This window comes from Tachyglossus aculeatus, chromosome 7 (assembly GCF_015852505.1).
Source record: "Tachyglossus aculeatus isolate mTacAcu1 chromosome 7, mTacAcu1.pri, whole genome shotgun sequence".
In the NCBI taxonomy this organism is placed as follows: domain Eukaryota; kingdom Metazoa; phylum Chordata; class Mammalia; order Monotremata; family Tachyglossidae; genus Tachyglossus; species Tachyglossus aculeatus.
Genome location: NC_052072.1, coordinates 20,752,204 through 20,895,071, shown reverse-complemented (window position 1 = coordinate 20,895,071; position 142,868 = coordinate 20,752,204). Strand labels below are relative to the sequence as shown.

Sequence of the window (142,868 nt, the reverse complement as noted above, 5' to 3'; positions counted from 1 at the left end):
TGGGCAGAGATTGTCTCTCTTTATTGCTGTCTTGTACTTTCCCAAGCGCTTAGTAATAATAATAATGGCATTTATTAAGCACTTACTATGTGCAAAGCACTGTTCTAAGAGCTGGGGAGGTTACAAGGTGATCAGGTTGTCCCACGGGGGGCTCACAATCTTAAACCCCATTTTACAGATGAGGTAACTGAGGCACAGAGAAGTTAAGTGACTTGCCCAAAGTCACACAGCTGAAAATTGGCGGAGCCGGGATTCGAACCCATGAACCATGAACCATGAACCATGAACCCATGAGCCACTCTGTGTTCTGCACACAGTAAGGGCTCAATAAAGAGAAGCAGCGTGGCTTAGTGGAAAGAGCACGGGCTTGGGAGTCAGGTCGTGGGTTCTAATCCTGGCTCCTCCCCTTGTCAGCTGTGTGACGGGGCAAGTCACTTCACTTCTCTGTGCCTCAGGGGCCTCATCTGTAAAATGAGGATTAAGACAGTGAGCCCCACCTGGGACAACTTAATAATAATAATCGTGGTATTTGTTAAGCGCTTACTATGTGCCAGGCACTGTTCTAAGCGCTGGGTTGGATAAAAGGAAATCGAGTTGGTCACAGACCCTGTCCTGCATGGGACTCACAGTCTTATTCCCCAGTTTACAGATAAGGCCACACCACAGACAAGTGGCGGAGCCGGGATTACAACCTGATAACCTTATATCTCCCCTGGCGCTTAGAACAGTGCTTGGCACATAGTAAGCGCTTAACTTGGGAAAGTAACTTAACTCGAGGGAAGTAGCATGGCATAGTGAATAGAGCTCGGGACTGGGGTTCTAATCCCGGCTCTGCCACTTGTCTGCCGGGTGACCTTGGGTAAATCACTTCACTTCTCTGGGCCTCAATTCCCTCATCTGTAAAATGGGGATTAAGGCCGTGAGCCTCATGTGGGACAGGGACTGTGTCCAACCCGATCTGCTTGTATCCACCCCAGCACTTCGTACAATGCCTGGCACATAGTAAATGCTTAACAAATACCATCATAATCATTATTATTATTATTATTATTATTATTATTATTAACAAATAGCGCTTAGGACGGTGTTTGGCACATAGTAAGCGCTTAACAAATACCATTATTATTATTATTAACAAATACCAGCGCTTAGAACAGTGCTTGGCACATAGCGCTTAACAAATACCATTATTATTATTAACAAATACCAGCGCTTAGAACAGTGCTTGGCACATAGTAAGCGCTTAACAAATACCATCACTGTTATTATTATTAACAAATATCAGCGCTTAGAACAGTGCCTGGCACATAGTAAGCACTTAAATACCATCATTGTTATTATTATTATTATTATTACCAACCATCAGCGCTTAGAACAGTGCCCGGCACATAGTAAGCGCTTAACAAATACCACATTATTAAATGCCATTCTTATTATTAGTTATTATTATTATTATCAATAAATAGGATTGAATGAATCTCTCAGCCTGGTTGGATTTCCCTCCGTGACGAGGGCCCCGGGGAAAAGCCGCTGCCCCTGGTTTAGATGAAGTGTGGTAGCGCCCCTTTTCTCCTCCCTGCTCCCTCCTCCCTGCTCCCTCCTCCTCCCGCCCCTCCCTCCCTCCCTCCTCCTCCTCCTCCTCCTCCTCCTCCGTCCCTCCCCCTCCGGGCCGCAGTCCCTCCCAGCCCCGGCTCTCAGTCGCAGCCCCTCGGAGTTCGGGATCGCCTGTGTCCCTCCGGACGGGCCAGCCCCCCCCCCCCCCCGCGCGGACCCCGGCCCGGGGCGCCGCGGCCGGAGCCGGGGGCGGGGACGCCGGGGTCCCGGAGGAGCAGGAGGAGCAGGGGGAGGAGGAGGAGGAGGAAGAGGAGGAGGAGGAGCGCGCCTCGGCCAACGAAGTGTGATGCCCCGGCGGGGTTAGAGCGGCGGGCCGAGCCGGGCGGCCGGAGGGCGGGAGCCCGCCTCATGTCCCGGGAGAGCTGAGCCAGCCTGGGAGCCGGACAGGTGGGTGCCGGGACTGGCCCGGACCGGGCCGGACCGGTTTGGGGGAGGGGTGGGGGGATGATGGGGAGGGGGACTCCGCCGCCCTCGCCCACTTTGCGTTGCCCAAACTGTCCGGGCCGGTGAAACAGCTGGGCCCGCTCCCCCTCACTTTGTGCCTTCCAGGACAGGACGGTGGCGCCGCCCCGCCCCCTCCCCTCCCCGCCCCCCTCCCTCCTTGGGACCCCCTCCCCACCCTTCCCACCCCCGGAGACGGCCTAGGGTTTGGGGAAACAGGTGGGGTTGGAGGAGGGGGGGGGAATCCGAGACGGTCATGGGGGTGGGAGGTGGGGGGAAGAAGTGATTTTTCCCTCCCCCCGGCCGGAGGGTCGAAGGTGGGAATTGCTCCCCGCCCCCTCCTTGGTCGGGCTGGGGAAGGGGCGCCGAGGTAGCCGACCCCCCCCCCCCTCACCCGCCACCCCCCGCCACCCCCGGAGCCAGGACTCAGACAAAGGCAACTTCTCGGCCGGGCGTCCGCGAAGTAGAGGGCGGAGAAAGAGGGGCAGAGACCCCGGACCCCCTCCCCCTCTCCTTCGCCCCACCGGAGAGCCGAGCCCGGGGGGAAGGGTCCGGCCCGCCCGCCGGGGTCGAGGTCGGGGGCAGGGGTCCTACACGCCAGGGGACGGCCCCCACTTAACCCCGGAGCCCCCTTCTCCCAGGCGAAGGACCGGTGCGGGACAGTTTCCCAGACTCTCGTGTCCCCCCGGGCTCTCCCCAGCAGCGAAACCCCCCACCCCCTACCCCCACCCAGGTCCGAGCCCCGGAGGGATTTTGGGGAGAGGGCGGGGGCGTCTCGGTGGGAGGTCGGAGGGAAAGCGGGAGAAGTTCCCCCCGACTCCAGCCGGGCTCCGGCCTGGCTCCCGCGAGGAGCCAAAGCAAACTTGAGTCCCGGGGGGCGGGGGGGAGGGGAAGAGGAGTCCCCGAGAGAGGAGCGAGGGTGGGGGGTGGGCTGGGTCGGGGGGACCCTCGGGCCCGCCCCCCAAAACCGGTCCTTTCCTCTCAGGCCGCGGGTTTCGTTGGAAGCGGGGCCGAGAAGCCTGGACGAGAAGCCTGGGGAGCAGCATGCGTAGTGGTTAGAGCCCGGGCCTGAGAGTCATAAGGTCGTGGGTTCTAATCCTGGCTCCGCCGCTTGTCTGCCGTTTGGCCTTGGGCAAGTCACTGCACTTCTCTGGGCCTCAGTTACCTCGTCTGGAAAAGAGGAATTAAGACTGAGCCCCATGCGGGACAGGGACTGCATCCAACCCAATTTGCTTGTATTCACCCCAGCGCTTAATACACAAGGTGGCTGGCACATAGTAAGCGCTTAACATACACCACTGTTACTATTATTATTATTATTATTATTATTATTATTATTATTATTACTAGGCCCGCTCCCCTGGAGACGGGATAGGGACGCACCCGGTTTCCAGGGGACGGAGTGAAGATGTTCGGGGAAGCGCCCAACGCGGAAAACTGCCCTGCTCCGGCCCAGGAGCCGCGGGTGGCGACCCTGGGAATGCACCCACGAGTTTCCTGATCCCACGGCGGGGATCCGGACCCTGGGCACAGACGGGACGGACCCCGTCCCCGCCTCCCGAACCCCTTCCACCCAAAGACAAAAACGCCCAACAACAAAACGAAGCGGAGAATCGAAGGGGTGAGCCTGGAGAGCTCAAATCCAAGCCCGCATCCCTTTGGTCAAAACGGGTTTCTGCCCGAACGAATTAGCTCCCCGTTCCCAGCGGCCTTTCCTCTCCTTTGGAGTGGTGGGATGGGGGAGGGGTGTCGGGGGGGAGGGGAGGGAAGGGGGCTGCCTATCCTCGGCGGAAGGGTCTCTCCTTTCCCAGGCCCTCTTCCCATCCCTCTTCTCTCCTCCTGCTCCCGTCCAAGCCTCTCGCCCCGGAGAGGACCCAGGTCCGTCCAGCTTCCAGTTGGCCCGAATTCTCAAATCGTTAGCCCAATTTTCCGATTCCCTGGAGTGCTGGGGGCGCCTCCCGTTCCCCCACCCTTCTCCCCACCCCGGGCGTGACCGAGATTCCGGCCTACTCCCTCTCACCAGTGCAGGACGGTGTCTCCCCAGGCCCGACCCGAATCCATCTTTCTCTATCTCCTCGTCCTTTCCTCCGGCCGCTGGCAAAAGAGGCCATCTGACTGGGTTGGGAGACCAAGGGACCTGGGTCCCCGTTGGGGCGGCTGCTCTCGCTCGCCCCGGACTCTCGACGGTCCCGGGCTCAGCGGTCGCCGCCCCCCAAAACCGCCCCAACCCCGGCCCCAGCCCGGATCCGCCCTCACCGGCGGGATTTACACTTTGCTCCCCTGCTATTTTTTTCAAGTTGTGAAACTTTGTTTTGACAATAAGGCAGAGTGTCGGGGGCGACTGTAACCGCCGAGTGAGAAGGACGGAGAGACTGGATTAAGGGCCGCCACGGCCAGTTTATCTCTGTTTCTTCAGCTGCCTCCCTTGATCAGTCTGGCTGGGGTCGGTCTGTCTTGGTCTTTTGACTTTCCTTTGCGCCTCTCTCTCTCTCCTCACTCCTCTCTCCCTTTTTTCTCCCTCTTCTCCCCGCTTCTCCTTCTGTCTCTCTTTTCCCATCCGTCTCTGGTGTTGTCTCTGTCATTTTTCTGTCTTGCCTCTCTCTGACTCTCTCTCCCTCCGACCCTGCCTCCACCCCGCTCTTTCCCCTTACAGAACCACATATGCACATCCATGTGTGCACCCACAAACACTCACGGTCACGCAAGTAAACACATAGTTACACACATACAAGTACGTGCAAATACATATGCACACCCACGCACGCACATGCATGCATGTTCACCTGTGCACACACATGCAAACCCATAGGCAAGGACATACAAATACATATGCGGACAGTCACATATCTATAGTAAGTGCTTAACAAATACCATTATTATTATTAGTTTATGCACACAACCTCGCACACTGCCCCTGTGAGTTCTCCTACTTTCCATTTCTGGACAGCTGGGCCAAGTTGCGTCCCGCAGACCTCCGCCGGGCAGTGTCTCTCTCTCCTCCACCTCCTTCTCCCCGCTCCCCTCCAGGATCCCCTTTTGAGTCTGGACAGCTCCCGCCCACCCCCGGTCGCCCCCCGCCCTGGTTCGGGTTCTCCTGGCTCTGAGAGAGGCCGGAACCGGGGACGGCAAACGGAGGCTGAAGTCCGCGTTCACCCGCTCTGGTGCCCACGGACCCTAGGCTGGACCTCCTCGGGCTCCGGACCGGTAAACGGACCCTAAGAAGGGAAAGGATTTGGCCTAGAACCTTCCCCGGTTACAGCCCTTCCCAGTGCGGCCCTTTTTGCGGGGCCTGGGAGAGAGAACCCCAGCTCCATCCCGGCCCCCTTCCGGAGGGAGCCTCCTCTTTGGGGAGCCTTCAGGGTCGGTTCCGGTGGGGGGGGGGGCGTCCTATCCCACCCCGGCCTGTGGAGGATGCGGGGTCCGAGGGGACAGAGAGAGAAAGAGAGAAAAAAAACTATCCTAAGCCCCGCGGCGCTGGAAGCGGGGAGTCCGAGCCTAAAGCCTCGAACCCATCACCCCGGGGAAGGTTGGCCTGGTGGAGGCCGGGGCCCCCAAGGGGCTGGGGCGAGGCGAAAGACTGAGGTGGGGAGGGGGTGTCAGCAGCAGCAGTTGGGGGGTTACAGTTCACCCCCCCCCAATTCACAGGCACGCACGTACCGCAGAGTCCTGACGAGCCCCAGCCGGGGGGTCCCTGGAAACCCCCAACCAGCCTGCTTCCCTGGCCTTGGTGGTTTCATATTCCTAGGGCAGGTGTCATCACCCCGCCCCGCTCCTCGACGGCCCTGCCGTCCTAGCGATTCCGCACGGGACGCCCGCACGGGTGGTCCGAGTGCCCCGAGACCCCCGATGGGCAGCAGCGGGAAGCCCGAGGGCCAGCGACGATCGAGGCCTCTTCGGCCTTTCCCGGGTCCGCGTGTCCTGCCGTCCTGCGGGGGACACGGGCGCGGAGGTCGGGCATTCATTCGTTCATTCAATCGTATTTATTGAGCTCTTATCCTGTGCAGAGCACTGTACTAAGCGCTTGGGAAGTACAAAGCAGCAACATATAGAGACGGTCCCTACCCAACAACGGGCAGAGTGTGAGCCCCACGTGGGACAGCCTGATTCCCCTGTATCTACCCCAGCGCTTAGAACAATGCTTGGCACAGAGTAAGCGCTTAACAAACACCATCATCATCATTATCATTATTATTCTTCCCAGCTTCGGCCAGGGAGGGATCGGGCGGAGCCGAGCGTTAGCCGCGGCGAGTCCAGCCGCTCGGAGGAGTCGGGAAGTTTTTGACGACCGCTTTTCAGCTCCGTTCCCCTTCTTCCCCAGCGGTCCCCGCAACTTCGCTTGGGTTGCGTGTGCGTCTTTGGCCCCCTTCTCTGTGCCCTCTGATCAGGGCCGGCTTTCCGCTCTCCGGGCCTTCGCGTCCGGTCCCGATTCTCCGGGCCGGACGAATTCATTCAATCGTATTTCTTGAGCGCTTCCTATGTGCAGAGCACTGTACTAAGAGCTTGCAAACTCCTTCCCTCCCCCTGGGGCTCCTCTTCCCATCCCGGGCTGAGCCTCCGCCTTCCATCCCCGCTCACCCTTTAACCCCGGCTCCCCGTTCCATCCCGTTCCATCCATCCCGTTTGGGGCTTTACCTCGGCGCGCTCCCTCTAGGGCTCCGGGGCCTTAAGAACCGGGTTTGCACTGGGATCGCTTTGGCCTTCGGGATCAGAAGAGGGCGGTCGCCCCCCTGCCAGGATGGCAGGGAAAGATCCGGTCAGGGTCAGCAGGGTCGCAGGCCCTTAGCCGGACCCTGGAACCTTTCTCTCCGTGGCCTCACTCCACCTCCCACCTCGCCTGCCCATCCTGAGCCTCACTGCAGGTCCTTTTCCCCTCCTTGTCCCCCTGATCGCGTGATTGTGCCCAATTCCAGGGGTCCCCGAGGTTGTCCCGACTCCCGATTCGCGGCGGCGGGGGGACGGGGAAACGGCTGTAGTGGGGCCCCCTGTCTGGGGATCTGGAGCCGCCTCATCACCAGCCTGCGCCCTCGCCCCTCCGGCTGCCTTTCTCGCCCTCCTCTCCCGCTGTCAGCTCTTTGCTGGGGCGGGCAGGGCCGTCTCGGCCCTTCATTGCCCTGCAGGGAGCAGGGAAGAGGCCGAGAAGCAGCTGAAGATGAAGTCCTGGGTGGCCAACGCTTCCTCTTTCTGGCCTCCGAGCTCCCTTCCCCAGACAAGGCCTCGGGCAGTGGCGAGGTCAGAGAGCCTCAAGTCCGACTCTGGGTAAGAGCCTCAGCGTCTCTCTCTGTCCAGAGATTAAGGTGCCGTTCAAATAACTGAGGCACAGTAAAGGGCCCAAGGTCCTTTTCTCAAGGAAGCCTCTCTTCCAGTTCAGGATTCGCTGCTTTCTTATTCACTGGATCCTTCCCTGAGCATTTCGTGTGGCACTCCTGCTCTTCATAGAGTTTGGGTTCCTGGCCAGGGGTGTCTGCTCTGATCCAGATTGGGCCTGCATACTTCCCTGTGTCCAGAGCAGCCCCCTACCCTGACCCAAAGAAGATCTGTCTGAATATTGGCCAGGGGTAGGTGCTGATGGTGGCAGTAATAATAACAACAGCAATAATAATAATAATAATAATAATAATAATAATAATAAGGGTTGGTGCTTCATCAGGTTGTCCCGGGGGGCTCACAGTCTTCATCCCCATTTTACAGATGAGGTAATTGAGGCATAGAGAAGTTAAGTGACTTGCCCAAGATCACACAGCAGACAAGTGGATGAGGCAGGATTAGTGATGACGATGGTGGCAGAGTTGATTGTAAAAGTGATGGCGGTGGTAGTGGCTAGGTTTACATTTCATTTTAGAGAGTGTTATTTGTTAAGCACTTACTACGTGCCAGACTCCGTACTAAGCGCTGGGGTAGATTCAAGCTAATCAGGGTGGACACAGTCCCTGTCCCACCTAGAGCTCACAGTCTCAATCCCCATTTTACAGATGAGCTAACTGAGGCATAGGTAAGTGAAGTGACTTGCCCGAAGACATACAGCAAAGTGGTGGAGTCAGAATTAGAACCCATGGCTTTCTGATTCCCAGGCCCGTGCTCTGTCCACTACGCCGTGCTGCTTCTTGTTTGATTGGAAACATTTCAAGGACAGGGATGATGTATGGGGCAGCACCTAGTAGCTTCCTCTCTCAAAGTGGTTGTGTAAGATGATGAAGATGGTGGTGGTGGTGAGGTTTTACTGGTGATGATGATGATGACGGTGAAGGTGTGGAAAAAAACTGGAGATGATATTCTTGCCTGGAGTTCTCAGGGAAGACTTTGAACCCAGGTAGATGGGTTGAGGCAGGAGTAGCCCTGGGAGTCGGTGCCTCTGACCTCAGGCCTGTTTCGAGGTTCAGGCTGACCCTGCCCCACTCCAGTCTTCCGGTTCCCTTCCCCTCGGGACCACAGGTATCGAGAGGGAAAGATGAGGAGTAGCTGGTCCCCAAGGCTGGCAGGAAAAATAAAGGTGGCTAGTTGGGCTTAACCACTCACACCCCCTTTAATTAATAATAATAATAATAATGTTGGTATTTGTTAAGTGTTTACTTCATGCCAAGCACTGTTCTAAGTGCTGGGGTAGATACAAGGTCATCAGGTTGTCCCACTTGGGGCTCACAGTCTTCATCCCCATTTGACAGATGAGGGAACTGAGGCACAGAGAAGTGAAATGACTTGCCCAAAGTCACCCAGCTGACAAGTGGCAGAGCTGGGATTTGAACCCATGACCTCTGACTCCAAAGCCTGGGCTGTTTCCACTGAGCCACATAGTTGGGCTTAACCACTCATTTTAATTAATAATAATAATAATGTTGGTATTTGTTAAGTGCTTACTATGTGCCAAGCACTGTTCTAAGCTCTGGGGCAGACATAAGTTAATTGGGGTGGACAGAGTCCCTGTCCCATAAGGGGCTTACATTCTTATTCCCCCATTTTACAGATGAGGGAACTGAGGCCCAGAAAAGTGAAGTGACTTACCCAAGGTAACATAACAGACATGTGGCAGAACTCGGATTACAACCTGGATCCTTCTGACTCCTAGGTCCGGGGTCTATCCACAAAGCCACGCTGCTTCTCGCTGTAAACTCGCTGTGGGCAGGGGACATATCTGCCAACCTCTTCATTCATTCATTCATTCAAGGCGGTTAGTAGGACTCACCCACTCACACCCCCTCTGATTCCCTTAGACTGTAAACTCGTTGTTGGGCAAGAGAGACATGTCTGCCAACCTCTGGATTCGTTCATTCATTCATCAATTCAGTCGTGTTTATTGAGCACCTACTGTGTGCAGAGCACTGTACTAAGTGCCTGGGAGGGTACATTTTAACAACAAACACACATTCTCTGCCCATAACCAACCGTAATGCACTTCCCCAAGTGTTTAGAACGGTGCTCTGCACACGGTAAGTGCTCAGTAAATACACCGATTGATTATTCCCTCAAACGGACTCATAAACACCCGGAGAGACACACATCCTTACAAACTCACTTCCTCAAACCCTCCACCCCTCAGAGACACGCACATTTCTACACTCACACTTTCACACCTATTCTCTGACCTTTGCCCAAGCTCATACACAGGGACACACATGCTTACACCCTCACCCCTACACACGCCGGCATCACGTTTCCTCTTTTTTAAAAAAAGAAGCCACTCCAGCTTTTTACCCCCATTTCCCAGCTAATCAATCCAGTTCTCTACTTTGCTGGTGTGGGCGGGGCCTCTCTGGGCCACTCGCTCTCCCGGGCTCAGGCCGGGAGGCTGTGATTGCCAGGTAAATTAGGACACAGTCAGCTTCGGGACCTAAACGGCCCAAATGAGCAGTCGGAGCCGTGGCAGCTCACTGGCACATTCCTTCCACACTGGCACACCGTCCCAAGGATTGTCTCCCTCACTCCCCCATCCCACCCCTCCCTTAGCCTCCCTTCTTCTCCTGTGCACCGCAGATCCACAAGAGAAGAGGGGAGAAGCCTGAGGTGTGTCCTGCCAACCGAACAAAGTAGGTGCACCCCCCAAGCCAGACAAGGCCCCAGAAAACCAACTCCCCTGATGCCCCCTCCCCGATTAAGCAGTTAGAGCCTGATTAGAATGGGTTCTGCCCACCCCGTCCCCTGCCTCTCACTTCCCCACACCCCCCACCCTGATTCCCATCACCGAGATTTCCCTTCATCAGAATCTCACATCCTCCAGAAATTAATTGGATGCCTCTTGTTATCAATTAATTGAATCTCGTTGGGAGAAAGCTCAGTGCAGCAGGGGGGCAGTCCTTGTGTGCCACTGGCCACCACCCCCACCCCCACAAGGGACATCAGAGCCCCTCCCCCAATCTTTTTTTTAATTCATTCATCTCCTAAATAAAATCCGAGAATCCTAACTCCCCTTCCCCTAGTCTTCTACTCAGGGGACGTCATACTACTCTGTGGAGAAGGTCGGGGGGACCAGGCTCCTCCCCAGAACTCTCTCGCCTTGATTCCTCCCATCCCTCTTCCACCCCCCCCCCCCCCCCCCCGCCACCTCTGTCTCTTGCTCCTGTCTCTATCTGCATTTCCCTCTGCCAGAACCTCTCACTCTTTGTCTGCTTCCCACCTCCTTCTCTATTGGTTGTACAGCGTGGCTCAGTGGAAAAAGCACGGGCTTGGGAGTCAGAGGTCATGAGTTCGAATCCTGACAGCCACTTGTCAGCTTTATGACCTTGGGCAAGCCACTTAACTTCTCTGTGCCTCAGTTCCCTCATCTGGAAAATGGGGATTAAGACTGTGAGCCCCACGTGGGACAACCTGATCACCTTGCACCCCCCACAGCATGTAGAATAGTGTTTCCCACATAGTAAGTGCTTAACAAATGCCATCATTATTATTATTGTTATTATCTCCTAGAAATAAACCAAGAGCTTAGAAGTTGTCCATGGATGGGGACATCCTGCAGCCCCTTGCTCAAAGCTGGAAATTCTCAAAACCACCACCCATCCCTGCCCCTTCAGCTCCAGAGTTGGGGGCTGGATCGCCCTGTGGGCTCAGTGACCAACTTTGGCTCCAACCTCAACCCCTGTCTGGCCTTTGGATCTAGGGTGTCATGTTGGCTGGGTCCAAAGGTGGGGCTAGGGTCTTGGAGGGGATTGGGCCTGAACCCCAGTGGTCTGAATTATTCACTGAGATTACTCTGTAAATAGTTTCATGTTTGTCTTTGCCATTAGCCCATATAAGCTCCTTGTGGGCAGGGAAGGTATCTCTCTTCTTTCCCAAACTTTCCCAACATTTAGTTTAGTGCATTGCATATAGTTGGTATTCAATACCTTGCTCAGTTTGCTACCCTGGCCCTGATTAGTTAGCTCGCTAAAATCCACTGATTTGGGATTGGGATTTGAAATTTTTCTTTTTCTAGAAAATTAGGAGCTAGAGACAGATCTTCTCTGCTCATCTGCTCTTTTCCCATCACTTGCCCGAGCAGAACATATAATAATTATGGTATTTGTTAAGCGCTTACTATGTACAGCATATGTTGTTGAGGCACAAATTGGGGTGGGGTGGAGGGCCTAGACTATGTGAAGAGTGGGGAGGAACATTCATTCATTCAATCGTATTTATTGAGAGCTTACTGTGTGCAAAGCACTGTACTAAGTGCTTGGGAAGTACAAGTCGGCAACATATAGAGACAGTCCCTACCCAACAACAGGCTCACAGTCTAGAAGGAGGAGACAGACAACAAAACAAAATATGTAGACAGGTGTAAAAACCATCAGAATAAATAGAATTATAGCTGTATGCACATCATTAATAAAATAGAGTAGTAAATATGTGCAAGTAAAATAAATAGAGTACTAAATATGTACATAAATATACAAGTGCTGTGGGGAGGGGAAGGAGGTGGGGTGGGGGGGCGATGGGGAGGAGGAGAGGAAAACCGGGGCTCACTCTGGGAAGGTCTCCTGGAGGAGGTGAGCTCTCAGTAGGGCTTTGAAGAGAGGAAGTTTGGCAAATAATAATAATAATGATGGCATCTGTTAAGCACTTACTCTGTGCAAAGCACTGTTCTAAGCGCTGGGAGGATACAAGTTGATCAGGTTGTCCCACGTGGGGCTCAAAGTCTTAATCCCCATTTTCCAGATGAGGTAACTGAAGCACAGAGAAGTTAAGTGACTTGCCCCAAGTCACACAGCTGACAAGGAGTGAAGCCGAGATTAAAACCCATGACCTCTGACTCCCAAGCCCATGCTCTTTCCACTGAGCCACGCTGCTTCCCCTGCCTGTTCTGGGGTGTCAGGAAGAATTGGGGGTATAGAATTTTCCTAAGTTTTTGGTAGATCAGCTCAATTCCATCCCAGGAACCATTTGAGAGTCCCTTCCCAAACCTTGTGCTGCCAGGACAGCCCCCACCCTGCCTTACAGCAGTAATAGTAATTGTGGAGTTTAAGTACTTACTAGCTTACTATATAATAATAATTAATAATAATAATAATTGTGGTATTTGTTTTGTGCTTGCTGTGTGCCAGGCACTGTACAAAGTGCTGGGATGGATACATGCAAATCTGGTTGGACACAGCTCCTGTCCCGCATGGGGCTCACAGTCTTAATCCCCATTTTAGAGATGAGGTAACTGAGGCCCAGAAAAGTGAAGTGATTTGCCCAAGGTCACACAGCAGACAAGTGGCAGAGCCGGGAATAGAACCCATGATCTTCTGACTCCCAGGCCCGTACACTACCCATTATGCCATGTTGCTTCTCTATATGCCAAGCACTGTGCTGAACTCTGAGGAAGGTGCAATCAGATCAGACACAGTCCCTACTCAAAGGGGAGGGAGGACTGGCATCTCATCTGCATTTTACAAATGAGGAAACAGACCCAGAGAAGTAAAGGGACCTGCACAAGGTCATAAAGCAGGCAAGTTGCAGAGCTGAGATTAGAACCCAGGACCCTTGACTCACAGGTTCCTGCTCTTTTCCCTAGGCCATGCTGCTTAGGGCCAGTGGTTGGGCTCTTCACCTCATACCTCCTATGCTGGGGCAGCTCTGAAACTGAGACTGCTGGGCCATTAGACTGTATAAGGCAGGGGGGAATCCAGACTTCATCATCAGGACTAGTTGAGTCCTGCCCCTAGATTCAGCCCCTAGACCCTGTCCCTCTTTTTCCTACCCTTTTCCCTCCCTCTCTCCCCTACCAGAAGCCCCTCCACCTTAGAGGGGTTCATGTCAGGGTAGGGGGTCTTGGGCAATAGTCAATTAGACCTGACTTGCCGGAAGTGCCCAGATTCTCCAAAAGTGCCCAGCTAGGGACATCACCTCACCCCCTTCTATCTCACCTCCTTTGTCTCCTTCTCCAGCCCAGCCCACACCCTCCACTCCTCTGCCGCCGCTAACTTCCTCACTGGGCCTCGTTCTCGCCCGTCCCGCCGTCAACCCCCGGCCCACGTCCTTCACCTGGCCTGGAATGCCCTCCCTCCCCACATCCACCAGGTTAGCTCTCTTCCTCCCTTCAAAGCCCTTCTGAGAGCTCACCTCCTCCAGGAGGCCTTCCCAGACTGTGGCCCCCTTTTCCTCTCCTCCTCCCCATCACCCCCCCGCCCCACCGCTTTCCCCTCCCCACAGCACTTGTATATATTTGTACAGATTTATTACTCTATTTATTTTACTTGTACATATTTACTATTCTATTTATTTTGATAATGATGTGCATAGAGCTTTAATTCTGTCTGTTTTGACACCTGTCTACATGTTTTGTTTTTGAGCCCACTGTTGGGTAGGGACTGTCTCTATATGTTGCCAACTTGTACTTCCCAAGCGCTTAGTACAGTGCTCTGCACACAGTAAGCGCTCTCAATAAATACGATTGATGATCTGTCTTCCCCTTCTAGACTGTGAGCCCGTAGTTGGGTAGGGACCATCTCTATGTGTTGCCGACTTGTACTTCCCAAGCTCTTAGTACAGTGCTCTGCACACAGTAAGCGCTCAATAAATACGATTGAATGAATGAATGGGGAGTAGGAGGAAGTGGTTAGGGCAGAAGAGGAGGTGGGAATGGACCTTTTCCTTTCCAGTTCTCTACTCCTCCTCGCCCTAACTGAAACATGGCTGTCGTCGGACGACACGGTCTCTTCTGCTGCTCTCTGCAGTGCAGGCCTCTTCTTCTCCCACTCCCCCAGACTCACTGGAAAAGGAGGAGGTGTCGGTTTCCTTCTCGCCCCCCAATGTCGCTTTCGCACTATCCCTCCTCCCCCTTCCCTTTCCTTCCCCTCCTTTGAAGCCCACATTATTCGCCTCTACCACCCCCTCCAGATTCTTGTAGCCGTCATCTACCGCCCTCCGGGCCCCACTTCCAACTTCTTTAACGACTTTGACCCCTTCCTCACATTCCTTCTCTCCTTCTCCATGCCCACTCTGATCCTTGGAGACTTCAATATCCACATGGATATCCCTAACGACTCCTCTGCCGCCCGCCTTCTATCTCTCCTTGACGCTGCCAACCTCTTCCTCCACCCCACCTCACCCACTCACCAACTTGGTCATACCCTCGACCTCATCATCTCCTACCGCTGCACTGTGTCCACCCTCACCAACTCTGTGATCCCTCTCTCTGATCATAATCTTCTCACCTGCCTCCTCACTCACACTCCTTTCCCCTGTAACTCCGTATTACTCCCTCACAGAGATCTCCGCTCTGTGGACCCCACCCATCTTTCGGAACGCCTCACACCCCACCTCGCCGCCCTCTCCTCTCTACCCAGTCTTGATGATCAGATTACTGCTCTCAACTCTACCCTTTCTACTCAGCTAGACTCGCTCGCTCCCCTTTCCCTTCGCCGCTCTCGCACCACTAACCCACAGCCCTGGATCACTGCCACTGTCCGCCTCCTTCGCTCTTATGCTCGAGCTGCCGAACGCTGCTGGCGAAAGTCTAAACACCATGCCAACCTCGTTCACTTCAAGTTTATCCTTTCCTGCCTTAACTCAGCCCTCTCTTCTGCCAGACAAAACTATTTCTCCTCCCTTATTGACACCCATGCCCATCACCCCCGCCAGCTCTTCCGTACATTCAACTCCCTTCTCAGGCCCCCGGTTCCTCCCCCTCCTCCTTCCCTCACCCCCAACGATCTGGCCTCCTACTTCATTAACAAAATTAAATCCATCAGGTCCGACCTCCCCAAAGTCTCTTCCCCCCTTTCTCCAACCCCCCCGGCTCTCAACATTCTCTGCTACTCTCCCATCCTTCCCAGTGGTATCCTCAGAGGAACTCTCCTCCCTCCTCTCAAGTGCTACTCCGGCCACCTGTGCTTCTGACCCCATTCCCTCTCATCTTATGAAATCTCTCGCTCCATCCCTTCTCCCCTCCTTAACTTCCATCTTCAACCGCTCACTCTCCACTGGTTCCTTCCCCTCTGCCTTCAAACATGCCCATGTCTCTCCCATCCTAAAAAAACCCTCTCTTGACCCCACCTCACCTTCTAGTTATCGTCCCATATCCCTCCTACCATTCCTTTCCAAACTCCTTGAACGAGTTGTCTACACGCGCTGCCTAGAATTCCTCAACAACAACTCTCTCCTCGACCCCCTCCAGTCTGGCTTCCGTCCCCTTCATTCCACGGAAACTGCGCTCTCAAAGGTCACCAATGACCTCCTGCTTGCCAAATCCAACGGCTCATACTCTGTCCTAATCCTCCTCGACCTCTCAGCTGCCTTTGACACTGTGGACCACCCCCTTCTCCTCAACACGTTATCTGACCTTGGCTTCACAGACTCCGTCCTCTCCTGGTTCTCCTCTTATCTCTCCGGTCGTTCTTTCTCAGTCTCTTTTGCAGGCTCCTCCTCCCCCTCCCATCCTCTTACTGTGGGAGTTCCCCAAGGTTCAGTGCTTGGTCCCCTTCTGTTCTCAATCTACACTCACTCCCTTGGTGACCTCATTCGCTCCCACGGCTTCAACTATCACCTCTACGCTGATGACACCCAGATCTACATCTCTGCCCCTGCTCTCTCCCCCTCCCTCCAGGCTCGCATCTCCTCCTACCTTCAGGACATCTCCATCTGGATGTCCGCCCGCCACCTAAAGCTCAACATGTCGAAGACTGAGCTCCTTGTCTTCCCTCCCAAACCTTGTCCTCTCCCTGACTTTCCCATCTCTGTTGACGGCACTACCATCCTTCCCGTCTCACAAGCCCGCAACCTTGGTGTCATCCTCGACTCCGCTCTCTCATTCACCCCTCACATCCAAGCCGTCACCAAAACCTGCCGGTCTCAGCTCCGCAACATTGCCAAGATCCGCCCTTTCCTCTCCATCCAAACCGCTACCCTGCTAATTCAAGCTCTCATCCTATCCCGTCTGGACTACTGCACTAGCCTTCTCTCTGATCTCCCATCCTCGTGTCTCTCTCCACTTCAATCCATACTTCATGCTGCTGCCCGGATTATCTTTGTCCAGAAACGCTCTGGACATATCACTCCCCTCCTCAAAAACCTCCAATGGCTACCGATCAATCTGCGCATCAGGCAGAAACTCCTCACCCTGGGCTTCAAGGCTCTCCATCACCTCGCCCCCTCCTACCTCACCTCCCTTCTCTCCTTCTACTGCCCAGCCCGCACCCTCCGCTCCTCCACCACTAATCTCCTCACTGTACCTTGCTCTCGCCTGTCCCGCCATCGACCCCCGGCCCACGTCATCCCCCGGGCCTGGAATGCCCTCCCTCTGCCCATCCGCCAAGCTAGCTCTCTTCCTCCCTTCAAGGCCCTGCTGAGAGCTCACCTCCTCCAGGAGGCCTTCCCAGATTGAGCCCCTTCTTTCCTCTCCCCCTTGTCCCCCTCTCCATCCCCCCGCCTTACCGCCTTCCCCTCCCCACAGCACCTGTATATATGTATATATGGTTGTACATATTCATTACTCTGTTTATTTATTTATTTATTTATTTTACTTGTACATTTCTATCCTACTTATTTTATTTTGTTGGTATGTTTGGTTCTGTTCTCTGTCTCCCCCTTTTAGACTGTGAGCCCACTATCGGGTAGGGACTGTCTCTATGTGATGCCAATTTGTACTTCCCAAGCGCTTAGTACAGTGCTCTGCACATAGTAAGCGCTCAATAAATACGATTGATTGATTGATTGATTGATTGACCCTTGTCCCCCCCCACCCACCCCCATAATACGGAGGGAGCTTCGGCTCCCAGCATAGGTGACACCACCGGAAAGGATACTGGGAGATGGAGGTGAGTTGGCAGGGCAGGGTGGATGGTTGTCAAGCCCCTTCCTGCCCCAGGAGCAGAGAGGAGGCCAGGCACTCAGATCCAGGATCTCCTGAGCCAGCTGGCTCCTTGGCCAGGGCCCAACCTCAGACCCTGGGGCAGGTTTGACCCCATCTAAGATCCAACTGCCAGGGCGGGGGTCTTGGGCTCCTAGAACCCCCCCATGCCCCATGCCTTGGGAGCCCCCATGTGAGACGTCACTATTTAATTAGACGTCTCTGATTAACCAAACTTGGCATTCGGCTTCTCCTGCCCTCATCTTTCCTGGCTGCGAATCAATGGCTTTGATATGCTAATTAGGGAGTAATTTAATTTCAAAAGGCCGCAATTAACAAGGGTGTTGTGGACATGCTGTAGTTAAGCGGTGTAATCTAATTTGCATTAGTAACAAGCAGGGACTAATTAGAAGCTTAATTAGACACTTAGATGGCTCTTGTGTTTACTTTCTTAATGAGATGGAGTGGAGCCTTTTTTTTTTTTTTTGGTTAATTCTTCTTTTCTAGGGCTTCTTAGCTGGAAGGACCAGGCTCAGTCCCTGTGCCAGGTCCGGTGATGTCTTGGGGGTCTTCCTGATTAGAGGGTCGGCTGTCCCTAGGCTAGCAGAAATTGGCTCTGGGTTCCAGCAGGCAGTGGAGGCATGCCTGGGTGGGGGGGAGTAGCCATCTGGGGCTAAGGGGGAGTCACTCAGGGAAGGCAAGGAGAGCCCCAGTCATTAAAAACTCATGCACCACAAAATTTGATGCTACTATCTGAGTGAGAACCCCATGAGAGTCTGGATCACCCCTGAAAGAGAGAAGCCAGAGTGCCACCCTTCCGACCAGCAACACTGATCAGAGGAGGATGGGGTGGGGGTGGGAGGGGTGCGGAGAGGGTTCCCGGAGTTGGGGTCCAGCTGCAGGCCCCACACGTGGCCCTGGTTTGTGGGTTCAGAGGCTCTCTGGCATCCCGGAGGATGACCATAATAATAATGATAGTGTTTGTTAAGTGCTTACTATGTGCCAAGCACTGTTATAAACGCTGGGGTTCTAGACTGTCTAGACTTTCTTCTAGACTGTCTTCTAGACACAGTCTTCTAGACTGTGAGCCCACTGTTGGGTAGGGACCGTCTCTATGTGTTGCCAACTTGTAGTTCCCAAGCACTTAGTACAGTGCTCTGCACACAGTAAGCACTCAATTAATACGATTGATTGATTGATTGATTGATTGATTGATTGGGGTAGCTACAAGGTAAGCAGGTTGTCCTACGTGGGGCTCACAGTCTTAATCCCCATTTGACAGATGAGGTAACTGAGGCATCGAGAAGTAAAGTGACTTGCCCAAGGTCACACAGCAGATAAGTGGCGGAGGCGGGAATAGAACCCACGTCCTCTGACTCCCAAGCCCGTATTCTTGCCTTTAGGCCATGCTGCCGTGGCCCTGCCAGCACCATTGTCCTCCCTTGCATCCCTGGCTAAAGGACTCCTCTCTTTCTGCCCAAAGGGACCACAAGCAGCTACTAAGTAACATCCTCTAGAGTCTAGTCCCCTCTTCTAGGAGAGACTTGGCCTCTCTTGATGCAGAGTGGGAAGTATAGTGGCTTAGTGGATAGAGCATGAGCCTGGGAGTCAGAAGGACCTGGGGTCTAATCCCGACTCCACCGCATATATGCTATGTGACCTTGGGCAAGTCACTTAACTTCTCTGGGCCTCAGTTACCTCATCTGTAAAATGTGGATTAATAATGTGAGCCCCATGTTGGGACAGGGACTGTGTTGAACCTGATTAACTTGTATCTACCCCAAGGCTTAGAACAGTGCTTGGCACATAGTAAGTGCTTAACATGTACCACAATTATTAATACACCCTGAGCTACCCCACTGCCTTTCCAATGTGGAAGAGGAGACAGAGACCTCAAAGGAGGAAAGGCCAAAGCCCAGAGGGGATTTGGGAATTGGAAGCCAAGTTGCACAGAAAAGGACAGGAAAGATGAGGCAAGATCTGGAGAAGAAAAAATTAGGAAACCCTCCAAACCCTAGCTGGTTTGGTCATTCACTTGCCTAGATGTCAAGGTACCTTTGAGTGTGGGATTCTAGGATCTAAACTACACAGCTCCTGAGTCCTCTGACCCCTGGCTTACCCCCTTCCTCCTTCCTGGAACTCCCCCACCCCATTCCCAGCTGCCAGACCTCAGGTCTCCCCATTTTCACAACTCTGCTTAAATTCCACATCCTCCAGTAAGGCTTCTCTGATTAATCCTCCTTACTCTCATTTCAGCATTTTTGCACTCTCTACTTCTCACTTCAGTTTCATATATAGTTTACATTACTAATCGAGCCCTTCTTCCTCCTATTTACAAATTATTTTATGTCCGTCTTCCCGCTAGACTGTTAGATCCTTGTGGGCAGGGATCATAGTACAGTACTCTGCATACTATGTGATCAATAAATATAATTGATTGATTGATTGATTGAAGAGAAATAGACATAGGTCTACGGGGTCAAGGGGGGCTAGGGAAAAGCTGAGTTGGGTGGTGAAGGATCTTGGTTCTCAATATGACTTTGGGTCTTTATTCCCAGGCTTGCCCAGGAGAGCCTCTTGGGGTTAGGTGCCTGGAGGATTAGGGCAGGAGGCAGAACTGGATTTAGGTGGAGGGAGACCAGCCCAGCCTAGTTTGGTGGGCACCCAGTGATCTCAGCAGGTGGTGGGAGTGGGAGGGGAAGGTGCTGACTTTGTACAAAGTCCAGCTCTCAGAAAAAGGGAGAGGGGAAGGACGCTGGCCAGCTTTGTCAGGCAACAAAGAACAGAAGCAGAGGAGGAGCCAGGGAATCAATCAATCAATAGTATTTATTGAGCACTCACTATGTGCAGAGCTCAGTACTAAGTGTTTGGGAGAGTACAATACAACAAGGGAAGGGAAGGGAAGACCAAGCGGGGCAGCTGCCCTTTGGATGGGTGGGATGGGAGAGGAGTGTATGTGGGTGTGATAATAATAATAATGATAATGGTATTTACCAAGTGCTTACTATGTGCCAGGCACTGTACTAAGCACTGTGGTGGATACAAGCAAATCAGGTTGGACACAGTCCCCGTCCCACGTGGGACTCACAGTCTCAATCCTCATTTTACAGATCAAGTAAATGAGGAACAGAGAAGTAAAGTGACTTGCCCAAGGTCACACAGTAGACAAGCGGTGGAGCCGGTATTAGAACTCATGGCCTTCTGACTCCCAGGCCCGTGCTCTATCCACTACGCCTTGAGGTGTGTTGCTGGGGGGGGATGTGTGAGGATGTGTGTGTGTGTGGGGGGGTATGCACACGTGCATGTGCTCATGTGCATGCTCTCACATGGATGGGGTCTGAAGCAAGCAAACCACTGAGCTAGCACTCCTGCTGCCTAGAAAGGCACTACCAGGGGTTTTCTAGGCAGCTGTTGTTAGCTCTGTGATTTGGTGGTTCCAGAAGGGCTGCCCCCTTGAGAGGGGATCAGTCCCCGTTCTACCTGCCTAAGGGTACCAGGGGGGATCAAAGTCAGTGAAGGCTCCCCCTTGGCTGTGTGCTATGGGGGCACCTCAGACTCACACATACCCTCCTCCTGTGGGAAAGCACTCCAGTGGTGGAGGGGGCATGGAAGAAATGAGGGCCCGCTCACCTTCTCTCCTTCCCCGGTCTTACTCTGTTACCTCCTCCCTCCATACTACCTGGGGTTTGCATTTGTTTTGGTTATTCTTTTGGTATTGTTTATTTTTAAGTGGTATTTGTTAAGTGCATACTATGTGCCAGGCATTGTACTAAGCTCTGGGGTAGATACGAGCTAATCAGTTTGGACACAGCCCATGTCCCACATGGGGCTCATTAATCCCCATTTTACAGATGAGGTAACTGAGAAGTTAAGGGACTTGCCCAGGGTCACACAGCAGGCAAGTGGTGGAGCTGGAATGGACTCTTAGCTCCCAAACACAAAGCGTGCGGTGAAGAGCAACTGGTCAGCTTGGTGCTGAAGAGTCGGCCCTTTCCCAAGGGCCTCTCTGCAGGTCAAGACCATTCGGTTTTCAACTGGCCTGCCCCCTGTCCGGTATGTCACCAGATATCTTCATGTCTAGTTTTATTTTCAACTCCCAACACCACTCTGCTCTGCTCTGCTCCTACTTCACTTCAGTAGTATCTACTGGGCACCTACTGAGTGCAGAGCACTGTTCTAGGGTTTGGGAGAGTACAAGAGAATTAGTAGAAATAATTCCTGCAGAATTCCATGACTCACAAGTGGCACCTGTGTTCGCAGGGACAAGCACTGTGGACTTGGGAAGAGACCACATGGCAACAGAGGGTCCCCCAGAAACACACACAGCAACTATATAGATTCTGTAGACTTCTACAAAGAACCTTGTCATGTATGTCCTTATGACGCCTTTACATAAATTATATCACAAGTCTGGTAAAGGGCCATTGGTAGTCCTTTAGTGTAATCAGTAGCTAATGTAGCCTGACTAGGGGTGTGCAGACAGAGGAATCTTGGGAATGGGCTTCTGGGAAGCATCTGGGAAGCAGCATGGCCTAGTGGATAGACCACAGGGCTGGGATTCAGAAGGACCTAGTTTCTAATTCCATCTCCACCTCTTGTCTGCTATGTGACCTTAGGTAAGTCACTTATCTTCTCTGTGCCTCAGTTACATCATTTGTAAAATGGAGATTAAGGTCGTGAGCCCCATGTGAGACAGGGACTATGTCCAGCCCAATTAGCTTGTATCTGCCCCAGTGCTTAGTACAGTGCCTGGCACATAGTAAGCACTTTGTTGGGTAGAGACCATCTCTATATGTTGCCGATTTGTACTTCCCAAGTGCTTAGTACAGTGTTCTGCACTCAGTAAGCGCTCAATAAATACAATTGAATGAATGAATGAATGAAATACCACTTCCAGCTGGGACCCCAGCCCAATCTCCCTGCATCACCCCAATTCCAGTCCAATGGGGAGCAGATCGCTCAGCACAGAGGAGGGTTTCAACAATTACCAAGCCCCTCTATCTACAGGGCCTGAATTCTCCAAATAATGTCTCTCTCCCCTGTAAGACTGTAAACTCTCTGAGGGCAGGGCTTGCATCTATCCTTTCCATCGTACTCTCCCAAGCACAGCATGGCGTTCTACCCACAGTAAGCACTTGACAAATACCAGTGATTGATTGATTGGTTGATCACTTCCCACTCTGTGTAAACTCGACATCTGTGGATCTGGGATGGAAGGTGCTCGGGGGCCAGATCAGTGTTGGGCGGCAGGGGCTCAGGATGGATGAGGATCTGGGTTGCTGGGCTCAACATGGTTTAGGGCTTGGGCTCTGTCTTCCACTATGAGACTAAATGAAAAGGTTGGGGCCCTGAGCTGAGGGAGTCTAGAATGTAAGCTCACTGTGGGCAGGGAAATGACTGTTTGTTGTTGTATTGTACTTTCCCAAGTGCTTAGTACAATGCTCTGCACACAGTAAGCACTCAGTAAACACAATCGAATGGATGTGGGACTAGGATCAAGCTGGGAACTGGGGAGGCAGGGGTTGGGGATGGAAACCAATGATTCTGACCAAGGTGAAGTTCCTGTCATCCCTGACCAGGTGGGCATACAGGGGGACCAAAGGGCTGGTGACCACTTGCCCCCTTCCCCCTCCACCTCCCAGTGCCAACCCCTGTAGCAGAGCTAGCTGGAGGAGTCCCCAGATCCAAGGCCATTCAGGCAGAGGGTTGGATTCAGTCAGCCCTCCCTGCCAGCCTCACCCTCCCTGCCGGCCTCTGGCCTTCTTGGCTTCTGTCCAGCTTCTGCAGGAAGTTTCTGGGGCCCTGAGGCAGAGAGGAGGTGGTGGTTAGGGATTGGATGGTGTCCCCAGTCCACTCTTCAGAAACAGGCCAGCCTTCCCCACACCTCCCACTGGCCCTTGCTTCTAGTATAGACCTCTTTCCTTCTGTCTCTCCCCTTTCCAGTCCATACTTAAGAAGAAGTATAACTGTGATATTTATTAAGCACTTACAATGTGCCAAGCAGTGTACTAAGTGCTGGGGCAGATTCAAGCTAATTGGGTTGGACAAAGTCCCTGTCCCACATAGGGCTCACAGTCTTGGTTCCCATTTTACAAATGAGGTAACTGAGGCATGGAGAAGTCAGGTGACTTGCCCAAGGTCACACAGCAGACAAGCGGAAGAGCTGGGATTAGAACCCAGGTCCTTCTGACTCCCAGGCCAGTACTCTATTCACTAGACCACACTGCTTCTCTACTTCACTCTGCTGCCCTGATCATTTTTCTACAACTACGTTCAGTCCATTTTTCCCCACACCTCAAGAATCTCCAGTGGCTGCCCATCCACCTCTGCATTAAAGAGAAACTCCACACCATCGGCTTTGAAGTACTCAATCCCCTTGCCCCTCCTATCTCACCTCACTACTCTCCTACTACAACCCAGCCCACACACTTTGCCATGACTACTACTGGCCCCTCCAGGGCAGAAGTTTTTCCCCCAGTTCTCTGTAGAGACATCACCAGGCCCCTATTCATTCGAACATATTTATTGAACTCTTACTGTGTGCAAAGCACCATACTAAGCGCTTGGGCCCCTATCCCACCATTGCCCTGCCCCTCTGCCCTGCCTCATTGCCAGATCTGAGTCACCGAGCCCAGGAAAGAGTGAATCCAAAGTAGAACCAGATAGGCGATTCTGAATAGCTGTCATGGGACTAGAGCTCTGCAGGAAATGTAACCCATGGCTCCACAAAACATAGACGAGTCTGTAGATACATGGGTATGTGGTGAGAAGCAGCATGGCCTCGTGGATGGAGCACAGGCCTGAGAGTCAGAAGCATCTGGGTTCTAATGCAGACTTTGCCACTTGTCTGCTCTGTGATTTTGGGTAAGTCACTGCGCTTCTCTGTGCCTCAGTTCTCTCATCTGTAAAAAGGGGATTAAGACCGGGAGCAGTATGTGAGACAGGGGCTGTCCAACGTGATTAGCTTTATCTACCTCAGTGCTTAGTACAGTGCCTGGCACATAGTAAGTGCTTCACAAATACTGTAGGGGGGGAAAAAATCCTTCATTCGCAAGCATAGGTCCACTTGCCTGTGGGGAAGTTTGAAATTTGGCCGAATGTGTTTTTGTGCCCGCCTGTGTCTGTGGTTTGGTGTGCCCGGGTAGGTACTTGGGGGGAAGTGCAGCTTGGTATCTCTGGCTGCTCAGGGGCACCCATCAGCCTGTTAATTGTACTAATTAGCCATCACAGAGGTGTTAATTGGAAAATCCTGGTTTTGTAGCTATTTGGGGAAGGAAATGTCAATAAAAATTAATTGATGAATTGGCAGGGCACTGGACAGGTCCACAGGCAGTCGATGGAGGGGGAGGCTAAGCTACAGGGTGAGAAAAATGGTGCTGCTCAATTAAGCAACTATTAATTAAAAAGCCATGGTCATTAATAGTGCCATATGGTCTCGCTAAAGACACAAAAGATGTCTCTATGCCCTCTCCCCCCACGCCCCTACCTTAACCCTTTCCTTCCCCCATGCCCCTTTCCCATACCCCTGACCTCTCCCAAGCACTCAGTACAGTGCTCTGCACAAAGTGCTTACTGATTGATTCCCCAAAGTGTCCTCTCCCCCCAACTCTGTCCCCCTCTCCTTCTTGCCTGGACCCTCTCCTTCTGGCCCTCCATGGAAGTTCCTCTCTCTAAAATTGCTGCTGCTCCCAGCAGTGAAGAGAACGAGTGCAAGGGGAAGGAGAAAGGGGATGTTAGCATAGCAGAGGCAGACTTCCCATTTCCCTGGATTCGGGTGTTCCCACTACTCACCCGGACACAGAACCACTGGCCCCAGCAGAGACAGAGTTTGGAAGACATTACCTTCCCATCCAGCCAGATCCCAGCCCCACCACTCCTAGCCCTATTTACCCCCAACCCTGGCTTCCCACCCAATCAGTCCCCAGCCCCATCAACCCCCAACCCTATAACCCCCAACCCTGGCTTCCCAACCAATCAGCCTCCAGCCCTGCCACCCACAGCCCCATTACACAACCCCAGCTTTCTACCCAGCCAACCCTCAGCTCCAATCCCCCCAACTCTGGCTTCCCACCCAATCAGTCCCTAGCCCCACCACCCCCAGTTCCATTTACCCACAAACGACTTCGTACTCAGCCAACCCTCAGCCCCATAACCCCTGACCCTGGCTTCCCACCCAATCAGTCCCTAGCTCCACCACCCCCAGTTCCATTTAACCCACAAACTTGACTTCGCACTCAGCCAACCCCCAGCCCCATAACCCCTGACCCTGGCTTCCCACCCACTCAGTCCCCCAGCTCCATCACCCCTAGCCAGGCCCACCATTCATAGCCCCCATTACCCCCAACCCTGGCTTCCTGCCCAATCAGTGACCAGTCCCATTACCCCAAACCTTGGTTTCCTGCCAGATCATTCCCAGCCCCACCAAGACCAGCCTCATTACCCCCAATCCTGGCTTCCTACCCAAACAGCCCCCAACCTGCCCCCAGATTGAGCCATGCTGGGTCCCATGCAGGCCTCTGGTTGGATGGAGATTGTTTCCATCCAGACCCCAGCTTCCCAAACAGTTCCGATTAAATCTGGAGGGAGCCTGGACTTGGGTCGCTGAAGACTTGGACTACCACAGGCTCCCCAGGACCCCTGACACAATTACTGGCTACTGGAAGAGGGTGGGCAGACAAGAGATTTTGGCACCGAGCTGGAAGGAGGCCAGGGGGAGGGGGAGGGTGGAAGCAAGAGCCAGAGGAGGGCAGGGGGCGGGAGTGGCTTGGGCAGGAGAATGAGAGGCCTCTAATCTGAGGAAATTCTTCCCATTGGATGATCCAGGCCCCCCTGCCCAGAGAGACTCTGAGAGGAGGAGCGAGGGAGCACAATAGAGTGGAGAGTTGCAAGAGAGGGGAGGAGGGGCATGGGAAAGGGGAAAGCTGTGGGATCGATCACCCTGGCCTCCTGGAAGTTTATTGTTTAAGCTTTCTGTGCCTGGGACACAGCTGGGCTTTGGGCATCCCCAACCCACCATTGCCCCTGTGTCCATCCCTGCCTGGTAGGAATGTTTTGGCCACAGAGGCAGGGCTGGGGGCCCAGGCGAGGCTGAATATAGGTAGGACCCCCACTGCACTTTTGTTTGAAGATACTAAAAAAAAAAACTCTCTCCTCCCTCTGCTCACTGCCTCTGCTCTCTACAGACAGACTCTGCCTTACTTCCATCCCACGCCTACCTGCTCTGTATGGGACTGGTGGGTCAGTGAGTCAGTCGTATTAATTGAGCGCTTACTGCATGCCTGAGCACTGTACTGTGCACTGAGTGCACTGTACTGTGCACTGTATCACATACCGAGCACTGTGAGCCCCCCATGGGACACCTGATCACCTTGTAACCTCCCCAGTGCTTAGAATAGTGCCTTTGCACATAGTAAGCACTTAATAAATGCCATTATCATTATTATTATTATTATTACTAAGAGCTTGGGAGAGTACAATCCAACAATAAACAGACACATTTCCTGCTCACAACGAGCTTGTCTAGAGGAAAAGTGGTATTTGTTAAACATTTGCTGTGTGCCAGGCAATGCATTAAGTGCTGAGGGTAGATACAAGCTAATCAGGTTGGGCACAGCCCATGCCCCACATGGGGCTCACAGTCTTTAATCCCACAATTTTATGCATAAGGTAAATGAGGCCCAGAAAAGTGAAGTGACATCCAATGTTGTATATATGGACATATCTATAATTCTCTTTATACTGATGCCTATTTACTTGTTTTGATGTCTGTCTCCCCTTCCCCCACCCCCCACCAACTGTAAACCCAGTGTGGGCAACTATTGTCTCTTTATTGCTGAATTGTACTTTCCAAGTGCTTAGTACAGTGCACTGCACACAGCAATCGCTCAATAAATACGATTGAAAAAAATACAGTGTTACACAGCTGATAAGTGGCAGAGCCGGGATGAGAAGCCCAGGTCCTTCTGATACCTAGACCTGTGCTCCTATCCACTAGTATGGAAGTGTGGGAGAAAATATGTGCAAATGTAATGGTGAGGAAAGTGTGCAGGTGTTTTGGGTAGAAAGTTGTGCAGTGCAGGTAAGAGTGAGTGAGGTAGGTGTCCAACCTGATTAAATTGCAATCCTATCCAGCATTTAGAACAGTGCTTGGCACAGAGGAAGCTTGCTGAAACAGGTACCATTATTATTAATAATAATATAATTAATATATAATTATATTATTATTATTAATTATTAAGAATAATAATAAACTATGGCATTTGTTCAGCACGCACTACTACGTGCCAAGCACTGTTCTAAGCACATGAGGGGGATACAAGGTGATCAGGTTGTCCATGTGGGGCTCACAGTCTTCATCTCCATTTTACAGAAGAGGTCACTGAGCCCAGAGAAGTGAAGTGACTTGCCCAAAGTCACACAGCAGACCAGTGGCAGAGCCAGGATTAGAACCCATGACCTCTGACTCCCCAACCCCAGGCTCTTTCCCACTGAGCCATGCCTGCTTCTCTAATGAGTGGATATGCATTGGGGGCTCTGGAGGAGCGCAAGGGACCGTTCCTTCTCTCCCTTCTACAGACCAGCCCGCACCCCTCTGCTTCCTCTGCTGCTAACCCTCCTCATTGTGCCTCACTTCTCGCCCTGTCCAGCCATCGACCCCTGGCCCACATCCCTTCCCCTGGCACTGGAATGCCCCTCCCTCCCACACATCCACCCAAACTAACTCTTTTCCACCCTTCAAAAGCCCTACTGACAGCTCACCTCCCTCCAGGGGCCTTCCCCAGACTGAGCGCCCCCTTTTTCCCCTTTCCTCCTCCACCATCCCCTCCCCCATTCCTACCCACCTTCCCCTCTCCACACGCGCTTGTAATATTTTGTACAGATGTATTACTCTATTTTATTTGTACATATTTACTATTCTATTTATTTTGTTAATGATGTGCATGTAGCTATAATTCCATTTATTTTGATGAGTTTGACACCTGTCTATATGTTTTGTTTTGTTTTAGTTTGTCTGTCTCCCCCTTCTAGACTGGTGAGCCTGTTGCTGGGTAGGGACCGTCCCCTAACTGTTGCCAACTTGTACTTCCCAAGCACTTAGTACAGTGTTCTGCACACAGTAAGCACTCAATAAATACGAATTGAATGAATGATATGGGGCTGGGGGGGGCGAGGTGATGTGAGTCTGGGCATGAGGAGAGAATAGGTGAAAAGCTCTAGTGAAGGGAATTCACATCATTCCATACACCCTGCCGAAATGACTTTTCAGATGTAGATAATCTTGATGATGCAAATGAGAGCCTGTTTATGGGGAGGGATTGCCAAGCATCCCATTGGCCCTTTTACCTGGTTGTTGGACTGCTTCACCACAGCAATCCCCAGGCTCTCTGCCCTGTTGTTCTGCATCACCCACCAACCACTGCAAAAAAGGGGTGAGACATGGGGGAAAGAGCCCTGGACTTCTCCCCCTCATCCACCGCATGTTTCTATTCTAGTGAGAAGTAGTGTGACCTAGTGGAAAATAGCACAGGTCTGGGAGACAGAGGACCAGGTTCTAATTCTGGCTCCACCATTTACTCCGTGTAACCTCGAGCAAGTTTCTTAACTTTTCTGGGTCTCAGCTCCCTCATCTGCAAAATGGGGATTCAGTACCGGTTCTCTCCCTCCTAACTTGACTGTGAGCTCCTTGTGGGACAGGGGTTTGTGTCCAACCTGATTAGCTTGTATGCACCTCAGTTCTTAGAAAAGTGCTTGGACACATAGTAAGTGTTTAATAAATGTCGTTATTATTATCCTCCCCTCAAACCCTCTGCCTGGGTGTTGGGTCACATCTGTGCAGAGAAGTGGGAGCAAGCTGCTTGGTCCAGCTAGCATGGCATAATGAGAAGCAGCATGACGTAAGTGGACAGAGCACAGGCCCTGGGAATCAGAAGGTCATGGGTTCTAATCCCAGTGCTGCTACTTGTCTGCTATATGACCTTCTCTGGGCCTCAGTTACCTCATTCTATAAAATGAGGGACTTAAGGACTGTGATCCCCCCATTGGACAGGGACTGTGTCCAAGTACATTCATTCATTTCATTCAATCATATTTATTGTGCTTACTGTGTGCAGAGCACTGTACTAAGCACTTGGGAAGTACAAATCGGCAACATATAGAGATGGTCCATACCCAACAAACAGACTCCACAGTCTAGAAGACAACAAAACAAAAACAAGTAGACAGGTGTCAAAACCCTCAGAATAAATAGAATTATAGCTATATGCACATCATTAATAAAATTAAATAGAGTAGTAAATATGTACAAGTAAAATAAATAGAGTAATAAATATGTACATATATATACAAGTGCCTGCAGGAAGGGGAAGCGGGGTAGGGCCAGGGGGGAGGCGATGGGAGGGGAGGAGGAGAGGAAAAAGGTGGCACAAGTTGATTTGGATACAAGTTGATTTGCTTGTATCACCCCCAGCGTTTAGTGCAGTGCCTGGCACATATTGTTGTCATTATTTTGTTCCCCACCTCCCAAAAATGCCAAGTGCTTGTCGGTTGCTGGGAGAGATGGGCCATGGATGAGAGGTGGAGGTGGATGGGGCTGGTGTGGGTGGGTGGGTAGAGACAGGGCAGAGAGCCTTTCCCTCCTTGATCTTCAGGCATGTATGCAGGAGGTGGGAGAGTCAGGGCCTGAGCGGTTGGGGATCAGGAGGGAGGGGAGTACCAGAAGAGATTGTCTCCCCCTCATTCCCCTCAGGAGACAGGGATGAGGCCCGCACCCGGTCCACTGAGAACATCCCAACAGTCCTACAGTGGCCAGAGGAGAGGATGTAGGCCAGCAGCGGGGGCCTGCTGAGATGCAGTCATGGGGGGAGAAGGCACAGCCCCATCCATTCATGCCCCAGCCCCTGGCCCTGTGGCTGACATTGCCATTAAGACCGCAGACTGGGGTGCTCAATCTCCTCTGAGCCCCCACCCCTAGGCCCCATCCCTTGTGACGGTCAGTAGTTCTCATCCCGTTCCCATTCCCTGGCCCCCAACCTCTTCCCCTCCCTGTTTCCCTGCACCAATCCAGACTTGAGACTGCCCGAGGAGTGAGGGAGAGGGAGCTCTGATTGGGAACCGGAAGAGGAGTGGGAAGAAGTGAGAATCTCCATTCCTTTCCAGACTCCCCTCTTTACCCCTGGTTCATTTGGGGAAAAGGTCAGGAGGGAGATGGATCACTCCCATCCCCACCCCTCATTCTCTCTGGTGGGACCCTCAAAGTGTTTCCAGGCCCCTACCCCTGGCCCCTTGCCTGGGTGTTCTCTGGGGACAGCAGTGAGGGAGAGAGAGGGATTGCCCTCTTTTTATTGCTGTATTGTACTTTCCAAGCACATAGTACAGTGCTCTGCACACAGTAAGCACTCAATAAATACGATTGAATGAATAAATGAATGAGAAGGGAGCAAGAAACTCTTTAGGGGAGGGACAAATGTTACCACTAAGCTGCGGATGGTCTGCTTGCCTGTCTACTGAGCTGGGGTGTCCAACAGACCCTGGGGAAGGGGATCGCCTGGTTAAATTTAAATATATACATATAATAATAATAACAATGATGGTATTTGTTAAGTGCTTACTATGTGCCAAGCACCATTGTAAGCACTGGGGTAGATACAAGGTTATCAGGTTGTCCCATGTGGGGCTCACAGTCTTAATGCCCATTTTTACATATGAGGTAACTGAGACACAGAGAAGTTAAATAACTTGCCCAAAGTCACACAGCTGACAAGTAGTGAAGATGGGATTAGAACCCATGACCTCTGACTCCCAAGTCTGTGTACCTCTCCACTAAGCCACACTGCTTTCTTATGTGTGTGCACGCGTGTGTGTATGTGTGTATACATATATATGTATATATATATATTTTTTTTTAATGGTAGTTGTTAAGCTCTTATTTGGTACCAGGCACTGCAGTTAAGCACTGGGAGAGACACAAGGTAATCAGGTTGGACACACTCCCTGTCCCACAGAGGGCTCATAGTCTTAATCCCCATTGTACCAATGAGCTAATTGAAGCACAGAGAAGTTAAATGAATTGCCCCAGGTCACACATGCAGACAAATGGCAAAACCAAGATTAGAACCCATGTCCTCTGACCTCCCAGCCCCAGGCTCTTTCCACTAGGGCTGGCTGCTTCTTGATTTTCTCTGTTTCTCCCTCCCTGGGTGGAAGGACAGGGAGGGAAGTAGGGCAGGATTGTCTCCCTCTAGCCCCCGTACCCTTCCCCTTCAGAAGGGCAGCAGGGGAGCAAGGGGAAGAGGCCCCAGGAGGCACTCTAGGCCCAGACCCACCTCCCCTACTTTTCTGACTCCCCTGGGGAGAGGAGAAGGTGAGTGAGGACGGGGCCCACTTGGTGCCACCTCAGTTGGGTTTGGATGAGAGGGGCGGGAAGAGGCCCTGTGCTGGGGTGGCTTGGTGAGGTTGGAGGAAGCGGTGACCCCGGAAGGGGGAGAGCCAGACCAAAGCCTCTGGGGACCCATTGTCTCAGACTGCCCCCCATCCCCTCCCCCAGGTCCCGCCGAGAGCGACATGATGGTGGAATCTGCCTCAGAGACAATCAGGTCAACTCCCGTCCAGTCCAGAAATGGGGTCAGCAGCCTCTCCAGCCAGGCCGATGGCGGCGGGGGCAGCGGAGCGGCGGCTGGAGGAGGAGGAGGAGGAGGAGGAGGAGGAGGAGGAAGCGGGCAGGGATAGGAGCTGCAGGCGGAGAGAGAGCAATGGCGAGATGAGTCCCAGTGGAGCTCCTACACTTCCAGCAACAACAGGTAGGAGGCTGGAGCCTTGGCTCTGCTCCAAGACCTGTCCCTGGCCCCTGGTGGGGGGAAGAAGTGGAGGGGCAAACTTGGGCCTCAACTCTCCTCCTCCCCCAAGTGGACAGGAGTTGGAAGGATTGCGGGGGAGAGGTGTTGATAGGCATCTGTCTCCCCCTCCTCCACCCTGACCCCCTCTCACCCCATCTGCCCAGAAAATCTGACCTGGCCACAGAACGGTCTAAATTGGAGTGGCCTACCTCTTCCGTCCCTCCTCATCCCCCCCCCCGCCTTTAGCTCTCTCGTGGGGTTGGAGTCATCAGGAGGGAAGGAAGCCAGACAGGTTCAGATCTATCAATCTATTGTGTTTATTGAATACTTACTGTGTGCAGAGCACTGTGCTGAGCACTTGGAAGAGTACAATATAACAAAATAGTGGGCACTTTCCCTGCCCACAGAGGAGTTTACAGTCTAGAGGGATGAGTCAGGCAGACCCAGCTGGGTGTGACCCTCTCATTCCCTGATTAATAATAATAATGATGGCATTTGTTAAGCGCCTTACTATGTGCAAAGCACTGTTCTAAAGCACTGGGGTAGATATAAGGTAATTGGGTTGTCCTTGTGGGGCTCACAAGTCTTAATCCCCATTTTACAGATGAAAGAACTGAGGCACAGAGAAGTTAATTGGCTTGCCCAAGGTCACACAGTAGACAAGTGACGGAGCAGGGTTAGAACCCACATCCCTCTGACTCCCAAGCCCGTGCTTTTTCTGCCAACTCAACCCCCTCCAGCCCGGGGCCTACGGGGCAGAACCTTCCTGACTAGGCTCTCCTATGATTAATGGGGCCTGGGGGTGTTCTGGAGGGGCATGAAAATGACCCAGAGGTGGAGGAGCTGGGGGTTCCAGGGGTGGGAGAGAGTGCCAGGCTGGCTGGGCTTCTGGAACCTGTGAAGCTGGGAGCCAAGCCTTTCTGGGAGAGAAGAGCCTATGTCCCCTCCACAACTCTTGGGCAGACAACAAACAGGAGGAGGTTGGGGGGTTGGGAGCTGTGTTCGCTCTGGCTTGTGTCAGGGTTTGACTGGCCTCTGTGAGCCCGGTAGGTGGGTGGAGTGTACCTTCTGTTGTGGGGGTACCTCCCTGGGGTGTATCCTCTCTACCTGTGTGTGTATGTTCTTTCTAGCTCTGTCACCTCTCTGAATGTATGTGGGGTCCTCTCATTAGTTACATATGTTGTTGTGTGAATCCTCTCCTAGAGTGTTTGTGTTTGTCCTCGCCCTATGCCCCAGAGTGCAAATGTGTGTGTGTGTGGTGGAAGCTGTGCATGTGCCCTGGCTCTGGTGTGGTGTCTCCTCAATCTTTATGCATAAACTACTGGAGCCCATTTCCTCTCTCGGGCACAGAACTATGTTGAGCAGGTGAACTGAGGCCCCTATATGAGAGGTTTCCTGGAGTTTGAGCTGATTTTGGTGGTAACTGGCCTCCCCCCTGCAGGGCAGTGTGGTTCAGTGTGTCCTGGCCCCACCCTTCCTGGTCCTGAGGGAGAAGGGAGAGTTGGGCTCAGTGGATGAGTTGGTCCAACCTGTCCCCCACCAACTGCCTGACTTCCTTGTCCCCTCTCCCCTTTGCTCCTCTCCAACTGCCTCCACCTCCCTTCATGCCCCAGGATTTTTGGAGGTCTGAGCTTCCCCCCACCGCTCTCCTCCCCTTTGCTGGGAAGAGGACAGTCTCCTCCTGGGACTGAACTGTGTTTGACAAGTTTCAAGAACTGGCCAGTGGTAGTCCCTCCCTGCTCAGGATTCTTGGCTGCCTTCATGGGAGGCAATGGCTTTCCTTATTTGTTCTGTTTCTAAAACTGCAACATTCGTGACCCCCGTTCCCCAGGGCCAAGTGCAAATGAAGGAATGGGCAGGGGACTGTGCCAGCAACTAAGCCACCCAGAGGACCTCGGTCCACTCCTCCTCCTCCCCCTCCTCCTTCTCCACCCGACCCTCTCCAGAAAGGGAGCCAGCCCCCTTCCAGCCATCCCCCACCTGTGGAGAGTCAGGGCTTGCAGGCTCACTTGGTACAGAAGAGGAAACCAGTGCCCAAAGTAGTTCTCATAGATTGTGCCTAAGACAGTGGGTTTAGGGGTTGGCGATGAGAGTGGAGAAAGTAAGATTCTCCTCCCGTCCTCCACCAAACCCATCCTCCTGGGCCGGGATCTCCAGGCCAGAGTGTAGCCAAGAAGTGGAAGCCCAGGAACCCTGGGGCTGGCTCTTACCCCAGGAAATTGGCAGGGAGTGGAGGAGTAAGTAGGGTCCCTGCGTTAGTCCCCTTCAGCCCAAAGCCAGTACTCCCCTCCAGGGTGACCTGACAGTCTGCTTTTAAAGGACCTGCACTTCCCTTCTGTCACAACCTTCAACCTCTGGGACCTTAGAACACAATAAGACCCACCCCATTTTCCAATTGTGGGGTTGGGTCCAGAAGAGGGAGCACATGTCCACTACTCCACTGGGATTGGGCCCTGCCCTGACCCCAAGCCAAGGTGAGAATCTTTCATATCCCATTGGCCTGAAGCGGCTGTCAGTATTAAGGATTCTGGAAGTGAGTGTCCCTGCAGAGGACTTTCTTTTAGGGCTTTCAAAAAGAAGAGAAGGTGTCCCCCCCTACCCCACCCGCTAGGGGAAATGTCCCAGATCCAACTCATTTCCAAGAGGTCCCTACTGCCCAAGGTTGCCAGCCCCAAGCCACTCCCACCTGCTTGTTGCCCTCCCCTGAAGGGTCCACAGCAAACCAAGGAATGTGAAATTTGAAGGGAAAAAGTAGCCAACTGGAAAGTTGGTTTTAATTTGGTATACAACTCAATGCCTTCGTGTGTGTGTGTGTGTGACCTGCATGTGCATGCGCACGTGCATGTCCTGCACTTGCCTGGGCCCTGGAATCCTGGAGAAATCCTTTTGCCTGAGGACCAAGCACTTCCTTTTTCTGTTTTCCAAACATGGCCACCCGACTCAGATGGGCCCTCAGAGGGCTAAGCAAGGCCCAAAAAGTTATTTCCCCTGCCCATCTGCACTCTCTACTACGGGAATCCTCCCCTCCCCAAATAGTCCCTTACTCCAAAGCTGTGGGAAAAAGAGAAATGGTGTCTCCAGGAACATATCTAGATTCTCCCAAAGGTAGCCCCCCTCTCTCCACAAGCCTCGCTTTATCCCTCCCCGAGTTGAGCAGGGGCCCCTCCCAGGCCCACTGTAGTCCTAGAGTCCCTTGGAGGTTGTTCTGTTCCAAGCTCTTCCCTCAAGGGAAGGTGGCTGAAGCACAGGGATGGGAGAGCCTCTCGTTATCAGATCCACAGGGGAACAGGGCGGAACCAAGACCTGTGTCCAAGATGGAGGGATTAGGTATGGGATGAGCCAAGCAGAGGAAGTGGGATGCCCCCAAGGGCAGCATCCCAGCTCAGAGGGCCAGGCGGAAGGCTAGAAGTTCAGGAACCCAGGGGGGCCTGGCCTCTCACACCAGGCATTTGGGGTGCAGGGAGGAGTGGGTAGTGATCCTGAATTGAACCCCTCCGGCTTGAACACCAGGTTCCCTGCTCTCTGGGAGCTCTTTCTACTCTGGTCCGGCTCTGGATTTGACGGTTTGTCTCTGGGTCTCTCCTATGACTCCCTCTGCGTGCGTGCGTGTGTGTGTGTGTGTGTGTGTGTGTGTGTGTGTGTGTGTGTCCTGGAAGCAGACTGAGGGTGCATTCTCTGAGTAAACCAAGCCCTTAAACGATGAGCCCTAGCTGGGAGAGTAATGAGGTGACAGAAAGAGAGAGAGATAAACAGGGGAGTCAGAAGTCAGGCAGGGTGACCCAGGAGTTTAGACTGAAACAAACAGCACTCGGGAGGGAGCTCACGTCACTTTGAAACAAGACGGAGTGTCTGTTTCCATGCAACGGGCAAGCCGGGGGAGCTTGTTTAAACAGAGATGTAGGGAGCTGGTCGGCTGGTGACCTGGGACAGGCCCGGGCGGGGGTGCGGGGAAGAAGTTACCTTTAGTCTTTCATACTATGGAGAGAACCTGGACTCCTCCCCAACCTGGGCCGAAGGGGAACCCCTTCTAGGTCCCTACCACCCCCGAGTAGGCTCTGAAATTTCCCAGGCCAAGACAGGGCACGTGGCAACACCACCCACATTGAAGGGCAGTTGGCTCCATGGGCCGGCCATGGGGGGGTGTGGGTCAGTGTGGAGGGGGAGATCCTGGTGGCCAGATCCTTGAAATGGTTGGACTCCCCACCAATGGCATTGCCTGGAACTGGGCCTCCTGCCCCACGCGGCTCCAGCTTTGAGGGTCAGCTCTGCCCAGCCCGGCCCCCCAGCATGGGAGCCAGATAGCCATCAGACTCCTGGTGGGATAGGAACCCAAGTTGGGAGTAAGTCTGGGCAGAGGGGCCTTGAGCTGGGTGTGCTGGGAGGGGGCTGGGAGGTTGCAGGCCTCTTCCTCCTCCCTCCCCCCATGAGCAGGCGGGGCTGGCAGCCTGACTGAAAGGCCCAAGGCCTCAATAGCTCCCCTGCCCATTGTCCCGGGGTTGGTGGGGTGAAAGGGCAGACGGGGTCATGGGAGGGTTGCCTAGCGTCTGGGAACTCCCACCGTGGTCGTCGTGGCAACGGCTCCAGCCGGCCCTCCTGCTCGCTCACATCCTGTGACGAGATTCAAAGGGCCGAGACTGTGCACATTAATGAGCTTTAACTCCCAACAGAACAGCTTGAGGGTTGGGGGGGAAGAGGGGGCAAGGGTGAGAGAAGTGGAGGGGGTGGAGGGGGCTCTTCCTTCCCTTCCTCTCTGCCTGTTCCCAGCTCCCTTGGACTGCCTGCCTGGGGGAGGGGAAGGAGGAGTGGCTCAGAGCAGTCAGAGAGGACACAAGAGTGACCAGTCTCTCTGGGACACCAGGAGGGTCAGCAGGAACTGGTCTCCCCCATTTCTCTCCACAGCCTCCCCAACCATTCCATACACCCAACCCCGGGCCCCTCTCTATTTCTGCCATGTTTCATTCATTCAATCATATTTATTGAGCGCTTACTGTGTGCAGAGCACTGTACTTAGCGCTTGACCCTTCTGTGGTGTTTCCCACACACTTAGCACAGTGCATTGCACCCAGTAGGTGCTCAGTAAATATGAGGGCTACTACCACAATCCCGCTGCACCCTTCCTGCCACCTCCACCAGGGTTCCAGGGACCTTGAGGAAGAGTCTTGGGGGTAAGTGGGTTATCACTCCCAAAAATGTTCTGGAGGAGCGTTATATTGTTATATTGTACTCTCCCGAGTGCTTAGTACAGTGCTTTGCACACAGTAAGCACTCAATAAATATGATTGACTGACTGACTGAGGAGAGGTTTTTGGAGGAGGGTATTGCCTAGGTCCTTCAAGATTAGAGGAGAGGGGAGAGAGGGAAAGAACTGCCTCTCTAGGGGTCCTCAGATAGAGAGGGAGTGCTCTGGTCCAGAGTTGATCTTCCCCACTCATAGCGGGGTTAGGAGCTGGACTGGGTTATTCAGACCCAACCTGGTCCCCAGTCAATCAATGGTATTTACTTAATGCTTACTGCATTCAGAACACTATACTAAGCCCTTGGGAGAATACAAAATAACAGAGTTGGCGGACATGTTACCTGTCCACAAGGAACTTTCAGTGTAGAAGGGGAGAGCACTGCAGGGAGGACCCCTGAGACCCCTGGAGCTAACTTGGGGTTGGCGGGGTGGGGCAGGGCAACCTACAGCCTTGGGCAGGGGCACCTAACACTCCCTCCCTTGCCACTATATTCTGAGCACTGTCCCAGCCACCACAACTTCGCAAGGGGTGTCAGGCTCTAGAACCCAGGGGAAGGTGTCGGGGGTGGAGTAGGGTAAGGTTTGGGATCTCGGCCTGGCTAGTAACTCAGTGAGGCTGCAAGGTGACCCTGAAGGATTGAGGGGCCACCAGGCTCAGCTGAGAAAGGGGCACGGAGGCTGAGGCCTTCCCCTGCATGGGTCATACTCTCAAGCTGGTGGCTAGACCCTCTGCCCCACTAATAATTATAATAATAATTATGGTATTTGTTAAGTGCTTACTATGTGCCAAGCACTGTTCTAAGCGCTGGGGTTGATACAAGGTAATCAGGTTGTCCCACGTGGGGCTCATGCTTAATCCCCATTTTACAGATGAGGTAACTGAGGCACAGAGGAGTTAAGTGGCTTGCCCAAGGTCACACAGCTAACAAATGGTGGAGTCGGGATTAGAACCCATATCCTCCCAAGCCCGGGCTCTTTCCACTAAGCCACGCTATAAGCTCGCTGTGGGCAGGAAATGTATTTACCACCTCTGTTATTTTGTAAACACTTTACAAATTCCATTGTTGTTATTATTGTTATTATTATCATTGTTATTATTATTTTAGAAATTTGCCTTTAAATCTGCTGCATCTTTTCCAAGCCAGGGATTCTCATTCTGCACCGACCCACTTTCTATGAACGTTTCCTGTTGGAACCTGGATGGTTGGGCAGAGGTGGGTGGGCTGCAGGGGGTGAAGGCTATCAGGTTCGTATGACACCTCAAGCCCCAGAAGTGGTATCCAACTGAGAGTGGATTTGGGACCCAAGCCTGACCAACTTTGGCCTCTTCCTTGCTTCTCCCAAGTTTCCCAAACTGTATTTGATTACAAGTAGAAAAGCAGTTGCATCAGTTTTTATTGCAGTTGGGAATTTCATTCATTCAGTCAGTCATATTTATTGAGTGCTTACTGTGTGCAGAGCACTGTACTAAGCGCTTGGGAAGTACAAGTTGGCAACATATAGAGACAGTCCCTACCCAACAGCGGGAATGCCTCCCTTTGCAAAGCCAATAAAGTTGGTAGAAACATTCTCTGCCCACAACAAGCTTACAATCTAGAGGGGGAGATACACATTAATATCAATAATTTATTGATATGTACATAGGTGCTCTGGGGCTAAGGGTGGGGCAGATGCTTGGAACATAGTAAGTGTTTAATAAATACCACTGCCATTATTATTAGTAGTAGTAGATTAGGATCTAGAAGTGTCTGCTGCTGCAGGGGGTATCCAGCAGTATTCCAGTTTACAGCTCTACGTCCAATCAGGCACCCCAGAAAATGTGGGCCAGAGAGTGTGGATGACTTGATGTAAGCCATCACTACTAGTGGAAAAGTAATAATAATTGCGGTATTTAATAAGAACTTACTAGGAACAAAATAATCCCATCAGACGCAGTCCTTGCCCGACCTGGGACTCACAGTCTAAGTAGGAGGGAAAACAGAATCCCCATTTTACAGAGGAGGAAACTGAGGCACAGAGGAGGTAAGTGACTAGAACATGGTCATCCAGCAGGCAACTGGCAAAGTCAGTATTGGAACCCAGATAATCTATCTCCCAGGCCTCTGCTTTTTCCACTTGGTCAAACTGCTTCTCTCTAAATCAGGTATATGTAAAGGAAGAAGACAGTGGAAATTCAGTTGTATTTATTGAGTGCTTACTGTGTGCAAGTACTGTACTGTAAGCACTTGGGAGAGTACCCAACTTTCTTTCCCTAGCCAAAGGGTCCGTGCAAATATTCGATCGCTGAGGGGACAGTAGGGATGTTTGGGAAAACCCTGGCTGGTTAAGCAGCCCTATTTAGGCACCCACAGATCACTCCAAGTTGGAAAGAGACTAGAAAAGGCACCCTAAAAACTCCTGCCTCACCAGACTCAGACCCTAGTCACCAGAAGATCCTTTTTTTAAAAAAAGTATTTAAGTGCTTACTGTGTGTCAAGGATTGTTTCAAGTGCCTGGATGGATACAAGGTTATCAGGTCAGACACAATCCCTGACCCACATAGGGCTCACAGTCTAAATTGGAGGGAGAGATCCTGACTAGTGATCCTAAATTTTGCTATGCAGGAACAAATAGAGAAGTAATGATTACAGAGAAACTTGCTGAGTGTTGTGGAAGAGAGCAGTCTGCAGTCAGACCACCTCACCCGCGCAGGTAGTTGAGATCTCCCTTCCAAAGTCGGAAGCGTCACCTTGGAAAACACAGGGAGAACCAGAGTAGAGACCGATACAGGCATGATCCCGAGGAGATCTTCATCTTAGTAACAATAATAATAATAATAATAATTGTGGTATTTGTTAAGATCTTAGTAGCGCCAGACATGGTACTAAGCACTGGGGTAGATACAAGCAAATCAGGGTGGTCACAGTCCCTGCCCCATGTGGGGCTCAAAGTCTCACTCTCCATTTTACAGATAACTGAGGCTCAGAGTAATAAAGTGACTTACTCAAGGTCACACAGCAGACAAGTGGCAGAGCCAGAATTGGACACAAGACCTTATGACTTCCAGGCCCATGCACCATCTACTAGGCCGTGCTGCTTCTTTAAAGTGGAGTCAGACAGAGAAGGATGAGATTTTCAGCAGTCCAGCAAAATAATTATAATAATTATGATACTTTAAACACTTTTATTTTCAAAGCTCTTTCACACCAATGATCTCATTTTTATGCTCATAATGTCCCTGTGAGGTAAGGAGAGGGAGGTTTCATTATCCATGTTTTATAGGAAACTGAGGTTCAGAAAGATGAGAAGCAAAGTGGAAAGAGCCTGGGCCTGGGAATCAGAGAGCTTGGGTTCTAACTGTTGCTCTACCACATGATTGCTGGGTGACCATGGGAAAATCAGTTAACCTTCTCTTCTCCTCTAGACATTAATCTCGTTGTGGGATAGGGGATGTGCCTCTTTATTGTTATACTGTACTCTCCCAGGCACTTAGCACAGTGCTCTGCACAAAGTAACTGCTCAATAAATATGATTGGACTGACTGATTCTCTGCGGCCTCAGTTTTACTCATCCGTATAATGGGTATTCCAGGTACTTGTTCTTAGTACATTGCTAAGCACTCTATACAGTGCTCTGCACCCAGTAAGTCCTCAATAAATAAATGGATTGATTCTCCTTCCTATTTAGACTGTAGAACCCCATGTGGGATTAATTTTGATCTATCCAGTGCTTAGTGAAGTGCTTGGCAACTAGTAAGTGCTTAACAAATAGTACAATAATTGTTTGTTGCTGGAGTTGAGACCAGCATGCCAGAGGGCAGAAGCTAGGACAAAAACTCAGCTCCTCTGGCTCCTAGACCTGTGCTTTTCCTCCTATCTAGCTGCTCTGAGAGGCACAAAAGAAACCCAGGACCTGCAAGAAATCAACTTCAGCCTGCAGAAGCCCCCAGACCACCCTACAAAAAGGCAGGGGGAAGGGACACTGCTGCGTGAGGGAACCACACTCCGGGGGCTGGTCTGAGTTAAAGGCAGGATGCCAGAATGGAAATAACATAGGACTGGAGTCAGAAGACCCAAGTTTTAGTCCTGGTTCCACCATTCGTCATTTGTCAAAGCCTTATAAGGCACATCCCCTCCAAGAGGCCTTCCCTGACTAAGCCATCCTTTCCTCTTCTCCCACTTCCTTCTGCATTGCCCTGATTTACTCCTTTTACTCAACCCTACCTCACCTCCACAGCATTTATGTTACAGATCCATCATTTATTATTTATTTATATTAATATCTGTCTCCCCCTCTAGGCTATGAGCTCGTTGTGGGCAGGGAATGTGTCTTACCAACTCTGTTGTACTTCTCCCAAGCGCTTAGTATTGTGTTCTGCACACAGTAAGCACTCAATAAGATACAATTGATTACTCTGTGATCTTGATCGTCACTTCTGTGGCCTCAGTTTCTTCATCTCTACAATGGGGGAAGCCCCCCTGTGGGATGGGGGTTGTGTCCAATCTGGTTTCATGTCTACCACAGCACTTGGCACAAAGTAAGCATTTAAGAGGCATGATTATTATTATCCAGATTCTCTATCAGTTTTCAATTCACTGCCTCAGCTGGGGCCTTGTACTAATAATAATTGTTAAGCGCTTAGTATGTGCAAGCACTGTTGTAAGTGCTGGGGTAGGTAACAAGGTGATCATGTTGTCCCACGTGGGGCTCACAGTCTTCATCCCATTTGACAGGATGAGGTAACTGAGGCCCAGAGACATTAAGTGACTTGCCCAAGGTACTCACAGCTGACAAGCGGCAGAGCTGAGATTTTGAACCCATGACCTCTGACTCCAAAGCTCCGGCTCTTTCCATTAAGCCACACTGGCTTCTCTTGTAGGCACTCCTCCCTCTGCATTTACACTGGGCACAGGCTTCTGGCAACCAGCAACCCGGGCTTTCCAAACTCAAGATGTGGAACATGGGGTAGGGGAACTGGAATAATAATAGATAATAATGGGAACTTGTTAAGTGTTTACTATGTGCCAGGGCACTAATACTTAGCTCTGGGGATGGATACAAGCAAATCTGGTTGGACACAGTCCCTGTCCCTTATGGGGCTCACAGTTCTCAGTCCCCATTTTCCAGATGAGATACCAGAGGACACAGAGAAGTGAAGTGACTTGCCCAAGGTCACAGCAGGACAAGTAGGGGTGGAGCCCAGGATTAGAACCCATAGCCTTCTGACTCCCAGGTCCCATGCTGTATCCACTGTGCTATTCTGCTTCTCAGAAATAATAATAGATAATGATGGGATTTGTTAAGCACTTACTATGCACTAAGCACTTTCTAATGATGACAGTATGTATTAAGCATTATTATGGGCCAAGCACTGTGCTAAGTCTCAGGGCAAATACCAGATAAAACAGACTGGACATAGTCCCTAGTCGCACAGAGAGCTCACACTGTAGGAGGGAAGGAGAACAGTACTTTAGTCCCATTTTGCAGCTGAGAAAACTGAAGCACAGGAAAGGCTAAGTGGCAGAAGCCCAGGACTAGGAACCAGAAGAGCAAAGAAAAAGCATTGGCCTGGGAGTCAGAGGACCTGGGTTCTAGTCCTGGCTCTGCCATTTGTCTGCTGTGTGACCTTGGGCAAGTCACTTAAGCATGGCGTAGAGGGTAGAGCATCGGGCCTAGGAGTCAGAAGGTCATGAGGCTCTAATCTCAACTCCGCTAACTTGTCTGGAGTGTGACCTTGGGCAAGTCACGTCACTTCTTTGTGCCTCAGTTACCTCATCTGTAAAATGGGAATTGAGCCTGTGAGCTCCATAGGGAACAGGGACTGTGTCCAACCCAATTTGCTTGTATCCACCCCAGCACCTAGTACAGTGCCTGACACATAGTAAGCGCTTAACAAATGCCGTAATTATTATTGATCATTATTACTACTCTCTGTCTCAGTTACCTCATCTGTAAAATGGGGATTAAAAGACTGTAAGCCCCAGGTGGGGACATGGAATGTGTCCAGCCGGATTATCTTGTTATCTGCCTCTGCACTTAGTACACACTAACTGCTTAACAGATAAATACCATTGGGGGAGAAAAATGGTATGGGCACAAGATGGGAGCAACAGCAGAGGATTATCAGGTGCTGGGGAGTGGCCGCCCTGTGGGGAGAGTAGGAGAAACAGGGAGAGGGACCTGGGGTGAGATTGTGAGGGCCCTGGGGGTTCTATTCCTGTAAATCTAGCAATTCTGAGCTTCAGAGAACAAAGTCAGCAGAGAAAGTGGTGAGCTAACGATCCCGGCCTCCCCCCTCAGAGATTGGATTGGGAGAGCCTCCCGCTTTTCCCCTCCTTTCACTGTCCCTGACTTTCCCAGGCCCCCCCAAGTTTCTCGGGCTGTTTCTTGCTTCTCTCTTCACCCTCACTGAGAGGACTATTGGGCCCTAGGCCTGCATCCAAGCTCCTCTGCCTCTTGTGATCCCCACCCCCACAACCCACTCCCCTCTCATACCTGGGGAGCCATCTCCCCGTCCCCCACCTCTACTTCTCAGGTAGGACAAAGAGGTCGTTTGTCTGGCCAATGAACCTGGATCAGGAGACTGACTGAGAAGGGGGGAAGGGAAGAGAGAGGCAGGGTTGTGGTGTGTGTGTGTGTGTGTGTGTGTGGTGTGTGTGTGTGGGTGTGTGTGCCGCGTGTTGTTGTGTGTGCGCGTGCGTGCGTGGCAGGGCGGTGTGGGGTGGGGGTGTGTGGGGGGAATGGGGCCCAGAAACTAGGAGAGAGTTTCTTTTTCCCTGCAGATCTTACTCTGGTTCACTCCCTCTCTTCAGTCCTTCCCCAGTACCTGGGGCTTTTGACTTTTCCCCAGTTCAGAAGTAAATCTGGAATCTGAGCAAGCCTCCTCTTCTCCTGTCCCCGGGAAAACTTCCTGAGGAAATGGTGGCTCAGAGGGAGTGGGCAAAGCTGGGGCCTCTAGTGAGGAGGAGCCCCCTTGGCCCAGCAGGCTATATCTGGTGGACTGGGAAGGATGAAAGGGAAAGGAGGTTGCACCCCTATCCCTCGCCCCTTCCCCCCAGGCTACATCCTCTAGTCTCTACCACTGCCAGCCATAGGTATTTTGAAGGGTGGAGGGATAAGGTGAGAGGGCCCCCAGCAGGGATGGGGGGCCAGGGGAGAGTCAGAACCTCCTGGGCACATGAAGCCCCTGGTTTGGGTTGTGTGGGTTTTGGCTGGTGAGAGGGGGTCATCTTGAAATCTCCTGCCATCTCTCTATACTGCAGCTTTGCCATGGCCCGGACATGGTGGCCAGTCAGTGTGCTCCGAAGTCTTACATTTCTTCCTGCCTTCAGGGAACATATCTACCTTGGATGTCCCACCAACATCTCAAACATAAATTTCCAAAACAGAACTCATTTTCCCACCCAAACCTTGCCCTCCCCTAATTTTTCCCATTACTGTAGAAAACACCGCTATGCTCCTGTCTCACAAGCCATAACCTTGACATTATCCTTGAGCCATCTCTCTCATTCAACCCACATATTCAAGCTTTCACCAAAGCATGTCAATTCTACCTTGACAACATTACTAAAATCTACCCTTTCCCTCTCCATTCAAACTGCTTACACTGATCCAATCGTATAAATACTTGACTACGTTATCAGCCTCCTCACTAACCTCCCTGGCCTCCTGTCTCTTCCCTTTCACACTTCTTACTACTCTCTGCTGCCCAAATCATTTTTCTAAATGAAAGTTCAGCTCACATCTCTCTACTCAAAATACCCTCCCATGGTTGCCTATAACACTTTGCATCAAACAGAATAGTCCTTACCACTTGCTTTAAAGCACTCATCAGCTTGCCCCTTCTTACCTTACCCTCACCAATTTCCTATTATAACCAGACTGCCCGGCTTCATTCCTCTAATACCAATCCTACACTATACCTCAGTCTGGCCTTCCTCACAGCCACCCCCCTTGCTCACATCCTCCCTCTGTTGTAGGAACTCCCTCCCTCTTCATACAAGACAGGCCCACCATCCTCCCCATCTTCAAAGCCTATTAAAATGATTATCATGCATCATCAATCGTATTTATTGAGCGCTTACTATGTGGCAGAGCACTGGTACTAAGGCGCTTGGGAAGTACAAATTGGCAACATATAGAGACAGTCCCTACCCAACAGTGGGCTCACAATCTCTCTTCCAAGAGGGTCGTTCCCCCTACTATGACTTCATTTCCCCTACTCCTCTCCCTTCTGTGTCACTCTTGCACTTGGAATTTTTACCCCTTATAAGTCACTTGGTATTCACCCCACCCTCAGGCCACAGAGCACTTATGTACATAGCCATAATTTATTTTAATGTCTGTCTCCTCCAGAATGTAAAACTCCTGGTGAATAAGGAACTGTGTCTACCAACTCTATGCATTGTTACTCTCCCAAGTGCTTAGTACAATGCTCTGCACACTGAGTGCCTCATTAAATACCCATTGATTGATTGGATGGCCATCACTGGAAGTTCTTGTGGAGTGGGGAGAAGTGGATTTAGCTTTTTTCTGGCCAGCAAAGTGAAGCAAGTATTGGAGTTCAAAGGAAGCTGACACCCCAAGTCACTCCCTGTCCCGGTCTCTGAGCCGGTCATGGGTAGTCTCCCCAGAAGCAGCATGCCCTAGCAGAAAGAGCATGGGCCTGGGAGTCAAAGTACCTGAGTTCTATTCCCAGCTTCGCCACCTGTCTGCTCTGTGACCTTGGGCAAGTCATTTCACTTCCCTGGGCCTCAGTTATCTCATCTGTAAAATGGGGATTAAGACTGTGAGCCCCCCGAGGGATACAGACTATGTCCAACCTGATTAGCTTGTATCTACCCCTCTGTGTATGTATTTGTATATGTATCTACCCTTCTAGAGCACCTCTCTAGGCTGTGAGCTCATTGTGGGCAGATGTGTCTGTTATATTATACTCTCTCAAGCACTTAATACAGTGCTATGACACAGTAAGTGCTCAATAGATATGATTGAATGGATTAATTAATTAACCTACCCCAGCACTTAATACAGTGCACATAGGAAGCACTTAACACAGCTCTGCTGTGTGTCCTTGGGCAAGGCACTTAAGCTTCTCTGGGCCTCAGTGGCCTCATCTGTAAAATGGGGATGAAGACGGTGAGCCCCACGGGGGACAGGGACTGGGTCCAACCTGATTAAGTCATATCTACCCCAGCGCTTAGAACAGCGCTTGCCACTTCTAGACCGTGAGCCCACTGTTAGGTAGGGACCGTCTCTCTATGTTGCCAACTTGGACTTCCCGAGCGCTTAGTGCAGTGCTCTGCACGCAGTAAGCACTCAATAAATACGATTGAATGAATGAATGAACATAGTAAAGACTGAGCCCACTGTTGGGTAGGGACCGTCTCTATATGTTGCCAACTTGTACTTCCCAAGTGCTTAGTACAGTGCTCTGCACACAGTAAGCGCTCAATAAATAAGATTGATTGATTAACAAAGATCATTTTTAAAAAGCCCCAGCCTTACTGTCCTTCACCCTGCACCTCTTCCACTTTTCCTTAGTTCCCCACTCTCCCACCACTCACATGTCTGTCAGTCAACTGTATTTATTTAGTGTTTACTTTGTGCAGAATATTCTGCAAAAAATTCTATTTATTTTCTTAATGATGTGCATTTAGCTTTAATTCTATTTGTTCTGACAACTTGACACCTGTCTACATGTTTTGTTTTGTTGTCTGTCTCCCCTTTCTAGACTGTGAGCCCAAGCTTGGGTAGGGACCATCTCTATATGTTGCCAACTTGTACTTCCCAAGCGCTTAGTAGAATGCTCTGCACACAGTAAGCACTCAATAAATATGATTGAATGAATGAATGAATGTAATAAGCACCCTGGAGAGTACAGTTTAAGACACGTTCCCTGCCCACAATGAGTTTACAGTCTAGAGGAGGGGGGACAGACATGAATAGATGGGTCACAGGCACAGTTGTGCTAAACCTCCCACTGTTGTGTTCCAGGCACTCCAGGTGGCTCGTCAATTCCTGCTCCAGCAGGCAACCGGACTGAATTCACCAGGGGCCAATGAGGCCAAGCAATCCACAGTACAGGTAAGGGGCTGCAGGGGTGGGAGAGAAGCCCTGGGCTGGTGATTCTCCTCTCAACAGAGAGATGGAGGTGGCTCAGTAAGCAGCACTGCCTGAGCGGCTCTTTCTATCCATGGGTTTCTAAGCAGGAAAGCTTCGGTCTGGGGCCTGGCCTTGGATCTCACCAACCAATCCATCAGCGTGGCTCAGTGGAAAGAGAACAGGCTTTGGAGTCAGAGGTCATGGGTTCAAACCCCTGCTCTGCCAATTGTCAGCTATGTGACTTTGGGCAAGTAACTTAACTTCTCTGTGCCTCAGTACCTCATCTGTAAAATGGGGATTAAGACTGTGAGCCCACCGTGGGACAACATGATCACCTTGTAACCTCCCCAGCACTTAGAACAGTGCTTTGCACATAGTAGGTCCTTAATAAATGCCATCATTATTATTATTATTATTATTGCCCTCAGTCTTCCCTTTGCTTAGGATTGGGCCCTACCTGCCTATCTCCCAACCCCCTTCTCTCCCTCTCCATCTCTGCATAACTGGCTGGAGCCTGGGAGCTTTGAAGGGAGGGTGGTGGAGGAAAGGTGTTGGGGGCGGTGGTGGAGCAGGAGGGGGTCAGAGTGAAGGAGTCCAGCCTTTTTATTTCACAAAGAACTTGGGCAACTTGCAGTTGAATTAGGGTCAATCAGGCACCTCCTTTCTCCCCATATCTATCCCTCTTTCTCCTTCCCTTCAGTGTGGCTCAGTGGAAAGAGCACGGGTTTCGGAGTCAGAGGTCATGGGTTCAAATCCCTGCTCTGCCAATTGTCAGCTGTGTGACTTTGGGCAAGTCACTTAACTTCTCTGGGCCTCAGTTCCCTCATCTGTAAAATGGGGATGAAGACTGTGAGCCCCATGTGGGACAACCTGATTACCTTGTAACCTCCCCAGTGCTTAGAATAGTGCTTTGCACATAGTAAGTGCTTAATAAATGCCATCATTATTATTTAATCAGTCCATCAATGGCATTTATTGAGTACTACGGCATGCAGAATACTGTACTAAGGACTTGGGAGAGTACAATACCGTTGTGCTAGTATGCATGATCCCTGTCCTCAAGGAACTCACAGATTGAGGGGGAAATTTCCTCCCCTCCCCTTGCCCTTCTCCCTCCCCATTTCTGTCTCTTCTCCCTTTCTTCCTTTCTCCCCTCCGTCCCCTCTTCCTTCAGCTCCCTCTGTCTCTCCCCCCCTCCTCCTCTTTCCCTTCTCTCCCCTCCTCTTTCCATTTTTCCTTCCCTTTCCTCCCCTTACCCCCTTTCCTCTCCACCCACCACCTTCTCTTCTTTTCCCTCTCTCCTCCCCACCCCTTGCCCCCCCACTTCTCTTGGGCAGCTGGGGGAGGTTCAGAGTGAATGAGGGATTAAGCGCTGCAGCCGTGAGGCGGGTAGCTTTGAAAGGAAGTTTATCTAGGGAAGGGAGGAAGGGAGGAGGGTGAGAGTGATTTTGAGCAGGCCGGCAGGCATCTGGGAGAGGGGAGTGGAAGGCGGAGTGGGGGAGGGGACAGGGTAAAACTGGATGTATTGATTGTTTATCTGAGTTTTTTCCAAAATCCCAAACAAAATTTGGACTTTTAAAATGCTTCCAAAGGAACTGAGCTGAGGTGGGGAAAAGTTCAACAGTCAAGGCCAGGGGATCCTGGGGGAATTGGGGAAAGGTAACTAGGCAGGGATTCTGGCCCCTGTGATGGTCAGAGGAAGAGTGGGAGCGAGAGGAAGATGTTCTGGGAGATGGGGTGATTCTTCCAAAGCTGGACATGCAACTTGTTGGGCAACTGAAGAAAATTGGGGGGCAAAGGGATGAGGCAGACAGACTCTCGTGGTATTCCCCCTGCCTGGTTCTCCACCAGCCCATTGACCAGCCAGCATGGTCTGAAGGCCACCCAAAGGGCAGGCCCCTTTGCACAGGGTCAGACTGCTGAGAAAGTTGGGGAATCAGAGCAACCAGGCTCCTGGACAGCCAGGTTTTCCCTAGTACTCTCACCCTCAGTATCTTTTCCTTTTCCTGCAAGGTTGCCTGTCCTGGCAAGACAAGGGGGCTGAATGTCCCTGCTTCTGGATTAGGTAGGAGGAGGGCTGCTGGAGGAGGAGGATGCAGAGAAGCACCCTTAGCCTGGCCCTGCAGCCTAAATTTGAGATGGGAAGGGGTCTGGAACCGAGAGAGGCGGGGGAGCAAAGACCAGTGAAGGGAAGGAGCTGGATCTGGGTGAAAGGTGGGGGGGCAGGAGGGGGCGTGGGTAACGGGAGGGGAGAGGGCTGAAGCCAACTGTGGGAAATTGCTTTTCTTTTGAGCGTGGCAAACTGGGGGCGTGAGGGGAAGGGGAGGGGGAGGGGGGCACTCGAGCGGAAAAGTGTATTTTGTTGATTTGAAACTTGAGTGAAATGGGTAATGAAGACAGATCGATGCTGGACCGTTTCCGGCCGCTCTCTCCGGCAGGACGCCCGCCCCACTGCTCCCGCACTAAGATTTGCCACTTCAACCTGCTCCTTCCCCTCCCACTCCTCCCACTCCTCCCTCTCTTTTCTCCCCACAACCCCACTGGCCTTTGTTGAAGGCAAATGCCACCCTCATTAGTTACCCTGAGAACCAAGCGCTGCCCTCATTGGCTACCCTGGCTCCCAGAGGGGTGGCCTGCAAGTCCCATTGCATCTCACACTCAGCCTCTGGGCTTTAAAGTTGGTTGAGTCTCCACATTTAGCAAAAAGTTTCCCCTCATCCCTCCTCAAGTCCTGGCCTCACCTCAGGGAGTGGATGGAGTTGCCAAGTCTGGCCTAGAAGAAGCCCTGAATTGTCCAGCCTCTCACTGGGAAGAAGTTGGGTGTCCTGGTCCCTGGGCTTGCCCCCCTCCCACCCTCAGCCCCTCCAGCTTCCTTCTGCTGCCCATCCCCCTGCCCACCACACCTTAAGCCCAGTTGCTCTTGTCCTACACTCAGTGAGGTAGAAGGCAGACAGTCCTATCTCTCCTCAGCCTTCTCCCTCCCTCTCCAGTCTTAAACTCTGGTTCCCTCAGAGGCTTTCAGGGTTTGAGGGTCCTCTCAGTCCCTTCTGCCCCCTAGCAAGCCTATGGGACCAACCTTAAATCCACATTGGAACTTGGGCTCCTGCCCAGACTGGAGGAGAGTCCATGACCTCTTGACCCTCCCCCCGCCCCCCCCCCCCCCCCCCCCCGCCCTCCCTTTCGTCTCTTCTCTGGAAGGTCTTGCTCTTTCTTCTGGGCCTACACAGTCTAGGGATCCCCCTCCTCTTATAGTCTGGCCACCCCCAGGGCCTGTCTCGCTAACAACCCAGGACAGGGCAGGGTGGGGCTCTTCTGGGCTCCTCATTCTTGGGGCTGAACCGGGCTAGGCTGGGCTGGGTCGGGTTGGCTACTAAGTACTTTTGCGGCATGGCAGGCAGCCAGATGGTGAATCACCAACTTTGTGGAACTGATTATCTGGTGGACTTCCGTTCTGACACATCTCTGGCTTGGAAAGGAGCCATTGTCGGGGCGGGCCCAAATGGGAGAGGCGGGAAAGGCTGGGGGAGGTGGAGCGGGCTGTCTGCGGGATGTTGGAGTCCCGCGCCAGCCAGAAACCAGGGCTCAGGAAGCTGCCCACAAGAGAGCAGGTTGGGGTTCTGCCACCATCCAACCCTGCTCACCTTCCAGACAGCAACCCAGTGCCAGCCTTGCGAGGATGACCCCTTCCAAACCCATCCTTCCTGACATCCAGTCTATCATCCCAGCTTGACTGTTCCCCCTCCCAGGAGGAGGCTGCTGGTGGACGCCACGGAGGGTGAGGGGCCGTGTTCACAGTTCCCTAAAGCTGGGAGGGCCATCAGAGGCATGACATTCATAGCCCCTGTTGTTCACCCAATCTGGAGCCTCCCACCCCTCTCTGGCAGAAAATTCTTCCCTCTGTCTCATTGAAATCCCTCCTGCTGCAGCAGAAGCTCATTTTCTCTACTCCTGATTTCTCTGCTGTCTCTCTGATGACTTTTTGGCAACTCGAAGACCCATGGTGAATTTCCCTTCTGACTTATGGCCCCCTGGGTGCTGGCCAACTTCTTTTTCATGGCCTGCCTCTGACTCCTTCCTTTCTTTGCCAGAACTCAGCACCTTTCCACCCACCTTCTCCTTTGAGCCTTAGAACAGTCCTGGAAGGCAGGGAGGGGTAGGAATGACTCTCCACATTGTGCAGATGGGGAAAGGGAAACTTACAGAGGTTAAAGGATTTGCCCAAGTCACAGAGTGGTTCAGCGGCAGGATCAGAATCAGAACAGAGTTCCTGATATTAGCCCAGGATTCTGTTCAAGAATCTGCTTAGATTGTTGGAGCATTTGCCTGGGGACAGGAGCTAAGATGACCAGTGTCTGATTGATCATGATCTGCCCCTGAGGAAGAGAGAGAGAAAGAGAGAGACTCCCAGAATCCTCTGGTATTTGAGGCCCAACTCTAGCAGCCCTGAGCCTTCAACCAGTTTCCCTGGGAAGTGCTCTTTGTGATTTTTTTAAAATGGTATTTGTTAAGCACTTACTATGCACAAGAAACTGTACTAAGTGCTAAAACAAATCAGGATGGGCAAAGTTTCTGTCCCACATGGGGCTTACAGTCTTAATTCACATTTTACAGAAGAGGTAACTGAGGCACAGTGAAGTGACTTGACCAAGGTCACATAGCAGACAGGTGGCAGAGCGGGACTAGAACCCAGGTCCTTCTGACTCTGAGGTCTTTGTTCTATCCATTAGGTGATGCTGCTTCTCTATGCTCTGCACCTCAGCTTTTCCCACCCCTATAAGATGGGGGGAGGGAGGGGGGTGGTTCCACTCCCTATAGGACACCTGGAGGAAGACTGTGCCAGAGACCCATGGTTGGGTGGGGGTGGGGGAGGGAGGAGCAATGAGGGGGTAAAAAATAATCCACCATTCAATGGCATTTATTGTGCACTTACTATACACAGAGCACTGTACTTGGGAACATCCATTACAGTAGAGTAGGTAGGCACTATCCTTTTCCTGAAGAAGAAGGGCTTGGACCACTTCTACAGCATGTTGCCTATGTGTTCATTCATTCATTCAATCGTATTTATTGAGGGCTTACTGTGTGCAGAGCACTGTATTAAGTGCTTGGAAAGTACAATACAACAATAGAGACAATCCCTGCCCACAACAGGCCTCATTCTGTCTTCTGTCCTCTGCTCTTCCCAACCCGCCACAGCAGGGCCCCAGGAGGTACGGAGAAAGGTGAGGGTGGGGAAACTGAGGCCCAGGGAGAAGGGAGGCCTGGTGGTGACTGCATGACTAGGCTGAAAGGAGTCAACAGAAGGGACTGATGTCCCCATAGCCCCCCTAGGCTTGCCACTATGGAAAGGGTTGGGGGTAGGGGTAGAGGCCAGAGGGGAAAGGCCCTTTAGACCCTTCATCAATTTCTCATGACATCCTCAGCAGGTCGTAGGCTTAACCCCTCACTCTCCCTGGTCTTTTCCCCTCTCACCTGAGGGAAATAGATGAAGAAGTGGGCAGAGCAAGGCCTCTCCCAAATCACCACCAGGCCCCAAATTCAGGAATGGTTCTCTTTCTTGGGCCTACAGATCTGAGGGGGACAGAGGGTACAATGTTTTTAGACAAGCAACTTAATTTCTCTATGCCGCAATATCCTCATCGTAAAACAGGAATTAAATACTGCTCTCCCTCCCCCTTAAACAGAGAGCCCCATGTGGGGCAGGGACTGTGTCCAATCTGATCATCTTGTATCTACCCCAATGCTTAGTTCAGTGCTTGGTACACAATAAACACTTAACAAATGGCATATTTATTGTTACTACTTGTGTTGTTGTTTGTGGTATTTGTTAAGTACTTAATATATGCCAGGCATTGTACTAAGCGCTGGGGTAGATACAAGTTAATCAGGTTGGACACAGTGTCTGTCCTTCATGGGGCTCACAGCTTAATCCCCATTTTACAGATGAGGTAACTGAGGCACAGAAAAGTGAAGTGACTTGCTCAAGGTCATGCAGCAAACTAATGAAAGAACTAGGTTTAGAACCCAGGTCCTTTCACCCTCAAGCCTGAGCTTTTGGGACTGAAGGAGTATATTCTTGTGTGAGTACTTGTACGTAACAGTGTGTTAGCTTGTGGGCATATGCCTCTTTATGCTTGTGTACCTGTGAGCGTGGATGTGTTGAAGGGAAAAGTAAAGGATGACTGTACCTTCAATCAATCAATCGTATTTACTGAGCACTTACTGTGTGCAGAGCACTGTACTAAGCACTTGGGAAGTACAAGTTGGCAACATATAGAGACGGTCCCTACCCAACAGTGGGCTCACAGTCATCACAGGAAACAAGGGAATTCTGCAGAGATGCATCTCTTTCCCTATCAATCAATAGAGAAGCAGTTACCTCACATGTAAAATGGGGATTAAGACTGTGAGCCCCATGTGGGACAGGGACTGTATCCAACCTGAAGAGCTTATATCTACTCCACTAGTAAGTGCTTAACAAATGTCATACAAAAATCACTCCAAAAGTGGTATTCATTGAGCACCTACTGAGTGCAAAGCACTGGACTGAATGTTGGGGAAAGGACAACAGAAGCAAGACACTGGGTGTCTGCCCTCAAGAACCTCAGACTTATGGAGGAGTTAGATAGGAAAAAATGATGTACAATAATGTGAGCAGGGAGGAAGAACAAGCTTTTGACAGGAAGTGACTCTACATCAGGATGAAATAGTTGAATAAATAATTGAGTAGTCAAATGAAAGTGCAAATGAAAATAGGCACAGGTACACAAATGCTGAAAGTAGGAATTTTTTAAAAAAAAGAAGTGCTAAGGGTGGATGTTGAGCTAGTGTGACTGAGAGATGGGGTGAATTATATGGGAAAATCTTCCTGGAGGAAGCGGATGATGATGATGGAGAAAGCTGAGGTCTGGGCAAGAATGGGACCTCTATGAGTATGAATGGTTGCTGATGTGTTTGTATGAATGGGTGTGCACAGGTGCATGTGTGTGGCTGGGTACTCATGTACCTGAGTGTGCTGGGCTTGTATGGGTGGCAGTCATCTGTGTGTCACTTTGTGTGTATGAGTTAGCTGCTAGAACAGGGCAGTCAGCTCTACTCTGGTCTTTTCAGCATTCCCAATCAGCAGAAACATCACCTCATAGAATGGTGATGGGATTATGTGTACCGGCTCTTGTGTGCAAGTAGGGCCTAGTCTTGTGTGTGCATATATATCAGGGCACACTGAGCACGATGCCCTATATAGGTGTGATGTTTGCAGGATACCCAAACAGCGGCAATGTGATGAACAGGACTGTAGATTATAAGCTCATTGTGGGCAGGGAATGTGTCTGTTTATTGATGTATTGTACTCTCCCAAGAGCTTCATACAGTGCTCTGCGCACAGAAAGTGCTCAATAAATACGGGTATATGAATGAATTAATGAAAGCAGAGTGATTAGAACAAGCAATAAGCAGTGTGGGCTAGGGCTCAGGACTGGGAGTCAGAAGATCTGGGTTCTAAGCCCAGCTTTGCCACTTGCCTGCTGTAAGACTTTGAAAAAATCACTGAACTGCATTGTGTCTCGCTTTCCTCATCTGAAAATGAGGCTTCAATATCTGTTCTCCTTCCGCCTTAGACTGTGAGCCCCATGTGGGACAGGAACTGGGTCTGACCTGATTATCTTGTATTTTGTCTGGCAGAGCTTGAAACACAGTAAGTGCTGAACGAATACTATTATTATATTATCGTTATCATTATTATTATTTTTGTTGTGTAGTTATTAAAAAAACGCAGGGAAGCAAAGGTTCAATCAATGCAGGAGAGCAAGATACTGCTGGGAGACCCCTACAGGAACTACACCAGCCTGGAGGGCAGCAACTAGAAGAGAGGATGCTCTCTTTAAAAGCAAATTTTTGTGAAAATCGGTATACAGAGACAGGCCCCGTTTAGGATAAACACATTATCAAATGGATCTCACATGCATAAAAGATACACAAAGGGGTGCATTTATTCATTCATTCAATCAATCGTATTTATTGAGCACTTACTGTGTGCAGAGTACTGTACTAAGCACTTGGGAGAGTACAGTATAGCAATAAACAGACACATTGCCTGCCCACAATGAGCTTACAGTCTAGAGGAAGCTTACAGTCTAGAGGGCGTAAACTCCTTGAGGACAGGGATCGCATCTCCCAACTGAATCATCCTTTCCAAGTGCTTAGCATAGTGCTCTGCAAACAGTAAGCACTCCATTGATGGAGCGTCGATCGAGCCTTAGACTTTTTGCCGCACTCTCCTGCACAGAGGGGTCTCTCCCAATCAGCGGTGCCACCTTCCAGCCCCTTCCAGGATTGTTTGGGACTGTGTGTGCCGTGTGGGAGTTGTTTGGAGTGAGGTTGGGCTGGGTAGGGGCGGGGCAGGGGCTGGGACTGACTGTGGACTGCCCCACAGGTGCCGGTGTCCGTGGCCATGGTGTCTCCTCAGATGATCACTCCCCAGCAGATGCAACAGATCCTCTCCCCGCCCCAGCTTCAGGCCCTGTTGCAGCAACAGCAGGCAATTATGCTCCAGCAGGTGAGTGGACTTCCACCCACCCTCTCATCCCCCCATCCAGTCCCCAGCCCTAGCCCCTCCTCCCTCTCCTAAACCACCTCTCTCCATGCCCTCCCCCCAGCCCCCAAGACCTCAGCCTTCAGCTGGCCTGCGAATAGCGGCACCCCCTCTCTGGCTCTTTCTTGGTCACCCAAAGGGGAAGTAGCGTGGCCTAGTAGATAGCGCATGGGCCTGGGAATCAGAAGACCTGGTTCTAATCCCAGCTCCACCACTTGTCCAGTGTGTCATCTTGGGCAAGTCACTTCTCTTCTCTGTGCCTCAGTTACCTTATCTGTAAAATGGGGACTAAGATTGTGAGCCCCGTGTGGGACATGGACTGTGCCCAACCTGATCAGTTTGTATCTAACCCAGCACTTAGAACAGTGCCTGGCACATAGCAAGCGCTTAACAAATACCATTTTTTAAAAGAGCCTCTGGGGTGCTATGAAAATAATGAGGTTCAGGATACACAAGCCACCACAGGTCCCTGGATGGGAGGAGACAGAGTGGGGAGGAGGATGCAGCATTCCAGTCCTCCTCGGTATAAACCTTTACCTTGTTATATTGTACTCTCCCAAATGCCTAGAATAGTGCTCTGCACACAGTAAGAGCTCAGTAAATACAATTAACTGACTGATCTTGTGTCTCTTCCTCTGAGAGTAAAACATAGATGTCCTCAGGCCCACTTTCCAGTGACCCATCCTTGGAGGGAGGAGTGGAGGCCCGGGGGCCTTATAAGGTGGCCACTGGTGGCCTTTGGTCATCCCGGGGCTCCTGGCACGTGTGACGTAGGTTGGACATACAGCCAATGTAATGACAAGGACACTATCACTTTGCCAAAATTTATCAGAGCCCACCCGAACCTACAGGCTTTTTTTCTGGGGGACCCAAGCTCCCCAACTCCCAAGCTGCTATATTTTCCTCCCAGGTCCCCAGAAACCTGTTAATACTTTCAAGCCAAGGCAGAGAGAGGCTGGACCATGGAAATACAAATGCCAGGCAGAAAGTCATCCACTGCCATATCTGTGCCAGACTCATGAAGGGACGGCTGAAAACCGGACTGTCTAGCATAAAATTGGACAAATGGTCACCCTAGGACCATCTCAAGGCCATTTCCATCCCTTACATAGCTGGCAGAAAGTCATGAGAATATCAAAAACATGGCTTAGACTGTTCTTCGGAGCTGGGGGCTGGGTCCACCCAGCTCTGGGAGTGGCCGCAAAGGTGGTCAGAGGACCAGCATGCTGGCTGGCCAGCTGTAGTTACCTCTACGGTTCTGGGGAAGGGCAGCTGGCTTTCCCACCTACTAAACTGTGATGGGTTTCATCAGGGTAAGTACTTAAACCCTCTCAAGCCTGCTGACATCCCTCACTTTCGTGATGACAGCTTGCCGTAGGTCTATCATCCATGAATTTATCCAAATTGTTCCCCAGTCTCTTGATGTTTTTTCTACAAGGGACAAAGACATTCTTCTGAGCTTTTTCTTTCAGGCTGTAGGCCCCCCTGGTCCCTCTCCTACCCCTTAGCTTGACTTTAATCTCAGAGATGAGCCCTGGCTCGAGCATTCCCTTCCTTCCCCCTCCTTCCTGAGATGAGAAGGTGGGAGAGCAGAACTAAGGAAGAAATTGGGGACCCAGATCCTGAATCTCTCCCTCTCAGCCTTCTCTTCTCCTTACCCCTTTCCTCTTCTGTCTCTCCCCCTTCACTCTCCTACTCTACTTTTCCCTTCTCCTCCTCCTCTCTTTCCTTCTCATTCCATCCCTCCTCTGTCTCTTTCTTCCGATGTTTGGTTGCCCGGGCTCAAGGTGGGGACATGTTGGGGTAGAGCGCAGGCTTGTGGTGGGTGGTCCTTAACCCCGTAACTCTGTCTCTCTCAATTTCCCCTTGCAGCTACAGGAATATTACAAGAAGCAGCAAGAGCAGCTGCACCTGCAGCTCCTCACCCAGCAGCAAGCAGGGAAGGCAGCAACCCAAAGAGGTGGGGGAACTCCTGGGGAGAGAAAACTGGGGGGAGAGGAATAGAGCCTCAAAGGTGGGGGACCAGGGAGGAAAGGAAAAAGCTGGAGAAGGGAGAGGTGAGAGGGAAAACAAGGGAGTCGGGGAGAGGAGAAGGGTAAGGGATTTAGCCCCTCTACCTCCCAGCCACAAAATTCCCCAGCAGGGCCATTCAGGCCCCATCATTTTCCTGTGGCAGCTGGAAGTGCCAGTTCCGTGCCCACGTTCCCATGGTTGTTTTCAACACTAGGGTTGAAGCCACAGGTGTTCATTCCCAGCTGCCAGGGGTAGATGTCCAGGGGCCCTGCGCTGCTTAGCCCTCTGACAAGACTCAAGAGCCAGTGAGTGGGGCTGAAAAGACCCCAAATCTGATCCGTTGACCCTTGAGGGCTTGCCCAGAGCCCCCCAGGGCAGCCTCACTGGGGTTCCCCTCCCATTCAAAACCTCCCTCCATTTTCCTCCTGTGCCCTCTCAGCCAGTGTGGGCTCAGAGACTGTGTGGGCAGGGGCCCAGTGGGTGGTAAGGAGCTGTAGCAGTGCTCCTAGACCAGTCTCAGCTGCTTTGGCTCGCCAGAACTGGTCCTTCCAGGTGGGCACTAGGGCAGTTTTCTTAGCTCACCAGGCTGGTGAACCACTGGACTCACTGGAAACTCCCATCCCTAGGGTCAGGGAGGCCAGGTCAGCTGTAACTGGACCATGCCCCCAGGACAGGATAGACAGACAAACAGACAGGGAAACTCCTCACCCAGTCAAAGGGTGGGGGGGGCAAGCTGGTATTTGTAGGGGATTCTACTTTGACATCCCACCTCTTGGGTTCAATTACATTAAATAGGAAAGAGGGGGCTTGTGTTTGTGGGTGCGTTGCATGCACAAAAGTGTGTAATTGGGAGTGTTCACTGTGAAAGTTTGAACTACATCTGCTAGAAGTGGAAATATGTCTGAACATGGTTGGTACTCTAGGCTGTAAGCTCATTGTGGTGCAAAGATTGTGTCTATTATTAATATTATTAATAATAATAATAATTGTACTTGTTAAGCACTTATGCGCCAAGCACTGGTTCTAAGCACTGGAGAAGCTATAAGCCAGTCAGTTGGACACAGTCCCTGTCCCACATGGGTTCACACTCTTAATCTCATTTTACAGATGAGGGAACTGAGGCCCAAGATAAGTTAAATGATTTGCTCAAGGTCCACACCAGTAGACATATATATTATATTGTACTCTCCCAAGCATTTTAGTACAGTGCTCTGCACACAGTAAGCAACTCAGTAAATACAACTGAGTGACTGATTGAGTTGAGAGGTTATGTGTGTTGGTGTGTAAACAGTTTGTGCTGTCTGCATGACTGTATGTAAGGAGGGGATGTGTGAAGTTTGGGGGTCTGGGCTGTAGGTAAGAGGTGTGTGTGTGTGTGTCTGTCTGTGCCTGTCTGTCCTTGTGGGTGTGGTTTGTGTGGCTGTGCTTCATGGTGTGTAGGTGTGCTTCCTCTGATTGACTCTGTGTGTGTCTACTCTGACAGTGTGGTTATAGTGTGTCTGCCAGGGTGTTTCTGAGCCTGGTTGTGGGGAAAGGGGCAAAACCTGCCTCTGGGTGCCGGGTGGGAGCCTGGGAGGAAGTCTGTGGGGTGTTCCTGAGGCAGATTGCAGGGTACCAGTGGGTAGGCGATGATCCTGGCTTTGGATGTGAGTGGGTTTGTGTCTGTAGAAGCAGCGTGGCCTAGTGTCTAGAGCAGGGGGCCTGGGAGTCAGAAGGACCTGAGTTCTAATCCTGGCTCTGCCCACTTGTCTGCTGTGTGACCTTGGGCAAGTCACTTCACTTCTTTGTGCCTCAGTTCCCTCACCTGAAAAATGGGGATTAAGACTGTGAGCCCCATGAGGAACGGGGGACTGTATCATAACTGTGGTATTTGTTAGGCTGGTGGTATCCAACCCAATTTGCTTGTATCCACCCCAGCCACTTAGTACAGTGTGTGGAACACAGTAAGAGCCTAACAAATACCACAGTTATGATTATTCATTATTATTATTTTAAGTCTGCCCCTCACACCTGCTTACTACACCTCCTCTATCTCCTCTCTCCAGTTAGGTCTCTTCTGGGGCTTTTCCCTCTGCCCTGGGGGCCTAGAAAGCAGACCTTCCCCACCCCCAGAATTTTGTACTTGGTGAACATGTCAGGTGGGAGACAGAGAAGGGAGCCAAGAAAAGGCAGGAGAGCCGACCTCCCCACACTTCCCCTACTCTGACACCCCCACACAAAAGAAAGGAGGGCTGCCATCTAGGCTAGGCCGCAGAGTAGGTGATAAAAGCCTCTCAGGGATTGGACTGGCTTGATCCCCACCTATCCTGAATTGAAATCCCTCTGTATTCAGGTCGGTCCAGGACTCACCCCAGGGCCCTGGTGTCCTTCTCCCTCCCTTCCACACTTGCCCTCACAATTCCTTTTCAAACCAGATTTGGGCTGGGGGAGACAGGCCTGCTGCACTTAGTGATTTCCCCACTTTGCAATAGGAATCTGGGATTTATGTGCTGTGTGACCTTGGGCAAGTCCACTTAACTTCTCTATACCTCAGTTTCCTCCTCTGTAAAATGGGGACTCAGGGATAGAGCACGGGCCTGGGAGTCAGAAATGTCAATCAATCAATCAATCAATAGTATTTATTGAGTACTTACTGTGTGCAGAGCACTGTATTAAGCGCTTGGGAAGTGCAAGTTGGCAACATATAGAGACAGTCCCTACCCAACAGTGGGCTCACAGTCTAGAAGGGGGAGACAGAGAACTAAACATATTAACAAAATAAAATAAATAGAATAGATATGTACAAGTAAAATAAATAGAGTAATAAATATGTACAAACATATATACATATATACAGGTGCTGTGGGAAAGGGAAGGAGGTAAGGCGGGGGATGGAGAGGGGGACGAGGGGGAAAGGAAGGAGGGGGCTCAGTTTGGGAAGGCCTCCTGGAGGAGCAGAGCTCTCAGTAGGGCTTTGAAGGAAGGAAGAGAGCTAATTTGGTGGATGTTGGGAGGGAGGGCATTCCAGGCCAGGGGGATGACGTGGGCCGGGGGTCGATGGTGGGACAGGTGAGAACGAGGTATGGTGAGGAGATTAACGGCAGAGCAGCGGAGGGTGGGGGCTGGGCTGTAGAAGGAGAGAAGGGAGGTGAGGTAGGAGGGGGCGAGGTGATGGAGAGCCTTGAAGCCGAGGGTGAGGAGTTTCTGCCTGATGTGCAGATTGATTGGTAGCCTTAGTCAATTGGGTTCTAATTCTGGTTCCCCCACTTGTCTGCTGTGTGGCCTTGGGCATGCCACATCACTTCTCTGTGCCTCAGTTACCTCATCTGTAAAATGGGGGTGGATACTGTGAGCCCTGTGAGGCACAGGGACCATGTCCAACCTGATTTGCTGTATCCACCCCAGTGCTTAGTACAGTGCTTGGCACATAGCTCTTAACAAATACCATAATAATAATAATAATAATAATAACTACTAGTATTATTATTATTATACTATTTTTATTCCTTGAAGTGCCATAGTGCTCTGCACATAGTAAGTACCATCTATTAACTGATTGCCAAAAGCCCTCAAGCAGTCCCAGTCAAAGCAACCCCACCACCCTTTGGGGCTAGGGGTGGGGGCACCAGGCTGGGAGAATGGAGCCCACTCAGGGCCCAGAGGGGAGGGGAGAAGCAGCGTCAGCACTTTCTGCCCCCCCACCCCCACCCCATGGGTCATGGATGGGGTTGGGGAGTGCTCGTCGAAATGGGGAGAGGTGGAATTATCGCTTGTCCCCAGAGAGCCAGCTCAGGGAGTGCTGCAGCCAGGCCACGATGGCACCCAGAGCTTGACAGACCCATCGATCATCATGATGGGCAGAGGCAGGGGGTGGGGGTATCCCCAGAAAGGGGCCCGCTCAGCCCTTGACGAATGGAGCCGGACGGCAGCCCCCAGGGCAGGGAGGGTGGCGAGGGTTGGGGAAGGCAGCTGGGGTGGTGACAGAGTCAGGGGCCTCAGCTCAGGAGGGGCTCCAAAGGCTGGGGGGCCGGCCAGCCAGCCTAGGGGCCTGAGGGAGATCTGGATGAGCCAGGTGCTGGGCCCCTGGGGCCCTTCTGCCTCCCATTCCTAGGCTCTAGGGACCAAACAGCTGGCCTTCCAGCAGCAGCTCCTCCAGATGCAACAGCTGCAGCAGCAGCACCTGCTCAGTCTGCAGAGGCAAGGGGTTGGTGGGTCTGCAGCACCGGACAGGCCAGCGGCCCCCTCCAGGACCCTCCCACAAGGTAAGGGGAAGAGGAGGTCCAGGGTGGGGATCAAGGCAGGAGTCAGGGCTGAGGGTCAAGGCTGCAGTGGGAATCTAAGATGGGGTGTGGGATGGGAAGAGGATCAGGATTCGGGTGTGGGGCCTGGGCCAAGAGGGAAGAAGCCATTTTCTCCAGTGTCTGGAGGACTCAATCCCGGGCCTGGGGCTCTTGGGGAGTGAGGGGCCAAGGGACCAATGTGGATAGGGGGTCTCCAGCCTTGGAGGCTAGGCTGCCCCGGGCAGCTCCCAAATGGGGCAGGGAATCCCAGAGAGGGGAGAATCAGGTGGTCGCAGCCTGTTGGAAAAGGTGTGGTTGGGGGGAAGCTGTGACGTGGGAAGTTGCCTGGTTAGGGGTGATCCAAAGCATAGGAGGAGGTGAGGTTGTGGGTGGTCCCGAGGTGTGGTTGGGGGTCTTGGTGGAGAGGCCCAGGGAATACCAGGGTCTGGGGTCTTTCTGCTCTGTACTTGCTGCAGCTGTGTGCCCCTCGGACTTGCCACAGCTGTGGAAGGGGGACGGGGCGGCCCCAACCACCGAGGATGGCATCAAACAGGAGGGGCTGGACCTCACGGGTCCCGCTGCCGCCACAGCCCCCAACGCTACCCTCGTTCGCCCCTGCCAAGGTCTCGCCCCCCCCTCTCCCATCACGCCCTGCCCAATGGTCAGGGCCCCACGCCCACACCCCGCAGAGACAGGTACCAGGGGCCGCCCGGGGGCGCGGGGGCGGGGGCAGCCCTGGACAGGGGAAGCCGGGGAAGAGGGACCGGTGAACCCACCCCTCTGCCCGTGCCTTCCCCCTCCCTTCCCGGGACCCTGCCCCAGCACAGATTTAGCCCCTCGGAGGCAGAGAGTCTCTGGCGGGGCCCTGGGGGAGCAGGGCCCTGGGCTCTCCTGGGCAGGAAGTCCAGGAGGGGGAGGGAAGGAAGAGAAGGGGAAGGTGGGGAAGAGGAGGAGGAGGAGGAGGGCCCGGGCTGGGGCAGGGAAGGGGCTGGCCCAACGGTGGCAGTCCCCTGTGGAAGGGCTCGTTAGTGCAGTGCGCGGGGCTGAGCCAACTGGCTCTGTATGTATACTGATGCCCTCTCCCCTTCTCCCGCAGCTCCTCCCATGAGGAGAACCCCGGCTCCCACCCGCTCTACGGGCATGGGGAGTGCAAGTGGCCTGGCTGTGAGATCCTCTGTGAAGACCTCTCCCAGTTTGTCAAGTAAGGACTAGCCCCTGCCGCCCAATACATACTCATTACCGTCCCTAAATACCACTCCAAACCCCTCCTCCTCCACCTCCCTTCTGCTCTCCCTTTCTCTCTCATCCCCTGTCCTACTTAGAGAAGTAGTGTGGCTTAGTGGAAAGAAAGAGCACAGGCTTCGGAGTCAGAGGTCATGGGCTCCAAACCCAGCTCTGCCACTTATCAGCTGTGTGACTTTGGGCAAGTCACGTCACTTCTCTGGGCCTCAGTTACCTCATCTATCAAATGGGGATTATGACTAGGAGCCCCACGTGAGACAACCTGATTACCTTATATCTACCCCAGTGCTTAGAACAGTGCTTGGCACATAGTAAGCGCTTAACAAATACCATCATCATTATTATTATTATTATTGTTATTACTCTCCCACTTTCCCCCTGAGCCTGCTCTAAGGAGATGGGAGGACCTTGGGAATGGAGCAGGGGAAGCATTGGAGAATCTGGGGGTTCTGTCCTGGCTCCTCTCAACCCCAGCTAAGGAGCAGGAGGAGAGAAAAATGAGCAACAGGCCCAGGGGAAGTGGCCAGTGGCCAGCGGGTGGTCAGTGCCCAGGTAGGTGGTCAGTGCCAGCGGGGTAGCCAGTGCCAGGCAGCTGGGCAGGTGGGCTATAGTAGGATCTGACACTGACTGATTAACTCCACGTCTGCCATCCTCATGCAGCCAGTGCAGGGTCAGACAAATTGTTTTCACGCTTGGGCAGAGGGTTGCTTAATTAGTTCATTTGCAATTAGATCTCTTTGTTATGAGGATTTTAGCAAAGACATCAAAGACAGCTGATGGTTACCGAGTCTCCTTCAGTATCTCTGCACCAGTCCCTGTATCTCCCTCTCTTTCCATCTCCGTGCCTCTCTCTCCCCATTTGGATCTCTGTCACACATTCGGGTTTCTGCCTCTGGGTTTGGAGAGGGAGGGTGGGAGGCTGTGACATGGCGGGAAGAGGTGGGGTTAGCGGGCAGACTGATCCACCTCAGAGGCTACCCTCTTGCCCTTGCCCCCCACCAGACACCTCAACACCGAGCACGCCCTCGATGACCGCAGCACAGCACAGTGCCGGGTCCAGATGCAGGTGGTCCATCAACTGGAGATCCAGGTGGGATGCGGCCCAGTGGTGGGGAGGGCAGATGGGTCAGGACCCTCCAGAACCCTCAGGGGCCAGACTGGGCTGGGGTCTACCCTACCCAGGAATGTCCTCACCCCCCGAGAATTTAGAGGGGCTGGCTCTAAAGAGTGCCTGATGGGGGCAGGGTTGGAGGCCTGGCCCAAAGGTGATTTGGCGACCCCCTCAGAGAGGGATCTTGCTCAATGTGACCTTAAGTGACTCCCCCCGCCCCACAAAAAAGTGACCCCCCAAGTCCCTTGGCCAGGACGGGAGGGCTGACTAAAGAGTCCATGAGGAGGTCTGGGAGGGGGACAGTGGGGGAGAGGGGCAGAAAGGGAGGGCAGAGCCCAGGGGTTGGGGCTGCCCAGCAGGTGACCGTGACCGGGAGGGTGGGGAGGGCTGGGGAGAGCTGGTGGCCCTGCTCGGGCCCAGGTGTGCAGGACACACCCTCTCCCCACAGCTAGCCAAGGAAAGCGAGCGTCTGCAGGCAATGATGGCCCATCTGCACATGAGACCTTCCGAGCCAAAGCCCTTCAGTCAGCCAGTGAGCATCCTAGGGCCCCTCTTTGAGACCCCTCCTCAGGCCCCTCCAGCATCCGTTCCACCACCCCCAATCTCAAAGGCAGGAGCCAGGCTGGGGCCCAGCAGGCCCAGGGCCTAGAGTACCCCTTCTTTGGCCCTCTGTTGCTCCTTGTCTGACTGTGCACACTCAGCCAGCAGCCCCTGCTGGGAAGACAGGAGGTAGGGGGGAGGGTGTGCCCCTGGGGCGGAGGGTGGGGGGCGGACTTCCTCCACTCCCTGCAGCTCCAACACCCTGACCCCATCTCCCCAGCCCCTCTTCCTGACTGGGCACCTCCTACAGCCTCATCCCCACAATGGCCCCCCATCGTTCCATTCTCATCCTTCTTTCTGCCTCCCCTGCAGCTGAATCTGGTGTCTGGGGCCCCCCTGTCCAAGGTGGCCATCTCGACTGCAGACTCATTCCCCGACGGCCTGGCTCATCCCCCCACTTCGGCTGCTGCCCCAGTCACCCCCCTGCGGCCCCCAGGCCTCAGTTCTGCTGCCCTGCATGGGGGTGGCCCTGCCCGCAGGAGAAGCACTGACAAGTTTTGCACCCCCATTTCCTCTGGTGAGGGAGGCTGGAGCGTGGGCGGGTCTGGGGGAGGGTTTGGGAAGGGACAGGGCTGTGGAGCAGGTGGTGGGGCTTGAGAAGCAGCGTGGCTCAGTGGAAAGAGCATGGGTTCTAATCCCGGCTCTGCCACTTGTCAGGTGTGTGACTTTGGCAAGTCACTTCAATTCTCTGTGCCTGTTACCTCATCTCTAAAAAAGGGGATTAAGACTGGGAGCCCCACGTGGGACAAGCTGATCACTTTGTATCCCCCCCCAGCGCTTAGAACAGTGCGTCGCACATAGTAAGTGTTTAATACCATCATCATCAGCATCATCATTAATCCTTTCTCCGCCACTTGTCTGCTGGGTGACCTTGGGCAAGTCACTTAACTTCTCTGTGCCTCAGTTTCCTCATCTGTAAAGTGGGGATTAAGACTGAGCCCCACGTGGGACAGGGACTACCTGATTAACGTGTAGTTATCCCAGCACTTATTACAGTGTTTATCACATAGTAAGCGCTTAACAAATACTATAAAAAAGATGGTGGGTCTCAGGAGCAGGGGTGGACTTGGAGGTGGCAGGTTCGAGAAGGGGGTGGAAGAAGAAACGCGGGATGGGGGAGATGGGGTGTCCCTGAAAGAGGAGCAGAGATGGGGAAATGGCGGGGTGCCAGAGGCCCCCAGCTTCCCCAGAGGAGGGCTAGGAGGTGGGGCAGGGGAAGCTGGATATTTTGGGAAGGGAGGCTCCATGGGGGAGGAGGGGGGAAGAGACCTTGTGCCCCTTCACCGACCCTGCCTCCCCCTCTCTCTTCCCACCTCCCCGCTGTGTCCCTCCCCCCTGTGTCCCTCCCCCCAGAGCTCGCCCAGAATCACGAGTTCTACAAAAACGCAGATGTTCGACCGCCCTTCACCTATGCCTCCCTCATTCGCCAGGTCAGTGCCCAGGGGCAGGGCCAGTTTCCTCCCTGCCCCCGTCCCCAGAAAGCCCCCACAAGCAGCCCCCGGCTACATGGAGACCCCAGCCTAAAGCCTTGACACTCTGCTCCCTCTTCCAGCCCCTTCCTCGAGGTCACAGCCTCCAAGAGCCCCCAGATTGGGGGTTGACACAAGCAGTGCATACCCAGCAATTCACAGGTTCACATATGCCACATCCGGAGATTCACACCCTGCACCCAAAGATTCGCGTGCTCACAGACATCACATACAGTGATAAACATTCTTGCCACACCGCAGCCAGAGATTCACATGCTCGCACACGTAGCACACAGCAATTGACCTGCACACGCATGCCACACGCAACAATTCCCATGCTTACGCCCAGATGGACTATGGCCGTATACCTTTAAGGGAGAGACCAACCCAGAGACAGGAAGTGCAACTAGAGCCTGCAGAAAACTGTGCCCTGCCTAGACCCTCACTTATTCATAGTTAAATCCTATAAATAAGTTATTGGTTACTTAATAAAACAAGCAGAAGGTGGTTTGATTGTCCCAGAAGATAAAACAAGATACACATTCACATCCATTCAGACACATAAGCACAAACAGGCTTATACAGACTCATGGGCATGCAAACATTCACATTTGTATTCACACAAAACAATTACTCACACAGAGATACACATAGCTGGACTAACACACAACGGCGTGACGTAATGGAAAAAGCCAAGGACCTGGGTTCTAATGCCCGTTCTGCCACTTGCAGAACGGGTGACCTTGGGCTGGGTGCTGGGTGACCTTGGGCAAGTCCTTTCACTGCTCTGGGCCTCAGTTTCCTCATCTGTAAAATGGAGATTTAACACCTGTTCTCCTTCCCCTTGGACTGCGAGCCCTGAGTGAGCCAGGGACTGTGATCTAGCTGTCTCGTAAATACCTTGGCGCTTAGTACAGTACTCGACACCTCGTAAGCACTTAACACAGACCCCCATTGTTGTTACATCCACTCAGACATTCCCATAGAGAGGTTGTGCACATAATTGCACACACACATACACACACACATACACACACACACACACACACACACACACACACACACACCCGGGTTTTCTATGCATGAGCTCACACCTACGGAGGGTGGGAAGAAGGGTAGAAGACGAGGAGGAAGACAAGAAGGAGAGGAGGGGGGAAGGAAGGGGAGGAGGAGGAGGAGAGAGGAACAATGCAGGAGGAAGCCCAGCCCTACCCGCCTTCCACAACTTTGTGACAGACTGAGTGACCCACTCCCTCCCCCCGCTCCCATCAGGCCATCCTGGAGACCCCAGACCGGCAGCTGACCCTGAACGAGATCTACAACTGGTTCACCAGGATGTTTGCCTATTTCCGCAGGAACACGGCCACCTGGAAGGTGAGGACTCCCACCCCTCGCAGACAGCCCCCAGACTCCCCGAAAAACCCCGCTCTCTCCAATTCCACCGGGCCTCCCCCAGCCCCCCTGTCCCCAGGAGGTGAGAGCCCTGGGCAGCGGGGAGGGGGTGCCCTCCGCCCCCCTGCTTCAAAAGTTGGTCGGAATGGGGCCAGCCCGCGGCCTCCGCCCCTCCTTTGCTGGGATCTGCTGAGACCCTCTCTCATCCCGTTTTCAGTCTCTCCCTATTCTGCTCCTCCTGGAAGATCAGCTAATGTGAGAAAGACCTCTCCCCACCCAGTACACCCTGAGACCCAGGCACTTGACCCGCACACACTCTGTCCCCTTTTCCCCCCAACACACATACGAAATACACATATGCTCACACATGGGTACAGGCCCAAATACTCACCTGCTGCTCATACTAACACCTCACATCACAACAGAAAACATGCAGCGCACCCACCCATCAATCCGCTAGCACCCACACCTACGTGTTCACATTCACTCTCCATCATCATCATCATCAATTGCATTTATTGAGCGCTTACTATGTGCAGAGCACTGTACTAAGCGCTTGGGAAGTACAAATTGGCAACATATAGAGACAGTCCCTACCCAACAGTGGGCTCACAGTCTGGGGCACCCACCCCCAGCCCCAGAACTGCACACTGGAGACCCCTCCCTCCCCCAGCTCCAGGCGCTGAGACCCGGCTTCCTCTTCCCACCCTGCCACAGACTGGGAAGGGAGGAAGGAGCTGACACCTTTCTCACTCGCAAGCTTGCACTAGACACACACACATATACACATATCCCCCCACTGACTCACACTCCTGCGAGCCAGCACACTCAAACACAAAGGCTCTCTCTCCTGTCCTGTCCTGCACAGAGCGTTCAGCCCCAGCCCAGCACCGGTCCCCCAGGTGTTGGGTGGCTGGCGGGGGGGCGGGGAGGGACAGACGGCTTCAGCCTCGGTTGGTCGATTTCGGGGAGGCCAAAGGGCTGGAGGAATGAGGGTCTGAGCGGCCGTCAGGGTGGTCCGTCAGCGCGATGGTGGCTGGTACTATTCATTTTGTTAATGATGTGCATTTAGCTTTAATTCTATTTATTCTGATGACTTGACACCTGCCCACATGTTTTGTTTTGTTGTTTTTGATGATGATGGCATTTATTAAGCGCTTACTATGTGCAAAGCACTGTTCTAAGCACTGGGGAGTTTACAAGGTGATCAGGTTGTCCCACGTGGGGTTCACAGGCTTAATCCCCATTTGACAGATGAGGTAACTGAGGCCCAGAGAAGTGAAGTGACTTGCCCAAAGTCACACAACTGACAAGTGGCGGAGCCGGGATTTGAACCCATGACCTCTGACTCCAAAGCCCGTACTCTTTCCACTGAGCCACGCTGCTTCTCTTTTCTCCCCCTTCTAGACTGTGAGCCCGTTGTTGGGAAGGGACCGTCTCTATATGTCGCCAACTTGTACTTCCCAAGCGCTTAGTACAGTGTTCTGCACACAGTAAGCGCTCAATAAATACAACTGACTGACTGACTGACTGACTGAATGAATGAATGAATGGCGATGGGCTTGTTGGGCCCAGAAGCGGCTACTGATGCTGCTGCTGCTGTTTCTAGCCTTGGCCCCTGCCTCCCCCTGCTGGTTTACGGAGGTACTGCAGAGCCTCCCGTGGCCGGGCCTCCGGGGCCTTCAGGGCCTCAAATAATAATAATAATAATAAGGACAACAACATCTGTTAAGTGCTTACTATATGCCATCCACTGTTCTAAGCGCTGGAGTAGATATAAGGTAATCAGGTTGTACCACCTGGGGCTCACAGTCTTAATCCCCATTTTACAGATGAGGAAACTGAGGTATAGAGACGTGAAGTGACTTGCCCAAGGTCACACAGCAGACAAGTGGCAGAGCCAGGATTAGAACCCACTTCCTCTGGCTCCCAAACCTCTTTCTTACCAAGCCACTTTTCTTCTCACTAAGCCACGCTGCTTCTCAAACTGTGCGTCTAGTTGGTGCTGTGATTACCAAAGCACCTTACATCATTTAGTTATTTACTTCTCACAATGCCCCTATGAGGTAGGGTTCTGGTATTATTACCCCCAATTTACAGCTGGGGAAACTGAGGCATGGAGCGGTTAAGTGACTTCCCAAGGCCACACAGAGAACGTGTGTCAGAGCCCCTCAAATGGAGGTGAAATCAAAATAAGGGGGGACAGATGGAGGCCATCTGGGTCTGGAACCCACCAGCCTTCCACACATCACGGGCTGGACCACGGCAATGACGGAGAGGGGGAGGAGCAGAGGGAGGGATTGGGGCAGCAGCTGGATCTGACCAAGGTCTTCTGCCTCCCCATTCGCCATCCTGGGTCCAGGGCAGGTTCTCATGGCCGGGCCCCCTGTGGCCTTTGAGAACCAGTGGCCAGAATCCTCCTCTCCCTCACAGCCTCACTACTTACTCCCCAGTTCCACAGACACAGACTCTCCCCTCCCTTTCTCCCTTCTTGTGGCTGCTTTTGCCTCTCCCCTTCCCCCCAGTGTCTCTGAGATCTAGTTCAAGACCAGGATGCGGTCTGCAGTCCGAGCTTGAGCAGGGCAGGGTGGCTGTCATATTGCCCATCCCTGGACCAGCCCATTCTTCTTCCCTCCCTCCCTTGGGCAGAGGTGCCAGATGATCCTGAGAACACTCTGAAAACCACTTCTGCTTCAGGCGGGAAGTGGACCACATCCATTCTGTTCCCCTGGCTCTCTGTCCCATACAGGGTCCCTCTTCAACTTCAAGGACCAGAGTGAGTCTGATGCCATTCCCACTTCAGCTTCCCACTGCCTGTAGCTGCCACAGCTTCCTGCCACCCTCTCACTCAACCAATCAACCCGTATTTATTGAGCTCTTACTGTGTACAGAGCATGGTACTACGCGGTTTGAAGAGCACAGTAGAGATGGTAGACATGTTCCCTGCCCACAAGGAGCAAACAGTTTCGTGGAGGAGACAGACATTAATATAAAGAAATAAATTAGGGATTTGTACATAAGCGCTGAGGGACTGAGAGTGGGACGGATATCAAGTGTTTAAGGGGCACATATCCAAGTGCCTTGGCAACTCAGAAGGGACAAGGGGATGTGAGTGCTTAGTCAGAGATGACCTCTTGGAGGAGATGGTGTTTTTAAAAGGCTTTGAAGGTGAGGAGAGTGACTGTCGAATATGGAGGGGGAGGGTGTTCCAGGCCAGAGGGAGGACCAGGATGAGTGATCTGCGACAAGATAGACAAGACTGAGGTACATTGAATAATTTGGCATTGGAAGAGGGGAGTGTGTGGACCGAGTGGTAGTTAGGAAATCAGTGAGGAAAGGTAGGCGGGGGCAAAGTGATTGAGTGCTTTATAGCCAGCGGCAAGGAGTTTCTGTTTGATGTGGAGGTGGATGGGCAACCACTGGAGGTTTTGGAAGTGCAGGGAGATAACTGAACGGCAGCTCGTCCTTCCCCACTTTCCTGTTCCCCCACCCCTCTGTCCCACCCATTTCCGATCCCCACTTCTGCCTAAGCCTGGGGTGAGGGTGATCCTGAACATCGCCCGCTTTTGATAACCCAAGGGCATGGGAAGTAGGGAACCTCTCTGCCCAAAGGTTTCTGGGACTGGGAGCTCCAGAAAGCCAGGCTGAGGCGCAACTCCCAGTTGGATGTCGGGTTGGTAAGTTTCTAGGTCCTCATTTATTTAAAAGCTTACTATGTGCCAGGCAGTGTACTAAGCTCTGGGGTAGATAGAAGATAGATCATCAGGTTAGACACAGTCCGGGTCTCACATGGGGATCCCAGCCTTAAAATCCATTATAAAGATGAGGGAACTGAGACAACGCCCTCTCCCTTCTGCTTCGCTCTTGCCCCTGGACCCGTGCCCATTAAGCACTTGATATTCACTCACCCTCAGCCCCACACCACTTGTGTACATATACTTATACCCTGCTATTTCCCCTACCTGTAATATATTTTAATATCCATCTCCCCCTCTAACCTGTGAGCTCCTCGTGAGCAGGGATCCTGTCTACCGACTCTATCGTATTGTTCTCTCAAGCGCTAGTATAGTGCTCTGCACGCAGTAAACGCTCAGTAATAATAATAATGCGCTTACTATGTGCAAAGCACTGTCCTAAGTGCTGGAGTAAATACCCTTTATTGATTAGGTCTGGGTACGAGCAGGAACTCATCCGATTCAGGAGGGAATGAGGGCCTGGGATGGGGGGTCGAGGGGCCGGGAGAGGTGACTCTGGACCCCCGAGTAGGGAGAAGTCGTCACGGGAGGCCCCTCTGTCTGCCCCTTGCCCGCCCCCCTCCCCGCCCTTGTTTGGGGGCTGGTGCCTTTGTTTATGCGGCCCCGCCCGACCTCTTAAATTGCCGTTAATGTTTTAGCGTAACGAATTAGTCTCTCATCACGACTCGGGACTCGAAATGAGGCAAAAAGCCCCCGCGAGGCCATCCTCGGAAATTGGGGTCATTCTCATTTGCAAAGCGGAGGATCCGAGACCCGTAATGCGGGGAAATTTATTCCAAGGCAGGAGCCCCAGCGCGATTAGGCCTTTGTAATTATCGCTCCGAGAGATTCCGCCCCAACCGCCTGCCTCCCTCATGGATTAACAAGCGAGTCGGAAAAATACACAGGATTTAATTAGAGGCAAATTAAAATTGGTAATGAAATAGGGGCAGTTGCAAGTGGCAGAGTTGGAAGGGAGAATAGGAGCGGGGGTCTCGGGGGGCACCGAGCCCGCTCACGGCACGCTCTTTCTTCTCTGTTTGGAAACGTGGGGACCGGCGGGGAGGGGGCTGGGGTCGGGACGGAGCCGGGGGCGATGTCGGGCGAGGGGATGGGGTGGGAGTTTAGACGGGGACAGACGATGGGGCAGGAGAGGAGAACTGGCGGCGGGCTGTGGAGGGCAGGAACAGGGATGGAGACCCAGAAGCTCCCTGCTGGCGCTGAGGCTGCGGGGAGAGGATGCCCTCTCCGAGGCACGATGGACAGGTGTTAGCTGGGAAGATCCTGGCACGGAGTAAGCGCTTAGCAAATACCATTATTACTACCCGAAGCCGCGAGACCCGGACCTAACGGCCTCCCGGGTTCTAGGCAAGGGAAGAAGGGGAGGAGGAGGAGGAGGAGGCCCCAAGGACCCCGGCAGGGGGAAGTTGGGTCTAATCGAGTCCAGGCCCGTCCTTGGCCGTCAGTGGGGCAGGTGAGAGGGCGGCTATTGTGCCCATCCTCCTCTGCCCCTCCATCACGCCCCCGCCTCCTCCCCACCCCCCGGCCCGCAGAACGCCGTCCGCCACAACCTGAGCCTGCACAAGTGCTTCGTGCGGGTGGAGAACGTCAAAGGCGCTGTGTGGACGGTGGACGAGAACGAGTACCAGAAGCGGAGGCCACCAAAGATGACCGGGTGGGTGTGCCCCGCCCCCTTCCCGCCCCTCCCACCAGGCTCACACGTGGCACCCAGGTGGGTAGCTCCCTCTCCGGCAGGGCACCGGTGGGCAGGACGCTGACTCCGGCTCCGGGCCTAGCCACGGCCGGGGCAGCAGCTGGGACTCTGGCCTCGGCTCTCGCTCTAACTCCTGCTCCAAAAGTGGGCCCAGCCGTGGCTCCAGCTGGGAGGGCGGCTGCAGGCCAGGGAGGTTTGGGGCAGGGGGCTGGGGCCTGGCCCAATCGTCCTGCCACCGTTGTCCCCTAGGGTCCCGGGAGGAGCAGAGGGACTCCGCGGAAAGGCCGGGGGAGGCGCTCGGTAGGAAGAGGTGCAACGTGGGAGCGGGCGGGGGTGAGGGTGGATGACTCTGGACCCGGTGAATTTTCCCATCGGTGCCCCGCCAGGTGTGGGGGGACCCAACCTGCTACCCCCTGGTTCACAGAGCTCCTCCCTGCTCCCCTCCTCTGCCCAAACTCCTCCGTTCTGGACTAAGGGAGTGAGCAGAGTTGCCCCTACCCTCTACCTGTTCCAGGCCCCCTCCCCAGCCCCCTGCAGATAGTGGCGCTCGATCCAGAGAGGTTTCAGGCTCAGAGCCAGCCTCCTCTGCCCCATCCCCCTGCCTGCGGGAGCCCCCACCCTCTCCATCTCTGCCCACCCCTCGGGAGCAACCATTCCCTCCCACCCCCCGGGTCTCTGGAGGGTGACTAATTGGTCCTCCTCACTCTGCTCAGGAGTCCAACCCTCGTCAAAAACATGATTTCGGGACTCAGCTATGGAGCACTGAATGCCAGCTACCAGGTGATGACCTCTAGTTCTAACCCACTGAGCCCTGGGGCTCCTCTGCCCCATTCCCCTCCCCCTCCCCTGCCTTCTCTGTGCATGTCTCTCTCTCTCTGTTCTCTTCTATCTTCAGCCTCCCCCCCCCACACCCCAAATCCTCCATCCCAAGGAACCCAGAAGGGACAAACTCGGGCTCAGATACCTTACCTCCCTTTATGCCCACCAGCCAAACTCTTGAGATTTCACATTTAACAATAATTACAATTATTATCATCATTATTATTGAAGCATTTGTTAAGTGTTTATTGTGGCCAAGCACTCTACTAAGCACTGGGAGAGATATAAGATAGGTTGGGCACAGTCCCTAATAATAATGATGGTATGTGTTAAGAGCTCACAATTTCCAAGCACAGCACTAAGAATTAAATTAGATACAAGATAATCAGGTCAGAAATGGTCGCTGTCCCACATGGGGCTCTCAGTGTAAGGCGGGGGGAGAGCAGATATTGAATCCCCGTTTTAAAATTGAGGAAACTGAGGCATGGAAAAGTGAAGTGACTTCCCCACAGGCCCACAGGAGGAAAGTGGCAGAGTCACCCAGATCCTCTGACTCCCAAGCCCATGCTCTGTCCACAGGGTCCCGTCATTATTTAATGAGCTGGTTGGGGTGTGTGATGCGGAGTTGCCACAGAAGCCAGCCAAGTCCTTTCCCTGTGACTGAAGCCCTAGTAAGGGATGATGATGATCTGACAGACAGACAGATGGGGTGGGCGAGCCCAGTCAGGCAGACGGAGGGGTGAGCCCAAAGAGAGATCTACTCAGATATACAGATGCCAGGCAGGGAGCACCGTCAGAGGGAAGGGACTGAAAGACGGAGGAGTGAGACCAGACAGACAGAGGTCGGCCCAAATGGAAGGTCTGCCGATATTGATTGATTTGCCCTAGGTGAGATCAGACTAACAAGAAAGAGAGAGGGGACTAGGCACAAGGCAGACCGACAAAAGACAGGGACCGTGTCCATCCTGATTAAACTTGTATCTACCTCAGCAATTAGAACAATGCTTGACACATAGTAAAAGCTTAACAAATGTCAGAAATGAATAGATAGGTTGATAGATAGATACATAGATTAAAAGATGAGCCTGGATAGACAGTGGAGAGAGAAGTTGGGCCAGACAGACAGGAGGTTCTGACAGACAGATGGGCAGCCAAGCCTGCTCACCTGGCTAAGCAGGCAGGCAGAGGGGGCTGGCAGGAAGTTCTCTGGCTGGTAGGCGGTTGGTCTTTTCCTGGGGGCTGCGGGTAGGGGGGAAGGAGAGAGGCCCCAGAGCATCCTGGACTTTCACAGGGGTCTGCCCTTTCTCATGGTCCAGCTGCCAAGATAGTGGGTGTGAATGGGTGTGGGGAAACAGCCCCCAATCCTTCAGGAAAAACAAGCCCCTTGAGGGCAGGGATTGGGTCTTTTCCTTCTGGTGCATTCTCCTGAGCATCCAGTACAGTGCTCTTTACCCAGCGGGCACTCAGCAAACATGCTTGATTGCATGCCTGGCCACCCAGTCTCTCGGCGGATCGGCTGAAGGAACCTTCCATCCCTCCGCAGGCCGCCCTGGCCGAGAGCAGCTTCCCCCTCCTGAACAGCCCTGGGATGTTGAACCCCGGCTCCACCAGCAGTCTCCTGCACCTCGGCCATGACGACGTGAGCAGCACCGTGGACTCCCTGGCCAGCAATGGCAGCAGCAGCCCCCCCCGCCTCTCGCCCCCACAGCACAGGTGAGGCCCTTCCTGCTCCCTACTCCTCAGACCCCGTTTGCTTCCCAATCCTCATACCCCAATCTGGATCTGGCCCACAGCATGGCCTAGTGCATAGAAGATGGGCTTGGGAGGCAGAAGGACCTGGGTTCTGGTCCTGGCTCTGCCACTTGTCTGCTGTGTGACCTTGGGCAAGTCGCTTAGCTTGTCTGTGCCTCAGTTCTCTCCTCTGTAAAACGGGAATGAAGACTGTGAGCTCCATGTGGTACAAGGACTGTGCCAATCCAGATTTCCTTGTCCCCACCCCAGTGCTTAGTCCAGTGCCTGACACATAGTAGGCGCTTAACAAGTACCACAAGAATTGTTACTATTATTATTACCTCCCTCTCCCTGACTGGAACTTTCTTTCTGACCATAGCCAGCCTGTATGGAGCCCAGATTAAATAAATCCCTGCTTCCCTTGGGTGAGCCAAACCTGGCCAATACCTCTTTGGGACATTAGAGATGAATGGGGAGTGGGGGGCTGCTCAGGCCCCACTGAGAATGAGAGAGTTGGGGAGGGTTGGGTGAGTCTGGGGAAGGACCAGATAGGCTGGCACAGCCCCTCTTGAGTTTCAGGCTAGAGGGGGTGGTCTCAGGGAGATGGAAGTGGCAAAACCACCAACTGCTCTTGGTAGGGAGGGCAGACTGGCCCTAAGAGAAACCCAAACGCTGCTGCCTAAGTGCCTGGATCTCCCTAAGAACCACAGTACCCCAGTCCAAGCCACCTAGATCTGGGCAGGCATTGGCTGTGAGACAAGATGATGAGACTGGTTGAAGTAGGCCAGAGAGCCTGGGGTGGGCCTTGACCAGTGTCAGGGCCATTTCAGTGAGGGGACAGGCCACTGGGACATTCAGAGAGGATGGCAAGTCCAGAAATGTGATGTTCTAAGGCCCGGTGCCAGATTCTGAACCTCATGGTCCAGCTTGACCCCAAGACCCCAGAGAGTATGGGTCCATTTTGGAGTCCACTTGGGTTGGGGGAGTAGAGAGGGGTGAGTTAATGAAGCAAAGTGTTCTAATCCTAGCTCCACCACGTCTGCTGTGTGACCTTAGGCAAGTCACTTCACTTCTCTGTGCCTCAGTCACCTCATCTGTAAAATGGGGATTAAGACTATGAGCCCCATGTGGGACAGGGACTGTGTCGGTCAGTATCTACCCCAGTGCTGAAAACTGTGCTTGGTATATAGTGAGAGCTTAACAAATACTATTATTATTATTATTATTATTATTATTATCATCATCATCATAACCATCCAGTAGTACCCTAATACTGTCCCTGGGACTCCCTGGGCCAGCCCAAAACTGGCCAGCCGGTCCAGGGGGTCCCAGAGCTTTATCCATCCCCAGATACAGACCAGCTTTGGGCTGGCAGAGGGCAGAGGGAGTTTGGGGCAGCGGGAAACAGATTCTGAGCCCAGCCTGGTTCCTGCATGTCCCTCCTTCCCCTCAGTCACCAGGTGCAGGTGAAGGAAGAGCCAGCTGAGCCTGAGGAGGACAGCCGGCCTGGCCCCCCGCTGGCCCCCAACCCTAGCGCCGCTGTCACCGTCACTGCCATCGAGGACAGGGACCTGGAGGAAGAGCTGCCGGGGGAAGAGCTGTTGTAAGGGTCGCCGGGGGGGCGAGCTCTTGCCCTCACGAGCCCTGGGTCCTCGCCCCCCCCTCCCCAACCTTCTCAAGGCACTTCCACGGCTGAGGACGGGCTCCCACAGCCACCTCTGGTCTCCCCCTCGTCAGGCGGATGGGTGCCCACAGTTGTGGTCTCCCCCTTGTCAGATGGATGGGTGCCCACACCCAACTCTGCTCGCCTCCTCATCAGGTGGATGAGTGCCGACAGCCAGCTCTGCTCTCCCTCTCGTCAGGCGGATGGGTGCCCACAACCAGCACTACTCGCCTCGTCATCAGGCGGATGGGCACCGACAGCCAGCTCTGCTCGCCCCCTCATCAGGGGGATGGGCGCCCACAACCAGTTCCGGTCTCCCCCTCATCAGGCGGATGGGCGCCCACAACCAGTCCTGCTCTCCTTCTCGTCAGGCGGACAGACTCTCCCAGTCAACGCTGGTCTCCCCCTCGTCAGGCAGACGGTGTCCACAGTCAGCTCTACTATCCCTTTTGTCAGGAGGATGGGCTCCCACAACCAACTCTGGTCTCCCCTTTGTTAGGGAGATGGGCTCCCCCAGCCTGCTCTGGTGTCCCCCTCATCAGGCAGACGGGCTCACGCAGCCAGCACTGTTCTCCCCATTGTCACCCCAGCAGTGACAGACAGACTCAACAGGACTTGAGGAGACTTGCATTTTCCCCCCTGCCCCCTAATCCAGAGTGGGCAGGGAGCCCAACCAGGAGCTCCAGCTAAGACCATCCCCATCACCCCTTCCCCATCACCCCTCCACCTGTTCCCCCTGCTCCCATCCCTTTCCACCCCTCCTCCCACCAGCATCAGCAGCACGCTCCTCCCCCCACCCCACATGCTTCCATCCCCCAGCTTGTAACTCCACTTTGAGTCCCCTAAGATGTGGGGATGGAGTCAGTCCACATACACAGCAACCCAGAGACCCCTCTCAGCCACCAGCTGGCTTTGCACTAAGAAATATCTGCTCACTTCCACCCCCACTTGGCTGTCATCGCCCCCTCCAGCTCCCCCAAAGGAGCCTGAGCCAACCAGCCAGGGGGTCTTCTCAGATCTGTGTGCCACCCACCCCATACTGTGAAAAACTCTGCCAGACCCCTCACCCAGTCTGTGCTGATGCCCCCACCCCCTTCCCCCAGCTTGGCCAGCCCGGTGGGAGACGAGGGGCTGTCCTGAGGGCAGCCCAGATGGGGAGAGGGTCGGGGAGCAGGGATTGTCTGGTGGGGGGCGGGGCAGACATGCAGTTGGACCCCTTCAGTTAGCCTTACCAGCGGTGAGTGGCAGCTGAATTTCCTTCCATCCCCCTGGGACCCAGGCTCAGGCCCAGCCCCTCTCCTCCCACCCTTGATCGGGGGTCTGGAAGTATGACCTGAAGGGTCAGTGTAAGCATCTCCCTCCACCCCACTGTCTACCACCCCCCTCCACCCCTCACCCCCTACCAGCTTTCTGGCTCTGGCCCTGTCTGCAGGAGATGAGACCCCTACTCCTCCTCTCGACATCCAGTCGGGAGGTAGAGGGTGACCCCTGACAAGGGGAATGGGTGACAGAAGAAGGACCCTCAAACCCTCAGCATCCTGCTCCCATCACCTCCTGCTCTGCCCTCTCTCCGGGTAACCCCTCCCCATCCCGGGACCCCTGGTTACCAATGACCAAAGACCTTTCTTATGCTAGAAGCAGAAACCAAAACTTTTTGTTTCTTCCTTTGTTTGTGTTTCCCCTCCCTTTCTGCGGTCCCATCCTGCCCTTCCCCAAGACTGCCCCAGGCACCCTTTCCATTAATTTATTGTTTAAACCAAAGTTTACAGCTGTTGGGGGTTGGGGATGGGGAAAGGGGAGGAAAAAGGACCCTCAAAGCCCCCAGCTCCTTACTGTGGAACTCCAGGTGACCCAGAGCCCTCCCTTCAGCTCTCGCTTTCCTCCCCCAATCCCCACCCTTGCACCCTCAAACCCAGGCCGGGATGTGGGGCCCAGGGAGACAGGTTTCCCTTCTCTAATCCTGACGGGGGTCCCTGGGGCTGCATCCTCTGGGCACACAGTGGGTGATGGACCCCACCTCGGTTAGACTGGGGTTTCTCTGGGCAGCTGCTGCCATCGCTGCCCAGCCTGGTTCTGCTTCCCTGAGTCCAGGCCCAGTGCTTCCCCTCCATCAAACCTCCAGTCCAGGGTTCCAGCCTCATACCATCTGTCTCGGAGGGCAGGAGCCACTGGAGCCCTGGGCTGGTCAGAGGACTTATTCCAGGTCAAGCACCAACACTGCCCCCCAACTTCCCCCCCCCCCCAAAACACACACACACACACACACTCTGGCCCCTCCTTGGCCACCATTTTCTGTCTTTGAATTGGGCATGGTGACAAATCTCATGGGCCCTGGCTGAGAGTGGGCAGAAGGTCTCTCAGCCCCCCACTCCCAAACAATCAATAGCATATATTGAGAGCTTACTCTGTGCAGAGAGGTGGTAGACAGGGTCCCTGCCCTCAGGGACCTTACATTCTAGCATCTCCCTTCCCCCTCATTTCCTCTCAGTGCACCCTTCTCCCCTGCCCACCTCACCCCAACAATTAAAAACCCTGCACGGTCAACTTCCGGCCAGCCAAGCACCAGGGCAATGCATGGAGGTCCAGGGACCTAGGGGGCAGGGTTTTGGGGAGAGGAGGGCAGCGGGAGAGGTGTCTTTACCCAGGGCCAACAAAGGAGACTAGATGGGAGATCTTGTGCATAGTCAAGCACACATCTGTCACAATGGGTCAGGCACACACTCACTGGCTTACATGTACACATGCAGCATCAGGTACTCACGATGCCTCAGAGTATTGGGCACACAATGCCATCAAAAGCAGCCATGTTCAGGCACATAGTGTTGGACATAGGGTCTCACTCATTCACACTTCTCCACAAAGTGATATACTGTGCTACTCAGTGTTAGGTACATAAACCTATAGGGTCATACTCATTCATGCACTTGTGTACATGCAGTGGTATGCATGTACAGATACATAACAGGATGTGGGTATGCCCCATAGTGTCACCACACACTGGACAGGCAAGGTGGACACAGACACTGCGGTGACCCCTGCCCCCCCCCTCCACCAACACCAATAATACACATGGTTTTTCTGGCTGGAGTGCCCTTGAAGGGGCTAGGAAAGGAATAGAGGGCGTGTTTCTGGGAAGAAATAGTAAATAGTCGCAGAGTGGAAGGTTTTGGGGTCAGGTTGAGGGTGGAGAAAGGTTCAGAGCAGGAGAATGGACATAAGAACATTTTTTTTTTTTTGGTCTCCTCTACCCCCAGCCTTACCCTTCTCTGCTTCTCTCTCTCTCTCCCTTTCTGTCCCTGACTGCCTCTCTCTACTGCTCGGTCTCTGTCTCCTCCTCCCTCTCTCCCTTTCTCCCTCTTTCCCTCTCCCTCTCTTTCTCTCCCTCTCCCTCCCATTTCCTGTTTCTCTGACATACTAGAGGCCTCTCATGAGGCTCAGAGTGCAGCATTTTCTATTCTTTTGTCATCTTCCAATTCCATTGTGGAGGGAGGGTCTGGGATCTCAATGGGGCCATTTCTCTATCCGGAGTGACAAACCAGCCCTTCCTGGACAGTTCCCAGCACAGACCCTTCCCACAGCCCCTCAGCTCAGCCCCCAGTGGAAAGGCTGGACTCCCCACCTCAGTTTGAATCTCTAGGCTAAGAGGATCTCAGGGTACCAGGGCACTTTCTGGCCACTGGAGATCTCACAGTCCTTGACTCTTGAGGGAACTTGAGGGACCCCTGTGTACTCCAGTGGTTCAGACCACAGGGATCAGCAGAAAGATCAGCCAGTCTGACCGTGGCTTTTGGGTCTTAAGGTGGATCAACTACCCCAGAGGATTCTGATGGGTTGGTGGGGGGGGGGGGGCGTGAGTCAAGGGTCCTGGTCAATTAATCAATCAGTGGCATTATTGAGTTCTTACTGTGTGCAGAGAACTGTACCAAGTGTTTGGGAGAGTACAATACAAGAGAGTTGGGAGACAGGTTCCCTGCCCATAATGAGAACCCTAAGGGGGAAAGCCCAGAATCATCCAAGACTTGGGAAGCCCCCAGTACAGAAGTCATCCTAGCCTAGTTTAGGCTCTTCTCAAGCACCAGCAAACTAAATTGAACCCCTCCAAGTCCTGCGCAACCCCCCCCTCCAACTTCCAGGGACAAGTATTCCTTAGTTCTGGACCACATGGCATGGTGGTATCTGGAATTGGGCCCTGGGGAAGTCAGAAACATTGCCAACCACTCATGCGTTTGCAGACACGTACACACCTGTGCATCTGCAGGGGCATACTTGGGTGTCCATGCAACGGGCATGCATGGGTGGAATCATGTGTACACAAGAGAGGATGGTTGGGAACATGGGTGTCAGTGTGCCCAGTACCAGCTGACACCATGATACAATGCAGATAAACTACTGGGCTTCCAGGTAGGCTTCAGGAGTCACAAAGCATGTGAGCCAAAGTCCTCTCTTTCCCAGGCCTCCAGTCCCAGCCTCCTTGCTCTTGGGCCAGCCAGGAACTCCCCGGGACCACTTGAGGTCTAGTGGCTGGTGAGGGTTGGATCCACTGTGGGCCAAGCAGTGGGAGATCTACCCACCCAGGGCCCAGGCCCTGGGCAACGGGCTCTCCATCCTCCCAAGTCTCAGGACGATGGGGCTAGTCACTATCCCTTTCCCTATGCACCCCTCCCAAGTCTTCCAATTTACTCCCCACCCCACCGCGGAGGAGGACAGTTATCCCAGGTGAGCAGAGATACTTGGGAGCAATGGTCAGGACAGAGGAAAGAGGGTGGGACCCAGGGCACTGGCTATGAGTGCTTGGGTAGAGCCCTGCCTTGTGTGGGCACCCCTGGGGAGCCAGGGAGTGGGTGCTGAATCTCAGTCTGGCCCAAATCTCATCCCAAACTTCAGCACCTCCTATTGGCAGGATTCCAAGGACACCTACTCCTTTGTCGAGGTGTCTTTCCTCTACCCCCTCTTTTCTGCTCCCCAGTGGCTCCTCAGCCTCAGAGCTGTGCCCTCTCTCCTCCCCTTTCCATGACACGTGGTCAGTACCCCGTCCTGGGTAGGTTGGGGGAGTGGGGGGTGGATCGAGGCCCTGCCCACCCCTGACAGCCTGCGCCCCCCTCACCCCTGCCCTGTCCCCATGCTGTATAAAGGAATAGCCTTGCTGTGTGTTTGTACTCACTCCTGCGGCTGAGTGACAGCCAGCAGTCTGACCTGTACAGTAGCTGTAGATGCATGTAACCTGTATGGACAATGGAATTATAAATTGGAATAAAGTGAATTACCTCGGCCACCGACACTGCTTCCTTTCCACTTGGGAACCCCCCCCTTCTCCCATCCTCCCCATTAGTCAGCCTCCCCCAAACTTTCCCCTGAGCTGTTAAGGTCTGTCTGAGATCATTCTGTCCATCCCCCTGCCTCCGGATAAGGAGATGGCCTGGCTTCCCTCTCTCCCTAACCCTGCGTCTTCTCATCCTCCAACAAGCTAATCTCAATTCCACCTACAACTTTCAGAGCCCTGAGGAGGAAGCCCTGAGGTATTCAGATGTAGAACAAAATGAGAGGCAGGAGCCAAGGAGCCACTGAGGCAAAGACAGTGAAACTAAAAGGCTCAGAATGAGAGACAGCAGAGACAGTGTTAGAAGAAATGTCATCAGAGATAAACAGAGGAAGGAGAGCAGCAGTTGAAAGGTTGAAAATTAAACTACGGTTCCAGCTAGGGGTGAGGAAGTCAGCAGTGGGACACACACACACACACACACACACACACACACACACACACACACACACACACACACACACACACACACACACACACACACACACACCACCAACACCACCCACCTCACTGATACAACCTGTGGTTGCTGAAGTTCAAATACTCCAGCCAGCTCTCAGAACAGTGTTCCTGTAGGGAAATGAAGTTGTAGAAGATACTTTTAACAGGTAGTGGAAAAAGTTGAAGGAATTCTAGAAGCAGCATGGCCTAGGGAGAGAGCTCAGGCCTGAGAGTCAGAGGATCTGGGTTCCAGTCCTGTTCTCCCACATGTCCGCTGTGTGACCTTGATCAAGTCACTCAACTTCTCTGTGCTTCAGTTACCTCATCTGTGGAGATTATAACAGCGAGTCACACCTGGAACATGGACTATACCCAGCCTGATTAGTTTGTATCTACCCCAGCACTTAGTAGAGTGCCTGGCACATAGTTAGTGCTTAATAAATACTATAATAATAATTTAAAAAACCTCCTGGATGGGAGGTTATGGGTGTTGAATAAACAGAAGAGGCAAGGAAAGTAGCCAGCATTCAATCAGGAGATCCATGGGTAGGGTGACCCCAGGGAAGGAGATGCAAAAGAGTAAAAAGATTTGGGACACTGAGGGTGGTCTCTACCCAGTCTAGGGTTGGTGAGGGCATTGGATGTGTTATCGAAGACCTAGAAGGAGAGGATGCTGGGAGCTATGGGGAGATTTCAGTGGAGACTCCTGACTGCCTTTCTGCCAGGGCTGGGAGTCTCCTGTCAAGAAGGGATCATGGGATGGAATGTGAGGGTGGGCAGACTGGAGCCAGTCCAGCACCTTTGCTTTACATGGTGTCTTTCCAGGACACTGGCCCCTCACTGGTCAGCCTCCCGAAAAGAACAGAGCCAGATGGCTTCTTGGTAGACACGGGCCTTGGGCATCATCCCTGCACTTGTCCAGCCTTGGTCCCCACACCCTCTCTCCTTCAAATGTCCAGTGACCAATCTCTCTGAACAACAGTTCAGAACTAGGAAAGGGATGTTTCACTGGCCAGTGGTGTGAAATAAAGGTCCCTGGACTTTACTGAAACTCCGGCCTGGCTAGCTGGACCCCATCAAAAGCTGGGTTGGCCAACCTTCTCCACTGACCCTCTGCTGTCCTGCCACCTACAAGACTTTACTACACTGACCCTCTAGGAAGCAGCATGGCATAGTGGTTAGAGCACTGGCCTGGGAATCAGGAGGTCATGGGTTCTAATTCTGGCTCACCACTTGTCTGCTCTGTGGCCTTGGGTAAATCACTTCACTTCTCGGTGCCTCAGTTAACTCATCTGTAAAATGAGGACTAAGGCTATGAGCCCCATGCAGGACAGGGACTGTGTCCAGCCCAATTTGCTTGTATCTACCCCAGCCCTTTGTACAATGCCTGGCACATAGCACTTAACAAATACCACAATTATGATTAATTATTATTACCAGCCCACCCCTTGCCACACCCCCCCCAACACTTCAATGACCCTCCTCTGGGCCCAAAACCCAAACCCCCCCAGCCTCTACAGTAAGACAAAACCTTTAAGGTTTTCCCAGCCACCCCAAGAGCACTGCAGTTGAACAGTATTTGACTCTGCCCTTTTCTCCAGAAACCTCACCTTTGCCCACAGGAGGTTCTCAATAAATACCATTGATTGATTTGTCAGTTGGTCTTTTAAGAATGGGGAAATAGTCCCTTTATAAGCACTCTGCTCTTTATGATCAAGATACAGTCTTAGGGACCCTATAATAATAATAACAATAATAATAATAATAATAGTATTTGTTAAGCACTTACTAAGGGGAAGACACTGTTCTAAGCACTGGGTTGGACATAATGCCTATGCTTATTCTGAAGGTCTTGGGCTTTCCTGTAATCATTTCAATCAGTTGATGGCTTTTATTGATCCTTTGTTTTGTGCAGAGCACTGGACTAAGTGCTTGGAATAATAATAAATAATAAATAATAATTAAAGAGATGGAAGAGTTCAGTACAACAGAGTTGGTTGGCACATTTCCTACCCACAAGGAGCTTGCAGACTACAGGGGGAGACAGACATGAAAGTGAGTTAGGGAGAGAGGAAATCGTATCTCTGAATATTTATAGAGTTCTGGTTTAATTTTTAACTTGTAAATCTGTCGCTGTGTACTTATTTGGGCAGCTGTGTCTGGCAAAATCACCCTTTTCTGTTCCATTTAATATTAACTTTATACTCCAATCTGGACTACTTCCACTGTTTTTATATTTCTTCTGTAATCCCTAGCATTTATTAATTATGGAAACTTATTAAATTGCTCTTTTATTTTTCCCCCCTGGAGTTAATGCTACATTCCTTTGGACATGTCCTCCTGAATTGTGGCCTTTCTGCTTCTCCATTTTCTAGCTGGTGTCCAACTTTCCTACTCTTCAGATGACTCTTCATAGTTGCATCATTTTCACACCTTTCCTCTGACAAATTAGATACACTTGTGCTCTCCCAATTAGCTCACTTTGCATGATCACCTCTTTATTTTCAGATTATTTTGCTACACCAAAATAATTCAAGACTGGAATATTATTTCCAGGATATAAGCTGAGTATTATCTCTGAATATTTATAGAGTTCTGGTTTATTTTTAATCTATTATAAACCTGTTGCTGTGTAATATTTACTTGGGCAACTGTGTCTAGCAAAATCTCCACTTCAGTTTCAGTTACTATTAGCTTTATACTCCAACCTGGACTACTTCTACTGGTTTTTGAATTTTTCTTCTGGGCACTTTTAAAATATTCAGTTGTCCTCTTTCTTGTCCACTGTAGATTACTAAAGTGGGCTACTGTCATTTTTAGCCAGTCATACCTGCTGCTTCTCTTGGTTCTTGGATTTCTTGTGTTATGACAAATGAATGCAAAGTGATCTTATCAATTGCAGTGAAAAACACATTTTTTGAAGTTCAAGACATCTTTGCACCTGATGGCTTCTGTGACATATTTTGCAATTCAATATCATTTCTGATCTTACTCTATTTTCCTATTTTTCCACCTAAACCAAATTCTAGATGTTCTCTGCTCCCTGACCTTACATTAAAGTTATCGTGGATGTTACTGCTTTAAGAACTTGACATATTTTCATGGTTTTGTTGCAAGCCAGTTCATACACTTCCTGTTAGGTCCATGTATTTCATTTCAGTCACTATTTGACCTCCAATGATAGAATCTACTAAAATTCCAAAAGTTCAGGTTTGACTAAAATTCATTAGCACAGCTAGATGGATTGAAGAAGTCCTATCTCTTATTTGATATCTTAGATGAAACTTAAATTGTTCAATTGTTCCATTAATCTTTAGTAAACAGAAGTCCTGAAATCTCAGGATTACCAAATTATAATTATTCTTTCCAGGCTCTGATAGATTATAGCTATTAAAATTGAGACAGTTTCTTTCCCTGCTCAATTTAGAAAAATTGTAGCCTTCTGAGAGGCTATTTGAGATTAAGTCCGTTTGGTCTCAGGGACAAGCCCAACTCTTAAATTCATTCATTCGATCATATTTATTAAGCGCTTACTGTGTGCAGAGCGCTTTACTAAGTGCTTGGGAAAGTACAATGCAACAATGAACAGTGACATTCCCTGTCCACAATGAGCTAACAGTCTAGAGGGGAGGAAAAAGACATTAATACAAATAAATAAAATTACAGATTTTACAAAATGCTGTGTGGATTGCGGTGCAGGGGAAGACCAAAGGGAGCCAGTCAGGGTGACACAGAAGACAGTGGGAGATGAGAAAAGTGGGGCTTAGTCTGGGAAAGCCTCTTGAAGGAGGTATGCCTTTAATAAGGCTTTGAAAGGGGGAAGAGTAATTGTCTGTTGGATTTGAGGAGAGAGGGTCTGCCAGGCCAGAGGCAAGATGTAGGCCAGGGGTCGGCAGCGAGACAGTTGAGATCGTGGCTCAGTGAGATGGTTAGCAATACAGGAGCAAAATTTCCAGTCCTGAGCAGTACTGATTGTCAATTTTAAATTGCTAAATCATTTTAACCAAGTCTAAATGGCCATCTTTCCTTTGCTCCACCTGCCCCAGACTATATTCCCCCTTTAATTTGCACTTGAAGATGCCATTGTTGGTTATCTCCATGGAGAATCAAAACCAGTCGCTGCATACCTTATTAAATATAAATAAATGATTTGTTTATACACTGAAGCAATGTGGCTTAGTGGAAAGAGTACCAGCCTGGGTTTCAAAAGACTCCAGGCTCTGCCATGGGCTTGATGGGTGAGTTTGGGCAAGTCACTTCACTTCTCTGTGCCTCATTTATCCTTTTTCTGTAAATCAATCTATCAATGGTATTTATTGAGTGGTAAGTGTAAGGGTTTGCAGAGCACTTGAGAGAAAGTACAATTCACCAAAGTCAGTAAACACATTCCCTACCTATGAAGAGCTTACATTCTAGATGGGGAGACAAACCTTGAAATAAATCATGGATAAGGGAAATGGCAGAGCATAAGGACAGTTACATAAGTGCTGTGGAGCTGAGGGTGTGATGAACAGCAAGTGGTAAAAGGGTAATAATAATAATGATGACATTTTTTAAGCTCTTACTATGTGCAAAGCACAGATCTAAATGCATAGAGAAGCAGCATGGCCTAGTGAATAGGCACAGGCCTGGGAGTCAGAAGGACCTGGGTTCTAATCCTGATTCTACCACATGTTCTAGTTATCGTCCCATATCCCTCCTACCATTCCTTTCCAAACTCCTTGAACGAGTTGTCTACACGCGCTGCCTAGAATTCCTCAACAACAACTCTCTCCTCGACCCCCTCCAGTCTGGCTTCCGTCCCCTTCATTCCACGGAAACTGCGCTCTCAAAGGTCACCAATGACCTCCTGCTTGCCAAATCCAATGGCTCATACTCTGTCCTAATCCTCCTCGACCTCTCAGCTGCCTTTGACACTGTGGACCACCCCCTTCTCCTCCACACGTTATCTGACCTTGGCTTCACAGACTCCGTCCTCTCCTGGTTCTCCTCTTATCTCTCCGGTCGTTCTTTCTCAGTCTCTTTTGCAGGCTCCTCCTCCCCCTCCCATCCTCTTACGGTGGGGGTTCCCCAAGGTTCAGTGCTTGGTCCCCTTCTGTTCTCAATATACACTCACTCCCTTGGTGACCTCATTCGCTCCCACGGCTTCAACTATCATCTCTACGCTGATGACACCCAGATCTACATCTCTGCCCCTGCTCTCTCCCCCTCCCTCCAGGCTCGCATCTCCTCCTGCCTTCAGGACATCTCCATCTGGATGTCCGCCCGCCACCTAAAGCTCAACATGTCGAAGACTGAGCTCCTTGTCTTCCCTCCCAAACCTTGTCCTCTCCCTGACTTTCCCATCTCTGTTGACGGCACTACCATCCTTCCCGTCTCACAAGCCCGCAACCTTGGTGTCATCCTCGACTCTGCTCTCTCATTCACCCCTCACATCCAAGCCGTCACCAAAACCTGCCGGTCTCAGCTCCGCAACATTGCCAAGATCCGCCCTTTCCTCTCCATCCAAACTGCTACCCTGCTCATTCAAGCTCTCATCCTATCCCGTCTGGACTACTGCACTAGCCTTCTCTCTGATCTCCCATCCTCGTGTCTCTCTCCACTTCAATCCATACTTCATGCTGCTGCCCGGATTATCTTTGTCCAGAAACGCTCTGGACATATTACTCCCCTCCTCAAAAACCTCCAATGGCTACCGATCAATCTGCGCATCAGGCAGAAACTCCTCACCCTGGGCTTCAAGGCTGTCCATCACCTCGCCCCCTCTTACCTCACCTCCCTTCTCTCCTTCTACTGCCCAGCCCGCACCCTCCGCTCCTCCACCACTAATCTCCTCACTGTACCTCGCTCTCGCCTGTCCCGCCATCGACCCCCGGCCCACGTCATCCCCCGGGCCTGGAATGCCCTCCCTCTGCCCATCCGCCAAGCTAGCTCTCTTCCTCCCTTCAAGGCCCTGCTGAGAGCTCACCTCCTCCAGGAGGCCTTCCCAGACTGAGCCCCTTCTTTCCTCTCCCCCTCGTCCCCCTCTCCATCCCCCCGTCTTACCTCCTTCCCTTCCCCACAGCACCTGTATATATGTATATATGGTTGTACATATTTATTACTCTATTTATTTATTTATTTATTTATTTTACTTGTACATTTCTATCCTACTTATTTTATTTTGTTGGTATGTTTGGTTCTGTTCTCTGTCTCCCCCTTTTAGACTGTGAGCCCACTGTTGGGTAGGGACTGTCTCTATGTGATGCCAATTTGTACTTCCCAAGCGCTTAGTACAGTGCTCTGCACATAGTAAGCGCTCAATAAATACGATTGATTGATTGATTGATTGATGTCTGCTGTGTGAACTTGAACAAGTCACTTCACTTCTCTGTGCCTCAGTAACCTCATCTGTAAAATGGGGATTAAGAGTGTGAGCCCTTTGTGGGACAGGGACTGCATCCAACCTGATTAATTTATGTCTACTCCAGTGCTTAGAACAGTTCTTGGCACAAAGTAAGCTCTTAAGTACCATTATTATTATTATAATTAGTGATCAAATGGGAGAGCAATTAAAGGAAATGAGGGATTAGGGAAACCCTCTTGGAAATGTGATTTTATTAGGGCTTGAAAGGTAGGAAGAGTGGAGGTTTGTCAGATATGAAAAAGGAGATAGTTCCAGGTCAGAAGGAGGACAGGGGCAAGGGTTCTGCAGCAAGATAGACAAGATCGAAGTACAGTGAGTAGGTTGGTGCTAGAAGAGGGGCCGGGATGTAGTAGGAAATCAGTAAGGTAAGGTAGGAGGGGTGAGCTGATTGAGTGATGAGTAATGAACCAGAGCCCACCTGTTCTGATAGGTCGGACTTTTGACCATTCAAATGAACACATTTGATTTTCTAAGACTCCAACAGAAGTTGATTGAGAAAACTTGGTTGGAGAAGCGATGTGGCCTAATGGAAAGAGCACAGGCCTGGGATTCAGAGGGCCTGGATTCTAATCCCTGCTCTGCCACTTACTGTTTTTTGACCTTGAGCAAGTCACTTAGCCTCTCTGTGCCTTGGATTCCTCATCTGTAAAGTGGAGATTAAATACCTGTTTTCCAGCCCACCTAGACTGCAAGCCCCATGCGGGGCCAAGGTTAACTGAACCACAACCCAGCCCTCATACTTTGCTCCTCTAATGCCAACCTACTCATGGTAACTCAATCTACTCTATCTCGTTGCTGTGCCTTTGCCCATATTCTCCCTCTGGCTTGGAATGGCCTCCACCTTCATATATGACAGAACACCATTCTCCGCACTTTCAAAACCTTACTGAAGTCACATCTTCTCCAAGAGACCTTCCCTGACTAAGCCCCTATTCCACTACTTCCTCTCCTTTCTGTGTCACCCTTGCACTTGGAGCTGTACCCTTTAAATGCTTGATATTCACCCCACACTCAGCCCACAGCACTTATGTACATACCTGTAATTTATTTTAATACCTGTCTTCCCCTCTAGTCTATAAGCTAGTTTATAGTAGCTCTGTTATATAGCTCTGTTTCTGCCCACTCTGTTGTATTGTTCTCTCTCAAGCACTTAGGACAGTGCTCTGCACACAGTAATTGCTCAATAAATACCACTGATTAATTATCTTGCATCTACCCCAGGGCTGAATGAAGTGCCTGTTGCAAAATAAACACTTAACAAATATGATCATATTACTGTTATTAATATTACTTTTGAGTAATGCTATGATTGGGTGAAATTTGATGAGTTATCACCAGGGTTAGTAGATTGAGGAGTCACTTAGAAATCACCTAGGGATCCCCTTCTTGATTTGATCCTTATTAAAAGGAAAAATGGAGTTATGAATCTAAAGGTGCTTCCTTAGTACATCTAGTTCAGGGCACCACAAGGAAATCAAACAATCAGTTGTAACTATGGAGCACTTACACTGTGCAGAGCTCTGTACTTAACATTCAGAAGGGTACAATAGAGTTAGCAGGCAAAATCCCTCCTCCCAACAAGCTTACAATCTAATGGGAAAATAATATACTAGATTTAACTCTGAATAATGGACAGTATCTGGTGCAAGAGGTATGTGTGAGAGAGTCACTCTGAAATAGAGATCATGACCCTATCAAATTTAACATTCTTGTTGGGGAGAGATAATAAGAATAAGAATAACAAGTTTTAGAAAAGACTAGGATAAATTAATGAACCAGGCCACCTGGGAAAGAGCACAGATCTGGTAGTCTGGGGAATCTGGGTTCTAATCCTGACTCCATCACTTGTCCTGCTGTATGACCTAGGACAAGTCACTTCGCATCCCTGGGCTTCTGTTCCCTCATCTGTAAAATGGGGATTAAATATTTGTTCTCTCTCCATAGGCTGTGAGCCGCATCGGGGGCAAGGACTATATCTGACTTGATTATCTTGACTCTACCTCAGTGCTTAGTACGGTGCTTGGAAAATAGTAAATGCTTAATAAATGCCATAATTAATTAGGGGCAAACTGAAAGGAAAAGCTAAGAAACACATAACCCACAAGGAAACTGAAGGCTGTTCAAAAACACCTTATTAGAGATGCAGATAAAATGTGTGCCCCAGAACAACAGAAAAATCATGCTTGAAGCCCTGTCTAGCTAACTGGGCAAGTTAAAGAGATTATAATAGAGAAAAGTCATTCAATCATTCATTCAATTGTATTTATTGAGCACATACTGTGTGCAAAGCACTGGACTAAGCACTTGGAAGAGTACAATATAACAATAAACAGATATAGTCCCTGTCCACGATGAGCTAATTTTTCTATAATGGATGCATTTATGGATGAAGAGGTGAGAATGGACAGGCTGGGAAAAAAATTCAGAGAGATTCCCACCCTCATTGTATTTTGGTATCTGACAAAAGAACTGAAGAAAATTATCAATCAATCAAGCAATCACATTTATTAAGCAACTGAGCATTTGGGAGAATACAATATAACAGAGTTGGTAGACCTGTTTCTCTGCAGTGAGCTTACAGTTTAGAGGTAGAGACAGACATCATTATAAATAAACAAATTTCAGATTAAGCAATCAATCATATTTATTAAGCACTTACTATGTGCAGAGAACTGTACCAAGAACTTGGAAATACAACAATTTCCAATTACAATAAAACAGAATTAGCAATTATAATACAGCAGACTTAGCAGACATGATCCCTGTCCATGACAAGCTTGCCGTCTAGTGGGGGAGACAGACATTAGTATAAATAAATAATTTATAATATACAATTTAAAGATACAAACATAAGTGCTGTGGCGATGTGGGTGGGGTGAATATCAAATGTCCAAAGGTCACTCACAGATTGAAATGGATAGACTACAAAGAAGGGAGATCAAGCTAGGGAAAAGAGGGCTTAATCAGGGCAGACCCTTGTAGGAGATGTGATCTTAGTAATGCTTTGAAGGTGAAGAGAGTGGTGGTCTGACGTATATGGAAAGGTGGGGGGAGTGTCAGACCAGAGGAAGGACATGGGAAAGGGGTCAGCAATGAGATAGATGAGACTGGGGCACAATGAGCAAGCTGGCTCTAGAGGAACAGAGTGTGCAGGCTGGGCTGTAGTAGATCAGTGAAGTGAGGTAGGAAGGGGTAAGCCAACTGAGTGCTTTAAAGCCAATGGTAAGGAGTTTCTGTCTGATGCAAAGGTGGATGGGCAGCCAATAGAGGTTCTTAAGGAGTGCAGAAACATCGTCCGAATGTTTCGTTGATAAATTATTCATGCAGCAGAATGAAGTATGGATTGGAGCAGGGAGAAACAGGAGACTGGGAGGTCAGTGAGGAGTCAGATGCAGTAGTCAAGGAGGGATAGGATAAGTGCTTGACTCAGCAGTAAACACTTGTTTTGGAAACGTACAAAAGTGCTGTGGAGCTGAGGGAGGAGTGAATAAACGGTGCAAATCCAAATACAATGACGACCCAAAAGGGAGTGGGATAAAAGGAATGAGAGCCTAAGCGGGGAAGGACTCTTGGAGGAGATGTGTTTTTAATTATGGCACATAAACAGGACGTTTTGCACTAAATCTCAAGATGTTGCAAATCTTAATGTTGTCCTCCCAAATAATTAGTGAAACTCTTGGCAAGAGCAATGGCCTATCATTGCAAATGGCCACTGTCCTCCACAGTTGGTCAAGCAATGAATCAATCAATCAGTCCTTTTTATTGAACATTCAACGTGAGCAGAGCACTGTACTAAACACTTGGGAGAATACAATCTCCATGGAAGAGTAAAATCCCCATCTATAAGAAGGGCTCCAGAGATGACCCTGTGTTAATAGGTCAGTATGTCTCACATGTTGGCAATTTTTATTCTTGGTAGAATATATAAACGAGCTTAGGATATGTGAGTGCTTTGACTTCTCGATGAATGGAGTCGGGGACGACATGGTTTCTGTAAAGGAAACTCAGGCTTCTTCACTCACTAATCTATCGAACTTCTTTAAAATTGTAGACTAGGTGTGGAGGCAAGAACGAGAAGACATAATATATTTAGATTTTCGAAAGGTCTCAGGTAAGGTGTCACACCAGAGACTTAAAGAAAAAAAAAGCTGAGGAATGATGGGATTGGAGAGAATGGTTTATCATGGATAGAAGACTAGTTTAAAAGAAGGAAGAAAGGGTAGAGATTAAACAGCCACTTTCTTACATAGAAAGTGTGAATAGTGAGTGTCCCCCTGGGACCAATTTTATTCAACCTTCTCATAAATGATCCAGAAGAGAGAGTGTACAGTGGAAACTCCAAACTGCAGACGATACGGTTCTATTACAAAATACTTCTTATTCTTTGCCCAGCTGTAGGACAATTTCTGCTTTCAAAGTCACACATCCAGGCTATTTTTAATTCTATCCCTCCCGGAGTGATAAACAATTCATGAATGGGTGTGCTGTTGGGGAGGGGCTCTCCTGATTTCACCTGCTCTGCCCTTTGTAGTTTTGTGTGGGTTTCCTGTGACTAAAGATTGGGTATGGGGGTGCTGTTGGTAGAGCACTTAGTTTTTGTGGTGCTCCGTGGCTCTTCCCTGCTTCAGGGAAGACCAGAGAAATGCTTTCTTCTAGCCTGATGATCATCCAGGAGACAGGAAGAGATCTGATAATAGAGGACAGTGAAAAGTAGAGAAGCTTTTCCCATTTTTCCCTTAAAAATTGATTCAAAGCAATCAATTAGAGAAGCAGCTTGGTCTAGTGGATAGGCTATGGGCCTGGGAGCCAGAAGGACCTGGGTTCTAATCCTGGCTCTGCCACTTGTCTACTTTATGACCTTGGGCAAGTCACTTCACTTCTCTGTGCCCCAGTTACCTTGTCTGTAAATTAGGGATTAGGACAGTGATCCTCATGTGGGACAGGACTGTGTCCAGCCCAATTTGCTTGAATCTACCCCAGGGCTTAGGACAGTAAGCACTTAACAAATGCCGTTTAGTATAGTAAGCACTTTACAAATGCCAAAATAATAATAATAATAATTGCAATAATTATTATTAATGATTCAAAAGGTAAAGCTGCAAAGGCCCCACTTCTAAAGGAAGGTTAGACGTCAAACTAGAAAATAGTACTCAGTGAATGCATTTAAGTGCTGATGACACTAATGCCTGGTTTGTGGTCGACCTGTGGGCTGGATTCCTAAGGTCTTCCTTCCCCTTTTTTAGAGAAGGACATATTATTGCCTTTTTCTGACCTCCAAGCATTCTCTGGACTAATATAGGGATTGGTCCTGACCTGGAATTTTTTTGATATTTTTATCATGTCCAGTGAGCCAGGCACTGTGCTAAGTGCTGGGGTAGACACAAGAGAGTTAAATCAGACTGGAAAAGCAGCAGCATGGCTTAGCGGAAAGAGCATGGGCTTGGGAGTCAGAGGTTGTGGCTTCTAATCCCATCTCCGCCACTTGTCAGCTATGTGACTTTGGGCAAGTCACTTAACTTCTCTATGACTCAGTTACCTCATCTGTAAAATGGAGATTAAAACTGTGAGCCCCACGTGGAACAACTTGATTGCCTTGTATCTACCCCAGCACTTAGAACAGTGCTTGGCCCATAGTAAGTGCTTAACAAATACCATAATTAGTAGTAGTAGTAGTAGTAGTAGTAGTAGTAGTAGTAGTAGTAGTAGTAATAGTAGTAGTAGTAGTAGTAGTAGTAGTAGCATGGCCTAGTGGAAGGAGCACAGGCCTGAGAGTCAGAGGACCTGGATTCTAATCCCAGCTCTGTCCCTTGTCTGCTGTGTGACCTTGGGCAAGTCACTTCACTTCTCTGTGCCTCAGTTCCCTCATCTGTAAAATGGAGATTAAGGCTGTGAGCCACCTTGTGAGACATGGATTGTGTCCAACTTGATTGTCTTATATCTACCCCATACAGTGCCCACACATAGTAAACACTTAACAAATACTATTTTAATAAAAGCAATTAATCATTGGGATTTATTGAGAACCTACAGTGTTTAGAGTGCTGTTCATGCTTGGGAGAGTCCAGTAGACTCCCTGGATGATCTCTGTCCTCATGAAGTTTGCAATCCGGCTGGAGAGATCAACTCCACCCAGCAGAAGTCAGGAAGTCTCTCTGAGTTAACAAATAATCTCCAAGAATTATCCATGTCGTCTGACTTGCAATCCAAACCTAAGCTCGTTGAGGGTAGGGAATGTGCCTGTCTACTGTTACTTTGTACTTTCCCAAGTGTTTATAAAGTGCTCTACACACAGTTAAGTGCTTAATAAATACGACTGACTGATATTTTAGGCCCCTTCCAGGTGATTTCCTCAGATAAATGTATTCGTTTGGGGGCTCCACATCCCCAGGACCGAACGTTGGAGTTATTGGGGGAACTCAGTAGTTCCAAATCACTGACACGCTCAGCCATCGGGAAGATTGCACAATTTAAACAGAATGAAGTGATTTAACTGCTGCAGCACCATAATTCCCCATGAGGTGGCTCCCGGCAGGCAGCGTCCCACTGTTGGGCTTCCACGTGAGTCGAAACAGACTCCTTTTTAAAAAATGACATTTGTTAAGCCCTTACTATGTGCCAAGCACTGTACTAAGCGCTGAGATAGATACAAGCTAATCACAGTCAATGTCCCACATGAGGCTCACGGTCTTAATCCCCATTGTACAGATGAGGTAACTGAGGCACAGACAAGTGACTGGCCCAAGGTCATACAACAGACAAGTGGCAAAGTTGTGATTAGAACCCGGGTCCTTATGACTCCCAGGTCCATGGTCTCTCCACTAGGCCATGCTGCTTCCCTGGGCTCCTGCCCTAAACCGAAGCAGATGATTCCTGGATGGCCACATTTCTGGCATAGAGGCTGCTGGGAAGTTCTCAGGTTCCACTGAGGTAGGTCGTGTGGTGCTGCTCTGAAAGAAAACACACCCTACCTGGAGTTGTTGGACTCCGCATCCTATCTAAATAGTTAACCCACGTGGCTTGTTTCCTTTTCAAAACAAGAGCTGGCTGGCCTTGGCATTTGCCATCCCTAGCTTCTATGCCTGGACTTTGATCTTGCGAGCTTATCCACTGCTATTGGGATTGGCTATCATCACCATCCTCTAGACTGTGAGCTCGTTGTTTTCAGGGAACGTTTCTACCAACTCTGTGATATCGTACTCACCCAAGCACTTAGTGCAGTGCTCTGCACACAGTAAGCGCTCAGTAAATATAATAATAAAAAAATAATAATGATGGTATTTGTTAAGCGCTTACTATGTCCAAAGCACTGTTCTAAGTGCTGGGGGGATACAAGGTGATCAGGTTGTCCCACGTGGCGCTCACAATCTTAATCCCCATTTTACAGATGAGGTAACTGAGGCACAGAGAAGTTAAGTGACTTACCCAAAGTCACACAGCTGACAATTGGCGGAGCCGGGATTTGAACCCATGACCTCTGACTCCAAAGCCCGGGCTTTTTCCACTGAGCCACACTGCTTCTCTAATCAAATATCACTGATTGACTGATCATTGGTATTTATTGAGCGCTTAGTGTACAGGGCACCAATGCCAGACCACTGTGGACACAAGTTCACCATCCCCCAGCAGGTCTTTGCTGACCTGATGGGGTCCACTGGGGCCCAGAAGGTCAGCTTTGGGAAGATAACTAAACAGTTGGCCTTGGGGAGGGTCTGAGCCAAGAAGGCCCAGCCTTGATGTCCCAGCTCAGTCCAAAGTGACATGGATTGGTGATGTGTGCCAATAGTTCCAACAGAATCCTTTGAACAGCCCTGGAGTGGTGAGTCTCCTGTCCGGAAAATGACTTCATTACGGTGGTTCTGTTGGAGACTCTTTTGGAATGACAGAGACTGCCAGTGATTGATGTTTTCAAAGGGTTCTTGAGCACGTCAGTAGCTTCTTCAGTGGGGGTTGGACAGGAAATAGGTTGGGGGATCCGGGGAAGAGAGAGAGAAAGAGAGAGAGAGAGAGAGAGAGAGAGAGAGAGAGAGAGAGAGAGAGAGAGAGAGAGAGAGAGAGAGAGAGAGAGAGAGAGAGAGAGAGAGAGAGAATCAGAAGTTTGGGGTCACGCCTACTGTGTGACCTTGGGCAAAACATTTTAGCTTCTCTTTGCCTCTGTTTCCTCACCTGTAAGATGGGGACAAAATACTTGTTCTCCTTTCTTAAAATGTGAGCCCCATGTGGGACATGCTTTGTGCTTGATCTTCTTGTATACTACCCCAATGTTTAATACAGTGCTTTACAAAGTGTAATCAATTAACAAATACCACAATCATTATTTTAATTAATTAATAGTCTACATTGGTTGAATATCGACTCTAGACTGTAAGCACTTTATGGGCGAGGAACATAATAACAATAATAATAACAATTGTGGCATTTCTTAAGTACCAGGCACTGTACTAAGCCCTGGGGTGAATACAAGCAAATTGGGATGGACACAGTCCCTGGCTCTTATGGGGTCACAGTCTTAAGTCCCCATTTTACAGATGAAGTAACTGAGGCCCAGAGAAGTGAAGTGACTTGCCCAAGGTCACAAAGCAGGCAAGTGGCAGAGCCGGAATTAGAACCCATGTCCTTCTGACTCCCAGGCCCGTGCTCTCTCCACTAGGCCACGCTGCTTCAACGTGCCTTCTAACTATCTTATGCTGTGCTCTCCCAAGCACTTAGTACAAGCCAAGCCCTCATTAAATACCATTGATTGATTGATATGGAGTGCTTACTCTCTGCAGAGCACTGTACTGAGCACTTGGGAGCATGTCATAGAGCTTGTAGACACGATCCTCACCCTCTGTCTAGCGGCGGCACTGATTCTACTCCATCACTACGCAGAAGTGTCCAACTGTCCCTGAAAGGCCAACTTTCCTGGGGCCTTGCAGCATTTGGGGATGCTGTGAATTGGGGATATTTTTCTGCCACCAGTGAGAGTTGAATTTGGCAGTAAGTCTTCTGGGAAGAGGACTGACCAAGGCATGGCTTAGCTTCAGGTGTGATCTCAGCAGCTAAGTCATCCATGCTGTCTGGGTCCCGCATTCTGTCAATACAAACCTCGCCCTCTCTGACCTATCCAAGTCCTGGCCTTGGCTGGTCACTGAGTAAGGGCCATTGTGGGAACAGCTGCATGACTAGCAAGCTTTGTGCATCCTTACCACATCTTTGCCGAGCAGAAATAGAGTTTGAGCATGCCCAGGTTTTTTGAGGGGGAGAGGACGGTGATAAGTGCCCCCCTCTTCAGGGGAGTTCCACCACTCTCTGCCTGGGGAGTGGGGGAGGGCAAGTACAGATGCTCCCAAACTGAGGTTCAGGGGGGCTCCAGGTGCGTGGCAGCTTTCCCCCATGCAAAGCCTGAGGCCCAAGGTAGCCCCTCTGCACCCCCCTCTCTGTCTCTTCCTCCAGCTTTCTCCCTATGTTTCCTACCCCTCTCCTCTTACTCCTCTTTCTGCCCATTTTTTCCCTCCTAAGGTGATCATATTTAATAATTGTGGTATTTGTTAAGTGCTACTTGCTAAGCACTGGGGTGGATAAAAGATAATCAGGTCAGACACAGCCCCTGTCCCAAAGGGGGCTTGCAGGCTAAAGGGGAGGAGAGAACAGATATAATAATAATAATAATAAAAGTAATAATTGTGGCATTTGTTAAGTGCTTACAATAGGACAAGCACTCAACTAAGTGCTGGGGTAGATACAAGATAATCAGGTCCCACATGGGGGCACAGTCTTAGTAGGAGGGAGAATGGGTACTGAATCCCCATTTTGCAGATGATGGATCTGAGGCACAGAGAAGTTAAGTGACTTGCCTAAGGTCACACAGCAAGTGGTGGAGCTGGGGTCAGAACCCAGGTCCTCTGACTCCGTGGCCTGTGCTCTTTCCACCAAGCCATGTTGTTTCACATTTCTGGTCATCCTATCAACTCTCATTCTCTCTGTTTATCTTTTTCTCTCCCTTTTCCCCCTTTTGTCTTCTTTCTCTCTGACCCTTTTTGCTTTCTTCTTCCTAAGAAGTGCATCTTTCTGTTCATTCCTCTGTCTCTGAGTCTGGTTTTCCTGCTTTTTCGCCACACCTCATGTCTCATTTTCAGTCCCCCCAAATCTGGTCCCCCTCGTCTCAAGAGAGGTGGTGGAGAGAAGGAGCTGGAGTCCAGTAGTAAAGCTCGGAGACCAGCAGACCCACTAAAGCCACCTCTTACCATTCAGTATTCACCTCATGAGCCAAATAAATACGATGGATGGATGGATGGATGGATGGATGGATGGATGGATGGGTGGATAATAACAATAATAATAAGGATGGCATTTATTAGGCGCTTACTATGTGCAAAGCACTTTTCGAAGCGCTGGGGAGGTTACAAGGTGATCAGGTTGTCCCATGGGGGGCTCACAGTCTTAATCCCCATTTTACAGATGAGGGAACTGAGGCCCAGAGAAGTGAAGTGACTTGCCCAAAGTCACACAGCTGACAAGTGGACAGATGGATGGATGGATGGATGGATGGATGGATGGATGGACGGACGGATGGATGGATGGATGGATGGATGGATGGATGAATGGATGGATGGGCCCAAGAGTGCAACTACTTCCAGCTCCCCAAGCTGTCTCCCAGATGATTCCAGGAGCAATGAACAAAACACAATCCCGAGTGACTAAAACTTAAGGCTCCATTTGTCCTCCTGGGCAGAGATCGTGCCTACCTACACTAAAGTATTACTCTCCCAGGTGCTTAGTGAAGGGGTATTTTGTGCTGCTCTTGAGTGTTTGACCTCTGTGGGGGCTGGGGGCTGAGTGCTGGGGGATGGTTACTGAGGGCTGAGGGGAAGAGAAATATAGGAAGCAGTGGAGAGAAGGGGGAGAAAGGAGAGGAGACAAATAACAAGAGGAGAAAGAGGGAAAGTGGATGATGTAGCAGCATGGTGTAGTGGCTAGAGCAGGGGCCTGGGAATCAGAAGGTCATGGGTTCTAATCCTGACTCCACCACTTGTATGCTGTATGACCTTGGGCAAGTTACCTAACTTCTCTGGGCCTCAGTTACCTCATCTCTAAAAAATGGGGATTAAGAGTGTGAACCCAATATCATAATTATTATTTATTACTAAGAGTGAAGTATGGACTGGAGTGGAGGGAGGCAAGAAGGTCAGTAAAGAGGCTGATAATAATAATAATAATTATGGTATTTATTAAGTGCTTACTATGTGCTGAGCACTGTTCTAAGCACTGGGATATATACAAGGTTATCAGGTTGTACCACGTGGGGCTCACAGTCTTCATCCTCATTTTCAGATGAGGTAACTGAGGCTCAGAGAAGTTAAGTGACTTGCCCCAGGTCATGCAGCTGACAAGTGGCGGAGCCAGGATTAGAACTCACAACCTCTGACACGCAAGCCCATGCTCTTTCCACTAAGCCAAGCTGCTTCTATGATGCAGTCATCAAGGCAGGATAAGACAATTGCTTGGATCAGAATGGTAGCAGTTCGGATGGAAAGGAAAGCGTGGATTTTAGCAATGTCGTGAAGGTTGTACAGACAGGATTTGGCGAAAGGATTTTCTCCCCCTCTAGACTGTAAGCTCACTGTGGGCAAGGAATGAGTCTGTTGTTTTATTGTATTATCCCAAGCACTTAGTACAGTGCTGTAAACACAGTAAGCGCTCAATAAATATGATTGAATGAATAAATGAATGAATGAACGACAGAGACCGTGTCCAACCTCGGATCTACCCCAGCGTTTAGAACAATGCTTGGCACATAGTAAGCACTTAACAAGTCGCCTGCTGTGTGACCTTGGGCAGACCACTTAACTTCTCGTGCCTCAGTTCCCTCATCTGTAAAATGGGGATGAAGACTGTGAGCCCCACGTGAAGCAGTGTGGCTCAGTGGAAAGAGCACGGGCTTTGGAGTCAGAGGTCATGGGTTCAAATCCCTGCCCCATCAATTGTCAGCTGTGTGACTTTGGGCAAGTCACTTAACTTCTCTGTGCCTCAGTTCCCTCATCTGTAAAATGGGGATTAAGACTGTGAGCCTCCCGTGGGACAACCTGATCACCTTGTAACCTCCCCAGCGCTTAGAACAGTGCTTTGCACATAGTAAGTGCTTAATAAATGCCCTCATTATTATTATTATTATTATTACCCTGTATCTACTCCAGCGTTGAGAACAGTGCTTGGCACATAGTAAGAGTTTAATAATAATAATAATAAATAAATTACTAATTATTATTAATTATTAATTATTATTATTATCAGAACCTGGGGGTCCAGGGCTCGGGGAGGGGGTGGCTGTGGGGACTGGTGAGATGGAGAGACAAGCTGCTTTTCTCCACCGGCTGGGCAGTTCTCACCTTTGACCACTGGGTGGCGGAAGTCCGGTCGCCGGCCGGGAAATTCATTCAATCCTATTAATTGAGCGTTTACTGTGTGCAGGGCACTGTACTAAGCTCTTGGGAGGGGACAGTACAACAGTAAACGGACACATTCCCTGCCCACAACGAGCTTACAGTCTAGGGGCAGCGTGGCTCAGTGGAAAGAGAACGGGCTTTGGAGTTACAGGTCATGGGTTCAAATCCCAGCTCCGCCACTTGTCAGCTGTGTGACTTTGGGTAAGTCACTTAACTTCTCTGTGCCTCAGTTACCTCATCTGTAAAATGGGGATTAAGACTGTGAGCCCCCCTGCTGGACAACCTGATCACCTTGTAACCTCCCCAGTGCTTAGAACAGTGCTTTGCACATAGTAAGCGCTTAATAAATGCCATTATTATTATTATTAGGGGGGAAATGTGGACTCAGGTCTTTCAGACTCGAGCCCCCAGGGCAGTCATGAAAGGGAGAAACGAAATTCCGGCCTCCTGAGTCGAAGGGGCATGCCTCAGCGCTTAGTACAGGGCTTAGCACATAGTAAGCTCTTAACAAATACATTATTATTATCATCATCAACATCATTATTATGACCCCAGAGAGTTCAGAGTTGCAAGAACCCCTCAGTAGATATTGGTGGTTTGTCATCACGTAGCGGATAGAACAAATAAATAAATACATACTTTATTTTATATTTTTATATACTGTGTGTGTGTGTGTGTGTGTGTGTGTGTGTGTGTGTGTGTGTGCCTGTGTCCAAATGCAGGGGCTAAGGTTGCTGATGGGCAGAGATTAATTAAAGGAGGTGACTTTAGCAGGGTTTTGAAGGTGGAGAAAATGGTGGTTTGGCAGATTTGGGGGACAGAAATATCTACGCAGGGAAAAGATGTAAGACAAGAGAGAGAGAAAGGAGAGTCGGGAGCGAGGTGCAGTTGGAGTGTTAACTTCGGAAGAGAAAAGACTGCAAGTGAGTGCAAGAGAGATAAAAACAGATGATCTGTATCAATCAATCAATTGCATCTATTGAGTGCTGCAAGTGAGTGCAAGAGAGATATAAACAGATGATCTGTATCAATCAATTGTATTTATTGAGTGCTTACTGTGAGCAGGGCACTATACTAAGCACTTGGGAAAGTACTATATAACAACGTTGGTAGACACATTCTCTGCTCACAACAAGCTCATAGTCTAGAAGGGGAGACAGACATTAATATAAATAAATAAACTACGGATATGTACCTAAGTGCTATGGGGCTGGGAGGCTGGGGGGTGAATAAAGGGAGCAAGACAGGGTGATGCAGAAGGGAGTGGGAAAAGAAGAAATGAAGGCTTAGTCAGGGAAAGTCTCTTGGAGGAGATGTGCCTTCACTACAGCTTTGACTATAGAGAGAGTAGTTGTCTGTCAGATATGAAGTGGGAGGGTGTTCCAGAACAGAGGCAAGACATGGGTGAGAGGTCAGGGGCAAGATAGATGAAATCAAGGTATAGTAAGTAGATTGGCATTGGAGGAGCAAAAATGTGTTGGCTGGGTTGTAATAGGAGAGCACCAAGGTGAAGGAGGAGAGGGCAAGGTGATTGAGTGCTTTGAAACCTATGGTAAGGAGTTACTGTTTGATGCAGAGTTGAATGGGCAACCACTGGAGGTTCTTGAGGAGTGAGAAAACATGGACTGAATGTTTTTGTAGAAAATGATCCGGGCATCAGAGTGAAGTATGGACTGGTGTGGGGAGAGACAGGAAGTGGGCAGGTCAGCAAGGAGTCTGATACATTAATCAAGGTGGGACAGGATAAATGGATGGATTAAATCTGGTAGTAGTTTGGATGGGGAGGAAAGGATAGATTTTAATGATGTGAAGAGAATCATAAAAGATCCGTTCAAGGGAGGAGACTGGGAGAGTGCCTTCAAAGCCAAGTATCTGAAGTTCTTGTTTTAGGGAACAAAAAATGAGTAACAATTGAAGGTTCTGGGGAAATCAATCAATTGATGGTATTTATTGAACACTTACTGTGTGCTAAGGACTAGGGGTTTGGGAGAGTACAATACAATAGAATTGGTAGACACAATCCCTCCCCTCCCCAGACTAGGTGGGGAGACAAACATTAAAAGAAATTACAGATAAGGGAAACAGCAGAGTGTAAAGCAGTATACATAATGGTGTGGAGTCGGGGTGGTTTGAGTATCAAAGTGCTTAAAGAGTAGTACAGGCTCAAGTTCATAGGCGACGAGCGTGGTTTAGTGGAAACTTGGGGGTAGGAGGTCAGGGGTTCTAATTCTGGCTCCACCATTTATCAGCTGTGTGACTTTGGGGAAGTCACTTAACTTCTCTGTGCCTCAGTTTCCTCATCTGTAAAATGGGAATTAAGACTGTGAGCCCCACATGGGACAACCTCATTATCCATATCTACCCCAACACTTAGTGCTTGGCAAATAGTGCTTAACAAATACCATCATCATCATTATTATTATAGAAAGGAGACCTAATAGAGTGGGGGAATGAGGGGTAAGCCAGGGAAGGCCTCTTGGAGAAGATGATTTTGGTAGGTGAGCATGGGGAGAGTGCTGGTATGTTGGATATGAAGGGGGAGGGAGGGAGTTCCAGGCCAGAGGGAGGATGTGGACAAGGGGTCAGTGGTGAGAGAGCTGAGGTTGAGGTACAGTAAGTAGGAAGGAGAGTTATGTGTCCAGATCAGCTTTTTCATATATTTGCAGGTGTAAACCCCATCTGAAAAATGGAACTTAAATACCTGTTCTCCCTCCCCCTTAGACTGTGAGCCTGACTTGATTATCTTATATCTTCCCCAGAGCTTAGTACATTGTTTGGACGTAGTAGACACTTAAATATAATAATCATCATTGTAATAATGTTTGTGAGGAGCACGAAGGCCTAATGAAAAGAGCACAGACCTGGGAGTCAGAGGACCTGCCTTTTAATACTGGCTCTGCCATTTGCCTGCTGTGAAACCTTGAGCAAGTCACTTAACTTCTCTGTGCCTCAGATTCCTCATCTGTAAAATGGGGATTAATTATCTGTTCTCCCTCCTACTTGGACTACTAGCCCATGTAAGACAGGGACCGTGTCCAATCTGGTGAACCTGGATCTATCCCAGTGCTTAGAACAGTGCTTGACACCTAGTAAGTGATTTATTTGTAGGAGAGGCCAAAGAGGAGACAGGCGTGAGATGGGGAGACCAGGAAGACAGCTGTGCATTCATTCAATCGTATTTATTGAGCACTTACTGTGTGCAGAGTACTGTACTAAGTGCTTGGGAAAGTACAATACAACAATAAACAGACATATTCCCTGCCCACATCGAGTTGTCAGAGGTGTTCATTCAATCGTATTTATTGAGCATTTACTGTGTTTAAAGCACTATACTAAGCGCTTATGTGTTGCACTGGAACTGGTGGGGTGGCCATAAAAGTGGAGAGAAAGGAGCAGAACTGGGAATTATTCTAGAGGAAGGATTGGAAGGATTTAGTAGTAGAATCAATGTGAGCGGTAAATGACAGAGAGGAATAAAAGCTAGACAGTGTTGCTGACTGATGGGAAAGTGAGGGGAAGAGGAGGGGTCAGAAGGGAAAATGAGGCGTTCAATTTGGGATCTATGGATAGTTTGACTACCAAACATATTTTCATTACAAATGCTCATCCCACAACACAAGTTTATTCTTGTAGAACCCGATTCCCAAAATGTCTCGAATAGATTTGGGGTAAGAATAACTGGTCTCCCCCATTAGACTACTGTTTCTTCGGTTTTATTTGCCCAAGTAGTTTGATATTGCAACACTTCCCAGCCTCTCCCTCAGCCCTACTGTATTCTACCAAAAATATTCCATATTTCTGCTACTTTGCAGCATTTAACAATGATTATCAAGGGTATAAAACATTTCACTTGTGCTGCACGTAATGGTAATATAGGGATTTTTATTTTAAAATGTCAGTCATTGGGTTTCAAGGTTCAGGGTAGTGATGGCTAGAGGAGGGAAGTGAAGTAGTAGTAGTAGTAGTAGTAATAATAATAATTGTGGTATTTGTTAAGCACTTACTATGTGCTAGGCACTGTACTACACTGGGGTGGATACAAGCAAGTCGGGTTGGACATAGTCCCTGTCCCACATGGTGCTCACAGTTTCAATTCTCATTTTACAGATGAGGTAACTGAGGCACAAGGAAGTGAAGTGACTTGCCCAAAGTCACACAGCAGACAAGAAGTAGAGCGGGGATTAGAACCCACGATCTTCTGACTCCCAGGCCCGTGCCCTAGCCACTATGCCAGTAGTACTAATAATAACAATTGCATTTGTTTTTATTATTAATAATAGTAATAATGATAACAATGGCATTTGTTAAGCACTTACCATGTGTCAAACACTATTCTAAGCTCTGAGATAGTTACAAGTTAATCAGGTTGGATGCAGATCTGGTCCCACAGGGTGCTTACAGTCTAAGTGTCACCTCAGGCAAGTTACTTAACCTCTTTATGCCTCTGGTTCCTCAGCTGTAAAATGGGGATAATAAAACTTGTCTTGAAAGTGGTGCGAGGATAAAACGATAAGACTGAGGTTAAAAGTGATTGGGAAAAAATTTAAAATGCACTGTACAAACTCAAGTATTAGTATCAGTAAGCAGTAGTTGGAATAATAATAGTTCTAATTGTGGTAGTAGTAGTTGCCTTCAACTCCTCGATTACCCTGATGGCATGTCACCTCTCCCATAGAATTGAACCCCTCCGCTTCATCCCCCTTCCCTCTAGCCTGGCCCTCCAAAGCCAGCAGCACATCCTGTGTCCTGTTTCCATTTCCTGATCCTCTTCCCCTCACCTAAACTGTTCTCTGACTCTCCCACTCTGCAGCCCTTCTCAGCAGGACTCCAGAGCCAAGAACACTAATGCTAACAATATTTGAGTATGTAGAGTGCATTTTGGATTTTTTCCAGAGCACTTTTAAAATCATTTTTATCATTTTAGCCTCACAACCCCCTTGTGAGGTGAGGAGAGACAAGTACTATTATCCGTGTTTTACAGATGAGGAAACAGAGGCATAAAGAGGTTAAGCAACTTGCCTCAGGTCACACTGCAGGCCAGGGACAGAGTCAAGTCAAGAATCTAGGTCTCCTGACCCAGACTGGGAATCTTTCTAGCTTCAAGAGAGAAGGCCTTGCTCTTTGACGCGGGACTGAGTTTCAGGAGGTCCGGGTTGGAAAGATTTAGGCAAAAGCCTTCTCTCCCGCACCCCTTTTTTCCAGGCTTCTGAAATCAGATCCCACCTCCCACTCTCCCCAGAGACCATCCTGCATTTCCAAGGGGAAGGAGCTGTGGACAAATCGGTCGGCCCCCCCCAGCCCCGTGCTTCCCCAATTTGCCTGCCCAGGAGTCAGATAACGAGAGCATTTTGGGATTTCTCCCAGCAGGACCGAGGGCCCAGCTCCAGATGGGATGGAGAACAGCAATGCCAGGAGACTCTGAGGGGGCCTGCCCGCCGTCCTCCTGCTGCTCCTGCCACTCCAGCCCCTGCACTTAAGCTGGACCTCAATGCATTCTGGCCTCCTGTTCCTCCTCCCGGTGCCGGCTGGCAGCACCAGTGGACGGCTCCCCCTGGGGCGGCCAGCAGAAGCAGGTAGGTTCAAAGAAAAGGCAAAGAAAAGAAAAAGCAAATACCATTATCATCATCATCATCCCTGTCTCTAAAGGGCTAACATCATTTAACTGGACACCCCCCCACCCACAACCCTCCTCTGTGAAGCATTCTGGTACTGTCCATACTGCCCCGAAGAGAGGCTGGGAGGTGGGCAACAGGGAGGCCCAGATGAGTCTTGGGGGACAGCAACTTTTTTTTTGTTTGCTTGTTTTTCTGTTTTTATGGTATTTGTTAAACATTTACTATGTGCCAGGCTAATATGGGACCACTATGGGGCCACTAAACACTGGGGTAGATACAAGGCAATTAGGTTGGACACAGTCCCTGTCTCATATGGAGCTCACAGTCTTATTCCCCATTTTTCAGATGAGGGAACTAAGGCACAGAGAAGTCAAGTGACTTGCCCAAGGTCACACAGCAGACAAGTGGCAGAGATTGTGCTCTTTCCACTAGGCCATGCTGCTTTTCTGGATGACCAGTGACCGGACCTCAAGATGCACACGTTGTCACATGGCTTATGCAGCATGCAGTATGACGTGATGACCTCATAAGGATGATGCCATTTGAATCAGTCCGAACATGGGAGAATACAATATAACAGAGTGAGTAGACATGTTCCTTGCCTAAAATGAGCTTATAGTCTAGAGGTGGAGACCGATATTAATATAAATAAATAAATTTCAGATCAATCAATCAATCAGCAATATTTATGGAGCACTTACTGTATTCAGAGCACTGTCATGTGGCTAGGTGATTGTCTCTAATAATAATAACAGTAATTATGGAATTTGTAAAGCGCTTACTATGACCCAAGCACTGTTCTAATCGCTGGGGTAGATAGAAGGTAATCAGGTTGTCCCACAGGGGGCTCACAGTCTTAATCCCCATTTTACAGATGAGGTAGGTAAGACACAGATAAGTTAAGTGGCTTGCCCAAGGTCACACAGCAGAAGAATGGTGGAGCTGGGATAAGAACCCACGTCCTCCGACTCCCAAGCCAGTGCTCTTTCCGCTAAGCCACGCTTCTCTTTTTCTGTCTTTTTCTCTGGCCCCTGCCCTGGGACCACTGGCCACACCCCTTAGAAGTTCATTAATTAATTAATTCATTCATTCATTCATCATTCAATCGTATTTATTAAACCCTTACTGTGTGCAGAGCACTGTACTAAGCGCTTGGGAAGTGTAAGTCGGCAGGCCAACAAATCGACCCCCTGTCTTATTTACTCATTCATTCAATCATAGTTATTGAGTGTTTAATGTGTGCAGAGCACTGTACTAAGCGCTTGGGAAGTACAAGTTGGCAACATATAGAGATGGTCCCTACCCAACAACGGGCTCACAGTCTAGAAGGGGGAGACAGACAACAAAACAAAAAATGTGGACAGGTGTCAAATCATCAGAATAAATACAAGTAAAACTAGATGCATATCATTAACAAAATAAATAGGATAGTAAATATGTACAAGTAAAATAAATAGAGTAATAAATCTGTACAAACATAGATACAGGTGCTGTGGGGAGGGGAAGGCGGTAGGGCGGGGGAGATTGGGAGGAGGAGAGGAAAAAGGGGGCTCAGTCTGGGAAGGCTTCCTGGAGGAGGTGAGCTCTTAATAATAATAATGGCATTTGTTAAGTGCTTACTATGTGCAAAGCACTGTTCTAAGCGCTGGGGGGGATACAGTGGAATCAAGTTGTCCCACGTGAGGCTCACAGTCTTAATCCCCATTTTACAGATGAGGTAACCGAGGCTTAGAGAAGTTAAGTGACTTGCCCGAGGTCACACAGCAGACATGTGGCCGAGTCAGAATTCAAACCCATGACCTCTGACTCCAAAGCCTGTGCTCTTCCCGCTGAGCCACGCTGCCTCTCACTTTGAGTACCACAAAATGAGGTGGGTTTCTTCCTATAAGAAGCTGTGTGGTCTAATGGATAGGGCACAGGCCGTGGTGTCAGAAGGACCTAACAGTAATAATAATAATTGTAGTGTTTGTTAAGCACTACTATGTGCCAGGCTCTATACTAAGGGCTGGGGTGGATGCAAGCAAATCAGGTTGGACCCAGTCCCTATCACACATGGCGCTCACAGTCTTAACATCTTTATAGATGAGGGAACTGAGGCACAGAGAAGTGACTTGCCCAAGGTCACAGAGCTGGCACGTAGTGGAGTCAGGATTAGAACCCAGGTCCTTCTGACTCTCAGACCTGTACTCTACCCACTAGGCCATGCTGCTTCTTATAGGTAAAAAGTGACTTCATTTTGTGGTACTAAAAGTAGGATGGAGGTTACCTTGTTGGCCCATTTTTCATAGGTGTGGGAAAAGACCTGAGTTCTAATCCCAGTTGAACCACTTGTCTGCTATGTGACCTTAGGCAAGTCACTTCACTTCTCTGTGCCTGTTACCTCATCTGTAAAATGGAGATTGAGACTCCATGTGGGACATCGACTGTGCCCAACCTAATTAGCTTGTATCTACCCCAGGGCTTAGTACAGTGCCTGGCACATAATAAGCACTTAATAAATATCATTTAAAAAAACAACAACAACAGATGAGATACAGCTCTACCTTTGAATGGGTGATGGCCTGAAGGAGACAGGACAATCACACACACATACACACACACACACACACACTCTCTCTCTCTGTCTCTCTCTCTTTCTCTCTCTCTCTCTCTCCACCCCCCCCCCGGCCCTCCTACCCCGAAACTGGGGGAAAATCATCATCATCATCATCAATCGTATTTATTGAGTGCTTACTATGTGCAGAGCACTGTACTAAGCGCTTGGGAAGTACAAATTGGCAACATATAGAGACAGTCCCTACCCAACAGTGGGCTCAAGAAGAAAGAATAGCATTCTTATAGTGAAGGTGGGGCAGACCCAGGTAGACACTGTATTGGTTGTTGGAGGGAGGGTCAGAGGAAAGAGACATCCTTTTATCTTAGGGAGGCTGGCAGGCTGTAGACAGAGACAGGACAGACACACTCATGCAACAGATTGTACTGGGCATTGTGGGGAGGCACAGAGGAAGAGGATTCAGATCCTGCCTTCCAGTAGATGACATTCTGGTGGGGAACACACACTGTTTTGTGTGCTGTGGGGTGGGGCAGAGGTCCAGTCATAGTCTCTGTCCTTGAGGTGTTGACAGTCTGGCTGTGGAAGAAAACACAGACAAATCCCTCCTTGGGAGTTTCCCCCACTATACAATCAATCAATCATATTTATTGGGTGTTTACTGTGTGCAAAGCACTACACTAAGCATTTGGGAAAGTACAATGCAACAGAACTGGTAGACACATTTCCTGCCCACATCCCAGCTATACTACAAGCTCCTTGAGGGCAAAGATCATGTTAACAACAATAATAATAATTGTTATGTGCTTACTATGTATTAAGCACTCTTCTAAGTGCTGGGATAGATATAAGTTATTCAAGTTGTATACAGTACCAGTCCCAGGGAGGTTCACAGTCTACGTAGGAAGCAGAACAGGTACTGAATCCCCATGTCACAGATGAGGAAACTGAGGTCCAGATAAGTTAAACAACTTGACCAAAGACGCAGCAGGTCCTCTGACTCTCAGGCCTGTGCTTTTTCCACTTGTCCATGTGCTCCTATTAATTCTACTAGAGTGATAGTGATAATAATAATACTTGTGGTTTTGTTAAGCGCTTACTATGTGTCGAGCACTGTTCTAAGCGCTGGGGTAGATACAAAGGAATTAAGGTCAGACACAATCCCTGTCCCACATGAGGCGCACACTCTTAATCCCCATTTTACAGATGAGATAACTGAGGCACAGAGAAATTACGTGACTTGCCCAAGGTTGGCCCGTTGTTGGGTAGGGATTGTCTCAATTTGTTGCCAAATTCTACTTTCCAAGCACTTAGTATGGTGCTCTGCACATAGCAAGCACTCAATAAATACAATTGAATGAATGAACGAAAGGGGCAGAGGCAGGATTAGAACCCACTTCCTCTGACTTCCAGTCCCTTGCTCTTTCCACTAGGCCACACTGTTTCTCAAGCCCTGTAATAATAATACTATGATGGTATTTGTTAAGTACTTACTATGTGCAACGCACTGTTCTAAGCACTGGGGGGATATATGGAAGTAGCGTGGCTCAATGGAAAGAGCACGGGCTTTGGAGTCAGAGGTCATGGGTTCAAGTCCCGGCTCCGCCAATTATAAGCTGTGTGACTTTGGGCAAGTCACTTAACTTCTCTGTGCCTCAGTTACCTCATCTGTAAAATGGGGATTAAGACTGTGAGCCTCCCGTGGGACAACCTGATCACCTTGTAACCTCCCCAGCACTTAGAACAGTGTTTTGCACATAGTAAGTGCTTAATAAATGCCATTATTATTACTATTATTATAAGGTGATTAAGTAGGGCTCACGTAGGGCTCAGTCTTTAATTTACTCTATTTTACAGCTGAGGTAACTGAGGCTCAGAGAAGTTAAGTGACTTGCCCAAAGTCACACAGCGGACAACTGGTGGAATCGGGATTAGAACCCATGACCTCTGCCTCCCAAGCCCTGGCTCTTTCCACTGAGTCACACTGCTTCTCTGTACTCCCCCAAGCACTTAGGACAGTGTTGTGTACAGAATAAGTGCTCAGTAGATACCACCTTTTGATTTAATCTATATGTTGCCGACGTGTACTTCCCAAGCGCTTAATACAGTGCTCTGTACACAGTAAGCGCTCAATAAATATGATTGAATGAATGAATGAGTTAATTGACAAGGCCTTCAGGATAGGTTACCCACGGACATGCGCACACGCGCGCGCTGAACAGGATTAAAGAGAAGGGCGGGGGGAGGCTCGCGCGCAGCACCGCGCCTGCGCAATCTTTCACGCGCGCACTTTGTTCTTGGCTTCGGGGGGCGGGGGCGGGGGCGGGGAGAGGAGCAGGAGGAGGAGGAGGCTAATGCCCCCTAGAGGCGGTCGGAGGAAATAATAATAATAAGGTTGGTATTTGATAAGCGCTTACTATGTACCAAGCACTGTTCTGAGCACTGGGGGGGATACAAGGTAATCAAGGTTGTCCCACGTGGAGCTCCCGATCTTCATCCCCATTTTACAGCTGAGGGAACTGAGGCCCAGAGAAGTGACGTGGCTTGTCCAAAGTCACACAGCTGACAAGTGGCGGGGCCGGGATTAGAACCCATGACCTCTGACTCCCGAGCCCGGGCTTCGCTAAGGAAGGCAAGGGAGGGGACGGGGGGTCGTGGCTGACCCGGACCCCCACTTTGCGGCCCCTTCGTGACCACGGCGGGGTTCCTCTCCTCCCCAAGGACCCCGGTGTCCAGGGCAGGGTCCGAAGCCCCTAAGGTCGGGAGGGGGGACGGAAAGGTCAGGGGTGAAAGGTCACCGCGGCGGCGGGGTGGCTGTGGACCCCTGGAGTTTGCCGTTGGGGTCCCGTTCACTGCCCCCGCCGACCTCTTGCCAAAATGTCACCTCTGCTCCCGAGGGAACATCATCTGGTTTCTAAGGATACGGGCCGGGAAAGCGTCCATTAATTCTGTGAGCTCTCCCAAGCGTTCAGCACAGTGCTCTGCACATAGTGAGCGCTCGATCAATGCCACTGACTGAAGAGGAGGATTATCGGGCAACTCTGGCGGAGAGTTGGGGGGCGGGGTGGGGAGTAGGAAGGGGGAGGGTCCCCCCTTCACCCCCGCCCCCCGGCCGGGTCCCGGCCCCCCTGGAAGACACGGTGGCGGAGGGAGTGGGAGTGCGGGGCTGGGGGCGTGCGGGGGCTCGGGGAGGGGGATGCCCCGCTCTGGACCGGGCACCGGAGGCCAGGGCAAGGGAGAGGGCTGAGACCCGGGGCCTCGGCCCGTCCGGCCCGGGCTGGAGGAGCTGCCGTGCCCAAACCTGTGCAAAAGGGGAGGGGGCGGGAGGGAGGGGAGGGGGGTCCTTCCCCGGGCCGGAGGAGGAGAGGAGGAGGAGGAGAAGAAGGAGGAGGGACTGTCCACCCCCGGCCCAGACCCTGGGATGAGGCTGAAGAGGGCCGAAGCCACGGTCACAACAGTAAGTCCGGTCCTGAGGGGACGGGGGGCTGCCGTCCGGACCCCCTCCGACCCCCAGCGGGGGCTTCATCCCCCCTCCCCCCGGCAAACCCTCCCTCTGGCCCCCGCAGGTCCCGGGCAGATGTCCGAGGGTCAGCTTCCCCGGCCCCACGACGTCCCCCATGGAGACCCCCAACCGGAGCCGCCCCCTGCCCCAGGTAGGCCCGGGGAGGGGGCTCAGCCGGCCCAGGACAAGCCGGTGGGGTCTGGGGGTGGGGGAGAGGGGGGTCTGCAGTGGGGGCCGGCCAACGGGGGTGGACTTGGGGCAGCGTCTCTAGACGGTGGCCGCGGCCAGTCTCTAGAACTTTGCCTCTGTCTTGTCTCTGTCTGCCTCTGCTCACCGATTTCTAGATTGGGAGCCCGTCGTTGGGTAGGGATTGTCTCTATTTGTTGCCGAATTGTACTTTCCAAGCGCTTAGTACAGTGCTCTGCACATACTAAGCGCTCAATAAATACGATTAAATAAACCTCTTATCTCTGCACGGGGTGGGAAAGGTTCAGTGCTTCTCCACCGGGCCACACTGAAGACGAGTTTTCACCGAACTTTTGTCCGTTCTCCGCCTCAGCCCTTCCCCACCCTTTCCTTCTCCGGTCTTTTGCTTCTCTCCCGGCACCCAGCTTACTTTTCCCTGAACTGTGCTTGGCACATACTAAGCGCTTAACAAATACCATCGTTACTATTATTACTACATTCCTGCCCACAACAAGCTCACAGTCTTGAGGACTGTTTGAAGCTCTGGGGTAGGAACTGTACCTACCTCTAGACTGTAAGCTTGTGGGCAGAGAAGGTGTCCACTTATTGTTGTATTGTACTCTCCCAAGCGCTCTGCACACAGTAAGCGCTCAATAAATGCGATTGAATGAATGAACCTCCCTCCAGTGGATCCTTCACCGTGCTCCCAGAGACAGGCCCGCAGGGTCCCTCCCCAGATAGCCCAGCTCCGTAGCTGCCCAGTGGCTGCTAGGGGTAGTGGCCAGTGCCTGTGTCAAATGGCCAGGGCAGTGGTCAGCGGTGTCCCTCTAAGTCAGGGCTCCGATAGGTCCAGGGCAAGGGCAAGGGCTGCTGAGGTCACGGTGGCTTCAGAATGCACCACCCAGAGAGGTGGTCAGCCTGGGCAGGTGCTGGACAGTAGTCACACGGGACCTGTAAAAGAGACCTTTCCCTTCTCCCCTCTCTCCAGCCAGGCCCTCTGTCCTGAGAGTTGCTTCTCACTTGTGGGTTGCGGTAACTATAAAACTGTTGAAAAGTATCCTTCTCAGAGTATGTATGTGGCAGGGGGGTCCTCCCCACTGTGAAGCTCTGCTGAGAGGCCAGGTCCTCACTATTGTCTGAACTAGAGAGGGATGGTGAAATCCAAGAGAGGACTTGGCCAAGAGCCCCAAAGATAGAGATCTGGGCTAAGGAGAAATGAGAAAGGCCGGGGTCATACAGTCCCAGAAGGGAAGGTTGAGAGTTAGCTTGGCAACCATCTTGAAGTCAGTCAGGCAGGCAGCATTCTGAAAGGAGAGTGTGTGTGTGTGTGTGTGTGTGTGTGTGTGTGTAAGTGTGTGTGTGTGTAAGTGTGTATGGTTTGGAGGCCCAGCAGGGGGAGACAGGTAAGGTTATGGGGCAGTTTTCTAGGGTCTTCAAGTCTCCATCTCCCCTCAGGACAAGTGGAAATGGACTGGAACTGCTACATGATGGACTTAAGATAAACATAAACCGTGAGGTGGAAGGCTTTGGAATGAGCCACGGAAAGAGGCTAAAGTACCTCCCTCCCTAACAAACTGGGACTGGCTGGAATGGTGCTGGGTTGGGCTGCCTGGAGGCAGGGGAATGGACTAGATGGGCTAGACGACCACACAATTGGGGTCCCTCCCTCCCTCCTTCATCCACTGTTCAATCAGTTGTCAATCAAAGGTATTTATTGAGGGCTTTTACTGGATGCAGAGCACTGTACTAAATGCTTTAGGAAGTACGATACCATAGAGTTGGTAGACACAATCCCTTGCTTCCTAGGGCCACCTTGCTGAGACTTAGGAAGGGCCTGTCCTTCAACTCCCCCCAAGACCTCTGCCCTCTCAGGCCAGGCACTTTGTTGGGGAGTCAGCCAGCTAGCCAGCTGTTTAGCTAGCCAATGCTGAAGCTACAGGTCTCTGTACCCAGGTAGAAACCACATCTTTCTCCCTGGCTCTGGCTTTGGTCGAGTCTCTGGCCCCAGGACCGGTGGCTAAGACTGCCTCTCTACTCCAAGAAAAAATGAGGAGCTAAGCTCTTTTCTGATCACCTCTCCCCGGGGTACCTCTCTCTCCTCTCTTCTCCTTTATGAACTTTCCCCTCTTTCACCCTCCTTCTTCTGCCTTCTCCATCCTCCTCTCCCCTGCCCCTTTTCATCATCTTTTTTTTCCCTGTCCATTTTCCCTTTTCTCTCTCCCCCGATTTCCCTCCCTTCTACTCCAAACTTGTTGCTCGCCTGCCTCGCTTTTCCCTTTGTGCCCTTTCAGCCCTGCAGACCCCCTGCTGCCCGGCGCCTCTTCCTGCGCTGCCAGCCAGCCGGGCTGTTGCCAGCTCCCAGCTGCTGGCCGCTGACTTGCTAAAACCCAGGAGGTGGGGCGCTATATGGAGAGAGGTAGGGGAGGAGTTTTGCCCTGAAGTGTAATCGGAGGAAGGCAGTACCCCCGCCGGCTGCGAGCGGAGCTCCCCACCCCCCACCTCCGCCCCCAACCTTGCCCCCTCCCCAACCCCAGCCCGGGACAATGCAGCTTTCATACTGGGCCCCGCCACACCTCCCCTGACCAAGCGTTCAGCACCCCAGCCGGCTAGCCATTTCAACCGCAGGAGGCCCTGGCCGCCCGACCTGCCAAGGCCTGGACCCCGAATCCTAGTAGCTTCAGGTTGCAGGACACGCAGGACGCTCGGACTTTGGTTGATTGAAGAACCTGGCAGCCCGGGGAGAAGTGGGGGCAAAAGAGGCTGCCTCTTTGCCCCCCTTTCTTTGTCTCAGCACATGCCCCAGAGTGGGAGATGGCCAGGGGCTCCAGGAGCAGGAGGAGCAGCGGCCCACTCCCCAGTCTTTCCCCCTGAATGGGTTCATTTCAGCCCACTCTCCCCTCTGGCCTGGCTCCCAAATGAGGAGCAGATTTCCTGGCATTGCCGGGTTTGCCGCTGGTCACTGGAGCATCGCATTCCTGCTCTGGTTTATAATTGAATTTCCCCAGAGTCGCCAGGCTCAGGCCCCACTAGCTAGAGAACCTCCCGGCTCAACCAGCCCAGCGCACACTGTCCCCAAGCCCGGAGGCCCTGGGGACCCACAGGTCTCTAGGAGTAGAGGCGGGAAGAGGGACTCGGCCTCTGAGGACCCTCCTTAGGACCCCACAATTCCAGGATAACGTGGGGCCCAAAAAGTAGTAGGAGTCATACTTATCATTTAATGCTTAAGCATTTATTAACCACTTACTATGTGCAGAGGACTGTATCAAGTTCTGGGGAAAGAATACCCAGATAGGAATTAGATTCTGTCACAGTAACTCAGCCCCTTCCAGGGTTTGAGGCTGTCCTCATCTCCTTGCTGGGGAACTCTCTCTGGCAGCTGGGTGCATGCCATTGTAGGGAGCTGATGGTGGTCCCAGAGGCACCAATGTCAAACTCCCTAGTACCTCTTTACCCAGAAGTCACCCTCCCTCCCCCAACCCTCACCCCTTCCCCAGAGGGTTGAAGATTTGGGGATCTCTGCTCACGAACGGGTCCCCAGCCAAGAAAGGAGATCGGTGGTCATGCTCCGTCCTTTAGAGGAGTGCGGGAGTTGATGGAGGAACATTTCTGGAGCCCAGGCGTGGGCACAGATACCTGAAGGTATTAGCCAGTCCTGGATTGGACCAGGTGGTCAGTTGGTTGCCCCAACACCTTTTTTTTTTAATGGTGTTTATTAAGCACTTACTATGTGCCAGGCACTGTACTAAGCTCTGGGGTAGATACGAGCTAATCAGGTTGGACACAGTCCATGTTCCTCATGGCCTCATACTCTTAATCCCCATTTTACAGATGAGGGAACTAAGGAACAGAGAAGTGAAGTGACTTGCCCAAGGTCACACAACAGACAAGTGGCAGAGCCATCCAGGCCCATGCTCTACCCACTAGGCCACGCTGCTTCCCATTCTTAGGAAAAAGACCATCCCCAGACTGTGCCCATGACTGTGGGCCGGGAAGAGAGGAAAAGGGAACAATTTTTCTCAGCCCCTGCTGGCCCGGGACCAATCCGGACACTCAGGAATGGCTCCAACTTTGCAGACTCCAGGCAGACTTTGGCAGGAATGGAGTCTTTCAAGGTATTAAAAGCTTCTGTCCTTTTCATGTCATCTGCTTCTAGCTTGCCTTCCCCATCTAATAACAGGTTAGGGTTCTCCCATAGCTTCCTCTTGGGCTTGATGTATTTAAAGATTGCTTTCTATTTCCTTTTATGCCTCAGTTCTTTTGCATCTCATTTTTCTGCCTTGGCTTTCCTGATTTTCTTCCTACAGGTTCCTGCTATTTTAGTTCTCTAACCCAAGCAACTATGTTAACACAGCCAGGATGTTGGCTGGTGTTCAGAAACTCCTGTGCACAGGTTAGGAATATCTAGTCAATCAAATTCAATGACAGAAGGACCAAGGAGAGGACATTTTAGGATTGGGAGGAAGTTGGTGGGGAGTAGTTGAGAAATGATCCAACCATGGGGAGCCAGGGAAGTTCAGGGGATGGGTGGCAAGGGGCCTGGGAGGACAAGGATCTTCACGGGGAAGTTGGCAGAGCCAAGTTTACCCAGTCGCATTTCTCGCCGACCCCAATCTCTCTCAAGCTTCCTGTGCCAGTTCTCTTTGGCAGCACAGTCACTTTGGTTCCTTTCCCTATCCCCCATGTCGCTTCTTCCCCCAACCCCCAGTTCATTCGGGGCCCTCCAGCTGGTCCTCATTCATCTGGCCTGGCTTCCTCTTCTGGCAACATTCTCTTGGAGGCTCAGTTCTTCACTCAGCTACTTCTTTAATTAACTTGGTTTCTTCTTCCCTTTTCATCATCCTCCTGCAGAGGGAAAATATTTCCTTGTCTTCTTCCTATTGTTTCCTTGAGAGCAGCCAGTCCTCTTGGATGCTTTCAGCGAGACATGGGCCCGAGGAGAGGGAGGCAGAGAAGACATTGCCCAACCAGTGCTTTCCCAAGGAGCCTTCCTTAGCCTAGTAGAGTTGGATTTACCCAAATTGATTTTTGGCATCCAATCTTTCCCTCCTTCCTAAATGCCCTGCTCCTTTTCCTGGAGGGCTGTTCAGGGCTCAGCGGTGGCCTCCTTCTCTTCACTGGGAATTGGGGTCAGCCATGAGGTCACTTTGCTCTTTTTCTGTCACCCAAGATGGTATGGGGATGGAAGTTGCTGGGGGTGGAGTAAAAATAATAATTGTGGTATTTAAGTGCTTACTATGGGCCAGGCACTATACTAAGTGCTGGAGTGGATACAAGCAAATCGGGTTGGATGCAGTCCCTGACCCATGTGCGGTTCACAGTCTCAATCCCCATTTTACAGGTGAGGTAACCAAGACACAGAGAAGTGAAGTGACTTGCCCAAGGTCACAGAACAGACAAGTGGCAGAGCTGGGATTAGAACCTATGACCTTCCGACTCCCAGGCCCATGCTCTAGCCACTACACCACATCTGCCAGAGACGGAAGGGGACAAAGAGAGTGGGAGAAGGAAAGAGGTGACTCTTTAAACCTCTGTCCACCCCAGGCACCTTTCTGGATGATTTTGTATCATTTCCAAGAGGGTCAGAAACCTGCTGGCCCGGCTGTCATGGAACAACCAGGGAAGGGCCGATCCAGCCACAGCGGTGATGGGGTTGTCAGCTGTGTGACTTTGGGCAAGTCACTTAACTTCTCCGTGCCTTAGTTACCTCATCTGTAAAATGGGGATGAAGACTGTGAGCCCCCCATGGGACAACCTCATCACCTTGTAACCTCCCCAGCGCTTAGAACAGTGCTTTGCACATAGTAAGCACTTAATAAATGCCATTATTATTATTATTATTATTATAGCCACCGCCAAAGAGGAGGAGGTTGGGCTGCCCCTCCTTCACCTCTGCTCCTCCCTGCTGCCAGGCTGCTGTGGCAGCTTCCAGGTCCCCTCCCTTCACCCCTGGCCAAAGCAGGACTTTAATGGGTCCGCACAGAGGGTTTTTGGGTGGCAGGAGAAAACCATGAAAATTGTGACAGTCCAGTATAAATCAGGACACCTGCTCATATGATCAAGCCCTCTTTCACCCTGCCTTCTGCCAGCTGGGCCTGGAATGGAGGGGTAAGTTCATCCCCATGACCCAGCCGTGGCCTGTGACCCCTGGCCCACAGATGGGCACTTTATTCCCTCTGGTTTAGTGACTGAGCTGTCCAAGCCCAGCACCCAATCAGGTTCTGGATTCATCACCTGATCCACTTGACCCAGCACTGCTCATGCTGGGTGAGAGTCCCACTGTGCACTGCAGTGACTTTAGTAGGCTGGTAATCCTTTCCCCTGCTCCTCTCTCCCTGCACCCCACCTTGCCCCCCACCCCCTGGGTCCTAGTTATTCAGATTCCTGAGTACCCTTGGAAGGATGGGCCAGGAGCCTGGGCATTGGCGGGAAGCAGGGCAGAGTTCTGGAAGGGTCAAAGGGAAGAGTCCACATATCAGCTGATTCTAATTCCATCCTCTGCTCTCTCCCCTCTGAGGATGGTCTTCAAGTCCAGGTTTCCTATCCCTTGTAGAAGGAGCAGAGCCTCAGATGGATCTTTCTAGCCATCTGGAGTGGGCTTGGCTGGCCCTACTGATGGGGAGATAGGGGAGCAGGGCAGGAGGATGGGGCTCTGTCTCACTCTTGCGGGTGAAAACTGCACTCATCCAGTGAAGAGGATCCGGCTGGCAGGCCAGGCAGTGCCAGGGCCAAGTGCACACAGCTTCAGGGCCCAAAGTTCTTGCCTCGAATGGACTGGGGATGTGCCGTCAGACCTCAGGTGAGTCACGTGGCTTCTCGGTACCTCAGTTTCCCTGATTTCAAAGGAAGTTATCCTCCCTCTCACTTTTCTTAGCCCATAATAATAATAATTGTGCTATTTGGTAAGTACTTACTATGTGCCAGGCACTGTACTAAGCACTGGCATGGATACAAGCAAATAGGGTTGGACACAACACCGTTCCCGTCCCACGTGGGGCTCACAGTCTTAATCACCATTTTACTGATGAGGTAACAGACAGAAAGAGGTTAAGTGACTTGCCCAAGGTCAAACAGCAGACAAGTAGCAGAGCCGGGATAAGAACCTATGTCCTTCTGACTCTCAGGCCTGCGCTCTATCCACGAGGCCAGGCTACTTCTCATGCTGCTGGGTATGTCCAGTTCTTTGAACCAGAAGGGAATAATCACATTCATTCCTATCCTTTCCCTCTCTCTCTCCCTTCCTCTCTGTCTCTCTCCCCAATTTCCCATCCCCCTGAATTTTTCTAAGATAAGAAATTGGAGCCACTGAGGTCAAACAACCAACCTTAGGCCCGTTTTATCTTTGGGGGGAACAGTCACCTTCAGACTTTGTTAGCACTTTTCTGTGCCAGCCCTCTGCTTTCCTCCCGTTCCTGCCCTTTCCTCTCCCCTCCCCCTCCTCCTCCTCCCCCGAGCTCCTGAACCTGAAAACACTTTTTCTGCATTAATTTCAGACTGAATGTAAATAAGTCATTTGGATTCCTCCTGGCCTGCTCTCCAGCCTCTCCCCTCATTCCCCAGCCTGGTTCCTCCCAGCCCAATCCCTGGCTTGCTTGGGCCCTGCCCCCTCTCAGCCCCAGCTCACTCCCAGCATTCAGGACCAGGTAATGGGATCCTGCCTGGGGAGGGGAGGCAGGGACGGAGAGCAGCTGGAGGAGGGAAAGTGTGGGGACTACTAGGGAAGGGGAGTGAAGCCAGACGTTTTTGGCCAGTAGGACCACTGTCTGGGGGGAACAGGCCGGGCAGCTGTCTCTAGCCTCTGGAAGAGCAGTCTGGGTCAGGTCTAATGCTGAGAAAACTTTACTGGGAGGAGTGGGGATGGTGGAGGCCGGGGCGGGTGGGTGTAACCCAGCCAGATCTCAATTCTCCAGTATGTCCCCTCTCCACAGGGAGGAACCTGGGGCCCAGCTGGATCCAGCTGGACAGACCGGCAATATGGAGATCAAGTCCCCCAGCTGGTAGGGATCGGGGGCTTATTGGGTGAAAGAAAGAAGTCTAAGGAGTCCAGAACTGGGAAGCAGTGAGGAGCCCCAAGGAGGGAGTTCCAGAGTTTGGGATGGGAGGGCCAGAAAGATTCAGGTGAGCCTGAATCTAATAATGACATCAATGGTATTTGTTAAGCACTTAGTAGGTGCCAAGCACTGGACTGAGCACTGGGCTAGATAGATTTTCAGATGTTGATGGGGGTGAGGTCCAAGCCTATCTATCCACCTCCACATCAAACAAAAACTCCTCACCATTGGCTTCAAAGCACTCCATCACATCTCCCCCTCCTACCTCACCTTGCTACTCTCCTAATACAACCCAGAAAGCACACTTCGCTCTTCTAATTCTAACCTTCTTACTGTACCTCGATCTCATCTATCTTTCCGCTAACCCCTCGCCCACCTCCTACCTCTGTCGTGGAACACCTTCCCTCCTCAACTGACCGACAATTGCTCTCCCCCCCTTCAGAGCCTTATTGAAGGCACAGCTCCAAGGGGCCTTCCTTGTGGCTAAGCCCTCCTTTCCTCTTCTCCCACTCCCCGTCTTGCTCCCTTTATTCACCCCCTTCCCAGCCCCACAGCACTTATGTACCTATCTGTAATTTATTTATTTCTATTAATGTCTGCCTCCACCTCTAGACTATAAGCTCGTTGTGGGCAGGGAGTGGGTCTTTTTATTGTTCTCCTGTACTCTCCCAAGGCTTAGTACAGTGCTCTGCACTCAGTAAGCACTCAATAAATATGATTGAACGAGCGAATAAATGAACGAATGAGCCCTATGAGATGGGATCAGCTCTGATGGCATCACCCCTCACCACCCCCCGGCCCCAAACTTGTTGACTCCCCCACCCACTCCCTCATTGTATCTGACTGGGCAAGCGTGAGCCCGCCCAGACCTGCTCTTGCCTGAGCTTGGGCAGGAGGGATGGGCAGGGCTCCTGGAGCCCACCCTGCCAGGTTCCTGGGCACTCCGCCGGGGGCTTTGAGCTCGTCCTCGCCCAGGTCAGCCTGTGAGGGCACAGAGTCTGGCTGTAGGCCGTCCCCACCAGAAGTCTCCAGCGAGACCAGCCGTCTGCTCCGCTCCCACCACGGCCCCACTGATTGCCTGTTTCTCTCCCTCCTTGCACTTGGGGCTGCCAGCAAAAGCTGGCTGGTCTGTCTTGGGTGCCTGGCTCTTTCTGTGAGTGTGTCTGTGGCTTGTGGGTCTGGGGGAGTCTTTCTCTATGTCTGTAAGCTTGGGTGTAGGTGGGTCTGTGGTATGTGTATATTTGTGTGCTGCTGCATGAATGTGTGAATATGTGACTCTGTGTGTGTGTGTGTGTGTGTGTGTGTGTGTGTGTGTGTGTGCGCACTCACCAGGCCATTCCCAGCTCCAAGTTCCCATCTCCTGGCTCTGCCCTTCTATCTCCCTTTTTTCTGCTTTATGCCTCTGTTTGCCGGGGCTCCCATCACAGCAGTTAGTTCAGTGCTGTGCACACAGTAAGTGCTTAATAAACACTTATAATGAATAATAATTGTAGTATTTAAGCACTTACCATATGCCAAGTACTGTACTAAGTGCAGGGGTAGATACAAGATAATAATTAGGTTGGACACAGTCCCAGTCCCACATAGGACTCACAGTTTTAATCCTCATTTGACAGATGAGGGAACTGAGGCACAGAAAAGTGAAGTGACTTACCCAAGTAATTACCCAAGGTCACACAGCAGAGAAGTGACAGAACTGGGATTAGAACCCAGGTCCTCTGACTCCCAGTCCCCTTCTCTTTCCATTAGGCCACACTGCTTCTCACTATCCGTCTTTCCATCCCTTAGGCTTCAGGTTTCTGCCCCAGCCCATAGCTCTGGCCAAGAGCCAATGAGTGATCTTGGAGGATTTAGTTTCACCTTCCAAACTGCCTGCCCCTCCCCAACCCAACAACTCCAGCCCCTGCTGAGTCCCAGCCCCTCCCCAGTTCATGGCATCACTCCCTCTTGCCCCCTCCAGTCTGCTCTCCTCATTGCAAGGCAGATGTTGGGCAAAACGATCACCTTTCCCCTCTCCCATCCCTTCTCTCCACCCTCCTCCACACCCTGCCTCCAGTAGGTCATGGGTTCTAATCCCGGCTCTGCCACTGGTCAGCTGTGTGATTTGGGCAAGTCACTTAACTTCTCTGTGCCTCAGTTCCCTCATCTGGAAAATGGGGATGAAGACTGTGAGCCCCACGTGGGACAATCTGATCACCTTGTATCCCCCCAGTGCTTAGAACAGTGCTCGGCACATAGTAAGCGCTTAACAAATGCCATCATTTTTAGTATTACTCTGTGCTGCTAGGAAGCGCCCCCTGCCCCTATGGTAAGGAGAGGTTGGAAGAATCTGTCTGTCTCTCTGTCTCTTCCACCAGCCTTGGGCCCAGCCTCAGATTAGTCACAGTAATTATAGGTGTCGAGCAAGTTCTCTCTTTCTCTCTCTCTCCTCCACTCCCTCTGCATTTCCCTCTTCCTGTCTCTGGCTCTCTCTCTCTCTCTCCTCCTCTCTCGCTCCATGTCTCTTTCCCAGCCCGTGTTTCCCTCCAGCTCTTTCCCTTCCTCCTCCCTTGGCCTCCATCCTTTTGCTTTAAGTACTATTTGCCTGTACTCATTCTCCCCACTGAGTTTGGGCCCTACCTGTCCCGGGAGTGGCCAGGGGAGGGTGCTGGGTGGGGTCAGAAGACCCAAAGGGAATGGGACTGAGAGTGTCAACTCCAATTTCAGCTCAGGAGGCTGTCACATGCTCTACCAGCCTGCCCCAGCCAGAGGTAGCAGTGTCTTCACAGGATCACACCCACCATCCGGTCCACTCCAGCAGGACCAGAGAGGAGGAAGAGGAGGAGGAGAAGGGAGCCCCCTCCATGCCCCAAGTCAGTGGGCCACCGTCTCTACAGGCCTTGAGCAGCACTGACCTCATCAGTCTCCCTCAAGCTGTGACATGTGAGTCTGGTGGGAGGGGAGGAGAAAGAGGCGGGGAGGTCAGTGGGGGGGAGGTAGGATGGTCAACAAGGGCCAGCTGCTCCTATGGGATTCCCAGGTCACTGCCCTTTCTCCCCTCCTGTACACCTGCCCCACCCCACAGAAGCTGACAGTAGAAACTCCTTCAGACCCTCCTGACCACACCCCGGGCCCCAGGGCCATCCCGCTAACAACATAACAGGACCACCACCCTCCCTTATCCAGTCCCCCAGCCAGCAGCAGTACCTTTCCCCTTTGAGGGGCTGGAGCTGGGGTGCCAGCCCAGGAGACAGTCCAGGCTGACAGACGACCTGCTCGGGGGCCAGGACGGAGACGGGCCACCCGCTGAGCCTGGTGCCAGGAACTGGGCAGCAAGCTTAGCCTTGATGGCATTTCTCCAGCCTAGAGAGAGGCCAAACCCGTCCTCTACTCCCTCTCACCCAAAGCCCAGGTCTCTGGACTCAGGCTGGGTCCAGCCAGTGGCAGAAGAACGGAGGGTCAGAAACTGAAACTGCAGGGGGTGGTATCCCCCAGTAGTGACAGGAGGACTTGAGCAGTGAAACCCCCCCTTGGCCCCCAGCCCAAGGACCCCTGAACTCCACCTGGGGCCTGCCACCTGGAACAGCTCTGGCCCGGCAGGTCCTCTAGGCCACGCTGGGACTCCTGGGGGGGAGGGCTTTACCTGCAGCTGGGACTGGGTCAGCTGGCTGGGATCAGTGATGCAAACCCCTCTTATAATCCAAGAAGGAGAGCGCACAGGCCCTCATGGACCTTGGGGCAGGGTGGGAAACCCAGTGCCCACTGCCAAGCAGAAGTTCTTGTGCCCAGTTGCAGTATTACCTGGTGATTCCATCTCTCTGACCCCCTCCCCCGCCCCCATCCCAACCAGGGCTTCTAGACCTTTCATGCTCCTTGCTCTCCCTCTCCTCCCTCCAGATTTACCCAGCAGCGGCAGAGCAGGGCAAGCCTGAGGGGTCCCCAGGGGCCCTGCTGCACCATCCCACTTACCCAGAGGGCCTTTCACTGCTGTAAGGAACTGACCCCCAGCTCCAGCCCCTCACCCCCTCAATCCCTGCCCCAAATCCCTCCCTCAGGCTCTGACCTCCCTCTTCCCCTAGACCTGACCCTGACCTCCTCCCTCCCACCAGTCCTGACCCTGACCTCCAGACCCCATCCCAATTCTGTGGGGCTGAGAGCTTAACACCTCAAAGGGATTTTTGAAGGTCGGGACCCTCCATGGGCAAACCCTCATTCCCCATATCCCATCCTCCCTTCCCTGCAACCCCCTTGCTCAGAGCTGGTCCTCAATACCTCCTCCCCTCCCTGGCTTGGAGGAGCACTCTCTCTCAGGAGCCACAGTCTGGGTTCCCCGACCCCTGGAATTGCAGCCACCTCTGGAGAGGAGCATGCACCCAGCAGACTCCGGCCAGGAGGGAATCCAGGACAAGCCCAGGCAGAAAGGGAACCCTTGTCCCACATGGGGTTCACGGTCTCAGTTCCCATTTTACAGATGAGGGAACTGAGGCCCAGAGAAGTGAAGTGACTTGCCCGAGGTCACCCAGCAGATAAGTGGCAGAACTGGGATTAGAACCCATGATTTTCTGACTCCCAGGCCCGGGCTCTATCGACTACACCATGCTGCTTCTTTTGTCTACCCCAGTACTTAGAACAGTGCTGTTATATTATATTCTCCCACTCACTTGATGCAGTTCTTTGCACACAGTAATAATAATAATAATGATAATAACAATAATGATGGCATTTATTAAGCACTTACTATGTGCAAAGCACTGCTGTAAGCGCTGGGGGGGTACAAGGTGATCAGGTTGTCCCACGGGGGGCTCACAGTCTTCATCCCCATTTTACAGATGAGGGAACAGAGGCACAGGGAAGTGAAGTGACCTGCCCAAAGTCACACAACTCCCCACAGCACCTGTATATATGTATATATGTTTGTACGTATTTATTACTCTATTTATTTTACTTGTACATATCTATTCTATTTATTTTATTTTGTTAGTATGTTTGGTTTTGTTCTCTGTCTCCCCCTCTTAGACTGTGAGCCCACGGTTGGGTAAGGACTGCCTCTATATGTTGCCAGCTTGTACTTCCGAAGCGCGTAGTACAGTGCTCTGCACACAGTAAGCGCTCAATAAATACGATTGATTGATTGATTGACAAGTGGCAGAGCCGGGGTTTGAACCTATGACCTCTGACTCTGAAGCTCGGGCTCTTTCCACTGAGCCACGCTGCTTCCCAGTAAGCACTCGATAGATACGACTGAATGAATGAATGCTTGGCACATGGTAAGTGCTTAACACATACTATGGTCATCATTGTCATTATTATTAATATGATTATTATAATCATTATTATTAAAGATAGTCCATTTTGGGGTGGTTTGAAGGTAGCCCTGGATGACTGTAAAAGGTGACTTTGAAAGGTATCTCAAAGAGACAACTAGTCCCCTTTAGACTGTAAGCTCGTTGTAGGCAGGGAATGTGTCTGTTTATTGTTGTATTGTACTCTCCCAAGCGCTTAGTGCAGTGAACTCTGCACACAGTAAGTGCTCAATCAGTACGACTGTGTGAACTCCAGGATCCTGAGGGAGAAGGAAGAGGAGGAGAGAGGGAGGAGACGGAGAGGCAGGCGGTGGGGAACGAGAGCGCATCTCTCAACAGATGTTTCCAATCACTTGCCCGTCTTGGGAGGGGAGAGCGAGGCTGCTGTGGCGGCTAGGCGGTGGTGGGCGGGAAGAGGGGTGGGGGGTTGGGAGAGACCCATTAACCATTTCGCTGCCCATGATCCAGGGGCTGGGGAGGACCCGAGGCAATGGAGCTGGGGGAGTCTGGTCCGGAAGGAGGAGCTAGGCCTGCCTCCCACTCCCACCGGCAGAATAACCCAAAGCCCAGAGTCGAGGGCCCTCCGATGTCCGCCGGTCTGGGCCTCGACCCCAAGGCCACCTGCCTCTCGGTCTCCCTCCAGGTCAGCCGCAGGGTCTCTCCTCAACCCGGGGACCCCCTGGCCACATCCCACTGCTGCACAATGGCACCAGCAGCTCCCCGAATCTAGCTGGGACCAGACGCTCAGGGAACGGAGCCTTCGAGGGTTCCCGGACCCCCAGGAAGCCACAGACACCCACCTCCCTCCTGGCCCACGGCGGCAGGAAGCGCAAGGCCAGCACCAAGCCTGCCACCTCCCAGGTCCCCATCGAGGCCCAGGAAGGTACCGAGCCTCTTAGACCTCAGACCCCATCCCCTGACCCCCAACCCAGCCCAAATTCCTCCCCCTGCTCTCACCTCTCCCTCTCCCCACCATCCCTCCTGCTTTCACCCCTCCCTTTCCCTACCATCCCTCCTGCTGTCGCCCCTCCCACCACCCCTACCACCCCTCTTTCTCTCACTTCCTGCCCCTCTCTCTTCCCCCAACATCTTAGGGAGCCAAGCCTTGGAACAGAGTTTCTGTTCTGCTGTCCAGGCTCACTCACCCACAGCCTGATTTCTCTCCAGCCATTGCCAGTTTCCCAGATGCTGGGCTCCCCGGCTGGCAGGGGTAGGGCCTGCTGCCCACCCCATTCTGGGACTGTCCGTCCCTTTTTGGAAAGCTGGTTGGTTCCTGAGGAAATGGGGGATGGGCACAAAGTTCCGGGGAAAGGGGGGTGGGGTACTGGGCTAAACTTTTCCAGGGAAGGGGGCGGGAGCTGAGCCCAAGGTTCCCCAGGAAGGGGATGCTGGGAATAGCATGTCCGATCTGGCTCACCTCTCACCCCCTCAGAGCTCTTCCCCAGCTCTCTCTCCCCCCCTACCACCCCTTGTGCCTCCATTTCCCTCCATTTCACCCTTCCACCCTGTGACTTTCTCCTCCTCCACCTCGACTCCAGACTGCTGCGTCCACTGCGTCCTGACCTGCCTGTTCTGCGAGTTCCTGGCCCTCTGCAACATCCTGCTGGACTGCGCCACCTGCGGCTCCTGCAGCTCCGAGGACTCGTGCATTTGCTGCTGCTGCTGCTGCTGCGGCTCCGGAGAGTGTGTCGACTGCGACCTGCCCTGCGATATGGACTGCGGCATCGTCGACGCCTGCTGCGAGTCGGCCGACTGCCTGGAGATCTGCATGGAGTGCTGCGGGCTGTGCTTCTCTTCCTGAGGTCCCCGGTTTGGGGGACCTCCAGCAGCCAGGCCTGAAGAGGAGCAAGATGTAGGCCCTGGGCGGGGTCAGCCTGGAACCAGCAGTGGGGCCGGCTGGCCCGACAGAGTGACCGAAGCCCACCCAGCTCCCCAGCCTAATACTCCTGGAGTGGGAGGGTGGAGGTGGGCCAGGTTTGGCTCTATGACACTGTGAATGCCCATTAAGGGGGGCCAAGGCAAGAGGGCCTAACTCCAGCAACCCAGTAGTGCCAACTAGCCAGAGGCCAAATAGATGTGAAGTCCCTCACTAGCCACCACTCTGCTTGCTGCTCTGGAGACAGCAAGGCCTTTGTCCAGCTCCCCAACCAGCTTGGGGCCTGTCCTGGGGGCTGGCAAGGAGAGAGGAGTGAGTGGACCCCGAAGGGGTGGAAGTTTATCTGGGAGAGGGGCAGCAGGGGGTGGGGGTGGTTGGGGGGAATGGGCTGGGGAGAGGTGGAAGGGGATGGAGCTGCCCTGTTGATTGCTGTAAATAAAGATCTCTGGGTCCCACCCCCTCATCCTCAGCAGTGCTCCCCGGCTGTACCCCCCCAGCCCTGAGGAGCTGGGCCAGGGCTTGGCATGTCTCACCGGCCTGGCCTGGCACACCCTCCTTCTGGGGCCTCTTGCACTGCCCGGTGTCTCTCCAGCCTCCTCCTCTTTGGCCACGTGTGGGAACTTGCAGGGTATGGGCCCTCTGGAGCGGTGAGGCTGGAGGCACTGCCCCACAGCACCTCTGACCGTAGTCCCCGCACCCAAAAGCTCCCTCAGCCCCTTGGGGCCAGCTGCCAAGCAGATGGCAGAGCATGGGCCCCTTCATCCGCAAGTAGGAGTTAACTCTTGGATTGGAGATTCACCCCAAGATGGGTTCACTTTTAATTGGTGAATGCATTCCCACTAACACTGTCTCCTCAGACTCTTCCCTGACTTATGGGTAATGCAGCCAAGGACATCTGATCCAGCCCCAAGACCCACCTGGGCCGTGGTGAATTCAACCTGGCTTCCTCTGCCCTGTCTCCAGGGGACCCCTAGGCCTTCCCTGTGCCCACCACCTGGGGATAGCAGTAATTGGGCACTAAGCACTGGGTAGGTACTAAATGCTGGGTAATATTATTATTATCAAATGCAGTCGAATCATTTCTGATTCAGGCGTCGGGTAGACACAAGAAAACCCCGTCAGATTCGGTCCCTGTTCGAAATGGGGCTCACAGTCTAACGGTGGGTAGGGAGGAAGGGAGAACATGTAGCTAATCCCCATTTTACAGAGGAGGACTCTGAGGCCCAGAGAAGGTAAGTGACTTGTCCAAAGTGACACAGCGGGCCAGTGGTAGAGCTGGGATTAGAAATCAGATTAGACATAGAGGACTTTGCTCTTTCCCCTAAGGTTTGCCGAAGCTTGGACTTCCTGCTGCTCTCAACCATCCCCTGGCCCTAGATCTTCCTCTCCCCATGACTCCCCCTTCCCAGGCCAGAGATTAGTGCAAAGTGTCAACTAAACTGCCCATTTTGGTCCCAATCCCCTCCCCTTCTCCTGTCTTTTCTCCTCTTTTCTGGCCTGGGCCTTGTGGGAACTCCAGGACAAAGGAAGGAATGCCTCTGCCCTCCGGAGCTGCTGGTGTAACGGGGCAGATGGGCAAGGCAGACCTCCAGCCAGTTAAGAACGTGAAACGTTGCTGGAGAGGAACTCAAATAAGTGCAACACCCGTGAACCCTGACTTGACAATGGAATCCAAAACTGCCCAAGGGGGGTCTGGAGTGCAGAAGTCCTGGAGTATACTCTGGTGGGGAGGTAAGATTTCCGGGGAGCTTGGTAGAAGGGGAGGGATGGGGCTTGGAGAGGAGAAACAGGAAAGACATTCCAGGTGGGAAGTACAAGGGGGCTAGGAGTACTGGTTCTCGTGGATGCTGTACAGATGCATGACAGCACGTGTTCAGACATCCGAAGTGACATGCAAAAGTTCGGCCGAGACTTCCCGGAATTTAGGGTACGAGCCCTCCCCAGCCACCGGGACCTTGTTCCAGAGCTGCTGGGTTCCCTTTCCGGGTCTCTCTATACCCGGGCACCCGTCCCGAACTGCAGAACTTGGAGACAGAGGAAGGCTGGACTCTTAAAATAAAAATACCGGACATAAAGGCGTCCGGTGCCAAATCCGGGCGGGACAGAAGCCAGACCAGCTGAAAAGACGGACTGTCTGGTAAAAAAAAAACAAAAAAAACCCGACCCGACGAGTGGCCATGGGAGTCTGGGAGCCCGTGGGGCCTGGGCCAAGAGATGAGGGCTCCTCCTGCCCAGAGCTCTTTCCTGCCACCGAGTGTCCAAACTCATTTAACAACCGGGTACTCCCTGTAGACCTTGATCTGTGCAGGGGGATTGCTGGATAAGAGAGACAGAATCACGAGATCCCTTTGGGGTGCACAAACAGGGACTGGGTAGCCACCTGGCCTTGAGGATCTCCTCAGGCAAGGGCAATCAAAGGAGACAGTGAGGCAGAGGCAGGGAAATCACTTCTTTTTCTGAGGCCTGGAGTGAGGCAGAACAAGGCAAGCCTCTGACCTTCCCACTGACCCTTTGGTGGGAAGAGAGACCCCCCCCCCCCCCGCCCCCAGAAGGGAAGGGGGACCAGAATGAGAGAGAAACATAGTCCTCCTCAGCCCCTTTTGACATACTGGGGAGCAGGGCTAGGGCTCGGGGTCCAGCCTGGCCAGGCAGGGATGGGCAATGTGAGCCCAGCCTCTGGACCACTCTGGGGCCAAACTATCAGAACCTCTATCTGTTCTGGGAAAGCCAGAGAGAGAGCAGTCATCGCAGGCATAAGGAAAAAGGTACCAGTCCCTGCTAGGAAAATGGAACCCAATTGGTGGTGTTTGGCCCAAGATTAGGCCAGGAGCCAGGGTGAGATGGGGGGAAGAGAAGGAGAAGGAGGAGCTCTTACTGGGGATTAATACGGTGCCTGAACCCCCAGGTAGCCGCCCGAGGCCACCACATGACATACGAGCATTGGGTAGGCCTGGGGCAGCTGCTGTAGCAGAGGTAATCACTGTGTCTGTGGACTGTGTCTAAGCCACGCAGAGCCCAAATCTTTGCTCCTCTAGCCACAGCACCCTATTGTTTTTTGTTTTTATTTGTGTATTTGTCCTTGTCTTATGCTGTTTTAGTGTTTTATTGTTTCATAACTCCTTATGTGTCTGTCACCAGCCTCTCTCCCCACTTTAATACTAGATTGTGAACCCTTTGAGGGTTAGGGCCCTTGTCTAATATTGAACTCTCTATATTCCCCAGTGCTTAATATAATGCTTTGCACAAAGTTAGCACTTAATAAATATTCTTTCTACTACTCTGGACAGTGGGCACCCTGCCAACACCCTCGCCTTTGGCCCTGGGATCTCGTCCTTCTCTGGACTCTCACCGGTCACCTCACCCTGCCTTCAGGCCAGAAGGCCACACTCACCTGCCTGCTGGTCAGGACTTCCACTTTCTTTCTCTCCCCCAATGCCCCATCTAGGCTCCCAAACTCCAGGAGAGACACTGGACTCAGCTTCTGTGGTGGGGAGGCTCCTGCTGAGCCTGAAGGTAGGGGCCCACATTTCCAGCAGCTATGGAGCTCCTACACTGAGAGGGGAGAAGGGGGGCAGCCTCAGCCTCAAGGTGCAAAGAGGTTCCACTACCTTGGGCTTAGTTTTGGTTCCTCTGTGATCCGTCTCCCTTCACCAGTGCTGTGGGCCAAGCACAAGTGCCTGCCTCCTATCCCCGCCCTCCCCAGCATCCCGGCATCTGGAACACTTAGAGCACAGCTGGCGATGACTTCCAGATGGGAATGAAGGTGCCAGCCTCATCCCTAAACCAGCAGAGCTCTTCTTACCTGGTCCTGGTCCCAGTCCCCTCCTTCAGCCTGCCCCACCTCACCCTGCCTCTGTCAGGAGGGGCGGGGGAGGGGGGGTGTCAGTCAGTCATTCAGTTGTATTTATTGAGCACTTGCGGTGTGCAGACAATTGTACTAAGCACTTGGGAGACTACAACAATATAACAGACACATTCCCTGCCCACAATGAGCTTACAGTCTAGAGAGGGAGACAGACATTAATAGGAATGAATACATTACAGATATGGACATAAGTGCTGTGGGGCTGGGAGGGGGAATGAGTAAAAGGAGCAAGTCAGGACAACACAGAAGAGTGTGGGAAGGGGAGCATCAACTGGCTTTTCAGGGGCTGTTACTGGTGGCCCTAACGGTGCTGGGGAAGACCAAGCAGAGGCCACACAAGGCCTGGGGCCACAGGGAGATTGTGGGCCAGGTCAGAGACATTCTGCAGTGGGTACAAGGGTCCAAGTTCCATGTTATTTTGGGTGCTCGGACCACTGAATACATTCCTCATAGCTGCTCTTCCTGAGAGTATGGCTTAGTTGGAAACACCATGACCTAATGGCTAGAGCAAGGGCCTGGGAGCCCTCTGACCAGGGTTCTAATCCTGACTCTGCCACTTGTCTGCTGTGTGAATTTAGGCAAGTCAATTAACTCCTCTGTGCCTCAGTTACTTTATTTGTAAAATGAGGACTAAGACTGTGAGGCCTCTGTGGGACAGGGACTGTGTCCAACCTGTTTAACTTTTATCACCCCCAGGGTTTAGAACAGTTCTTAGCACATAGTAAGTGTTTGACAAGTACCATAATTATTATTATCATTACCCACCCACAGCCCCCAAGATAGGGCCAGGGGAGGGTTCTGCCCTGGCAGAACTTCATGATGATGACAGTGATGAGGAAATGGATGAGAGGTTGGTCAGACAGTGTCCCTGGTTGAGCAGGCTGGGACTGGGGATTTAACCCAACTTCCCTAGCACTGCCTAAGCCCCCAGTTAGGAATCAGAGAGCTCTAACTGGCCTCTAACTCATCAAATACACTGACTCTGCATCTTATGCCCAGCTGGGCCCTCCCCCACTCTACCTCTCCACTTTGTCCCCCAAGCCCCTCACAGCAACTCCTCCAACCAAGGCAGAGGGCTTTGCCACAGAAAGGAATAGGAAGGGGAGAAACCTGGAGGAGAGGGCAGTGATGGGCCTGATTGGATGTCCTGGGCCTGTCCACTATATGCCTATAAAAGGGATTAATATCCATTGCTTGTTCAGCCTGGTGAACAAGGGGTTAAACCTACTCACCACAGGAGGAGGCTGGCCCAGAAAAGGCGGGGTGGGGGGGGGGGGGTGTCGGTCCATTAATGATACCTTCTACCTACCCCTCAGCTCAGCCATTTAGTTAGGGGAGGGTTTTCTTAATTACCAATTAGCACAGAGTGCATGGCTAATTACATGTCAATTAAGAGCTCATTAGTCCCCTGCACAACACCGAGGTGGGGTTGGCAGCTGTGAGGGAAACGGAGGGGGAGAAGGGACTGAGTTGGTATCATGGAAGGAGGGGTGGGAGGTGGGGGGCGCGGAGGATCCGATATGTTTGACTCAGAGAAAAATCTCCATCCCGGATTTCATTCTGTTTTCTCAGGGAGAGGTGAGGGGTGGGGGAACACCTGGTGGGAAGACAAGCTGACCCAGCTCCCCTACCTCACCCCAGGTACCAGAGGGTCCCTGAGATCCCAGGGACCCAGGATGGGTCTAAGGGCATGAGGGGGAGAAGGAACACCATGGGAGAGGTGGCAAGCAGAAAAGGGGGCAAGTGAGTGAACACAGAGAAGCAACGTGGCTTAGTGGAAAGAACACGGGCTTAGAAGTCAGAGGACATGGGTCTCTGCCACTTATCTGCTGTGACCTTGAACAAGCCACTTCACTTCTCTGTGCCTCAGTTACCTCATCTGAAAAATGGGGATTAAGATTGTGAGCCCCACGTGGGGCTTGATTACTTTGTCCCACATGGGCTTACAGTCTTAATCCCCATTTTCCAGATGAGAGAACAGAGGCACAGAGAAATAAAGTGACTTGCCCAAAATCACACAGCAGACAAGTAGCAGAGTTCAAGTCGGACACAGTCCCTATCTCACATGGGGCTCAGTCTAAGAACAGGAAAGTGCAGGTATTTAATTCCCATCTTAAAGCTGAGGGAATTGAGGGATGCAGGAGCAGTGTGGCCTAGTGAAAAGAACACAGACCTGGGAGTCAGAAGCTCTGGGTTCTAATCCCAAATCCACCATTTACCTCCTGTGTGACCTTGGGCAAATCACTTAACGTCACTGTGTCTCAGTTCCCTCATCTGCAAAATGGAAATTCAAAACCTGGTCTCCCTCCTACTTGACTGTGAGTCCCATGTGGGGCCTGATGACCTTGAATCTATCAATGGGAGAGAGGGGTGGCCAAGCACTATGGCTTCAGAAGCGGATGGATGGACATCAGCCATATCGGGCTACCTCTGGACACATCTGAGAAGCCTGAGATTAAAGGCTGACAATACACCAGTGTTCAGGGAAGAGTACCTGCCTCAGTTAGAAGAAAGACTTTTACTGCTTTAACTGGTTCAATCTGATTGGATCAACCCCAGTGCTTAGAACAGTGCTTGGCACACAGTAAGTGCTTAACAAGTACCACAGTCAATTAATTAAACCCACCCAAAGATATAATTTTGATTTTTAAGCTTGGAACTTTTCCTAAATTTCCTAAACCTTGTCATTTTATAAATCTAGCCCAATTCTGGATTTGTGTGGATGTTAATTCTGGCACATTTGTGTCATAAAGTAGTGGTATCTTCATGGCATTACTTTTAACTGACTGTCATAAACATTCTGGAAGGTTTGGGGTCATATATGCTTTTTCCTGGGGCATTTCCCCTCTTCCCACTCTTTTTTTTAATGGTATTTGTTAAGTGCTTACTATGTACCTGTGTAGTGTTGTAAGCACTGGGAAAAATGCAGGATAATCAGTCTGGACACAGTCCCTGACCTGCATAAGGCTCACAGTCTTAGCAGGAGGGAGTAGGGTTCAAACCCCATCTTGCTGATGAGAAAACTGAGGCTCAGAGAAATGAAATAAAAATAATAATGCTCTTATTTGTTAAGCACTTACTATGTGCCAAGCACTGTACTAAGCACTGGGGTAGGTACAAGAAAAGCAGAGGCTTAGTGGAAAGAGCAAGGGCTTGGGAGTCAGAGGTCATGCATTCTAATCCCGGCTCCTCCACTGATCAGGTGTGTGACTTTGGGCAAGTCATTTGACTTCTCTGTGCCTCAGTTACCTCATCTGTAAAAATGGGGAGTAAAACTGTGAGCCCCACGTGGGGCAACCTGATTACCTTGTATCTACCCCAGTGCTTAGAACAGTGCTTGGCACATAGTAAGCACTTAACAAATGCTTTTATTATTATTACAAGGCAATCAGGTTGTCCCACGTGGCGCTCACAGTCTTAATCCCCATTTTACAGATGAGGTAACTGAGGCCCAGAGAAGTGAAGTGACTTACCCAAGGTCACGCAGCAGACAAGTGGTAGGGCCGGAATTAGAACCCGTGACCTCTGTCTCCCAAGCCCGTGCTCTTGCCCCTAGGCCATGCCGCTTCTCCAGTGATTTACCCAAGATCATACAGCAGTGAAGGGGCAGAGTGGGATTAGAACTCAGGTCTTCTGAGTCGCGGGCCCTTGATCTTTCCATAAGGCCACACTGCTCCCCTTAGTGATGATGGAGCTCACGGAACCATCCACCTTCTCTCGCTCTGCCCCCCGGTGGTCAATAAGATGCATTGCAAGGTGACCGGTAGGGGTAGAGGCTGCACTCTGGGACCAAAGAACGTCCTCATTATTCATTCATCCATTCAATCGTACTTATTGAGCGCTTACTGTGTGCAGAGCACTGTACTAAGCGCTTGGGAAGTACAAGTTGGCAACATATGGAGACGGTCCCTACCCAACAGCGGGCTCACAGTCTAGAAGGGGGAGACAGACAACCAAACAAAACATATTAACAAAATAAAATAAATAGAATAAATTTGTACAAATAAAATAAATAACTAGAGTAATAAATAGGTACAAACATATATACAGGTGCTGTGGGGAGGGGAAGGAGGTAAGGTGTGGGGGGTGGGGATGGGGAAGAGGGGGAGAGGAAGGAGGGGGTTCAGTTTGGGAAGGCCTAATAATGATGGCATTTGTTAAGCGCTTACTATGTGCAAAGCACTGTTCTAAGCGCTGGGGGGAATACAAGGTGATCAGGTTGTCCCACGTGGGGCTCACAGTCATTATCCCCATTTTACAGATGAGGTCACTGAGGCTCAGAGAAGTTAAGTGACCTGCCCAAGGTAACACAGCAGACATGTGGCGGAGCCAGGATTTGAACCCATGACCTCTGACTCCAAAGCCCGTGCTCTTTCCACTGAGCCACGCTGCTTCTTCATCAGTCAACCCTGAGCCAATGAGGGCATGCAGGAACTACTGGGAGGTGGTTGTTTAGACAACTAGACAACTAGTAGACACTCACAGGACTTGGAATCAGGAGACCTGGATCCTAATCCCAGCTCCACCACTTGCCTGCTCTGTGACTTTGGGAAACTCACAACTTCTCTGAGCTGCAGTTTCCTCACCTATGAAAAATGAAGATTATCAATCAGTTGTATTGACCACTTACTGTGTGCAGAGCACTGTACTAAGCGCTTGAGAAAGAACAATTTACAGTCTGGAGGATTAAATACCTATTCTTCTATCCTTTCATCCATTCATTCAGAGAAGTGAAATGACTTGCCCATGGTCACACAGCAGACAAGTGGCGGAGCCAGGATTAGAACCCATGACCTCTGACTTCCCAGCCCGGGCTCTTTCAACTGAGCCATGCTGCGCTGTATCTACCCCACTGCTCAGTACAGTACTTGATATGTAGCGTTTAACAAATACAATTATTTCAATATATTATTATTGTTATTGTAACCTGGCAACAGGGGTGGAGAAGGTAGATCTTGGGACTATTAAGGAATTGCTGAGGAAAGATAATAGAAGATTTGGTCCCCAAAGTGCTAGGAAGTTTAACCATCACCAACATCTTCCCCTTCATCCCTACCATGATGGGGAGGGGAGGCAGGGGTCAGAGCTAGCCCCCCAACCTAGACAAACCATTCCTGGTTGGAAACCCCGTGGACTCCAACCACTGTTCCACTGGCTCTTTATTGTTTTGTTTTGTTTAGGTATTTGTTAAGCGCTTGCTATGTGCCATGCACTGTACTAAGCTCCTCTGCCCCCAACAAGCAGCCCCCAGAAGTGCTTCTGTCCCACACACAATGTTGCCATACTCTCCATCTTCAAGAAGAATGGCAAGAAGGGTACAGAGGGGATAGCTCACTGCTCTCTACTGTTGGAAGGTCCTAGCCAACATTTTAGCCACCTGAAGAGAGCATTAGCTCTCCCCTCCCTGAATTGCACTAAGGCGTCATACCAAACCGAAGCCCAGGAAACATGATCCCAGTGCCATGATAGACGCAGACAAGGTAGAGAAAACATGAGTTCTGTTGGCTTGACCTTGCCAAAAGGACCTGGGCTTAGATATTGGGAGACTTGAGTTCTAGTCCTGGCTCAGCCACTTACCTGCTGTATGACCTTGGATAGATCACTTAGCCTCTTTGGACCTTGGTTTCCTGATCTGTAAAATGGGAGTAAAATACTTGTTCTTCTTCCCTCTTAGACTGTGGACCCTGAGTGGGACCAGAGAAAAGACATCAACTCTGGGGTCCTGGGCTGCAGTGGGGCAGTAGTCACCTCAACATGAGTCCCCTGGAAGGGGTGGGAGAACTGGGTCTTTGGGGAGGACTACACTGGTGGATTCCCTGGGCCAGGTGGAAAGCTGGTCAATTACCAGTAGTCATCTAGATCTGGACATCCCACAAGGAGACACACCCACTCCCACCACCTCAGCTGGGCTTCATTCATTCAATTGTATTTATTGAGTGCTTATTGTGTGTGAAACACTGTACTAAGCGCTTGGGAGAAGTACAATAGAACAGTAAACAGACACAACACTGCCCACAATGAGCTTGCAGTCTAGAGGATAATTGTGGTATTTAATAATGATGGCATTTATTAAGCACTTACTACGTACAAAGCACTGCTCTAAGCACTGGATTTGTTAAGTGTTTACTATGTGCCAGGCAATGTACTAAGCGCTGGGGTTGATACAAGCTAATCAGGTTGGCAACAGTCCCTGTCCCACATAGGGCTCACAATCTTAATCCCAATTTTACAGGTGAGGAAATAGGCACAGAGAAGAGAAGGGACTTGCCCAAGGTCACACAGCAGACAAATGGCGGAGCCATAATTAGAAGGCTGGTCCTTCTGGTTCTCAGTCCCTTGCTCTATCCACTAGGCCACACTGCTTCAGAGCCCAGCCCTTCAACTCTGAGTATTGACCAGGGCCACCTCAGCTGGGGCTGGGGGTATGGAGGGGCCCTATCGGCTCAGTTCCAGGGCAGCCACTGCTGCTCACCATGGCCAGAAGAGTGGAGAAGAGCAGGGGCGGGGGGAGGGAGAAGGATGGCTGGGGAGTTTTGGGGGGTGGCTATCCTAAGTTTAGGCGGGCACACTCTGGCCCCATCCTCCACCATTTCCCAGATTTCCCAGACTGCTCTGCTGGCAGTAGTTCATGCACAGGAAGCTAAATTGCAGCTGGGGGCTGCAGGGGGAATGGCAGAGAGACCCTCTTCTTCTGTTCTGAAATGTCTCTTCCACACAGCGCTGGCTCCCCCAGGCTCACCTAAGACGGATCGCTTCCTTAATCACTCTGGAAAAGAACCCCAAGCCGATATAATATTATAATTAATTAATTCACTAAAAAGGTATTAAATTTCTCTCCCCCTGTGGATATTATCTGAATTCATTGACCTTTAGAAAAATCGTCTCTAATTGTAACCAGGTTCAAGTGCCTTCACGGCCTCGGCCTGTCCTTTTTATATTAATAATATCTGCCCGACCCGGGCTCTAAACAGCTCTGCTGTTCAAATATTGTAGAAATTCCACTGCCCCCTCGGATAGAAAGAGCGAGAAAAGAAATGAGGGCCCGGGAGGGAGAAGGGCGGGGTGAAGGGAAAAGGGAAAGAGAAGGGTGGTGGAGGAAGGGGGCAGGAAAGGGACAAAGGGGGAAGGGGAGGGAAGCAGGGGGAGTTGGAGAGGAACAGCCCCTAGTACCTCCTGATCTGAAATGAGCAGCCAGAGGCAAGGTTGGATCAGTGCTCTTCCTTCCAAGTGACTGTGCTCCCTAGGCCTTGGACTATGGGGAGGCGGAAATATTTAGTTGTCCAGTACTGGTAGCCTCCCCTGCTGACCGTCCCAGCACCCAGCCAAGCCCAGCCCAGGCCCCACCCTCCTTCTTCCTCTCTCCGCCAACCCATTTTTTTTTTTAGTGGTATTTATTCAGTGCTTATTATGTGTCAAGCACTGTACTAAGCGCTCGGTTAGACACAAGATAATCAGGTTGGACATAATCCATGTCCCCCCTAGGGCTCACAGTCTTAATCCCCACAGTAGTAATAATAATAATAATAATAATAATAATAATAATAATAATAATAATAATAATAACAACAATTGTATTTAAGGACTTACTAAGTGCCAAGCACCATTCTAAACACTGGGGTAGATACGAGGTAATCAGGTTGTTCCAGGTAGGGCTCACAGTCTTAATCCCCATTTTACAGATAGGGTAAATGAGGCACAGAGAAGTTAAGTGTCTTACCCAAGGTCACACAGCAGATGAATGGAGGAGCTCAGATTAGAATCCAGGTCCTCTGACTCCCAAGCCCACACTCTTTCCACTAAGCCACACTGATTTTCTGCAGTGGATTTCTCTGATGCATTTTACAGATTTAAATAATAATAATGATGGTATTTGTTAAGCATTTACTATGTGCCATGTACTGTTCTAAGCACTGGATAATAATAATAATAATATTGATGATGGCATTTGTTAAGCACTTACTATGTAGATGAGGTAACTGAGCCACAGAGAAGTGAAGCGACTTGCCTAAGGTCACACAGCAGATGTGGCAGAGGGGGATTGGAACCCAGATCCTCTGACTCTCAGACCCGTGCTCTTTCCTGCTTCGCCCTGACCCAACTCCCTATTCTGCTCCTGTTCCCATTAGAGCAGCGTGGCTCAGTGGAAAGAGCCTGGGCTTTGGAGTCAGAGGTCGTGGGTTCAAATCCCGTATCTGCCAACTGTCAGCTGTGTGACTTTCGGCAAGTCACTTCACTTCTCTGGGCCTCAGTTCCCTCATCTGGAAAGTGGGGATTAAGACTGTGAGCCCCCCATGGGACAACCTGATCACCTTGTAACGTCCTCAGTTCTCAGAACAGTGCTTTGCACATAGTAAGTGCTTAATAAATGCCATCATTATTTTTCTTCTAGACTGTGAGCCCGTTGTTGGGGAGGGACCATCTCTATATGTTGCCAACTTGTACTTCCCAAGCGCTTAGTACAGTGCTCTGCACACTGTAAGCACTCAATAAATACAATTGAATGAATTAATGAATTAGAGAAGCACCTTGACCTACAGGAAGGAGCACAGGCCTTGGAGTTAGAATACCTGGGTTCTAGTCCCAGTGATTCCACTTGCCTGCTGTGTGACTTTGGGCAGATCACCTACCTTCTCTGTGCCTCAGTATCCTCACCTATAAAATGGAGATAGAACACCTGTTTTCCCTCTCTCCTTTAGACTGTAAGCCCCGTGTGGGTCAGGGACTGTGTCCAATCTGCTATCAGCCACAGCATGTTTAATACAGTGCTAAGGCACAATGTAAGAGCTTAACAAATACCACAATTATTACTACTATTTATTCAAAGGAGAAATGTCTCCATGACATCACTGTGTAGGAGGAACAGGGCTGACTACTGCTGGGGCAATCAGGGCAGTAGCCCAGCACCCATGGCAACCCAGGGAGCCCCAGACACACCCCTGGCTGCATGCTCTCCCCCTTCTAGACTGTGAGCCCGTTGTTGGGTAGGGACCGTCCCTATATGTTGCCGACTTGTACTTCCCAAGCACTTAGTACGGTGCTCTGCACACAGTAAGCGCTCAATAAATATGATTGAATGAATGAATGCCCAGGTCCCGGGCAGCCCTCATTCATTCATTCAATCGTATTTGAGCGCTTACTGTGTGCAGAGCACTGTAATAAGCGCTTGGGAAGTACAAGTTGGCAACATACAGAGACGGGCCCTACCCAACAGCAGGCCCTCCACCATGAGGGTTTCAATCTCTCCAATCCTGCCAGTGGGGAAGTGTGCTGGGTTGGGGGTTGGGGGCGCATCCCGCCTGCCATGGGAGGTGACCTGGTCATGGTTGGGAATAGGAGGGGAAGAATGACAGGAGACACTTCAGGGGTGCCAGATAGGGGGGCTGTGGTCAATGCCAGCCACCCCAAGGAGCTGGTAGTCCAAGGCTTTTTGTCCTGATGTACCCAGCTGCTCTGAAGAGCCCCTGCTGTGGAGGCGGGGAGTGGGGGCAGAGCTTGGGATGAGGTGAGGGCGTGGGGGAAGTGAGGATAATAATAATAATAATGGTATTTGTTAAGCACTTACTAGGTGCCAGGCACT

At 51.3% G+C, this 142,868-nt stretch overlaps 2 protein-coding genes across 3 annotated transcripts; both read left to right on the top strand.

Annotated features, from left to right (window-relative positions):
• Positions 1–32,002: 32,002 nt before the first annotated feature.
• FOXP4 (forkhead box P4) lies at positions 32,003–79,445 on the top strand. The gene is given in 19 exon segments (XM_038749078.1): positions 32,003–32,088; positions 47,336–47,425; positions 55,875–55,997; positions 57,906–57,977; positions 57,979–57,993; positions 62,137–62,287; positions 62,782–62,912; positions 62,915–63,000; positions 63,402–63,506; positions 64,550–64,637; positions 65,107–65,190; positions 65,571–65,775; positions 66,612–66,688; positions 68,000–68,101; positions 73,407–73,528; positions 74,281–74,347; positions 75,930–76,099; positions 77,571–77,720; positions 77,937–79,445. Coding segments are annotated over 17 exon segments (2,073 nt in total). The 5' UTR covers positions 32,003–32,088; positions 47,336–47,425; positions 55,875–55,892; the 3' UTR covers positions 78,280–79,445.
• Positions 79,446–113,902: 34,457 nt separating this feature from the next.
• MDFI (MyoD family inhibitor) lies at positions 113,903–129,772 on the top strand. Of its 2 annotated transcripts, XM_038749339.1 has the most exons (5): positions 113,903–113,989; positions 114,099–114,185; positions 124,975–125,190; positions 128,194–128,433; positions 129,089–129,772. In XM_038749339.1, exons 2-5 carry the CDS (start codon positions 114,110–114,112, stop codon positions 129,349–129,351), a joined length of 795 nt encoding a protein of 264 aa, XP_038605267.1. In that variant the 5' UTR covers positions 113,903–113,989; positions 114,099–114,109; the 3' UTR covers positions 129,352–129,772. The 2 variants fall into 2 exon arrangements, with proteins under 2 accessions (XP_038605267.1, XP_038605268.1); XM_038749340.1 differs by lacking the exons at positions 113,903–113,989; positions 114,099–114,185 and adding an exon at positions 120,652–121,016.
• The last annotated feature ends 13,096 nt before the right edge of the window (positions 129,773–142,868 follow it).

Excerpts from the sequence above, each read along its gene's own strand:
- MDFI (XM_038749339.1), top strand. The coding sequence starts at position 114,110 with ATGTCCGAGGGTCAGCTTCCCCGGCCCCACGACGTCCCCCATGGAGAC. Across the intron at positions 125,191-128,193 it reads TCTCCCTCAAGCTGTGACAT|GTCAGCCGCAGGGTCTCTCC; the intron begins GTGAGTCTGGTG and ends GTCTCCCTCCAG. Across the intron at positions 128,434-129,088 it reads CCCCATCGAGGCCCAGGAAG|ACTGCTGCGTCCACTGCGTC; the intron begins GTACCGAGCCTC and ends CCTCGACTCCAG.